A 138,776-nucleotide genomic window follows, 5' to 3' on the forward strand; every position below is an offset into this window, starting at 1 on the left:
TCTCACCCAGCAGGAGAAAGGACCCTCACCCAGCAGGACTAAGGACTCTCACCCAGCAGGAGAAAGGGCCTTCCCCTAGCAGCTGAAGAGAGCAGGGCCTGCAGGGAGACAGTCCTTGACTCCACTTGGGATGCACAGCCCAGTGCAAAGGCCGAGGCATTTGGAGTCTGGGAGCTGAGTGCAAATGCCGCTGTGTACCCCGCACTATTCGAAGCACTAGGACCACAAAAAGTTTCCTCCTATTTCAGATGAGGGGGTTGGCCTAGGTGGGGGTTCTCGGGCTGCATCCCAGGCTGGTGAAGAGCCCTCCTCAAAACCGCCGCCTCACAGCTGACTTTCAGCCACAGACCCTTTAAAATCTGCTCATGAACCCCAGGTTAAGGACCTCACACTAGTGCCAGCTAATCCCTATCCTTTTCCTGCTGAGCTAGAACCAGGAACTGGAGCACCTGGGGCAAAGCTAGCACTGGGAGAGAGGAGTAGGGGAAAGGGCATAATCTGAGTACTAGCCATGGGATAATTATGATAACCCTGGAAGCCCAGCTCAGCCCCTCAGGCTGGGGAATCCCCTCTCCTCAGACTCTTGGAGCAATCTGGGGATGAAGGTGAAAACCACAGAGAAGGACTCAGTAGGGACAAGAGTTCTTGGGGCTGGAGGACAAGCCTGGCAGAAGCTGTGGTGAGATGCCCTATGCCCTATCACTGCAAGGTCTCACGGGGGAGGGGTGCAGCCACATCCCAGAATGTGACAGGTGGCCCCACTTCTCCCCCTGAGGCCTAAAGACCCCTGTGAGGGGGACCCCACTTAGAGTGGGAAAAGCCTTGAGTCAGAGGACCTGAGTTGAGACCCCCGCCTTCTAACACCTCAGGAGGAGTGACCTAGTAATCTTTCCAGCTCAAGTCTCCTGACCCCAGGCAGCCCATTTCCTTTGGAAGGGAAGGTGAGAAAGTTTTTCTTTAACAACAACAACAACAAGTTTTTCTTTAATTTGCCTAATCCTAATCCGAGCCTCTGGGGCCAAACAGAGCCCCCCTAATCCCTCCGGGGCCAGAGGGCACTTTCCCTTGCTGTTACCCTGGTCCCCTCCCCCTTGCTTCTCCAGACTAGGAACTTGTCGATTGGGAAGACTCAGATAAGTGGGCAAATGGAGCCCACGCGTGTCCCTTAAGAGCCTCCGTATATTCAGCCTGGCTGAGGATGACTGGTTCATACGTCAGTTTGTCCCCAAGGGCATGTCACCCACCTCTCAAAGAGGTAACGGGTGGGAAAAGGGCTAGGATGCAAGCAGCTCTGAAGTGACCAAGTGGAAGAGGCAAAGGGGGATGGTGATGCCTTGGGCTGGCATGCCTGGCATGGGGGCTGGCAAGGGCAGAGACCCAGAGATGAGGGAGCACAGGAAGAGAGCGAGATGAGGAGGGAGCTGCTGGCTGGGGACCCGGGCTTCTGGAGGTACCTGCCCCACCCCGGACCTCGCCTCAAGTCCCACCTTGGATTTTTCCCAGGTATGGAATCCGAGGAGCCTCGGAACTCAATGGACAATCAAGGCTGGAGAATTGTTCGATAGATTGTCTAGACTTGAGGGTTAATACCTACTGAACAGAGTACACCTTGCCTCCTTTTTGTCCCCTTTGGAAAGCTGGCAGTTCAACATTTACCCATACACCCTTATTCTTTATCCCTTCTATAAAATAAAAACACTCAATGTTGGGAAATTGCTGTGAAGCTCAATTGAGTGTAAAGGGCTTTGTAAACCTCTAAATGTAAGGAAGAGCACAAATCCTTCTTTGGCACCCGCTGTGTACCTACCGGGTGCTTTACAAGTATCTGATTCTCACAATGGCCCTAGAAGACGATCAGACAGTTGAGGAAACTAAGGCTGGCTTGCCACTCGGCTGGGCAGAGTCTGAGGCTGAATTTGAACTTGTCTCCTTGCCTCCAGGCCCCGGGGCTCTATTTACCTCGAACAAAAAGAGATTCTAAGTAGGAAATTCTGAAAGTCTTGTCATGTTCTCTCTCCTAATGGATCCTCCCCCCTTTGAATGGTTCCATGCCATGTTATCGCCCGTTTAACTCAGAGTCCGGATTTGGCAGGCCGCTGGGGGCCATTTGTTCATTTAGGCCAGTGCCTGAAAAGCAGATCCTTAATTTATTTTGTCTAAGCGGCCATCCATGAAAGCATGTTGCAGCCCTTAAGGGCAACCTAAACTGGTGTGGTTGCTTGCTGATCACCCAGCCTTTGCTGTAACAGGGCGCTCGGGCTGCCAGAGACCCTCCTTATCAGAGTTGCCCACAGAAGAACCAAAGAGTTCTTTAGTCTCTTCCTTTGATCCAGGTGGGATTTCCCCTTTTTGTGGGGAAGGTTGTGTGGGGGCGGGCAGGACTGAGAGCGCTCATGAAGTGGACAGAGCCGCTGTTCTGGAGGCTGAAGATCAGAATGCAACCATTTCTAACTGGGTGTAGTCCTTGAGATTGAGGGCTCCTTCAGAGCAGGAACTGATTTGCCTTTCTTTGTGTCCGGGTCATTTAGCACAGTTCCTGGTACTGTGTAGGTGCTCAATCAATGCGTGTTGACTTGGCTTTTTGACTGTGATCTTGGGCAAGTAAGAGAGAGAAATACTATTTGCCAAGGCTATTGTGAGGGAAATGTTTGATGCATTGTAGAAATGTAAACTATTAGCTCCACTTCTGGCTTCTGGGGGTCAGTGAGGAAGTTGGATTGGCCCTAAGATTTGTTATTTGTTTTCAGACATGCCCAACTCTCTGCCATTCCATTTGGGGTTTTCTGGCTTGCTTTGCCATTTCTTCTCCAGCACATTGGACAGATAAGAAAACTGAGCCCAACAGGGTTAGGTGACTTGTCCGGGATCACCTAGCTAGTGTCTGAGGCCGGATTTGAAACCCTGGATGAGGAGCTTTCCTGCTTCCAGATCAGGTGCTCTAACCACTGCTCCATCCAGCTGCCCCCAGAATAGGTGATCTCAGAGAGTCTCATGACTTCATTCTGAAGATAAGAAAACTGATACTAAAACAAGACCCAGCCTCACCTACTGGCACAGAGCCAGTATGTAGAGGATTCAGTGCTTGAACTCAGGGCTCTCAACTCCCAGTCCCAGATTTCAGCCTGTATGTATGTTGGTGATCTTCCTTTCCTGAAGGAACACTGTGGGAGGATATCCCCTGGGGGCTTCCTGCAGATGCAGGGTCCACCTTGCTGTGTCTGTGACATTCTTCCATCATTCCCAGCTGAAGCAGGTGGAGTAGGGGTCTGTGTGCCCTCTCTTTAAAGACCCACTTCTCTATTTTCATGCCTTGCTCCAGCACCCTCCTCATTCCTGCCAAACTGGTCTGGATGACTCCCCTGCTGGTACCCCCACTTGCAACAACAGCTCTAATAATACGGCATCTCAAGGAGCCACCGCCTCCCAGTTTGCAATCGTGTCCCTGCAAGCAGCCAAGCCCAGAGGCCAGGTGGCTATTACCACAGAACTGCACACAGAGCTGCCCCTTCCAGGAACCTGGCTCTGAACTTTGAAATTGGCCAAGAGGCAGAACCGGAGGATAGTGAAGTAATTACTGGGTCTGGAGGTGTCAAAGAATAAGGGCTCATCTTGCCAGCCTTGAGCTGGGTTTATCTCGGGCATGTTTATAAGCCTAGGACATGCTTTTCCTCATAGAAGGGAAGAATGAGACGGACAGATAGAATGAAAAGAAACTCGGGACATTAAAAAAAAAAAAAAAGACCTGTAGGTGACAAGGCCAGTTGTGGACTCAGCTCCCCAAATTCCCCACTTTTTTTTAATCTGTGTGACTTTGGGCAAATCCCTTCATTTCTATGGCCTCAGTTTCAACTATATAAAGGGAGGCTGGAAGACAACATCCCTTTCAGGCCTAAATTCTAATATACTATTTCATATATATTACAAAGTATACAATTTCATAAATTTCCCCAAATTAGAACCCCACTGATGATGTTCAACACACAGCAGGCCATAGCCTTGCAATCTAAGACACCCCTTGGCAAGAAAAGAAGGAATGAGAAAAGAGTGTTTATCTTAGAGAAATGCATCTATTGCCCACTTTGTTAAAAAACAGTCTTAAAAAATGGTGAGGGAGAATACAAGACTTTTTTTCAATTCCAGGGCCATTAGCCATGAACTACTTAACTTTAAATGTATGAACACAAGCTCCTTCTTCCATCTGGAGGGAGTCACCCCTAAATTATATTGACTCTGTCCAGACTCAAGAAGTGTCCTGGGGGACACCAGCCAAGGAATCTGTAGATCCAGCAATGGGCAGAAGTCCCAAAGGGGCAGAGTAAGGCTAGAGATCAGCAATAGAACCCAATGAGAGCACAACAGACTCCTCCATACCAGAGGTCTTCGGAGACTGGAAAACCAGTTGGGGATATTGTTGAGTTCTTCGTCAGATATGGGTTGGAATAAATTGCCAGAGAGGTCCCTTACAAATGCAAGATGGGGGTGGAGTATTAGCACTAATTCCTGTTTGGCCTAAATCTTGGTCACCAATATTGGACAAAGCCACTGAGCTCCCTATCTTGTGCCTTCAGATCAAGTGTTCTTATTTGGAGAGGACACGGCGGCAAGTGATGGAACACTTCGGGCCTCCGTAATGAATCCATAATCACTCCAAAGAGTTTGGCCTGATCATCCACACAGGACACACCAAGTGGACCAAAGACCTTCGTTGCCCAGATTATGAGATGTTGGGCCCCAAGAGAGGGCCTTGGACTGACACTGCTCACTGTTGCACGTGAGCGGGGCTCAAACCTGAAGAAGAGAAACAAGGCTGGATTGTCTGGGGTACAGTGGGCGGTGTCATTTTTGGCTACCCAAGCTGCTTCCCTGCACCAAAGATCATCTTTATAGCATTAATATTCTGGTGAGACTGCGTGGCTGGGAATGATGGGAAGCTGCCATCACAGCTGAGTCACAGGTGAGGTAAAGGGGGACGAGACATGCAGCAGGTGACTGTTGATGATGTGTGTGAAGAAGGCTGAGTCATACGTTCCTGAGGTCTAGGAGCAGGAGAGCAGGCTGGGGGGTGAGAGAGAGAGGTTTTTTAAAAGTCCAGTAACTTGGATAGATTCCAGGTAGGGGATGTGGACTTGGGCCTCAGTTTCCACATGGATAGAATGAGGGAGCTCCTCTAGATGGCCTTTGGGGCCCCTAGCTTTTTGTCTATACTCCCATGAATTAACTCTTGAGGTACAGAGCCACAGGGTGTTGTGACCTTCCAGGGCTGGGATGGGGATGGGGGTAGTGCTGAAAACTTCATCAGTGAAGCCTCGGGACCAGCCCCAACCTGAAGTGTCTCTCCCTTATACCCCACCCTGTCTTTTGGGGACACATTTGGGGTTAAGTGAGTTAATGAGTCACACATGTAGTAAGTGTATGCTGCCAGATTTGACCTCCTTATGTTCCTTCTACATTGTAAGCAATAACCTGGGCTTGAAATCCCCCCAGGGACCCAGACCCACATCCTGTCCAGAGCCCCTTGGTCTCGTATCTGAGCCTCCCAAAGCCCCAGATCCTACTGAAACACTTGGGAGACCTAGACATTCAGCTGGAGAGAATCTTAGCCACCAATAGATTCAGCATCCTCATCTCAGGTCAATGATGTGGGAAGGGCTAATAAATGGGCTCTGACCCGGGAATTTGCTCCGGCATGAGGGGACAGCTATCACTGACCTCAGGGCCATTTTTGCCCATCTTTCCCACTTGCTTTTATTTCTTCCATTTTCTTCTTTAAACACCCTTTGGATGAGTTGACTTGGGTCTCTTGCCAAACTCTAGGTTGATCTCCGCTGGGTCTCTGTGTTCTACAAGGGGAAGTTGCTCCCACTCTTCCATAATCCTAAGACTCTTTAGAAAGTTTTTTTACTCATAGTGATGCCTTTGTTTTGGCATGACATTCATTTTTGAGTGGATCCTTCTTTTCACCTCAGTCCCCCTACCCAGTGAATCATCTTTGAAAACAAGGATTAAAAAAGATAAAAAAGCAGGTCAGCAAAACAAACCACCAACTGATTGGGGCTATAGTCCATTCAATATTCTAAGCCCATCTCTACAGTACCTACTATGTGTAGGCACAGAGTAGGTGCTGCCTCAATACTTAGTCTTTTCCCTTCCCCCTACATTCAAGGTTCTCCATCATTCTTTGATGAAGGGAGTGGGATTCACTTAACCTCTTTTTGTCTCAGTTTCTTCAGCCATAAAATGAGAATAATAATAGTACCTTATCTCCCAGGATCAAATATTTGTAAAATATTAAGAAGAATCTTTTCCAAGAAAAATCTGCTGCAAATAAATGATTATATAGGAGATTTTTTTTGTCTTTCACCACCATAAGATTTTACAAATGGATTTATACTCAGTGGCCTTTAGTGGTAGTAGAGGTAGTAGTAGAGAAGTATACTTGAAGCAAGGGTACTTACAACAAGGTGTTAACTCAGTGGAATTGCTGAGATGATGGTTCTCTAGTTCACACATACTTAGTACTTAGTGTGGTGATATAATGGCTCTCTAGTTCACACATATTCAGTATGCTGCAATGATGTAATTGTGTTTTTAAGGGCTGAAAGGACTAGAAACGAGACATTACATTCGACCATCCTCCTGGTGGCTCTCCTGCCTGCTCCATTAAGATCAAAACTGGGCCAGAATAAAGACTCTAGACTCTATCCTGACCATTCTCTTAGTGTCTATCCTGCTGAGACCAAGGCCCGGCCGAAGGACCTCCAGAAAGCTAGTCCGGACTTTACACTCAGATCAGTGCTAAGTTTTTTCTCTGTTAAAATAGAATCAATTGGTGATATTTTGTGTTTTCCAGGTCTAATACCTTCTGATTTCCCCCCCTCAAACTATCCAATAGTCAAAAAACATTTATTAAGCACTTGCTATATGTCAGTCATACTTAGGATAAAAGAAAAGGCAAAAGGTAGTTCCTGCTTGAAGGAAGTGGGCGAGACAATTAGATAAGCCATTATGTGCTAACAAGTTACAAAGTAAAGTGGAGTCAAATCAGAGAGGGAAGGCAACCTGAAGGTGGGATTTTAACTGGGACTTGAAGTTGGGAAAGCCCTCTGGAGTGGGAGGCAGAGCATGGATGATGCCGACCCTGTTTCAGCTTGTAGAAGGAAAAGACAAGAAGTCTTGGCTGATTGAAATGTCAAAGTATTTCTGATTCAAGGTATTATTTCATATTATTTTATAAGAAATGATCAGCAGGAGGATTTCAGAAAAGCCTGGAGAGACTGATAGGAACTGATGCTGAGTGACGTGGGCAGAACCAAGAGAACATGGTGCAAGGTAACAGCAAGATTATGTGATAGTCAACTGTGATGAACTTGGCTCTTCTCAGCAACACAGCGATCTAAGACAATTTCAATAGACTTGGGATGAAAAAAGCCTACCATTTTCATCTATTTTGTTTGCTTTTTCTTTCTTGTGGTGTCCCCCCTTTTGTTCAGATTTTTCTTTCACAGTGTGATTAATATGGAAGTACATTTAATATGATTGTATATGTATAACCTACATCAGATTGGGGAGGGGGAGAAAAAAGTGTGAAACTAACAAAAATGAATGTTGTCTTTCCATATATTTTGAAAAACAAAAAGCAATTAGGAAAATGAATGTTGGAAACGATCTTTATATATGGTAAAATAAAATGCTATTGAAAGTAAAATAAAAGGTACTCGGGTCTTGTGCATCCTTGGGTCTGACTGGATTAAGAAGTGTTTTTTGTTAAGGGAGATGGGATCATCATGGCCCCCCATTCTTACACCCTGGTAGAAGTGGCGAAGGAAACGGCCGACCACTGCAGGGTCTCCGTCTGGCAAACCCGTAGGTTGGTCTTGACTCGGACACAACTCATTATCACCAAAATTTGAGACACCGACATGTTCTGGGGGAGGCCCCTGCCATAACCTGTCTCAGTATTTCATAAAAGGGATGGGGGTTGGAGCTTCGTCTCCATGCAGCGCTCCAGACGAAGTTGGAGAAAAGCCCCCAAACGCGTCTGAGCTGTCACTGATCAGTCACAGCCGGACCCCGGGATCGGTCCCAGCCGGACCCCCCCCGGGATCGGTCCCAGCCGGACCCCCCCCGGGATCGGTCCCAGCCGGACCCCCCCCCATCGGTCCCAGCCGGACCTCCGGGATGTCACAGCCGGACCCCCCCCCATCGGTTCCAGCCGGACCCCCCTCCGGGATCGGTCACAGCTGGACCCCCGGGATCGGTCACAGCCGGACCCCCGGATCGGCCACAGCCGGACCCTCCCCGGGATCGGTCCCAGCCGGACCCTCCCCGGGATCGGCCACAGCCGGACCTCTCCCCGGGATCGGTCCCAGCCGGACCCCCGGATCGGCCACAGCCGGACCCCCCCCGGGATCGGTCACAGCCGGACCCCCAATCGGTCCCAGCCGGACCCCCGGGATCGGTCCCAGCCGGACCCCCCAGGATCGGCCACAGCCGGACCCCTCTCCCCGGGATCGGTCACAGCCGGACCCCCCCCCATCGGTCCCAGCCGGACCCCCGGGATGTCACAGCCGGACCCCCAGGATCGGTCCCAGTCGGACCCCCGAGGACTCGGAATTTAACGTGGCAATGCCAGCGGGAAGGGCTCGCCCCAGCTAAGCGAGGGACCCGGAGAACGAAGAGCTGCGTGTAAAAGTCACCTCCGACAGGTTGTGTGACCCTGGGAGGGCCGCACGGCCTCTGTTTGCCTCAGTTTCCGCATCTGTCCGGGGGCACTGACTTCCCGGGGGCTGATGGGGATGGGGGGAGGCACCATCCCAGGGAGAGACTGGTGTGCCTGCTGCTGGGGGCGACCCCTTCTCGGGGTGGGGCCCCCTCCTTGCAGCAATCCTGGTGCTGCAACCCAAGGGGGAAGGAAGGGCTGCTTAATGACCCATTTGACAGATGGGCAAACGGAGGCAGGGCACTCTGACCGGAGGCTCTGCCCGGTCACGGAGCTTGCTGGGCCACGGCTGGTGCACGCGGGCCAGAACAATGAGGGGCTCGGCAGGAAGTGGGGGAGGAGCTATTCGAAGCGGCCCCGCCCCCTCAGGCGGGCCTCGGTCCAGCTCCCAGCCCCTTCCCTTCTCTCCCCTCCCGGCCCGGAGGGGCCCCGCGGGCTGCGCGCGCACCCGCCACCGCCCCCAGCCAATGGGAGGGGCAGAGGAGGGAGCCCGCGCGCCGGACGCGTTCCTCGCGCCCAGGAGGGCTGCGGGAAAGAAGGGCGGGACGTGCGTGCGTGCGCGCGCCCTGCCCACCGGCGCCCGAGCCAGCGTGCGCGTCCTCCCAGGGGCTCTGGGCCCCGGGCACTCCCAGGGTGCCTCGCGCGGCGGCGGCGTCGGCAGCGTGCGCGTCGGCGGCGTCGGCGTCGGGCGCGCGGCCGGGGAGGCGGCGGCGGTGGCGGCGGCGGCGGTGGCGGCCATGTTGTTGTGAGTGCGCCCTGTGTGTCTCTCACGGTCGGGCCCCGGCATCTCGGGGGCGGCGGAGGCGGCGGACACGGGGACGGGCACGGGCAGGGGCCGGAGGAGGAGGCGGAGGCGGAGGCGGAGGCCGAAGGACGCTGAGGAGACGCCGCCGCCGCCCGACGACCAGGAGCAGCCGCGGGCCCAACGGTCGGTCGGTGTCCCGGGCCGCGGAGGCCGCCCCGTAAGTGTCCCCCCCACCCCCCCGTGCGTGGCTCGCGGGCCGACTTCTCCACGCGCGTCCCTCCCGGCGTGGTGCCCCCCCCCCCTTCGGGGGGGCCTGCTGGGCGGGGGGGGGGCGCGCACTGCCCGGCGCGCATGCGCGCTTGGGGGCCCGCCGCGCGGCCGGGGGCCGGAGGGGGGGAGGGGGCGCGGCCCCATTGTACGGACTGGGAAACCGAGGCCCCGGGCGCCTCCCCCGTGGCCGAGCCCCTGGTTTTTGTTTCGTGATGGGGAAACTGAGGCCTGTCAAGGAGCACGGTGGTCAGGTGAACTCTCGGGGTGTAGGTTGTTTTGGACCCCAGACAGGGCAGGTGACGCTGGGCTCGGGCTCGGTGACCTTGGGCGGGCGCGCTCCCCTGCGCCTCAGTTTCCCCGGGAGTCCTCGGTGCGCGTTAGGTCTGGCGGCTCCGGCTCCGCTTCCAGCCGCCCCCTCGGGCCGGCACGTGGCTCGACCCCGGCCCCGGAAAGGCGGCCTCGTGAGGGGCTGCTTGGCCGTCTCCCCGGACTTTCGGGGTCCCGCGGCCCGGACTGCGCGAGGCACCGCACGTCCACAAGCCCGACCTCCCCGCTCGGGGCGCTGTCCGGCCCCCTCTTTGTCTCGGTGCGGACTTGGGGGTGCCCTGCGGAGACCGCGGGACCGTGACGGGATCCTGGGGAGGACGTGGGGCTGTAGGGGGCAGGGGAGGCTCCGGGGCTGAGGACGGGGGGCCTTCGGGACTCCCGAGGGAAGTCCTTGGGGCTGGGGCCCTTCTCTCCGCCTGAAGAGCGGCCGAGCTTCCGGGGAAGGCCCCGAGGACTGGTCCCGGGCTCGGGGTGTGGGGGCCCGCGCGGGGCTGGGGCTGGGGCCCGCGGGCAGAGTCCGGGAGCAAGCCTCGGGGCCGACCTGGCTGCCTTTGTGGCCTCCGGAGCTTGCGGCTTTTGGGAGCGCGCCACATTGTAGCGCGCCGGGGTTACTGAGTAGCAGAGATTTCGAAAGCGCCTGGTCTTGGGGTGTGGGGCGGGGGAGGCGGCCTCCGAATGAAGCCGAGGTGGCTCCTGGAGCACCAGCTGCTCTTACTGATGGGAGCTTGGGGAGGCCCGAGCGCCCAGCACTTGGTGTGAGTGACTCTCCAGCATGTGACCCGAGGTATGGGTGGGGACTTACTTAAGGGAATTGTAATTTAACCGGGGCCGGTGGAGAATTAGGAAGTGCCTGATTTTAAAAGAAATTCTACTCTGACTTGGCGCTGTTGGCTTTAACTTCTGGCCCCGCGCTTGAGACGGGTATTAACGACATTAGGAGCAAAGGAGCCCTTGGGACAGTGACACTGGGGCAGAGCTGCTTTTAAAATACCATGGTTTGGGCCAGAAGTTTGCAAGTGTATTAATAACAGATAGTGGCCAAAAAGCTCGCGGAAGTCCTCCACAAGCCCGTATGTGCAGCCTTCCCTGCCCAGTGTGGACGGCAGGCGCACAGGACCGCGCTGGAGGTGGTGGAGAGTTCTGAACGGCCGAGCGGGGCTCCCAGTGCTTCCTCATTGGGCTTTTCCTGAGGCCTTTGGCCTGCCTTCTGCCATACCTGCGGGCAAACCTAGAAATTGCTCTCCTCCTGTTGCTTGTGCAATAAATGTGCATGGGGTAATCTTCATGTTTATGCCTCCTTTCTTGGCACTGCCAGTTTTCTCAGGGCCACTGAAGGGTCAGTATTTCATTTTCTTAGGGATCCATCCTCATTTGTGATTTTCAGGGTGACTTACATAAAGCTCAGATCCTGGTAAAACCTTGCTCACCATTTTCTTTCTTGGCCAGAAACATGAGTGGGATTAAAAAGAAAAGACCACCTTGCTTGTAAGGTAGCAGTGATTGCCACGCAAGAGAAAGCTTTTGTTTTAAGAAGCATTTAAACTCAAGAAACACAAATGCACGTGTTGGGGTTTTTCTTGTAAAAAATTTCATCTTGTGCAAACTATTCCATTTCAAATATCGGAAAGTCACCTGTGTCTGCTCCTTTCCTACAGTCCTTAGCAATATAGAATTAAATTTTCAGTGTTCCTCCTGGTGCGTGTGTGTGTATGTGTCTAAAAAAGCACAAGGCTTATTTGCTTTTTCCTGCTTGACGTTTTTCAGTTTTAGGTGGCAACTTTTAAAAATGCTAGTGTTGTAGTTAATTTAATTTAGGACTTTTTCAGGTGAGTAAGTGTGGCCTTGCCAGAGAGTCACTCTGGCAGCTTCAGAAACTTTCGGAAGAGACTCAAAGCAGGGAGGCCAAATAGAATTGTTTGGGTGAGGTACTGAGGGCTTGAGCTAATGATGATAGTAAGAGCTAACATATATTTAGGCCCACTCAGTAGTGGAAGGTATACAGTGTTTGGCTTGGAGTCAGGAAGACCAGTTTAGTGAGCTCAAGTCTGGCCTCAGGCACTTCTAGCTGTATGATCTTGGGCAAGTCACTTCATCCTGTTTGCCTTAGTTTCCTCATCTGTCAGATGAGCTAGAGAAGGAAATGACTGATCCCTCCGGGATCTTTGCTAAGAAAACTCCAAAAGGGATCACAAAGAGTCAGGCAGGACTGAAATGACAGAACAGCAACAATGAATACAGTGCTTACTATGTGCCAGGCAATGTGCTAAGTCCTTTTTTAAAAAAATTGCCTCATTTGATCCACTTAAAATCCTTGGGTAATAGGTGTTATCCTCATCTCCATTTTATAGATGAGGAAACTGAGGCAGGGTTCCAGTGACTTGCCCAAGTTTACACAGAAGTGCCTGAGGCAGGCTTTGAACTCAGGTTTTTTTTTTTTTTTTTTTTTTTTTTTTTTTGGCTCTAAGCCTGATGCTCTGCATGTGCTGCTTCTGAACTGTCTGGTGGTTGGGGGAATGCAGAGAAGAGGTCTTCAGAGAGAGCGCTGAAAGTAGAAGGGACAAGATTTTGCATTAGATTGGTGCGAATGAGAGTGAAGAGTCAGGTGTGGAGACTTTGACAATAAGAGGGAAGCTCACAACTGTCGGGAGGCTTTTGGGGAAACGATGTGCTGAGTGGGGGATATGACTATGGGATGTCCATTAGGAGAGGACGACCTCCCTTTCTTTCCCCTCCCCCAAAATGCTGTAGCTTTGGAGAAAAATGAGCTGTATATGTGTATTATGTGTGTACATACACTACATACATGTTTATGCATGTTATAGTGTATATAATGTGGTATAAATTAATTTTTTCCCCAAAACATGTAAAGATAGTGTTCAACATTCACTTTTACAAGATTTTGAACTCCAGATTTTTCTCCCTCCATGAGGTTGCATGGAATCCTGATATAGGTAATACATAGCAATCATGGAATCGTATTTCCACATTAATGTTGTGAAAGAAGAAACAACAAAAGGGAAAAGCCACAAGTGATAATAGTCTGTTTCAATCTGCATTTAGACTCCATAGTTCTTTATCTACTTGCAGATAGCATTTTCCATCATAGTCTTTTGGGATTGGTGCTGTGTATAATGTTCTAGTTCTGCTCCCTTGGCTCAGCATCAGTTCATGTAAGACGTGCCAAGTTTTTCTGAAATCTGCCTGGTCATCATTTCTTATAGCTCAGTAATATTGCATTATGTTTAATTAGCACACTACTTGTTCAGCAGTACCCTCCCTCCCCCCAGTTGATGGGCATTCCCTCAATTTGTATTTCTTTGTAGGGATATGTATTGATATATTTCTGTTTGACCTTTTGTAAACATCTCTCAGCTGCACTGCTTGTTTTTGACTGTCCTCCACCTCCTGTTTATCACTAGGAAACTCATCAGATGACTTTGGCTTCGGGGTTCATCACTCCATACAGTTCCTTTAGTTTTTCTGGCCCCTCTGATTGAAGGGGGACAGCAGCAGAAATACCTCCCAAAGTCTCCCCTAAAGAGGGTTCATAATCCCAGATACTTCTTACATCCCGCCAACTGCTTTATTTGATCTCCATTCCATCATCATCATTATCTTTTCCCCACCACCCCCAGATTTTCATCTTCCTTTTGGATATTGTGTTCCCCTGTTAGATTGTGAACTTCTTGAGGAGAGGCAGGGATTGTCTTTTTCTTATTGTATCCCTAATGCCTTGCAGAGTGAGAAAAGCATAATAAATGCTTATTATATTGCATTGTATTGGCTGTTGTCCTTCATTTTTGAAGAGGACCAAAATGACATCACTATGTTGAGTTATGTTAGTGTATCCTGACTGTGGCTAATTGGACCAATTCAAGCGTGGAATGCTGGGTCAGACATAGGTAATCCCTTTAAACATTTGCGGTGCATTCTCTTAACTGCATCTCAAGTTTCTTCTGAGCTAATTCAGTTCTGCTTTGATGAATTGTACTATGCTAGGCACAAAGGATACAGAAGACCAAAAACCATTCCCTGCCCTCAAGGAACTTAGGTTGGGAGGAGAGGACATCTTAAACACATATACCAAGTAGTTTACTGTTTGAGCCCTTGTACTGGAAGGTCTTGGCTTATGCCCTGTGCCTGATTCCTGTGGCTGGAGCTAAGCTTGGAAGGAGACTGGTGACTGGACCTGATGGGGTGAGACGTGTAGGGTGAGCATCAGCTGGACCAAGGTAATATCGGCTTTGCCCAGGGACTACCAAGCAGGCCAGTTCAGCTGGTAATAATGGGCAGCCTGCCCTATATCTCTCCTCATTCCCATGTACTTGTATTTCCTCATCTCTTCTCTGGAACCTTCCTTTGGGTTACCTTCCTTTGAGTCATTTTTCATTTACATTTTTTGAAATTAGAGTATCTCATTCCTTTGGTTCTTTTTTATGTCATGTATTCTGATACATGACATTTTTTTAATTTTTAATTTAAAGCACAATATGTTATATTTCTCTATTAAAGCAGTTTTTAAATTGATGGACACTTGACTTTTTTTTCTCTCCTTTTCTTTCTTTTCCTTCCTTATCTTCCTCCCTCCCTCCCTCCCTCCCTCCCTCAGCTCATTTAGGTCCGCAAGGAAGCAGAACTTTTGAATGGTCAGATTGAAAGGTTGTTCATTATTGTAATTCAATCCCTACTAAGATCAAATAGTGCTTGTTAATTTTGAGGGCCAACACTAATGGTTTCTCTGGTCAACACCTCAGGGAAGGTGTTTTGTGATGATATATGTATTTGAAAATCCCGTTTTAAAACTGATTGCTATGAGGTGAAATCCTGACTGTGCTAAAATTGCTGCAGGAGAATGGGCAGGAAAGGGGACGATGAGGCAGAGTTGGGTTTCTGACATTGATGGTGTCTCACTTCTCTTCTGATATTCAGATCTCTAAATCACTAGTTTTGAATATTTCTGGAATGTCAGAATAAAATTGCCTCAGACAAGTATTGGTATTCTCCAAGTTTATGTTTTGTTTAATGAGATTGAGAACCAGAAAATAAATTTAATCATTTTTTTTTCTTACAAAAAGCTTGTTTAAAGCACATTCTTTGCTAGAACTTTATAGTAGGTGTTCTTCAAAATGACTTCACTTTTTTGAAGAGGTTCAATGTAAAGTGGTTTATGATAAGTGTGATGTGGTAGCAGATTTCTGAAAGATCTTGAAGAGTCTCAGGGAAATATTGTCTAATAAATTAGCAAATTAGTTATGAATATTTTTTACCATAAGGTATTTGGGAGATGATAATGGTTGTCTTCTGCATCATCCCAAACAGTGTGTATGGATCTATCTTCTGCTTGTATGTGGTATAATCAAAGCATTTCTTTGAATATGAAGCTATTTTCAATTGTTATTGTAAAATAAAGATGTCTTGAAACAAATCAAGTCATTTCTGCCAGATCAACTTGAGAAGCCTCCACACTGTAGTCAGGCTTCTTGGCAAGTTTAGGGCTTTATATAGAGGAGTTGTGATCTACATTAAAGTATTCACCTGGTTCTGCATCTGGTACTTGGCCTTGAAAGGTCAGATGGTTGTGCCTTTTTTTTTGCTGAGGCAATTGGGGAACAAGCATTTATTAAGCTATTTTATTGTACTAAGCATTTCACAAATGGTATCTCGTTTAATCCTTACAACAACTCTGGGATATAGGTGCTGTTTCCATTTTATAGATGAGAAAACCGAGACTGACAGGTTAAGTGACTATCCAAAGTCCCACAGTTTAGAAGTGCTGCAAGATGGATTTGAACAAGGCACCTTCCTGCCCCTAGACCTGATAGTCTGTGCCTGTGGCACTATCAGCAGTTATTTGTGATTTTATAAAAAACTTTATTTTGTTTATTTTGGTTCTGTTTTGATTTGATAGTTCCCTTTTTGAGACACGAGGCCAATCTGGATGGGACCTTAAGAGGCCATCCCGCTTATTATCAGTCCAAAAGTGAACATAATTGCCTATGTACAGATGTCCCCACACACCCTTGGAATGGTGCATGATCACAAATGAAATTATCTCTGGAGAGAACCTAGGGAGTTGGAGGTGCATTGAAGATTAGGATTAGAGTTGGAGGATTAGAGCCTGGGAGCCTTAGGTGAGAGGAACTACCTTTATAATCAGAAGCAGGATTTAGACCCAGAAGATCCATGATTTGGAGAATGGCTTTTATCTTCTACATGCTATGCTACTCAATATGTGGAATATGATGTTACAGATACATATATACATATACCTGTGGGTATACAGGGTCCTTGAGTTTTTTGTTTGTTTTTTTAATGGCTCGGAGTGTGGGTAGAAGAGGCTGCTGTGGGGGATCTAGTTTTGGCTTTCTGTAGGAGATAGCTCTGCAATTGAGATTTGAAGAGAAGAGGCATTCTGAGGGGGGACAGAAACCACTGTAGTCATTGGGCTGATGATTGCAAAGGTCTTGAGATGGACTCTGGAGGATTGTATTGGAGGAATAGCAAGGATCTCCTTTGGCTGAGCTTTGTAGGACTGAGATCAAAAAAGTGGGGTGCTGGCTTAGGGGCAACTTAATAATGGGGCAACTTGGGATTGCTTTGTTTTCTCTTCCTTTTTTTCCCCAGGTATTTGTAGGGATAGTACCAAATGTGGCCTATTGGAAAATTTAACATCAAAATAAATAATAATGGTATTTTGTTGTGTGCATGCACCCTCAGAGAGTTAGCACTTATAGAAGTATAATTCGGTTGCAGCTCATTTAAAAAGGGAAAAAAGACATGAATGGGGAAATAGCAGAGATCATTAGGAGTTAGGCATTTTAAGTTTATGATGTCTCTAGGACATCCATTTTTGAGTAGCTGATGGGCACTGCCAGATTGAAGGTCAGAAGTGACTCTAGGGCTGGATGTATAAAACTGAGTTGTCTTCATGGAAATTTTGTAATTAAGACATTATTGGTAACATTGGAGAAAACAGCTTCAGTTGGCTAAAGCCAATTGGCAAATTGAATAAGAGATTGCAGTGGTTTCAGTGAATGAGAGAAGCAGATAAAGAAAATGTAGATAGGTTTTCCCAGGGAGTTTGGCTGAAGAGAGGACAAGTACAGGAGAGGGGGATAGAGAGAAGTGGTTTTGTTTTTTTTGGAGGATGGAAGAAATTTGGGCATGTTTGGAGGCAGGGATGGATAGAGTATAGGGAGGGACTGAAGATTCAGCATAGGAGTAACTGAAGACAGTCTGCTGGAGATGGAAAGGAAGGGACTGACTATACTACTGTTTTTGAGGGGCTGTATCTGTCCTGGCGAAAGAGAGAGCTGAAGTTATGGCTGGGTGTCAGGAGAAACTTCTTAATGATGAGGACTGGTGAAAAGTAGAAGAAATGTGCTTCAAGTGGAGAGGTGGGATGGTGGCCTCATTTTGGGATCATCAAGAAAAGATTGGATGATCAGTCCTGAATTGCCATGGGAATATTTTTTTAAAAACATTTTTACAATAGCTTTTTATTTTCAAAATGCATGCCAAGATAGTTTTCAACATTCACCTTTTCCAAATTTTTCTCCCTTTCCCTGCCTCTCCCCATGACAGCAAATAATTCAATATGGGTTAAACATGGGCAATTCTTCTAAATGTATTTCCACATTTATCATGCTGCGCAAGAAAAATCAGATCACAAAGGAAGAAAAGTGGGAAAGAAAGAAAAACACAAGCACACAACAAAAAGTGAAAATACTATGTTGTGATCTACATTCAGTTCTCTCTTTGGGTGCAGACAACTCTCCAGCACAAGTCTATTTGAATTGGCCTGAATCATCTCATTGTTGAAAAGAGCTGTGTCCATCAGACTTGATCACCTAATCTTCTTACTATGTACAATGTTCTCTTGGGTATATTCACTCCACTCAGCATCAGTTCATGTAAGTCTCTCCAGGCCTTTCTGAAATCATCCTGTTGATTGTTTCTTATAGAATAGTAATATTCCATAACACTCATATACCATAACTTATTCAGCCATTCCCCCAAGTGATGGGCATCCACTCAGTTTCCACTTCCTTGTCACTCCAGAAAGGGCTGCCACAAACATTTGTACACGGGGGTCCTTTTCCTTTTTTATGATTTCTTTAGGATATAGGCCATTGACATACTTTTAAATGGATGGGCTGGGTTTGTTAACTGTTGGGCCTTCCTATCTGAGCCCATGTTCCTCTGAGCAGAATTCTGTGATTGTGACTAGGTACAATTTTCTTTTTTAAAAATATTGTTTAAATTTATACATTATAGCACTTTATACAGATGTATCAGAGAGGAGTCAATGTCAGGTCAATTTGCCAAATTTTAAAAAAGTATGTATGTATGTATGTATGTATGTATGTATGTATGTATGTAATCTTTTTTTAAGTGCAACAATTGGAGTTAAATGTTGTGTCTGAGGCCAGATTTGGATTCAGGTCCTCCTGACTTCAGGCCAGCACTCTTATCCATTGTGCCATATAGCTGGGGTGTCTCCCTTCTTCCCAGAGAGCCAACCCATACAAACCATGGTATTTTTTTAAAAGACCTTCCTCCTCCTCCTCCTCCTCAAAAGAGGGGAAGTAGGGATATCAACATAAAAGTCTGAAAATATGTACAGTGCCTAAGGGGTGAGGAATGTCTTACCTCTCTTGTGAGAACTGTGATCCCTCCATCTCCCAAAACTGTCATATATCTCTTCTGCTCTTTGTAACTAGATACCTTAAAAAGACCATCTAACCTAGTGCTTCCACTTTTCTCTTTATCTTAATCTTAACCTCTTACAATCCAGTTTCCAGTCCTATTTTGCTCACATTGCTTTCTGTAGAGTTAGTGATCTCTAAGTTGTCAAATCCATTATGCTTTTCTCCATGCTCATTCTTGATCTTTCTGCAGCTCTTGACACTTGATCCACTCCTCCTTGCCACCATCTTCTCTCTTTGTGACTTCCCTTTTCCCTCCAGTTTCCCAGACTACTCCTTACCTGTTTCTTTTGTTGGATCCTCCTCCAAAGCCCTCTAACCAGAACTAGTTTATGGCTTTGTCCGGCTACCTTCCCTCCTTTTATGCTACTTCACTTAGTAATCTCATCAGTTTCCATGGTTGTGTGTGGGTGTGTGTGTGTGTGTGAATGTTGTTTTTTAATATTTGTGAGTTCTAAATTCTCTCCCTCCCCTAATTGAGAGTATGAAATTATACAAAACATTTCCATAACAGTCATATTGCAAAAGAAAAGATAGATTCCTCTACCCCCCTCCCCCCAAAGAAACCCTCAAGAAAAATAGCTTATTTATTTTTAATTAAATAACTTTTTATTGACAGAACCCATGCCAGGGTAATTTTTTACAACATTATCCCTTACACTCACTTCTGTTCCGATTTTTCCCCTCCCTCTCTCCACCCTCTCCCCAAGATGGCAAGCAGTCCTATACATGTTAAATAGATTACAGTAGATCTTGGGTACAATATATGTGTGCAGAACCGAACAGTTTTCTTGTTGCTCAGGGAGAATTAGATTTAGAAGGTATAAATAACCTGGGAAGAAGAACAAAAATGCAAGCAGTTTACATTCATTTCCTAGTGAAGAAAAATAGTTTAAAAAAAAAAAAAAAGATGCATCAGTCTGTATTCAGTTCTTTCTCTGGATATGGAGAACATTTTTCATTATAAATACTTCAGAGTAGTCTTGGATCATTGTATTGCTGAGAATAGCAAAGTCATTCACAGCTGATCAATCATCTTACAACTTTGCTATTACTTTGTACATGGGACATAAATCATCCTGTTGATCATTTCTTAGAACAGTAATATTCCATAACATTCATAAACCATAACTTGTTCAGTCATTCTCTCAACTGATGGGCATCCACTCAGTTTCCACTTCCTTGCTACTACAAAAAAGGGCTGCCGTAAACATTTTTGCACATGTGGGTTCTTTCCCCTCCTTTATGATCATGATTATGAATTAAAATAAATTATGGTTAAAAGTGGCTAAAAGAATGTCAGTAAATGATACTTGTCCAGAAATCACCAAGAAGACATCATCTTGAATGTAGTTGGACTTTTCCCTTTCATCTTTCTGTGGGTAGCTTTTTGTTGATGATTATAATAGACCACAGAGCTGTATTTTACTAAATGTTCTTTAATGAGAACATTTGGAAGGCAGGGCTCTTCCTAATAAATTTTTTATTTATTTTCCATCATCAGATGGAAAATAGATTATTTTTCATTTAATTGCTTTATCAGAATAGGGCCCAGAGGGCCTGTTGAGAAACAAAAACACAATCTAACGCTCTAATACTTTAATATCATATTACACTTTCTTGAAGGAGTTTCAAAAATATTTCAAAGCTATCTCATTGAGCCTTATACTATCTTTTTTTCTCTAGATAGCATTTATGTAGCACCTTCCATGTACCAGGCACAGTGCTAACAGCTTTACAAATATTCTCTCATTCAGTAACCTTGGGAGATAGTTTTATTGCCTTCTTTGGCTAGGAAGTGTCTGAAGCCAGGTTTGAACTCTTGTCAAGGCTTTCTTAACCCCAGGTTGGTGCTTGGTACTAGGCAGTGTCTCCTAGTTAGTAGTCTCCTAGTAAAAAAGTCTAGTTTTAGTCTTTGTCTAGTCTTAACCTCTAGTCAAGAGGTTTAGTGATGGATTCTCTCTTATGCAGGTTCCTTTCTGACTAATTTAAACAAGTTGAGAGATATCCCTCAGAGGTTTGGAGAGCTCTTCAGACTATACAACAGTAATCATCAGAACCTGCCTTGATTGACATCCTTCTGTCCCCATATATTGGGGGCAGCCTTACTCTTCAACTCTTCTCTCTCTTTCTCTTCCTCCCCTCCGCCTTGTGAAGAAAGTGAAGTCATCTGACTTGATTTGTCCTTGGTAAGGTCATTGGCTCTTTGTGATTGTTGCTTTTCCTACCTTTTCCTTCTGCAAATTCTAGAATTTGGATAGGAATTAGTATTACGCTCAGTTTGAAGACTCTGCCTTCCCCCTTTTGAAAATTAGGGCATTTACTTGTCTGCAAGCCCCAAAGTACCTGTTTGCAATGGTGGTTTTTCAAATTGTGAATTAATAGTTTTGTGCAATTATTAGTGGTTTACTTCCCTGAGGTTCTCACCAGGTGCTGTGGGGTTATAATAACTGGCCTTCTTACTGGAAGTCATCCTTCTTTTATTCCCCATGTTCCCCGAGTTGTCACTTCCCTTTTCTTATTCTTGGGCTGTAAAATTTAGGGGCTGGCATAGATTTTTAAAGCCTCTTCTAAGTTTGAGAGGCTCAGAGACAGGGTAATTTCTGTGGAAGAAAAAGGATCTCCACTGCAGATCATGGAAATGTCTTTCGTTTCAAGCCTGTTTAGAGATCATTTTGAATTCAAAAGGCCATGTTTGTGACTGAGACAGTGACACAAATTTGGGCACCCTGCTTTGTCTGCCTTTTCTTACCGGCATTTTTGTCCCCATATGCGAGTGGCCTATCAAGTTTATATTGCATCCATGTATAATTTCTCTGACAGTGTCCTTCATAGTGGTGCTTCACATAATAATGTCTTATCTACTAATACTTGTAGACATATCCCTCTCCATAGTGACTCCCTTATGTTCTTGAATTGTTGAAGGCGTGTGGTATTTCCTTATTCCAATTGCTTAAAGGGAGACCTTTTCCAGGAAGAAGCTTGGTTCATTAAAAGTATTGGGTAAATTTCCAAAGGCAAATGAGCCCAAAGGCACTGAGCCCATTGCTTTTATTCAGTTCTGGAGCTCATTTGTTGTCTATCCATGTTATCCATTCATATTACTGGACCAACATTATGTATAAGCCTTTCATACAACTACATATTCCAAGACATCATTAGCATTCTCTACCCACTTGGTTTTACTAGGATCCTCCTTTAAGCGATTATTCATTTCACTAATATGTTCTTCTAGTGTATGGGAGCAGTCAAAGAACCCTTAGCTTTTCCACATAGAAAAAGCACTGGACATCTTTGGGGATTGTCTAAACATCCTTGGTGAGCTTTCATTGCTTAGTCTGAAGAATGTTATTTTGAAAGCCTGCCTGTGTTCTTCTACCATCTACCTTCATCAAAGATACCCTTGATGTACTGTGTAACTTAGTCTCGCCACTTTTTATGTGCATATCCTTATTGTTTTTTGATTTTCTGTTTTTCTGGTTGTACATGCACATTAATTTTTTTAAAGTACACATTTCTTTATGAATCATGTTGAGAGAAGAATCAGAACAAAAGGGAAAAGTTATGAGAGAAAAAAAAAACAAGAAAAAGAAAAGAAATGAGCATAGTATGTGTTGATTTACATGTATTTTCCATAGTTTGTTCTCTGGATGCAGATGGCGTTTTCTATCCAAAATTGATTGGGATTGCCTTAGATCTTTGCAAATCAAAGACCCATGACAATTTGGGGGGATAGCTTGGCTTGCACATGAATGGGATTTAAGTGAGGCAGAATTGCACAAAGCTGTCCACTTTGCTTTTTCCTCCACAACCATCAAAGTCCATTGAAGGCTGGATGACTGGTGAGATGGCCTGGGATCCAGTGACTGACCTTTGCCTCTTAGCTATCTGACCAAATTTGCCTGCTTCAGCGGCTTCCATGGCCATTGGAACAAATTGTTCTTGTCTACCTACTCCCAAAGAATGTCTTCACATGTGTGGGGTAGGCACCCCTGACTCACCGATAGGTTTGAGGTCTGTCATTCACCCTCAATCCGGTTTAGACGGTCTGTGGAGCCGCTTTCCCCAGAGTATTGCCACTCTGCATGCTACAACTTCCTGGAATGCCAGGTGAGAGTTGTGTGAAGGGGCAAGAACCTCCCTCGCCTCAGAGGAGCTCTTGGTACCACTGTGGAAAATGGCCAGGGTGGAGCTGAAGTATTCACTCTGCATTAAGAGCCACACTATGCACCAAGTCATGTACTAGGTTCTCACCACAGACATACAAGAAGGGGCTATTGATTTCCTCAGTAATGGCAGCTAGTAATGAATTGGTCCTGGCTAGAGGACTGAGCAAACTAGGGAAGAAATGGGGGGCGAGGGTGTCCTTTTCCTTTTCTGGTATTGCCTTCCCTAATGATTGTAAGCTCCTTCCAGGCAGGAAGTATCTTTTAGGAATGTTTATCCCCAAGAATCACTATGTCTGACTTGAAGTAGGTGCTACATAAATATTTATTGACTAACATGTATTAACTTGAATGCTTAGTACATTAGCTGAGGGGTTGGGCCAAAGTTTGGGCTTTCCCTCCCTGATATTTCAAAGCTCAGCAGCCACCCTGTAACAAACCAGCCCCTTCTTTGCTTCTTTAAAGTCAGTACACTGACTCATTTGCTCATTGCTGTACTAGGGGATGAAGAGAAGGGGCTTTTTCTTCTGTAGCAGGTGGGATGTTTACCAGACATATCTTCTACAGAGAAAACCCACACACTCTCTAATGTGATTTCCTAATAGGTGCTTCTTGAAATGTAACATACACAGTTATTAAGATCTTCTTTAAATTGTAACAGTATACTTTAAATGTATTTTGTCACTTAGTCTCACCAGTTTTTATGGGCCTGTCATTAATGTCCTGTGGGTGAGAGTTAAAGCCCAATTCATTTCCCCCAGTTCTTATAATCACCTTCCTGAGGAGATATCTTGAGAAATAGTCCCACAGCACTCTCAAAATTGTGATGCCTTCATTTCAGCCTTTCTCTGTATAAACTGGGTATTATCCAACTCCTTTTCCCTTTTTGTTTTAGGGTCATTTCTACATTCTTGCATAACACTTCTAGGGCCCTGATGTACTAATCTAAAAGTGAGTTAAAAAGAGTTTGATAAATAATTTTTAGTGAATAGTTTTCATTTTTCATTATGCTTTCAGCCTGATTAGCAACTAGTGAGAATTCATATCTAGATTCAAGCAATATACCTCTGTGCAAGGACAGAGAATTTAAGGAATTTAGGGAAACCCATCACCTCCAAAGGCAGTTCAGGCTGCCATGGAACATAGTGCTCAGGCTTTTCAGTAAGTCTGACTTTATTCCTGTTTCTAGTTCTGCCCTCTGGGAGCAAACAGGGAAAAAAAAAATCATCTCCACTACATAAGCCTTTCAAATATTTTAACTTTTGAATTTTTTAAATAATAGCTTTTGCATTTTTCAGAATACATGCAAAGATAGTTTTCCATATATATTTCCATATTTATCATGCTGCACAAGAAAAATCAGATCAAAAAACCCCAAAACTAAAACAAGCAAACAGCAAAAGGTGAAAATACTATGTTGTGATCCACATTCAGTCCCCACAGTCCTCTCTCTGAATGCGGATGGTTCTCTCCATCACAAGTCTGTTGGAATTGACCTGAATCACCTCAGTGTTGAAAAGAGTTCATCACACGAACTGATGCTGAGTGAAATGAGCAGGACCAGGAGATCATTATATACTTCAACAACAATACTAGATGATGACTAGTCCTGATGGATCAGGCCATCCTCAGCAACAAGATCAACCAAATCATTTCTAATGGAGCAGTAATGAACTGAACTAACTATACCCAGAAAAAGAACTCTGGGAGATGACTAAAAACCATTACATTGAATTCCCAGTCCCTATATTTATGCACACCTGCATCTTTGATTTCCTTCACAAGCTAATTGTACAATAATTCAGAGTCTGATTCTTTTTGTACAGCAAAATAATGTTTTGGTCATGTATACTTATTGTGTATCTAAGTTATATTTTAATATATTTAACATCTACTGGTCATCCTGCCATCTAGGGGAGGGGGTGGGGGGGGGTAAGAGGTGAAAAATTGGAACAAGAGGTTTGGCAATTGTTAATGCTGTAAAGTTACCCATGTATATATCGTGTAAATTAAAGGCTATTAAATAAAAAAAAAAAAAAAAAAGAAAAGAGTTCATCACAGTTGATCATTATGTAATCTTGTTATTGCTGTGTACAATGCTCTCTTGATTCTGTTCACTTCACTCAGTGTCAGTTCATGTAAGTCTCTCCAGGCCTTTTCTGAAATCATCTTGCTAATCATTTCTTATAGAACAGTAATATTCTATAATATTAATATATCATAACTTATTCAGCCATTCTCCAACTGATGGGCATCCACTGAGTTTCCAGTTCCATTCCATTACAAAAAAAAGCTGCCATAAACATTTTTTGCACATGTGGTTCCTTTTCCCTCCATTATGATCTCTTTGGAATATAGGCCCAATGGAGAAATTGCAGGATCAAGGGGTATGCACAGTTTGATAGCCTTTTGGGCATAGTTCCAAATTGATGTCCAGAAAGATTGGATCACAACTCCACCAACAATGTATTAGTGTCCCAGTTTTCTCCCGTCCTCTCCAATACCTATCTATCTAAGAAGTGTGAGGTGGTAACTCAGACTTGTCACAATTTGTATTTCTCTAATAGTGATTTAGAGTATTTTTTTAATATGACTAGAAATAAACCTTTCAGATATTTTAGGATAGCTAGGATTCACCCCTTCCCCTTTTCCAGGTGATCCTCCTGTATTGCTCTCTTTCCCATTCTAGTTACTCTCCTAGAGACATCGGGAGGCAAGAAATGGCATTCTTAGACCTAGATGGTTTTGGGTTAACTCCTCAGTTCCTCCCAGCCAGCTTGAGTTTCTTTTGTAAAATAAGATGGTTGGATAAGATGAGACTCAATGAATGAGTTCAGATTACACTCTTTAGATCTTTTCTTTCCAAGCACTTTTTTACCCTCTTTTATCAGCCATTCTGGTGAGTTCAAATTTTGCTCCTATTTGGAAAAAACATATTTAGTTTGGGTCTGCAATTCTTTTTCTATCATTCTAGTTAGAATACTATAGAAACTATTGTATAAAATATAGGAAGAACTTGGCAGCAATCACTGTGAAATATCATTCAGGTATTTATTCCTTCTTTCCTGATGCTTATATTGATTCACTGAAGTTGGGTTTGTTACATGAATTCAGCTATTTGTTCTTGTTGGGGGGATTATAGACTCACAATCTGGGTGGAAAAGGGTCAGGTACCAGTCTAGGCTGCAGCTAAGAATGACCCCTATATGTTATTCTCAACAAGTGATCTACAGTTTTTTGCTTGAAAAACTCACTAGGACTCACACTTCTTTGAACTTGAACAGTCTTGAGTTTCTGTTGTCTTGCCTAAACATATGATGCTGTCTTTCCTGGATTTTCACTAACTGTACTTGTGATGATATGACCTAAAGTTGGCTGATCCCATTTTCTTTCTGTTTTTGCAAATTGGGGCCTCTTCTCAAGTCCTTCTGGAATCTCTCCTGTGCTTTCTAACCTTCCTAATCATTCCAAGGTTGCTGAATGCTAATGCAAAAATCATCTGGTATTCAATGTAAGTCCTTGAGGATATGGTTTGCTTTGCTGTGATGACTCTCACCTGTTTAACCCCCAAAGTAATTTTTGTTTTACCTTTCCAAGCCAAAGAGGGTGGAAGAAAATTGGATTGGGTTGAGCCCACGCCTTCTCCCTTGTCCCTTATTCCCCCCTGTGTGGGTGGTGGGTTTGTCTCTCTTGATCTCCCATCAGAAAACTGCCCATTTTTTTGTTGACCACAGTTGTCCTTGTAAGCCTAGGGTATTAGAAGCTTGACTGTACTGGAAGGTGCTCTGTGTTTATCCTCCTTTACTTGCCCTTCCTTCAGTCTTCCGCATAATCTCTCTTAAATCCAAGTGAGTTAAGTTTCCTCTGTGTCTACTTTATTTTTGTTTGGCACCTTCCTACCTTCCCTTTTTCCTTCTCAAAAATTCTTTCTTCAGAATGTCATTCTAAATGCATCCCTTCTTACCTCCTTTCCCTTAAACAATTTTGGTCTATGAGAACTTCCCACTTCTTGGTTTTCTGAATCCTTTGAAATCTCTTCTCCAGAAGTCTGGTATGGATGTCACACTAATTCTAAGATGATAGTTCCCTACCAGGTTCCCATTTCTTCCTCATTGATGGGAATCTTAGCAAGAATAGGCTTTTCCTTTGTGGATTTCTCCTTTCTTTAGAGGCTGAAAAAGAATTTGGGCAGATATCCGGGTCATTAGGGTGTTGGCCACCGCTGCATCTTGCTGGTAGGGCAACAGCCCTACCAGACCTGGGCTGTTTGGAAAACTATCTATCCATGTGGCATCCAGAAGATCATGGCCATGCGGATTGTGTGTCCTTTTTCAGCTTCATGTATGCCCTCCTCCTACATTAATTTCCTCTTGGCTCTATCCATATACTTATACATACTTATAAATAATGTTTCTGTCATTGCCATGCATGTGTTCCCCATACCCATCTCTTCCACTGGCAATCCTCCCTGTGCCCTGGCCCCATCTTCTTTTCAGATTAGGGTTGGTATTGAGAGGGATGTCAAAGACTGAAGCCTCAAGCCCCAGCCCCTTTCTTCCCCTGCCCTTAGTCAGACCTTTGGCTGAATTGGTCCTAGTTCTTCCCTATCAGGGGAGCAGAGCAAGTTGAAGGCCTCATATTGGTCTTTGACCCTTTGCTCTTGGGCTCAGCGTGCCCAATGTTTTCAGAAGATCCTTTTTGCCTCCCAGCCTTTGTTTCTTCAAATCCTGCCCATCCATCAGGTCTTAATGGAGTTGCAATTCTCCTTTTTTACTTAGATATTTCATTAATTGTGTGTGTGTGTGTGTGTGTGTGCGTGTGCGTGCGCACGCGCGCGCGCGCTTGCGTGTTTGTTGCCCATGCAAAGCCATGAAGCTGGGAGATGGCCTGCTGAGTTTGGGGATATCCTCAGATGTGCCCCAAGAGGTGTTCCTTTTTATGGGAGCGGCAAGGCAACAGTGGCTGCAGTGCTTGGGTTTTATAGAATATGTAATCACACCTTCCTCCCAGGGGTCTGGTGATGACTAAATGAATTCATGTGTCAGAAAGTTTTGGCCAACTTTGAAGTACTTATCCTTATTGTTTGGAGGGATGGTATTAGAGCTGAACCTCATGGGGAGAGAGAGAGCAGGAGGGTTCTAGCTGCTTCCTTGTCTTTCTCTGTCCCAGAGAAATAAGACAAAGGCCACTTGGTAATAAAGGGTTGAATATAGGAGTGTGTAATAAGGGGTAAATGTCTGGAGGTGGTGGTGGGAGGTAGGTGATTTCTTTGCTGGCAGCGCCTTTGACTCATGAACACCCATATGGGCAGGTAGGAAGGAGGCGAGTGAGCGGGTGAGTGAAGAATAAGACTAAATGAATAGCAGACATTTAAAGGACCGCTAAGAGAGGAGGAATTTATAGTTGGAGCACTTGGCCCAGAAGCTGTTCAGTTCTGAGTGACGAGTAGAACCCCAGCAGCCCTGTTCCAGGGAAGCTATGATGTGTCCCTGAGCACACGAGCGGCTCATTGGTGTATGCATATTATAATGGGCATAAAAAGGACTTCATGAAATCTCAGTTCTATTGGAAATGATGAATGCAGAAGACTTACCTGTAAAATAATGAGCAGTGATTGATAGGGATACGAGCACCTCCTTTGTTGAGAGAATCCTCGCTAGAGGTTTTCCACAAATTGTCTTTTCCATGGCTCTGGGGGAGTGGGGAGGGAGTAGTGCAGAAATGCCAATGCTAAAGATTAAGGAAGAGTCTAATTTTTTTTCCTTTTCTTTTTATTATCCAACAGGTTTGATCTGTGGATGAAATGAATCATGATTTTCAAGCTCTTGCATTAGAATCTCGGGGAATGGGAGAGGTAAATATTTACAGACACGAACATTCACAGAAGACTTTGGACTCGGTCCCTGGAAACATCAGTGAGAAATTTATTCACACATTGAAAGTGACAGTAGTTTTTCTAAAGGGCCCCAAATCACTCTCAGGCCACTCCCACTCTCCACCCCTCCCACCCCAGGTTTTAATTTACAGCTCCTTGTGGTTGTGGGTTTTTAATGTGGTGATTTGCATCTGGGGGATTCACTGAGTTTGTCAGAGCGCTTGGGGTTCAGGTAGAGTGTGAAACCCCTCGGTTAGCTTAGTTTTGTGCTGAGCGCTGCAGGTCAGTCTCCCTTCCTGTTCTGCTGTTTGGCAAGTGCCTGCTTTTGAGGGCTGTGGTTTGTGGCCAGTCATGGGTCAGTCTAGTGGCCTGCAGCCTCCCAAGCTTCCCTTTTCTTCTCCTGCCCTTCACCACCACCACATCTCAGAGGAACCTGCCTAATAATGAACTGACACCTCTAAACCTTAATGAATATAGAATGCTAACTTTAATCATTTAGTTCTCGTAGTACCCCTATTAAATGAGTGATCATAGGTCTTCTTATTTCTATTTTATACATGAATCAGCTGAGGCCCCGGGGAGGCTCCTTGTCTTGGCCAGGTCACACAGTTAGTAAGTATCCATGAGGATTAAAAGTGGGGTCTTTGTGACTCCTCAGATTAACCCCCTTTCACACTAATACTCAGTGCTCCACTGTGGAGAAATCAAGAACCATTAATTGATGACAGTAAGTGTCCTGATGGCTTCCATGTTGTTGTCTGAAGTACCTCACATAATGCTGCTGTTAGGATTGTGTCATCCTAAACTGTCTGATAAGAGCTGAGAGCTTGCTGAAGCTCACCATGTTCAGACAGTTTCTCCCTATCAAGACCAGTCCTCAGCCTTTTTGCCCCTTCCCTAAACGCACTGCCACAGAGTCTGCTGTATGGCCAAGTCAGTTCTGGGTCCCAAGCCAGGGATGTGTTCTTGCCAAGGGTCCCCTAGGATAGCCTTACCACAGCCACAGCCCTGCCCCTTTGCAGACAAGAAACATGCTGGCCAAGGTCAGCATCTGTGGCAGAAGAGGCATAGGCACAGACCTGGCAACTTAGTGCTGTTTCTTCCCCTCCAAGAAGCCGCCCCTGCCAAACAGGCTGGAGACTGGCTGCCAAGGCTAAGGGACCAATTAGTGACTCTCCACTGGCTCTAGACCCATCATTTGTGTCCACCAGCCCCATTCTTAGAAAGGGAGAAGAGGGAACCCCAGGATTTGGGGCTAGTCAAAACAAGTCCTCAGCAAAGCACTGTCCACAATTTAAAGATCCCCTGAAAAGGGTCAGCGGGACAGCTTTCCCTCCAAGGACAAAAGGATAGTTCTATTGTAGTAAGAAATGTAGTTACTGCAAAATACCATTCATTGGTAATCTCTTTCATAGAAAAGTTAGGTTTTTGTGCAATTGGAGGGGCTGCGGCATCCTCCCGTTTGTAATTTGAACCGATACTGGGGGTGTTGTGGCAATTAGCAGAGCTATTTAAATGACACTGAGAAACTCCTGTGGCCCGAAGTCCAGTTTCATTTTTCGTCATCCAAGCCCCTGAATCCTGCCCCCTGTGACAGGTGACTCCAAAACCTGTGCAGCTTTTCTTCTCTGGGTATCTGTCTCCCACCAGCCTTTCTGTCTTTCCCCGTCTCACAGGCAGCTAGGAACCTTCAGGGAATTCCTTCTTTGCCTGTGGGGGTCTCTCACCAGCCTTCCTCTCCTCCTGCCCTCTGACAGGTGAGGTGTTTTTGTTCCACCCCAGAATTTCTTCCACTCTGTAAACTTAAGTGTTGAAGTAAGTAAGTGTCAGCATCCATGAAGTTTTTCTTTGTTATTTTCTTAAATCTCCAACTCCTGTTTTTATGAAAAGGTCTTTTCCATAGAATGACCTGGGTCCAAACCACTGTGCAAACATGGGATTTAATTGTTCTCTTAACTCAGCGCATTCACTTTCTAGGAAGTGAGTGGAGTTACCGACATCTAAAGTTCAAAACATTGCATGGCTGTGGGATGCCCCTTGTGGATGCTGCTGATGATAATGTCCTCTCCTTCAGTGCCAGAGATAAATGATTTCAGTGAGCCTCCACTTCTCAGGACTTGGCTTTCGTGTTGTTGTTTTTTTAATTTCCTTTTCCATTATTGAGGTTGAATTTGCATCACTCTGTCCCCAGAGTTGCTGCCATTTCAGCTTGTAACCCATAGCTGGTTTTGTCTACCTGGTCCTAAGGCAGTGGGATGTAGCCTTCTGAGCAGCAGCATTCTGCCCCATTTCTTTTAAAGTAACCTCCAAGGACAGGGGATTATCTTTCTCAACGTGAATTTTATTGCAGCTAATATAGGAAGAGCTCCCACCCTCTGATCCTAGCTTAGGCAGAATTTAATTTGAAGGAGGGGGGAGGGTTTTTCTCCTAACTTGAAACGCCACTCTTATTGACTCAGGCTCTCTCCTTTTCCTTTATTATACCATTTACTAGGGCTTGGCTTTCTAGAAGGAGAAACAGGGAGGGAACGTAGTCACTGGCAAAGTGGAGAGTGGTGTTCTTGACTTGGCTTCCTGGCCAAGTTCCAGAATATTTTAGCAGAGGACTTCTTTGTGAGCACTTAGAGAAGGAGCCAGTGGGAGTCCAGGAAATTGTGCCGGAGCAGCTTCCTTGCTTCTTGGACAGGATCATGAGGCTGATGGATCAGGGCAGAATTGGAGGTGACAGGGGTTTTTTTGGCAGGGATTTTCTCTGTAGCTGTGAAGACAGAATAGAAGCATGGCCTAAAAGCTCAAATAATTCACTGGCTCTAGAACTCGTGGAATGGCTAGCCCCTAAGGCAGGAGTTTCCATAAAGTGAAGAGTAGCCAAGGAAAGCACAGACCAGGGGAAGAAGTCACAGGGATATGAGTGGGCCGGGCTAATTGGATTGTTAGGGAGAGGCTTTTGATAACTTTGGAGAGAGCATGTTTTGAGTGGAGATGGATTTCAGTGGTGACTTAGACTGAGATACTTTGGACTGCGGGGTTTTAAAAGGAAGGGATTTGTGGTTTTCCTTATTAGCTACTATATTAAGAAATGTGAAGGTTCTGCAAGGCTTTTCTGGGCACTTTTTTGACTTTTTAGTGTCTAAAAACTTGGAATTTTTTTGGAAACTGAGATGAATCTGTTGAAGTCATCCCAGGAAAAGGCAGACACCTTCAAGGGCAACACCTGCTGCTCTGCCCCTAGTGGGACAACATCCATTTCAATATTTGAGTTAGCTAAAGCATCTGTTCTAAATATCTTGGAATGTGGGATTTACTTGAGGTCACTGTGCCCAAGGGAAGGGAATTAAGAGTCGAAGGTGCATTTTTAGTGCTTTTAAAAGGCAAATTTAGGAGTATAGACTGTTAGTATTTGGAATCAGTGACTTGCATCTGAACTTTAAATCTCTAGTATCTAAGTTCCCTAAGCATAGCTTAGTTAGCTGATTAAGAGGAAAACTTGCAGGGTTTCAGCCTTTGGAGGGGTCAAGTCAGTGGAAAGCTTACTTTCCTTTTCTCCCACTCAGTCTGGAGTAATCCTCAATAAAGGACTGTCTGTAGTTCAGTGATTGAGTCGGAGTAGGTCCTTTCTGTAGGACAGGGCAGGGATAATGAGATCACTTTAGGGTTAGCAAAGTATCTCCCTTGGTTTAGTTGGACCTCAGAGTATCTTGGGCAGGAAGCCATACTAAGCACATTAGCACATTTTCCAGGCAAGACTCTGATCACACAGGTAAGATCAGGGGAGGAGTCTAGAACAAGGCTAATGGTTTCCTGTTCAGGTCTACGTCTGATTCTGCTCACTACCACCGCCAAAACGAGGAAGGACACTGGGGAGAGGAGGGTAGAATGCGCGAAGTGAAAGGCAGAAAATCCCTCTGAGAGAGAGAACTGTGTTCTTAGAATATTGGAGAGGCAGAGTGGGAGTAGGTAGGGAGAGAAGCCCTGCATTCAGAGGCTGAGACATGGCTCCTTGTCTGGGGGAGATGGAGAAATCACTTTTTCTTCCGGGAGTCAGAAGTGGGAGACAATGGGTGTGGAACGTCGCATGTGGCAGGCTTTGTGAGGTATGGATTAATTTTAACAAACTTTCTTTTCCTCTCTCTCTCTCTCTCTCTCTCTCTCTCTCTCTCTTTTTTTTTTTTTTTTAAGAAAATAGTAAGGAATGGATCTCTAGGAGGAAAAGTGAGGATATATTAGAAAATAGAGATCATGTGAAAAACTAATCATAAAATTCTTTGGGGAAAAATATCTCAAAACTTTTGGACTACTTTATGTGCTTAAAAATGACCAGGAGCCCCTCTAAGATTATGTGTCATTGTGATTATGAGTCAGAACTCCAGATATTTACCATTTTAGAAATTAAAATGTCTCTTATGATTATGAAATTAGCTTTGACCTTGTCTTCCTATTCCCTGTCCTGTCCCCCCTGCCCTCCCTTCTACCCCTTTACCCCATTTACCCCAATATCCCTTGAATGTTTCCTATAATTTGTCCAGTTGTAGAAGGTAGCCTAGCATTCAGAGCCCCACTGATATGGGGCGTCACACTTAAATTCATGCCCCTCTAGAGGCTGGAGTAGCTCTGTGGCCACGGCTGAGCCAACTTCCCTCCATGTCAGTGTTCACATGCCTTTGGGAGGCAACTCCTTTTCTCTTCGCTGCATTTACTGGGGAGTTTGCTGTAGCTCCTTAAGGTGAACTTCCTTGTCTGGAAAGGTAGTGCTGAGCAGAAGTGGTGGATTGTGGGGAGGGCTTCATGCATCCGAAGAAAGGGCATCCCATTGTTCCACAAAAGCCTGGAGGGCTCTTGTTTTTGTGTCCCCAGTCCTGATACACAGTTGATTGATAGGTAGTCATGGACTTAAAGGGATTTAAAAAAAAAAAATCAAAAAGACTAGAAAATTTTTCCCTTTTAATAAACAACTTGTCATCCCTGTCTCCTCCCCCTTCTCCCAGTGATCCAGTGATATTTTCACCCCAGCCCCCTTTTGGGGCTTTTGGTGTGGAATGCTTGGACTTGACCGTTTCTTTGTATTTTGGCACTGATGTCATCCCATAGTAGGACAGCCATCTGAGAGCTCACATGCTTCTTTTGTCCTAGACCCACATGGGAAGATTTGGGGGGGGGGGGGGGGATATTTCTTCCACTCAGGCAAAATTGTGGCATCAATAGGTCCCAGGGAAGCGCCCAGACCCAGGGCCTCCCAGTCCTATTGGAACCCAGGTCTTCAGACCCCTAAGTCTGGCCCTCTTAGCTCATTGCATCTATCACCTCTTCCTTTTTTTTGCCTAACTGTTAAATTCCATAATGTCCTCGTGCCCTGATGTGTTTGGCTGCTCTCTTGTGGTCTGTGTGTGTCGCTTCCCATTCCTGGTACCTTACACGGTGATGCTGTGAACACATTTGTGCAAATTCATGTTTTTAGCTTCTTGGTTTGAGTTTAAGCCCTAAATGTGGAATCGCCATGTCTGAGGATGAGCAGTTTTATGCATCTGTTTTGAGTAAGTCAAATGAATGGATGGGCTGTACCCCTCCCAGATTTTCTTAGAGTAGTTTTAAGTATTAAATGTATTAAATGCTTTCTCTTTGACTTTATGATGAATTTTGGTGTTTATAGCAAAGCCTAAACATTATTATTTTCTTCTTTCCAAATTAGCTTTTGCCTACCAAAAAATTTTGGGAACCTGATGATTCCACAAAAGATGGACAAAAAAGCGTCTTTCTTGGGGACGATGAATGGAGAGAGACTGCTTGGGGTACTCCTCGTAAGTGAAGACTTTCTGTGAATCAATCATTGCTCTACTAATTCTCATTTCTCTGTGTTGCTTACCAAGGAGATGGTGCTGACATGCTTGCTGTTTAGGATTTAATGTTTTAAATCAAGTTGTAGAGCACACACCTATCTGTCTCTTTCCAAATCCCTAGCTAGCAGCCCCTGTGGCTTCAAAATGTTGATAAACTAAGAGTTTCTTTGGGGAGGTAACACTAGCAGATGAACCCTAGGTCTCTAAGGACCTGATCATACAGGAGGGATGTGGTGACCCCTTCTTATTGAAAGCCAGGCCAAACCTAGGGAGAGGGAAGGGAAGGGAGTCGGGGTAGGCACTACTCTGTGCATGAGAGAGATTGCTGCAAGAAAAATGAATTGATCAGTTTGGATTCTAACTCCTGGGAGTTAAGAGAATGAAATAGCCTGGAGTTAGCTGGCATCTTGCCTCTGACACAGTAGCTCTCAGGTCCCCTTTGCCTGTGTACCTCAGTGCTTCCTCACCTGGACTTTCCCTCCCGTCTTCCCCCTTTATAGGTCACTCTTCTCTGGGCTCTTATTATCCAAATCTAAAATTATTCATAATCCTTAGAATCTTTAAGCACTGAATAATTTCTGAAGTCAAGAATTTTGCTTGAATGAATGGATCAAATCAGAGCCAGATTATGCCCTTTGTTTGTAGTTCATGTCAGTAAGCTTATGTGTGTGCTTGTACGAGTGATATCATTAGGGTCAATGCGTATATGAGTAGTGAGATATTTTTAAGCCAGCAAAATGTTCTTGATGTCTTATCTAAATGAATGAGTCTTTTAAGACTAGGATTTAGAGACATTAACAATTTAATGATGTAATTGCATTGTAAATTTAATGTGTACTTTGTCAGAATTTTACTTTGTTTTATTCTTTGAAACTGCATGTTAACACATTTTAAGATTCTCTTCAATTCTGTTTCAGAAAATTGAGGATAAGATTGCTTTCTTATCTTGGTGACCATTTTAGCATGTTGTGTTCAAGTTAATAGAAGCCATTGAAAAGTTGAGCATTCCTAGTTGAATTAGGCATTTATTTTTATATTCAGAAAGGGGAGGTAAAATGGGGATAAATGAGATCACATGAAGAAACACAAAAGAGCTGTTGCAATGAAGGGGGAACAAAGAAAGAGGGATGTACATCAGTATGGCTGGCTGGCTAGAGAGTCACCTGCCCCATAGGTTAACCATGTTGTTGCTTCTATTTTTAAAAATGCAGTTATGTATTCTGGAAATGTGTCTCTGATAATGATGGTATAATTTTAACTTTGGAAAATGTTCTGTGGGGCTTTTTAATTCTGTTGAAGTATTTATAAGAGTTCATAAAATCCAAAGTAAGTTTTTTGCCAGACTAAATCAGACACTTGAATGATTGGATGAATAGAATTTAAGTGCTTCCCGTGTGTTGTGGGGGACACAAAAGCAAAGAGAATGTCTCTGTGCCATGACAGGTATTTGGGGAGTATTGATTGGCTGTCAGAGCTGGCAAGGGAGAGAAGGTTCTGTGGGGATGTGAACTGGAAATGGCTGGGAGGTACTCGGCAGCCTGAGATGCATCTTAAATGCTCTGCTCCCAAACCTTCTCCTTTCTGAATTCTATATTGTTCTCAGGGAAGCTGTCATCCTCCCAGTCACTCCACCTCCTGGCATTGAGACCTCACTTCCACAGCCCCTTATTCAGTCAGTGTCAAATCCTGATGATCCTGGTAGTGTGTGTGTGTGTGTGTGTGTGTGTGTGTAACACGCATGTGCTCCCTTCTTATCTGACTCTTATTATCAGCCCGGTCCAGACCCTCGTCACTTCATACCTGTTGAGGGGCTGCCGAGCTCCGGTCCAGCTTTCTACTGAGCCTGACAGATTAATTTTTTGGAGGTGCCGTTCTGCCCATGTTACTCTGATATCATTTCTGCCCGTGTGTCCCGATTTGTCCCTAAAATCTCATCTTGCAAGATTAAATGAATTCTGAAACTCCCATCTCCTTAGCATCCCGCTCCTTGGGCCCTCTTCCCCCCTCTTTGGAGAGGGAACGCATCTGGGACCCTTCCCTATAAGGAGGTGGTGAATGGCAGACCTGGCCGTGGGGCTTCATTATTCTCTGATCCTTTCTCCCTGCATTTTCTCCTAAGCTCTCCTGTCTGTCTCTTGTTGGGACATGATGCATTTTGTCTTGTTAGACTGTGAACCTAGAGTAGGAGGGATTGATTTTTGCCTTTTTTCTTTTCTTTCTTTAATTTTTTAGTAATCAAAAGCTTTAAGTGCAATATCCAACACATAGTAGGTATTCCATAAATGATAGTTGATGGAGCAAGAAGGGAACTTCAAGGTCCAAGTTAGAAGCTAGCAATGGGAGCATGGCTGGGGAGTTGATTACTGGGTCACATGACCAGTTTCGGTTCTTTCCTGCTTTTTCAATTGAAAGCTGACTTTTCACTTTGGAGCACTTTGTGTCTTAAGTAGGGTTTCGTGACTTAATGTGTGTCACAGACCCTTTTGGCAATCTGGGCTGGCCTGTGGATCTCTTAAAACAATAGGCGTCAATGTAAACTATTACATATTATTATACATTACATTACTATAATGATATCAATATAGTTTTCAAAATTTTTAATAAAGCAAAAAAAGATTTCCAGAGCCGATTTAAAAAAGGAATTAGAAGGATCACAGCATGACTGATGTATGCTAGAAGGAACTTTGTAGGTCAGTCAGGGAGCTTAGTCTTTGGGCAATCCATTTTGAGAAGAAAAACGGATCCCCTGAGATTTGATTAGTGCCAGGTACTCCTGGTGTGGAAAGGCCTACATGAAGGGACAGTTCCTCTGGAACTCACAATCTTAGAAACTTGCTTGTGGTGTTCTTTTTCTTTAAAATATAATGGTTCTCTCTGGGAGCAGGTTTCTTGGGGAAGTTTTCTGGAGGCAGCCTTAGTTTCAGTTGAAAGTAAATAATCACCCAAATGTAGCCAGGTGCTAAAAGTTCAGATCTTTTATTGTGTCCTTTAATATAGCCCGGTTAGCTTTCTTAGAGGCCTCTCTCTCTCTCCTTGGTTCTAAGAGTTCTTGCAGCTTTAGCTTTGTCCTTTGCTTCTGCCTCTGCTTTCTTCAGCCTCCAGCCAACACAGAGGTGAAAGTTGGAACGAATCTGTCTTGCCTCCTTGCCTGGGGCTGGGCAGCTTTCTGGAGAGCCTTTCAGACCAGCCTTGGTCTCAGTGGGGGAAGTGCAGGAGCCCAGCCACCACAGTGGTGTGAGATGAGATGAATCTGGTGGCGCCTCCGAGAGAGGGCTTCTCCTGAACTAACTTGTCACTCCCCTCTCAATCTTTTCAGTGGAACTGACTGAGCCTCTGTCCACTTCTTATATATGATCTCCCAAAAGTTAACTCCTCCTCTGAGCGAGTGGGATTATGGGTTTCCTCCCAGTGTGCTCTCTGGCCCTAAGAGCTTCTTGTTTATATGAGCTCTCTAAAGGTGTGAACACAAGCATTGTTTCCTATTAGTTCTACTTAGTACCTTGTTTCAGGTTTTGGCCCATAACATCTCCTTGTAGGATCAGATCAATCATACTGAGCCAGGCTAAATTAGATAATTATTGTCTCTATCAACTTCTAATGACTTAACACTTTGTAAGGATTCCAACACTTGCTCATTTTAGGAGACTTGTCCTTGGTCACACAGGCACCATGGAGTGAGGGCAGGGTGTGGAGGCAGAGCTTCCTGGGGTCATGGCCAGTGATGTTCCCTTTGTCCTGTGGCTTCTTGGTCCTAGCATAGAGGAGTCGCCTTGTGCAGCTTTTAGTTGAAGCCTTTTTAGGAAAAAATAAAGGGAAGAAAAAAGAAAAAAAAGAACCTGCCCATAGGAAAAAAGAGACAGGTTCTCAGTGCCAGCTTCCTTCCTTGCCATCCAGACCCAGCAGAACCCTTTGCAGGTTCACTCCTCAGGAGGGGGTGAATGGAGGAAACAACACAAATATTGTTCTTTTTCAGTTGTTGTTTGACCCCATTTGTAGTGATTCCTTCTCCAGCTCATTTTACTGATAGGAGAACTGAGGCAGACAGGGTGAAGTGACTTGCTCAGGGTCACACATCTAGGAAGTTTCTGGAACTGAATTTGAACGCAGGCCTTCCTGACTCCCCAGGCTCAGTGCTCTGTCTGCTGTACCACCTCGTTGCCCTTTGCATTAGAGTCCTTCAGATATCCAGATCTGTCCATTGTGTCCCTCAGAGCTTCCTCCCGTCCCGGAGTCCATGCTCAGCTGGTGTGATTCCAGCTTTTCAATGACCTCGCTTAACTTGAGTTTCAGTCCGAGAGACAGGAGGCCCAGTGAGACTTGACTCCTTAGGCCCTGAGTGACTCAGCTGGAGAGTGTGTGGGCCTTTTTGGCTGCTAGCACACATTGCTCACATCTGTCCGAAGGGCCCCTAATGCCCCTCGGGCCTTTTCAGAAAAGTTGTAGGAGCCGAAAGGCCAGAGAGCTGAATAACAGCTGTTCACTTAAGAGAAGCAGGGCATGGAGTGTGTGAGCATCAGATGGGGCTTTAGTTTCCACAATTAGGAAAAGTAAATTGGAAAAGTGAAGCAGATTAGTAAATTGAAACAAGAAAAGGGAGGCTGGGAACCACAAGGACATCAAAGAATACAAGCAGGGATGGAGGTTTTAGATTTGAACAGGAGGAGCCTCTGGACTTTGCCCACTGTTCTTCCCCCATAAGAATGGGGGCAGGGGCTGGTTTATGTGATGAGCGCTGGAGATTCACCTGGTATAACTTCTGAAACATTCCCTTAGTGGGGTGTCAGGGGAGGGACTTGCACTGCAAAATAAGAAAAAAATGCAGCCATGGCCGTTTTCAAACTGTGTTTACTAACCTAGGCACCCATTCTTGCAAGAATGCAAATGAAACTTTGCTGCTTCCATCAGTGAGTCAATGGAGTTCTGGGTAAGATACTTTGTTTCTTCCAAGTGTGTTTGAAGTGGATCTTCAAGCCAGGAGTCCCTGGGGGTGGAGACTGGCTAGCATTCTCCCTGCTCTCTGGGAATGGAAGCTGGAGATAGGTCACCATCCTGTAACTGGGAGTTTCTTTATCTAAATGTCTTAGGTGGGAGGAAAGCCAGGGGGGAAGCCTGTCCTGAAAAGACTGCCCAGAGGCCCAAGGGGCACGAGGACTGACTGAGACAAGAGCTTTGGATCTGGCAACTAAGAGATTATTTCTGACTCTGGAGACTGCACTTGGGGTGGAATGATGAGGTTGGAAACCAGATTGTCAGAGACTGAGGAGAGAAAGTGGAGGCGAGGTTGATGGCCAATGAGAGCGGGGAGGAGTGAGGGGGGAGCCTTCTGTCGGAAGGGCATCTTGAGCCCATTTGAGGGGTCAGGCTTGGTCAGCAGTAAGGCCTTCACAGAGCAGGTAAAAGTGGATCAACCTTAACCTGCAATTGAGAATCCGAATTTAGTTAGAAATGGGCCATGGCTGTCCATGTTGAGTGTATTTACTATTAGCACAGGCAGGTCAAAGTTAGAGCAGGTGGAACCGTAGAGGTTGCCACTCCAGTCCACTTCCCTCTAAGGGATGAAGAGTTCTGAAACTTGGCTGAGCTTGCAGTGCAACTAGGAAGGGTCTGAGGGAGAATCCAGACAGGGGTCTCTCTGATCCCAAACCCAGGCCTTCTGAGATTTTTTCACGGCCTCTTTTCACCTGAGATACTTTTATTTGACCCTGTCTTGAATCTGATGTTTGTGGCAGTGTTGGTGCGTGTGGAGTGCAAAGTGTGCATGTTGTGTGTTTAGAATCAGGGATGCAGTGAAATCACATGATGCAACAGGAGCAAATGCTGCCAGAATTCCTCAGATTCATGGGGAGTTTGATTTGGAATTAACTTTTGGTCATTGAGTCCCGAAACCTTTTATTCTTGCCAGAATTCTGTGAGCCCATCTGGGGCCCCAACTCATAGTTTAAGAAGCTTTGTGCTATGCCCCACCTTGCTGGGTTTTTCTAAGTGAATAATTAGGTTTTATTTGCTGGTTACTGTTGGCTGGGCTTAACCACCTCATCAGCCTTCAGAGCTGATTTTCACATTGATTAGATTGACTAGAGAATGCACTGAGACACTGCAATCTTGTGGAAGCCATTTATAAAACTTTTTTGACAAAAGTTCTTTTAATACTAAATTTTGCCTTCCTTACTATATCTGAGTTTATGTTATGTAATCATTCGTACTTTCACTTATCTTAAACCATCTTTATCCTTTTTTCCCTGGCACTCAGGATGCACAGTAGGCGGGTAGGGTAATGAGTCTGGAGTCAGGAATTCTGGTTTTTGTCCAGCCTCAGACAATCACTGTGTACTTGGCTAAGCCACCCAATTTTTGTTTGCCTCCTTTTTCTTAACTGGAAAATGGGCATCTTAGTAGTAGTTATCTCCTTGGGTTGTTGAAGAGCAAATGAAATAATTTTGTAATGTGCTTTGCACAGTGCCTGGCATATGGTACTTATTATTTCTGAGCTAACTTACACTCCCCTACCCACCCCAATAAGTTTTTCCCTTTTTTCTCTTTCCCCCTTCTATAGTAGTAATAAAAGTATTGATAAAATTATTGATGAAGTTTTACTTAAGCTGAAAATTCTCAAAAGGACTTAATTTTATCCACACGTAAGTGGCCTGCTTATAAATCTTTCTCACAAGAAACTATTGTGTGGACCAGGTAGTTAGAATTGTTGGCCTTTGGAAGGCTTTTCATCTTGCAGGAGATCCAGCTTTTAAGCATCTTGCTTGGTGCTACTTTGGTGTGTGCTGGGGAGGCTGCTTCCTGTTGGGTGAACCCTCGGCATTCCTCTCCCCTCTAGCTTGTTCTGATAGTTCTTTTGAGGAAATTATTATCCTGAGGCTGCTCTGCAACCCTCGGGGACTCTAGTTCTTCCAGTTTGTCTGCTGTTTTAACTTATTCCCCAAGACCCTGCTCTTAATTGCAGGTGGTTCTTCCTGTCTTCTTCCCAGCAGCACAAAGGGTGTTCATCATCTGAATGACTGCCAAACACGTAACCTCCCGGAGAGCTGTAGTAAGCAGCAGCTAAAATAAAACGGGGGAGGGGGTTTTCTTCCCTTTGTTAACTCGTTAACATCTTTGTGCAATTTGGAAGTTGACATGTTTTTAATTTTGTTCTTTCTTCCAAACAGACCATTCGATGTCCCAACCTATTATGGTACAGAGAAGACCTGGACAGGGTTTTCATGGAAACAGTGAAGTAAATGCAATTCTGTCTCCTCGATCCGAAAGTGGAGGCCTTGGCGTGAGCATGGTAGAATATGTATTAAGTTCTTCTCCTGCAGATAAATTGGATTCTCGATTTAGGAAAGGAGCTTTTGTAAGTACCTCTGTTCTTAGAAGAAAGACTCAGTCCTTTGTGTTTAATTTGGTTCTGTTTCGGTTTTTTGATTATTTGGTTATCTTAATACATTTAGGGAGAATACCTAGTTATTGTCCCCAGTCCTCCTTATTTAAGGAATCCTAAAATGGAGAAAAAGAGGAGCCATTTGGGGAGCGTTTGGGGCTTAATCTTGACACAAAGTATAAGCCCCTGTAACTTCCTCAACCAATCTTCAAGATGAAATTTTAATTCTTTGTAGGGGATAGCCCTGCACTTTACAATTTGAATATGGCCCCTTTTAATTCCAAGGAAAGGAGACACTATCTCTGTCTCTCCCTCTCTCTTTGTCTTTCTGTATCTCTGTCTCTGTTTCTCTCTCTTTTGTCTCTCTGTTTCTGTCTCTCTCTCCCCCTTTCTATCTCTTTAGCAATCACCAGTCATTGTATTTGTGGTGTTAATGCTTTCCTAGCCCCGCTATAGTTAAGGTTGCCATTAGCGCTTCCATTATAAATGATGATGGTTTTATATTCCAATTCCGGCCTTTGGTAAACAAGTGAACCACTCAATTAAACTTCAAAGTCTATTTGTTGTTTCCGTGCACTGCAGCAGCGTAGATTTAGGTCACCTTATGGTGCCTTTTTTGTGTGCTATTAAATATTCAGAATCAAACAGATTCTTTCTCCTCAGGGCCCTAGAGATGCTGAAACAGATGGACCTGAGAAAGGAGATGAGAAAGGCAAGGCTTCTCCGTTTGAGGAGGACACAGACAGAGATCTTAAACAAGGAGATGAGGAGGATTCTAAAATAAAAGGCAGAGGGTTGCCAAATGGAATGGATGCCGATTGCAAAGATTTTAAGTAAGATTTTCACTTTCTCCAGAAGACAAGCATGTCCTTCCTGGTCTGTGGGGCTCATTCAGACGGTTTTCCAGGTGCTTCCCATTCTGTCTGTGTTGCTACTGCCTGGGAGTATGGTTTTTTTTTTTTTTTGGTTACTTGTAAGCCAGGCTAGTTGGTTTTCTTGAACTCTGTGGATCCTTAGAATAATTCATGGGAAATGCAAGTCCTTTGAAGCATTTCAAATGAACAGCACTGTCATCTCTTGTCCCACGAGTGAGAGCTCACATTCTTTTTCTGTATTCTCCCCTGCCAAAACGTAGGGAATGTCCCATTTCAGCCTCTCCCCTTCTCTGTCCAATGGCACCTCTTGTCTGAGCTCTTGGCAGTGAATCCTCCCTTTTCCCTCCTCTCCTCACTCCTCTCTCCTCCCCTTCCTTCCACTTTCTCCTCCCCCTTCTCATCCCCTTAATAGTTTGGCTTAGAAAAATGAAGGCCTTTAATGTATCTGTGACCCTACCATGACCTTGCTGAGTGAATTCATGTTGGTTTTGATGGCGAGAAGACCGCAGATGATGGAGATTTGGGAGTTATTCTGAAGAATGTACTCCATTGCTTTTGAGGAATTAACATGGCCCAGTCATCTACAGACATCCTGGATCTTTTCCTTTGAAGGCATCTTAGAACACCAAATTGTCTAAATTTTACAAATCATTTCTTCCTATTTCCTGTCTATCTGCTCATATCAGAGCAGATACTAAATTTTGTCTAAAAGCCTGTCCACACGCCCAGAGGAACTAGTGTTTAAAGCCACTGCTTTTATATAGTTACAACGAGGGAGACAAAGAATTAAGATGATTTTAAAATCGGTGACGTACGTAAAGATCTCCTGCGTGCAAAACAGCCTCTAAAACTAATAAGTCTCTTTTAAAGAGTTCATTTAAAAGAAATGAACTCTATGAAATGGAAAGAATTACATTTCGAAAATGCATTTTGCATTTGCTTCCCAGCTTATGTCTAACACAAATTTCTTCCAAGACTAATTATTTAATAGTGAGTTGACTGACTATAACTCCTTAAGATCCACATATTTATAATTGAAGTGTTAAAACAACATTAACTATAGCAAGAAAAATGGCACCACTGAAAGGGGCAAACCCTAACCCCAGTAACCATGGAGAGACCAGCTTCCTATTAGCGTTTTTTAAAAAAACAAATGTGTTTTTTAAAAAAGATGTTTGTGAGTGAGTGCAGTTTTGATTTCTTGAGTATAAATGCTTTGCATTCAAATGAATGTTCTAATTCTGTTCTATGTTAATAATGCTGTTATTTCTTAATGTTACTAATTATTGTGGATTCAACTTCAGTTACTAGATGACATATAACATTTTTCAAAAACAGCCAGCCATTGGTGTGTCATCCTAGCATCCTCGCAGTTGTAGCTTCAAAGCTTTCCTCAGAAACTTGGAAGATTTTTTCAGGTCTGCTCATTTTGTCCTTATTTTATTTATTCATCATGGAAATGAGTCCGAGTGTCATCCTGAACAGATAAAATGAGAGCAGAATGTGGTTTCTCTGTTTGGATGAATTTGTAGACTTGTCCCAATGTCAGTCGCGGAGAAAGAACGTGATCATCTCCTCAGTATCTGGAGAAAAACATGAAGAAGAAATAAAGATGCTTAAAGGGCCTCGTAGGTTATCCAGCTTGTCGTGACATACATCTGAAGTATATGGTGCTCTGCAGCACGCCACCGTCACTCCTAGTCTCCCTCTGTCCTCTAGGGGCCTGCTGGTTCTTGGGGGCCTGCTGGGCTCAGGCCTGCCCACCCTCAGCTGGCTTCCAATCATACCCAAAGATGGCCCAGCCCTGCTCTCATCCCTGCTCCCAAAGACCCTGTCCGTGGTCAGGAGCTCTGATCATCCCTCACTGTGATCTCCAGCTGACCCCGTGGTGCTTTGCCAGGCTATCCCCAGTTCTAACAACTTTCTCCTCCCCTGTTCGGCAACCAACTTCCTCTCTGTTGGTGTCCTGTCTCAAGTGCTCAGACCTCTGGTCCAGTTGCTCAGGCCCAGCTCCCTCTGGCCATCCTCTTGCTTTCACTCCCACTCGTGGACTGCTGAAGGAAACTGCGCTAATCGGCAGAGAGTGGGGCGTCTCCTCCATTGGCTCTATTGTCCCAAACCTGCTTCTCCAGACCTCTCCTCCCCCCTCTCAGATCCCTTTCACCATCTGAAGTCTCTGCTCTCTCCACCCCATCCCCTCTCCTGCAGCAGATTGTCCTCTCTCCTCTTCTCACTTGTAGTCTGTGCTCATCTGTAGGCTGCTTTGCTGCTCTTGCCAATCCTGCTTCTTTCCTTCATCCTCAGAAAAGAATCTCTTCCTGTCTTGTTTGTTCTGGTCCCCTCCTCTCCTGCCTTTTGTGACCCACCTTGAGAAGGCTGTCTCCACAGATGAGGTCCACCTCCTTAGCTCAGGCTCTCTTCGCTTGCTGCTGCCTGGCGTTCAGCCTCTTCCTCCAACCCAAATGGCGCGGGTGCCTCTGCCATGATGTTCTCTCAGTCTGCTCCTCCTCTAGCTCTAGTCCCAGCGTCCAATCCCTTTCCTTCCCTCCCACCCAATTCTCTCATCTGGTTATTCAGCTTTGGCCTCCATTGTCAGTTCTTCTGTCTTGTTGTCCCACACAGGTATCTTCATCTTGCCCCTCCTCAGGGCCCATTCTTTTGGCATTGCCATTCCCACACCTGAGTGACTGCTGGTTTCTCCACATTGGGTGCCACTGGATGCTTGCTCCTGGCCATCCACACTCCCTTCTCAGCTCGGCCTCCCGGCCACGAGAAACCTTTCTCGGTTTCCCCTTAATGCTAGTGCCCTCTTTTCGGTGATGAGCCCTCACTTTTTTCTTTCTGTACCTTGATTGAGGACATGTAAGTTTGTGAACTTCTCAAGGGCAAGAACTGTTTTCTGCCTTGGGGTATGTCTGCAGCCTGGTTCCTGGCAAGTAGCAGGCACTCGGCACATGTTCGTTTTGGGGCTGACTTGGTAGAGCCCGAGTTGTGAGGACTTTGGTACCTGGCTTCCAAAAGGGCTGCTCGATGCCCCCTTGGCTCTCTACTTGAAGCCCCATTCAGAAGTGGAGTAACTGCCGCATAGAACACGGGTAGGAGGGAGGCTGAGAGATGGGGGGAGTCTAAGGGAAAAGAGGGGTGAAAATTAAGGAATGGAGTTTGCTTATTCAGTGCCCAAAGTTTTCAGCAGTAACGTTTAGGAGCCCTGCAAGTTAGAAATGGTGCTTATATGGTAAGTAAACAGGAACAATATTTTCAGAAAAGTCAGGGATATTCACCTGTATTTGTAACCTCCTTATTCCTGGAAATAAGAAAATGATTTTGGGGAATGGCTACAAAATTTGGAATAAATCTATGGAGATTTTCATAGAGGCAACTTATTTTGACGCTGGCCGTCATGTTTTATATCAAATGACCCAGATTTCTGGGACATAGACACTTCAGAGGAGCCACCAGGTTTTTGCTGGTTCTCCTCCCGGATGCCACGTTAAGCTACGTTTTTAGTCTGGGTGATCGGGCCTTCCATCTCTTGGCCAAGCCATTTCATTGATGGCACAAGAACCTTACTGGCTGATTCTTGAAAATTTTTTTTCATCATGAAAACTGAAGTTTGGTTTCCATTCTAATGGAATCTTCTCTTCTGGATAACAGTGATTTCTTTGCTGATTTCTGCCAGGGAGAGGTTTTGTCCTGTTAGAGACAGTTCAGTGGTTGGCATTTGGGGCCCGATTTTAAATCCAGCCCTGGATGCTTAGCCATTTCATTGTCTTTGTATGAAACGGGCATGATAGAAGCCCCTGGCTCCTGAGCTCATTGTGACTGTCAGAATGACATCTGAAACATGCTCCTTCCACTCCCTCATGATCCCTGCCTCTCTCAGCCTCCATTTCCTCATCTGTGAGATGGGACAATAGCCTCCACTTTTCAGGGTTGGGAGAGGATCAGGTAGCTTCTGTGGCCTGGTTCATCCCTTGATCTTTGGTCCTATCAGGAGCTCCCCACCCAAGAGCAGCTGACTGGCACTTGGGAGAGGGACCATTTTGCCATTCTTGCCCCGAGGGGGTTTGTGAGTTGTGGGAAACCCTGAGTCCTGGCCCGAGGTTCTGTGGGTGCGGTGTGGGTGTCGAAGGCCCTTCCTGGTGGCTCCAGTGAACGTTCCGGATGCCGTGTGGTTCTTGATTCTCAGATCACTGCATGCATGGTCTAGATGCCAGGCATTTCTGGGCCCCTCTGTGCTGCTTTAGGTGTTTGTTGCCAGTGGCTTTTCCACACTCTGATCGTGTCCAATTCTTTTTATTTAGTCGTACTCCGGGAAGCCGCCAAGCTTCTCCCACAGAAGTAGCTGAGCGCCTGGGCCCCAATTCAAATCCTCCTGAAGGACTGGGTCCTCTCCCTAACCCTGCAGTTAATAAGCCCCTTGTGGAAGAGTTCCCCAGCCCCGAAGCCCAGACTTTGGATGCCATGGAGCAAGTGGGCCTGGATTCTTTGCAGTTCGACTATCCTGGAAACCAGGTGCCGATGGACTCTTCAGGGGCTGCAGTCGGCCTCTTTGACTACAGCTCTCAGCCGCAGCAGGTAACGGGCTTGCCGGGTGACCTGGGCTGCCGACGAGGAGGGGGGCCTTGATGAAAGCATCTCAGGTGGCCTTCTCTTTATCTCTAGCTCTTTCAGAGGACCGGGGCGCTAACTGTCCAGCAGCTAACGGCCGCCCAGCAGCAGCAGTACGCGTTAGCTGCAGCCCAACAGCCACACATCGGTGAGTGTGCATGGTCAGCTTGGGGGTGGGGGGTGTCTGAGAGAAGACCCTGCACCGGACTCTTCATGAGCCGCCTCCTCCATGGGCCTCTTCCTGGTGGTAGCTTGGCAATGGCAGTGTTTTACACACTCGGGAAGTGCCCTGAAGTGCCAGCATAGTCCGGCCAAGTTGCCCATCCCCTTCTTGATGACCTTGGAGGCTGACTTTGACTCCTCTGCCCTCAATTTCTTCACCTGTAAAATGGGGTTGATGTGAGGATCAAAATAGATGCTATTTGTAAAGCTCTAAGCACAGTCCCTGGCACTTAGTAGGATCTTTGTAAATGTTAAGTGTCATCATCATCACTGTTATCCACTTATCTGGGTTATCCCAGACCTCTTGTGTGACTGTGGCCAGGTCATTCTCCTACCGCCCAGTCCTCCCCTCCTCTCCAACCTGTAACCTGGCGGAGAATAACCCCCCCCTTCCCAGGATTGTTGTCAAGGTTAAGTGAGAGAGTGAAGAGCACTTGGGGTGGGGTGCTGTAGTTGGTAGGATTAGACACATCAGAGCAAATTATTGAAGGCCATATCCTGTCTTAGGGCCAGGATATAACAAGAAGCTTATTTCTAAAGGGGAATGAAGGTTTTGTGGAGAGTGACTTTGTTTCCCCAGCTGGTATATGGGATTCGGCATCTCCAAATTTGCCTTGACCTATGATTGTGTTCTTTCTCCTCTGCTTCAGCTTGGGAGCTTGCCAAGCCCACCCATCCTTGCCTTTCTGGAACCCCTCCTCCCTGCAGCATGGAGGTTGTAAGAGGGTCTCTGATAGTTCCCCACTTTGAGTTTAGCCTGCAGTCTGCTGTTAGCAGCTGCAGCTTTCGAGAGTGTTAAAGAAGCAGGGAAACAGGGGTCCGTAGCAGGGACATGAGGGCCGCTTCTGGTGGGCTTGGTTCACATGTGTCCAGAATGGGATGGTGCAAGGGCAGAACATTGATCAGGGACTCTGTTTCGTTTTGGGGGTGTAGTCTCTATTGAGGAATAACCTACCTCCTGCGCACTGGAACATTTACAAAAGCAAATGTTCTTATGAATGGGCTTCTTGTTAAACACTTGGCTGGAGGACGGTGTCTAAAGTGCTTTCTCCTCCTATGGATGGCTTGCCTTTTTCTTGCTCTTTCTGAAGTTGTCTTTGCATATTTTGTTTAGTCTGGGACCCAGTAGAGAGAGTTGGAATGAGGACTCCTCCCCCCAGTGTTTTATTGTTGCTTTTAAATATTATTATCACTTTCCACTGAGTTTTGGCTTTTTTTCCTGTTTCCATCCCCCAATCCTTTATAACCAAGTCCTGTAACAATCCAGCAAAGCCAAACAATCTGGCCACAGCTGATGTGGGGAGCTTTACTCCCACTTGTAGTCCAAGGCTTTTGGCCAAGAAGGAACTACCAGGAGTGATCAATGGGACTCTGGAGCTGAGTCAAGTCCCAAATGTTTATTGAGCACTTTTCCTGTGCCAGGCACGGAGTTAAGCTTTGGAGGTGGAAAGAAAGGCAAAAAGCAGCTCCTGTTTTTGAGCTCTCAGTGGGAAAGAGACCACAGGCAGATTGGAAGAGAAAAAGAGATGAGAAAAAGAATGAGGAAGGGAGTTGGGGGCCTGGGGTGTTTTACCAGAAATTAAGTCCTTAATTTTACTGACATGGTGCTGCATCAATTCCTGTGAGTTTGAATTTTGATGTTCTTTATTCTTTTTTGTGTAAAGCTGTTATATAACATTCACACCTCAGAGAGGGAGAAAACTTCAGGGTCTTTGTTCATGTCTAGTCAAACCCAGACTCAAAATGCCCCTTGCAAATGGAAAGTCCTCACCCAGCCTCTACTTGAAGGGTTCTAATGAGGGGATTCCAGTCACTTTTGGAATTTCATCTTCCCATTTGGGGGCAACTTCTATAATTAGAAGGATTTTTTTGATCAAATGTGAATTGGTCTTTTTGCAGTTTTAGGTGCTAGGTCTCAGGTCAGGAAGATCAAATTTCAAAATACAGCCTCAGATACTTACTAGTTGTGTGATGTCTGTTCTGCCTCAGTTTCCTTGTCAATATTTAGGAATAATAACTATATAATAACTTAGCTCCTGGGCTTGTTTTGAGGATCAGAGAGATAATGTGTCCTGAGTGCTTTATAAAACTTAAAGGTATAGATAAATGTCACTAAACTGAAGCTCTATATTTTATTGCACATAAAACAGCATGTATAGTACCTATCTGTGTGACACCATGGAGCAGGTACATATAGCAACAGGTATTGGTATTTGGTAATACTGCCTACTGGTATGGAAGGTGAATTGTACAGAGAGATGAGGGAGGATGTTCAAAGTCTGAAATGAGGCCTTTATTAGAAACACTGGCTGTGAACATTGTTCTTCCCAGTTTTTCTTTGCTTTTAATCTTCCTGGTATGTAATCCTCATGATATATTGCTGTAATCACTTTGCTAATATTTTGTTCAAAATTATTGCATTGCTCTTTATTAGGGAAATTGGCCTATAATTTTATGTCTCTGTTTTAGGTCAAACCTAATACACCACCAGCACCATATTTGTGTTATTAAAGGAGTTTGGTAGGAGTTCTCCTTTGTCTATTTTTTCAAGTAGTTAATATAGTATTAATCTTTAAATGTTTGGTAGAATTCACTTGTGAACCCATTTTGTCTCCGGTCATTTTTAAAAATAGCTTTTTATTTTTCCAAATACATGCAAAAGTAGTTTTTAACATTCACCATTATAAAACATTGTGTTCCAAGTTTTATTCCCTCTCTCACCCCCCCTACCCTCTCCCATAGGCAGCAGACAATCCAACATATTTTAGACATATTTCCATATTCTTCACGGGCATTTCTGCTTAAGGAATTCAGTAGGGGGGAGGATTCTGGGAAGATGGTAAATTTCAAAGTCTCTAGATATCCCCCACAAAAGAAAAATTTGTGCTTCAGGTTGAACATAGACTGGTGAAAAATCAAGACGATTGGGCCAGAACAGGAGTCCTTCTGGTACAATCCAAGATGCTCTGAAGACCCCACTAAGTGTTAATGTGTGTGAAGTATAAACACTTCCAGACTAGCTCCACAGAAAAACCAAGTGGGGAGCCCTGGGGCTAGCTGGATTTGGCTGGAGCCTCTGCAGGAACCACAGAGATGGCCACCTCTTAGATTCGTGGAGACTGAGGGAATCTCAGTTGTGTTACAGAGATTGGTCCTTGGCAAGAAGAAACCAGCACACTGAGGAGTTAGGGGCAGGGATGCTGTTGGTTGCCAGCACTTACAGGAGAGGGGAGTTCTTGGTTTAGGCTTCCAGGTCAGAGGGAAGAGGTGAGATGAAGCTAGAAGTACCATCTCCCACCCCACAATTAGAGGTGCTTACACAAATACTCATTTAAAAAAAAAAAACTGGCAAAGAAGAAGCCAATCAGAGCAGCATACTTGGAAACAGGGAAGATGGGAGTTTATCTTCAGAGGATTAAGAAGTTTAAAAAAAGCTGCTTCTACCCCAAAGAGTAATGTTAAATGGATCCTTGCTCCAAATTAGTAGAAGAAATCAAAAAAAGAATTTAAAAACCAAATGAGAAACACTGGGGAAAAACAAAAAAATACCAAAAATTATCCAAGAAAAAATAAGATTGTGGGGGAAAAAAGTTAACCAACTAGAAAAGGAGATAGAGGCTAAAAGATGAAAGTAACTCCTGAAAATTAGAATTGGACAAGGAGAAGCAAGTGAAGCTATGAGAGGCCAAGAAGTAGCAAAACAAAATAAAGAATGAAAAAATAGAATAGTATGTCATATATATTCTAAGAAAAACAATAGATCTGGAGAACAGATGAAAAAGAGAAAATATAAGAGTAATTGGACTACCTGAAAGCTGGGTTCCAACCAAAAACCCCTTGACACAGTAATGCAAGAAATGATTCAAGAAAATTATCCTGGAGTGATAGAGCATGAGAGAAAATAAAAATAGAAAAAATGCACAGATCACCACCTCAAAGAGATCTTTGTGATAAACAGATAGGAATATTGCCAATTTTCAAAACCCCCAGATGAAAGAGAATATTTTACAACAAACAAGATAAAAGCAATTCAAATATGTTGGAGCTGCAATTAGAATTGTACAGTACTTAATCAGCAACCACAATAAAAGGCCTAAAGTCCTAGAATCATATCTACCAACAATCAAAGGAACTAGGCCTGTGGCCAAAAATATCATATCCAGCAAACTTATCTATAATATCAAATGAGAAAAAAAATGAATATTCAATGAACTTTTGCAGATTTTCAGGACTTTCTTACAACACAACCCAAACGCAATAGAAAATTTAATATATAAGAGCCAATATGAAACATCAATCAATTGAAAGGAAGTTGACATGGACAAATTGTTTATGTTTCTGAAATGGAAATGTATATTGTATTAAAGATTAATAATCAGCAATAAGGTAGCTCAATAAAAGATTGGGACAGAGTTAAGGTAAAACTAGTAATAATGTTATTCAAATGATGTGCAGGGGAAGAATAGACACAGAGACATTAGAAGAGGGAGGAGATTCTTAGTTCTGCAAACCTACTCACATTGGAAATGGGTAAAATAGTCAGCATTACATGGATACCATGTAATCCGGCGGCTCTTCTTGTACCTTCCAAAATCTATAAAGAAATAAAGGAGGAGGAACGAGTGGAGGGTGAAGCAAAAAGAAAGGAAGGATCCATGGGTGGAGGAAGATTAAGTAATTAATAGCAAGATAAACTAAGGAGCAGAATTAAAGGAAAGGGATGTGTGTGTGTGTGTGTGTGTGTGTGTGTGTGTGTGTGTGTGTGTGTATCTACACATGTATATGTAGATAACGTCCTTGCTTAACTCCTTTGGAGGAGAGGAGGAAGAAAGGGAAAAAAATAAAGTAAAACAGATGCACAATAGAGAACAACATACAAGGAAGTAAAAAAAATATGGACACCCATGAATATAATTTCTTATCCTTTCTTGAACTGGTCATTGTCAGATATTTTGAATCCTTTATGTTCTGCTGCATGCATGACAACATTGTGTTTTATATTTTTTTTTTCTTCTGGTTTTAATAAAATAATTTTTTAAATTAATAGAAAAAAATTTTAAAGGGTGTTTACTAATGGATTGTTCTTTTTCTTTTGATAAAATGGCATTATTTAAGTGCCTTATTTCATCTTTTATTGCACTGGGAAACTTATCTTTTTTTAATCATCCATTTCAATTAGTTTGTCAGATTTATTGGCATACAGTTGGGCAAAATATTCCCTAATGATTATTTTAATTTCTTTTTCATTGATAGTGATTTCATCCTTTTAATTTTTGATACTGGATATTTGGGTTTCTTTTTTAAATTAAATTAACCAGTGGCTTAGTTATAATTAATTTCCCCATAAAATTAGCTACTGAATTTATTAGTACAATAGTTTTGTTGTTTTAACTTTCAGACCAAGTAATCTCACCTTAAACTTTTCAATTTGGTGTTCAAATGGGGATTTTAATTTATCTTTTATCTAGTTTTTTAGTTGCATGCTCAGTTCATTGATCTGTTTTTCTATTTTTCTTTTTCTTTTTTAATCTGTGATGTAAGAATTTAGAGAAATAAATTTTCTCCTAATTTCTGCTTGGGTTGCATCCCATATATTTTGGTATGTTGTCTAGTTGTCATTCTCTTTAATGAAATTACATTTGATTTTGAAGTTTTTATTCCTTTTTGCATGGTCCGAGAAAAGGGTGTATTCCTTTCTACTTCCATTTATTTTTCTCAAAGTCTGTCATATCTACCTTTTCTAATATTCTATTTACTTAGTTTCTTGTTTGTTTATTGGTTGTATTTATCTAATTCTGAGAGTAGAAGGTTGAGGTCCCTGACTCCCAGATGGTAGTGAGAATCAGCACCCTCCCACCCTCTCCGTTGTGTTAAGTAAGTGCCCTGGCTTTTCTTCTTTGTCATTCATTCTCCTTCCTTTTCTCCTCCAGCCGGCGTCTTCTCTGCAGGCCTCGCTCCAGCCGCTTTTGTGCCAAACCCATACATTATCAGTGCCGCCCCCCCCGGCACTGACCCCTACACTGCGGCCGGCCTGGCCGCCACACTAGCAGGTGAGCAGCAGCGGCCAGCTTGGTTCTGTCCGGGGGCCTGGGATGGAGCGGATCTGGCTAAGCTGTCCAGGTGCTGTGGGTCCGATGAGGGCCTTCTGTTTACACATGGCATCATCCCAGTGAACCAGCTAAGTAGCCTTTGAAAGGACAGCCGGGGAGTCCTGTGAAAAGTGGGGGAAGTAGAAAGGGAGAATGGGGAGCTGGGTCCCGAGTTTGGGAACCGGCTATCTTTTGGAAATCACCAGCTCTTGTCATTCAGTTGTTTCAGTCACGCCCAGCTCTTTGTGGCCCCGTGTGGGGTTTTCTCAGCAAACATCCTGGCCGTGTCAGCCATGGCCTTCTCCAGCTCATTTTACAGATGGTGAAACTGAGGCAGACAGGGTCAAGTGATTTGCCCAGGGATCACACTGCTAGGAAGTATCGGTGACTGGATTTGAGCTCATGAGCATGAATTTTTCTAGTTCCAAGCCCGGGGCTCTGTCCACCCCCTTACTACTTGCAGAATTGAGGCAAGCCAGGTAAAGCAACTTGTCCAGCTAGGCGGCTCTGAGGCCAGACTGGAAGCCAAAAAGGTGAGGCCGCCGACTCTGGGCCTGGAGCCCTGGGCATGTGGCTGCATCTCCCGTCCCCACTTCATCAGTGTCCCATTATTAACAAAGGTCCAGCCCAGTTCTCTTAGAAACTCATAGGCGTTTGCAATTTTGATTTTGATTTTCTTAATCTTGTAAGATGTTTTTATTTATTTATTTTTTTGCAGATCTAGTTTTTGTTGATTGATTTTGTAAATTAACTTTATGTTCAGCACAATTGCAGTTTCCTCAAGACATAAAGGGGGGAAAACAGTAAAGTACTTGGTTAATGCAGCCTGCCGGTCATATTGGTGCCACATTTGTGAAGAATGCAGAGCTAGCTTTAGGCTGTCCCCACTAGACTCAGTTTCGCAGGCCTCAGAATTATAGCATCGGGCACATTGGCCATCGCCTTTTGGTCTGCAGTGGGAGGGACTTCACCCAGAAGGTATCTGACCTCCCTGGGAATTTTTCACCTTGTAGCCTGTGATGAGGAGGAAGAGGAGTAAAGGAGCCCTCCCAGTGCTTCCACTGGAGTATTCCCCAATACAGTAGTTCTCTTGGCTTGCTGCAGGCTTCCCTTCATACTCTCCTTTCTGAGTTTATCCAGCAGCAAACACTTGAGCACCAACTTTCTCTGCTACAGCAGCAGAATTGAAAGAGGATTGGAAAATGAAGAGTACCTTGGGCAGTTGTGGGAAACATTTTGGTCTAGGAATGAATAGTGCGGGAAAGTTGTTTATTCCTAGAGATGTCTCTTGTTTATCCTTTGAGAAAAGAGGTTAATGGGTAATCTCTAATGGTCTGCCTCTATTTCTGTGCTAACAGTGAGCTCATTTCTCATCCCTCTGCGTTTTGGTAGGTCCTGCAGTGGTCCCGCCCCAGTATTACGGCGTGCCCTGGGGGGTGTATCCAGCCAATTTATTTCAGCAGCAAGCTGCAGCTGCTGCCACCAGCGCAGCAAATCAGCAAGCCGCATCCCAGGCGCCACCTCCGGGACAGCAGCAGGTAGTGCCCGCAGCCTCCCTTCTGGGACATGATCTGAAATTTCTCTTGTTTATTCCATTTATCCCCAATTTGCTCAAAGCCAGGGCGTTTTTCAGCTGTGTTACTGATGAAATTCAAGAGGGAACATGGTTAGCCATGCCAGGCTTTTACTTTCTTAACTAAAAGCACTTTATCTGTTGAAAAACAGGATGCACGTACTACACGTAGTTGCAAACATGTGTTTACTTCAGATTCACAGATTCCTTTAAGACTCAACCTTTTAGACATAGCCTGATTTAGCCATCATAATTATGATAATTAAAGTCTTTTCTTTGGGATTACGACTGCTGTGGTCATCCCTGGCACTCTGTCTTTGGGACTCAGCCTAATGGAATCTTGGGTAATTCTTTGGAAGCTGCTGCTGGTGAACCCGTGACCTTTGTGGAAAACCTGTCCCTAGCAGCTCCTAAGAGAAGTGCATCTCGTCTGGTTTTTGATTGATTTATTTTTTGATAATATACCTGTCCAAGTATATTACCTGGATCTGTCCATCCCTTAGAAGCAGAAAGGGTTTGTTGGTCTCCTTTGATTTGCAGATGGTCCTGTTTTGATTGTAAGCACCCACTTCTCTTTCCTTGTAGAGCCCATGGGATGCTCTCCCTCGAGGTGCTGCTACTTCCTAGGTAGCTCCCCTTCTGGCTGCATTTTCCTTATATCAGTTTCATGTTTAAACTTGCTGTTTAGTCCTGTTTACATGTGCATATCTGCTTAGAGTTTATACAGTTTATGTAGCTGACACATTAGCACTTAAATTGACATTTCTCTGGAAAATCAGCAAAATTGAAAGGGGATTGAAAAATGAAGAGCTTTGGAGAAAATCTTGACGAGTTGAGCAATCATTTTGGTCTAGGAATGAGAGTATGGGAAAGTTGTCTGTTGCCAGAGATGTCTCAAATTTAGTTGGTAAACACTGGCTTGATGAAAAAAGTCTAGATTACTTTTGCATTGAAGAGGGATGAAAGTATTTTTCAGATAATGCTGTGTAATAAAGTTATGAACCAGGGTAAGAGTTAAGCCTCTGTTGCTTAAATGATGTGAAAGAGGAAATAAACTTTGTCTTGGTTCATCAGTTCCATTCAAGATGGATAAACTGAGTCCTTTTCAGATGATGTTTTTTCTAGAACCTCTGAAACAGCCTCTCCCTCTACTCTAGAATTTTGAGAGCCTGTCTCTGGTCTTTTTCATGTTTTCTCCAGAGTTCCAAGCCTTTGCTTTGAGTCCCTCAGTGTCTGTAAACTTGTAAAATAGGCAGAGCGTGCTATGCTGACAACTTGCCTTCCCAGTTGTGTTTTGTCATGTGCTCTCTTGGGTCTCTCTCTCTCTCTCTCTGTCCCTCACAGGTTCTCCGGGCTGGAGCCAGTCAGCGCCCTCTCACTCCCAACCAGACTCAGCAGGGGCAGCCAGCAGATTCCCTTGCTGCTGCTGCCGCCGCTGCCGCTGCCGCTGCTGCCGCTGCCGCCGCCAACCCTGCTCTGGCTTTTGGTCAGGGTCTTGCTACTGGCATGCCAGGTAATGGATTGACCAACCTCTGTTCATTCTAGTTTGCTGTTAGGGGAGAAGGTCCCGCCCCGTGTTCCCCAAAGTCCAAGTGCTGATGGTCCATGCTGGGGTACACCCCACTTGGGCCAGCACCTTTGTAACAGTGACCTGGGATAGTGGGGCTTTGGTTGGCAGCTTGGTGTTTGTTTCACTCAGCTGAAAACTTAGTAAATGAGGTAAAACTGAAGTTGAGTAGATTTGTCTCATGAAATCATGTTAGACATTCAGTCTGAAAGAGGGTACCTATTGATGAGTTTGCAAGTCAGAGTACAGTCAAGACAGAATGAAATTCTTGGCGTTTCTTGGCCCTTTACACCCTTTGGGAGCATTCAGGAATCTGCAGAAGGGCCTTTTCTGGTGGGCTCCTGGAGCTCCCAATAAGAGCTGGGTGAGGACCTTCACTTTGTGAGGGCATTTCATTGTTTCCGAGCTCTTGGAACCAGCTGTCCCCAGAGGCATCTGGGCAAGAATGACCTTTGTCTTTCCCAGAGAAAGTTGGGCTTCCTTTGAATTCCTGGGCAGGGACTCTGCATTGTGCGCTCTGGTGACTTTAGCACATGCTTTCTACTGAAGGAACCGTACTGAGCAAGACGCTTTGTCTGTTTCTCCCCCAACCTCTAGGCTACCAAGTCCTTGCCCCGACCGCCTACTATGACCAGACCGGTGCCTTAGTGATGGGCCCTGGAGCAAGAACGGGCCTGGGCGCCCCAGTGCGCCTTGTGGCCTCCACCCCTGTCCTCATTAGTTCAGCAGCAGCACAGGCTGGTAAGTTGGGAGCATGGAGTCGCTCTTGCCGCACTCCTTAAGGAGTGCCCTTTCTGGGCTCCTGAGCAAGGATTTCTAATTTGTGTCTCACAGCAGCCGCAGCTTCTGCTGGAGGGACTGCCAGCAGTCTGACAGGAGCCACCAATGGCCTATTCCGGCCTCTCGGCACCCAGCCACCACCGCCACCGCCGCCACCGCCACAGCAGCCTCCTCCCCAGCCCAACACAAATCTCCAGTCCAGTTCATTTTATGGGAGCAGCTCTCTGACCAGCACCTCCCAGAGCAGCTCCTTGTTTTCTCATGGGCCGGGCCAGCCTGGAGGCACATCTCTGGGTTTCGGGAGCAGCAGCTCCTTGGGGGCGGCTCTCGGCTCTGCCCTCAGCGGGTTCGGCTCTTCTGGTAAGTGTGGCCTGAGTCTCCTTTTTAATGGCTAGGTTTTTAAGTGGAAATGAATCATGAATCTTTTGATAATTGAGCAGAAAGGAAGGCAGTTTTTATGAATCTGGTTTTAAACTTTAATGTATTTCAATTAGTCTATAGAGTTTTTACAAATGCAGTGCCTTTTTTAAAAAAGTCATCCTATTATCTTTAGAAAGATAAGTTTTTAGTAAGATTTTTCAAGGACCAATACATTTTACATAAACATTGATTATTAGACATCATTGGCTAGCCCCTTATTATTCCTTTGAGTTCTTGTTATTCAGCTGATTTTTCACATAATGGAAAATGATATGTTCATCATGTAATTCATACAGTTTGCTAGTTTGTGATTGCCTCAATTTTCTTCATAAAAATCAGTGTGATGGTGAACAATTCTAAACTGAAGACCCCAAGTCCATTTAAGGAGCCTGCCAAACTGCCTAAAATCCCCTCCTAAGTTTTCCTTTGTCTCTTTCCATAGGAAACACTGTTTAGGAAAAACAGGCAGAACTACTGCCTTACTTGCCTTGATGATCTGTTTGCATTTTTCAAACTGCAGAAAATCTGGCCCTTGCAAATCAAATATTCCCCACTTTCTGAAACCTCAGCAGTCCTGGGTATCTCTGAGGCTGACAGGTGTTCTGCCTCCTTGCTCAGGTTTCCCACTCTTCCCAGCAGATGCCCTGGAGACCCATTTTTGTGGCCTTGTGGACACAGATTCAGGCTGGCAGGGATTGGTCCTAGCCCAGAGACAGCAGATAAAACTAAGGATTTGGCCTAGTGAGCCATGCCCGTTGAATTCATGTGAACAACTCCCTGCCCACAGATCAGTCATGGGACTAGGCTCAGAACAGTTCGCCTTCCCAAATGGCATCGATCTGGGTGTCTGTGTGGGGAATCTCCTGGGAGAGAGTATAGCCTTCAGATCAGGGGCCGATCCCAGCTTCCTTGGTTAACATTGGTGTTTTTGACACCAAATGAGGCACCATTAGCCGATTGTCGTTGCTCTAGGTTTAACCTCCTAGTTTTCAGAGCAAGTTTAACTAAACTACAGCAACTCACTCTACTGTTTTGTAGGTAGTTAAGGGAAAGATTTTCTTAATTGTTTGACCTCAGGGTGGGGGAACTAGCATGAAACAGCCCTCTTAAAAAGGGCTTCCGCTGGCTCTCGGGGTAGAGACAGCCAATGTCTGCAGCACCTAGCCTTGTGTAGTGGAGTTGAACTTTGGAACAGTCACTTTGACAGTGTCCTTTTAAATTGGCTTTTTAATTGCCTTGAACAACTTTGCCAAGCCTACTTCCAGGAGAACTTCTCTTTAGTCCTTATCCATTAAATTTTACATTTTTTTCCCACCTTCTAAAAAAAGGTAACATTTTTCCTATTATATGGTTTTCTTAAATTTGAAATTTGTCTACAAAATAAATTAGATAGCAATTTTTTTTTTTAGGAAAAAGACTGGCAGCTAGGTTGGATGTTACCCCTTTTTTGGCTTAATATATAGTAGGAAAAACCTTTTTCTCCCCAAAATAGGATATTTTGTTGTACCAGCATGTTAAAGTTTCACAATTGTATTTAATAGCTTAGCTTGATCTGTAGCCCACCTTGTGCTCTGCTCACTTTCTTTCCAATCTATGTTCTGTATGTATCACCCCTCAAAGACCTTTCATTGGAAAGCCAAGTACTTCTAGAATACTTGAAGAACTGCCTTATTGGCCCGAATATCCAGCTGAGTTTTCACTGGACAGATTTCATGGTCTTCCCTTTAGCTGGAAGCTGGTAATCTTCTCTAGACCATAGTCTTAGTTTAGAAGGGCTGGATCTGGGGAGGTAGTTGGGGAAGAGGCCACGGGCTGAGCTTGTAGTGCCAGCAGCTCTGCTTACACAATTACACTCTGGGATGCCCAATAGGGAGTGAATCTTCTGTGTGGCGAGAGCATGTGGGAATTTCATCATACTCACTTTGTCCAAATTTCTTGGACATAAAAGAGCAGTGAGAGAGAGGAGGCTGACATAAAGTGTGAAAAAGGAAAGCCTTGTGATAGCCTGAGAACCTGGTGGTAGGGGAGGAAACAAGGCATGGGGCCTTAGAAAGGAGCTCATCATAGTCGAGAGAATCTTAAGAAAGATTGGGTTCTGGAGCTCATCATGAGCTGGGGGAAATCCACGACACTTCTGGGGACAGTGGCATGAGGAATTCAGAAGCCGCTGATATTCGGGCCAATACAGACTTTCTAGATGACAGAGTTTGAAGTCCAAGTGAAAAGCCAAAGCAGATGTGACTGCAGGAGACCACTTGATTTTTTCCCCCCTCTAATGACTATAACTTTTTCCCTGTGTGACTAGAAAAGATTGAAAGGGAAGCTCTTAAGGACTAGTTTCCTGAGATTAGGAAGCTCCCCAAATTTAACCCATTGACATTAAATGGACCATGGTTCATTCTTAAACCTGGGTCAAAGAAAGCATTGGGACAGGAATAGCTCCTGAATGAAGCCATCTAAGTCTGACCTGGTCCCTGAAGCTCTGTCACTCCTTCCTGGGGTGCATTGGTATCCTGCTGAATTGCATAAAGAAATCTGTACAGTTTGTAGAGTAACCATTTTGTCCCCAATGATGTTTATCAAATGATTATTGTGATCCCTCCTGATAGTACTCAGGAGTAGTTGGGGATAGGTTTTATTGAGTTACCACTATATGTAATTAGGGTTTTTTTTATTTCTTCTTCAGTTGGCAGTTCTGCAAGTAGTAGTGCCACAAGGAGAGATTCTCTGTCTACTAGTTCTGAATTGTACAAAAGATCTAGTAGCAGCCTAGCTCCTCCCGTAGGGCCGCCATTTTACAATAGTCTGGGATTTTCCTCCTCTCCAAGCCCAATAGGCATGCCTCTGCCAAGCCAAACGCCAGGACATTGTCTTACGCCACCGCCATCACTCTCATCACATGGATCTTCATCCAGTTTGCATTTAGGTAAAAAAACAACAACCCTTTTTATTTGTATGTATATGTGTGTGTGTATGTTTGTATGGGTGTTTATAATGTGTGTAAACAATTTCATGTTGGATAAGACATTCAGAATTGCTTTTGCTTCTAGAAATTTTTGTAACTTTGAAAATTGTTCACTTTTCTGTCACAACATTGAAATTAAGAGTCTGATGTACAGTTAGGGTCAAGACTTTTCTATATCATATCCTTTTGATGAAATGCAAAAGTGGGGGATTTTTTTTTCATCTGGGGTGTGTGTGTGTGTGTGTGTGTGTGTGTGTGTGTGTGTGTGTGTGTGTTCGTTCAGATTCCCTAAAGAGCTAAATGCTTTCTAGGTGGTAGTGAAATGAGAATTTCATTCTTCAAAGTTTTTATGTGTGAGAAAGGAAAAACTTAGCAGAGGTTTGCAAAGTGGACTGTTGTCTCCTTTCCACATGGGCCCGGCCCTCTGCACCTACCTGACAGCCAGAGTGAGATCAGGAACAAGAAAAGGGCTTTGGGTTTTGTCCTGGGCACACGACTCCTACATTTCATTGTTTTCATTAGTTTGAGGCCTTTGAACAGAATATTTTAGATAATGTTTTATACTCTCCATTTTCTGAAATAAAACAATGGTAGAGATTTAAAAAAAAAATTTTGAGTCTAAACTTTTGATGAAAAGTTTTATTTTTGTACATGTAACAGTTTTATGACTATTCAGTTTGGGTAGTCACCCTAAAAATTATAAATGGGCAGTAATCATTTTATGTTTTCCTACATGGATGTACTTGTCCATGTCAATAAGATTCTACAAATGAATCTAACCAATAGTTAATGATATTTATCTTGAGACTGATTTTCTCTATTTTACAGTAATTAACACTGGAAGGACCAAGCACTTCAATTGATACAGAACTTTTATTATTTTCACTTTGAAATGGAAATTTTCTTCCTGTCTCTTTTTTTCTTTGCTTTGTGGGTTAACAGTATGCTGTGTGATTTGATGTAGCTCGGTCCTTTGTAGACTTTATAACATATACTTTTTCTTGGGTTCAATATTAGGATTGCCTATGACTTCAGTTCATCTCAAAGTAAAACTTGCTATTGAATGCTCTGAAATCCTATTTAATTGTTTTGAAATTTTGTTTTTTAATGTTTCTGAACAGTCTTTGGTCAGGGTACAGAAGAGCTCATGTTTCTATCAAGGCCTTCTGTATACAGAAGTGTTGAATAGGCATATGTCCCAGTCACAACGGAGCCCCCTCTATCAACTGTGGTGGCCCACAGCTTATTTTGGTTCAAATGTTGGGCACACTGGGGGTTGTTCAGGGACTGACAACAACCCACACTGAGGAGGCACTTCCAAAGAACCAAGGAGTTCTCTGCTGGCTTGTCATTGTGTTAATGAATATTGGATTCATTTTTACAGCTCAGGTCCATTGTGGCCTGGCTATTGGCGGCCTTTCATATTGACCACTCAGCCATGCTTTTCTTCCCTTGGGTTTGTCTCTTTTCTGAGAGCTTTGCAAGAGGAATGAGGCGAGGAGCTTTGGCCAGCAGGATCTGATGTCCAGCTGGACTGTGCGTTAGGTTTGGGAGCTCTGTTTTATGCTCAGTTGGTGTAGGGAAGTTTCCCTTTGGGGTTCTCTTCTTTTTCCTTTATGAAGGTGACAAAGCAGATTGGCACTTGGCTCAGATGGGTTGCCATAGATTTCACTCCAGCATGGATGCTGTGGGGGTGGTGCCATCCCCTTTCAGTTCAATATTAGGCAGATACCTACAGTGAGACAAGGAGGCTAGAGTCCCCCAGGGAAAAGAACTGTTAACTCAACTGTCCAGTCCTGTCCTCAAGGCCCGAGATCTCTGCCTTTGCAGAGTAGAGGCTGGACAAGGAGGAGCAGTTAGAGAATCCCTTCCAGGGATCCCCATTGCCACTTTCAGCTTTCATGCTAGTTCTTTTCCTAAAGTTGGACAATTGGAATCGAGCTTAGTGACTTGACCAGGAAGGATGAGCACACCACCGACCAGGAAGCTGGAGGAAATGGGCTTTGCAGCACGCTTCCTAAAGCCCGTAGCCAGTTGAAGTTTCTTGAATTAAGGGGGAAGGTGGGGAAAGTAGGGTGGAAAGAGTAGATAAAACACTTATAAGTTTCAGAGATAAGACTGAAGATAAAATACGTCTTTAGCAAAAAGATTGTGCTCCTTTCAAAAGCAGTTGCTCTGAGGAATTTTTGTTCTGAAAGATCAGATGTTCTGCTCCAATCAGTCACACATTTATTAAGTGCCTACTATGTACTAAGCACTGTGCTAGTTGTTGGAGCAACAAGGGCCAAAATGAAGTCATTCTCTGCCTTCCAGCATCTATCACAAGGTGTGGGTGAAAGGGCAGGTGACATTGTAGCCAGACTTGATCCCTTCCTGTTGCTACTCTGTCAGTTGAGGTTTCCCCCAAACTCTGGAAAGGACATCAAAGAATCTGTGTCTGAAAGAAAATGATGGAAGCTTTATGAGGAATTCCTGGGCTATAAAAGAGACTTTTGAAAGAGTCTCAAGCTGAGTCTTTTGATGTGTTTTCTTCATTTTCTGTGACTTCCTTAGCATCTAAGCAGAAGCAGGCAAGTGTGATGTGATTGTGAAGTGTTAAAAGTATGAAAGTTAGAAAGTATTCCTTTCAAGGAAGTTAATGTAAAATGTGAATGCGAAATTTTAACTCATTGACTGTGCTGAAATTTCTCCCTTAGAAATTCAAAGAAAAAATGCCTGCATTTCCCATAGCGTAGGTGCTTTTGAGACTCCCAAGGACACACATTTCCTTAATTGAATCTTGAGTTTGGCCAAAGGGGAATTGCTTGGGATAGTAAGTCCTGGTGACTTTCTGATGGAAGGAGCGTGTTAATAAATAGTAGATTTGGTGTCTTCTTAGATAGTCAAAAGGTTAAATCCTGAAGATCTCCTAACCCAGTGCTCTTTGATCTGCATGTATGGAAGATGGGGAACAGTGGAAAGGAAGGAGGAGGTTAACCATTACTTACCATCAGCCTCACCTTGTACCCACTCTGGCTGGGCAGCCATGGGTTCTCATGAAACCTCTCAGATCCTTTCCCCCAGACCCAGTGGTAGAGCAATTGCTAATAGAATTGAGGGCGTGTCATCACCTAGAGCTCTGTACAGAGATGAGATCCCAGATCTGGTTTAAAAAAAAAAAAAAAAAGGCAATCCTAAAATAACTAAATAATAACCTAAAATAAGTCCCAGTGCAATAGCAGAGCCATTGGACAGCATGTGAAATTCTTAGTGTCTTATACTGCACGGATGTGCATCTTACCTAGATGGCTCAGCTGGGTTTGAGGTTGTATTCCGGAGTGGTGATAGCCTGCATAGAGCTAGCCACGCACCTCACCAATTGATGGCTTTAGTGGACTGTGATAGAGTTCCATAGCAACAGGTTATTTTGTTAGTATGAAATGTGAATTTTGGAAACCCGGAATGGTCTTTTAGAAATAAGAGATGAGAGTTGGGCTGGGGGAGAGGAAATCAGAGTTGTTTGAATGATGTGTGAAGTCTCCAAAGACCCCTGAGGTTTAGGGCTGTGTTGGGTGGCTGGAAAGTTGGTAGAAATGGGAAAATTGGTCCAAGGAAGGGAATGATGGAAAATGGCTTAAGGCCTTCCAAGTGACAAAGGTGGCTATTGACAGAGACATGGTTAGAGCTTAATTCTCGGAATACTGATGCCAGATCCCGGTATTCTCTCTGGTAGCTACTGGAATAGAGGGACAAAGCCATGGGACCATGACTTGTCCCTCGGTGGCTGCGCCTCTGCCTATGGTCTCATTTAGTAGTGCAACGGGCAGAAAACATACAGTGGAGCTCCAAGACTGAGCTGGGCTGTTCTCCGGGGTTTTTAAAAATATTCTCTCAATCCCTGCGCAGTAGATTGATGGATATTTTTACTTTCACCTTTACAGAATTCATTCTCTCCATCATTCCCCAGAGCATCTGCTAGAATCTTTCTCTTCACACTTTGCCTCCTCTTTCTCAGCTGAACATCTGGACTCTTTCTTTTCAGAGAAAAGCAAGGCATTTGGTGTGTGTGTGCTCCCTTGACTCTCATTCTCTTCCAGTACAAACCCCATTCTGCATCCTTCCTTCCCTGCATATATATCATATATCTTAATATGTCCCTCCCTGTGCCTGTCTCTCTCCTCTTGTTATTCTCAGCACAAAAGCAGCCTCAAGTGTCCCCGCTCCATTTCGTGAATCATCTTTTAATGTTCCTAACTTAAATACAGACCCAAATCTCCCACATCATTTGAAAACCAACAGCAACAGCTCTTCATTAGAACTCACCGTCCTCTTAACTAGCAACTTGTAATCTCTCATACTTTTCTCAGCCAGACTCCTAGAAAAAGCTGTTTGCACATTCTGCCTCATTCCTTTGCCCTCACTTGGTCCTGAGCCCTTGGCAGTCTGACTTCTGACTTCATCACTCAATTAAAAGTACTCTCTCTGACCAGTTACCTTTCAGTCACTCACAAGGCTTGTATTTCCAGTTTTAATCATGATTTTTCAAGACCATACCGGGGATTAAAAAGCAACCCTCCTTCCCAGAAAGTCACTTGTAAGAATTATCACAGCTAAACATTTGCTTTAATAACAGAAAGGAAGGAATATTCTTTCTTCTCCCCTCCGCACCCCCGCTCCCCTCCCCATCACCAACACAATTTGTTGAACACAAAGGCCGCCTGTCAGGGCTATTAAAAAGCTCTATTAAGTAAGATATGAGATTTGATGATATATCAAATGTTATGCATTTGAATTTACATGTACACGTGTGTGTAGGTATGGGGCATGGGGAGGTTTGGGTTTCTTTCCAATTCTGGTATGAATTGTCATGAAGCTCCTTTCCCGTCTGAATAATTGAGCCCGAAAAACATTCCCCTAATATATAACCCCAGGATGAAATTCAACCCTCCAGAAGTGAACTGTGACCTGAAGCTGAATCACAGGATTTTGTGCTCCATTTTGCCAACACAGTGAACCTCTTCTTCCAACAACCACATAATTTTTTTTTGTAGCTACGAGCCTTCTACCACGAGCTTGCAAAACTGCTCTCACATCATGTGATATGAGACATTAGCAAGACCACCTAGTGCATGCTTGGGCAGAGATTTGTGAGCAAGAAAGCTAATTGTTTTAGAGCTTTTCCAAAACCACAAATACAGCACAAGGATATTTAGAATGTCCTGATAAAAATTAGGCCCTCACCCCCAAAGTCCAGAACACAAATACAAAAGTGGTATCCCCCCAAGATTGGCCAGAAAACATCTTGGTCTGAAGTGCCATCATGGGTGGACAGCTCCAAGAAGAGTTGGGCCTTGTGTTGACTATGTGTGTTGGTTTTGATCTACCCCCAGCCTAGGAGAATTCTCCCCGGCTCCATTTTAAGGGTTATGAAAATCCTTAGCCAGAACTTACTACCTCTGTCACCTGGCCTAAGCTCAGGGAATAACTTGGAGCTGACATCCCAGAAGTGCAAGAATTCATTGGACTGGTACAGGTGGAAACATCCAGGAGGAGTGGGGCTGGTATTTGATAGTTCACAGATTGATTACTGATTCTAAAAGAGTAAACCCTTGTCGGAGCCAAACATCCTGCTCTTAGCCCCTTCCCAAAGACTCTACTGGTCCAAGACAGACCTCTCCCTTGCAGGCCTCCTGCTTTCTGTCAGAAGCATTGTCATCTTCTCAGAGTGACAAGCTCATGGCATGGCTGTTGCCCTGGATGTACTCCATCATTTGCCCTTTGTATCTTCAAAGCATCTCCCTTCTTTGACACTTCTCTCCACTTCCACAGGCACCCCCAATCCCTCTCCTTGTCTTTCGCTCATAGCCAGATCTGCCCAGGCTGCTGCCCCTGTACGGTGGCCCCATTACCAGCTTGGATTTGGCCTCTCCTGCCCTCCTGCCCCACTCGGCGCTCTGGCCATGTGGCTGCTTTTCCTCTGGTGCCCCTGGCACTCCCATGTGCTGGCTGTGAGTTCCTTCCTTAACTTTGCATCAGGGAATCCTCCTTTTCTTTTAACCATTCCTGGCACAAGACTTTTCCATACATATCCCTTTGCCAGTCTACCACCAAGTGCAACTGCCCTTCCTTCCAAGCTGCTTTGTATACATTCATTCACTTGTATATGTCTGTACTATTAAGAAGGCTATTGGTGAGCCTGAGGGCTGCAGGTATAGGGCCAGGAAGGTGCTTTGCTGGGGATGGTTTGGCCGAGAAGCCACAACGAAAGCTCTTGAGTGGAAGGTAGTGTATCCTGTCAAGGGTGTAGGAGTCGGCCCACATGCACCCTTTTGGCTTTCTGTGAAGCACTGTGGGCTCACTCTTTCCTTAAGCTTCAAGGACAAAGTCTCTGTCCTTCTTCACACTTGCCTCTTTCTGATCCTTGGACAGCAACTGCCTGCTGGGCCAGATTTCTCTCCCTTCTTTGACATACGCTGCCATCCCCCACTTCATACTTAGGCTTTCTTTGCCTCCGGTTTTCTTCATGTTGTTATCTTCCTACCCCCATCCACATTATCTTCCCACTTTTTGCCCTCTTTGCCAATTGGCTGGATATGCAGAGAATTTTGAGAATTGTCTGAATTTGCAGCTTTTTTTTTTTTTTTTTTAAAGTGATTTGAACATTCTTTTACCTGGTTGGCAATAGTTTGTAATTATTTTGGGGGGAACTATACATTCAGCCATGTAGAGTGACTCTTACTCTTGTTATCAGAGCTTTGATGTAAAGACTTTTTTCCCCCTCCAAATCTCCTTAGAGTTGTATTGGTTGTGGCTATACACAAACTTTTGATGTTGGTGGGGAAGCAGAGAAATCTTTTGCATCACCTATCTCTGCCAAAAATCCACTTGCTGTCCATGGTAGCCACACAATGAAGAATTAAAGCCATTGTCTGAGTGCTAAATTATAATATGAGGGTTACATACAGTCACAAGGTAGGAGCAAAATGAAGAATCCTCTTTTTGACAAGTGTTGATGGGAAAATATCTTGGCAGGAACCAATTTTGGATCTTATATAACTACTTTAAATTCAGAGTGGATATATGTCTTGAATTTGAAAAGTCATTCCATTTACATTTAAAATAAAAAGTGGATGGAAATCAGACTAGCTATCTATTTCCTAAAAATCTCTATAGAGTGGATCATTAAACACAGAGATGTTAGCCTGTATTGTCTAAATAGACTAGTAGGGACATGATGTGATCCAACTTTTTGGGGTTTCAGTTTGTAGTAATACAGTGAAATTATTAGTTCCTTCGTTCATTCTTTGAACCAGTGTACTGACATTGGCCTCCAGTGGGGTAAGAAGGACCATAATGGATCAGAGATTCAGGCTGTACCACTGGATTTGTCGAGAACCCGGAACAATAGCAGGTGCTCATAGCTTAGAAAGTCCTGCAATCTCATTTTTCCAATGAGAAAAAGCAAGTAAAGAAAGAAAGAGTAGCATGGGAAAGCCCATGATTTCGGTTGTTCGTGTTGAACAGTATTTTGATCATGAAAGTAAAGGTGTCAAAATGATATATGCTTTTTAAAATGACAATGGTCATCGGTTTGCTTGTGGGCCAGTGTCTAGTGAGACTGGTGCGGGAAAGAAGATACCTGTTCATTTCAGTGGAACAAGTCTTGGAAAGTGACAGTGATGTTTCTATCTTTGTATATTTTGTTTTTATATCTTTGGGAGCTTTTCATTCTCCCCAAGTCCCTGTTAAGATGTTGCAATTGTTGTTACTTTTGTAGAAATGTGCTTTTTTTTTTTAAATATCACAGGCTTTGGTAAAAATAAGGGTGTGGTTTTTGTTTGTTTTTTGTTTTTTGTATGTTATTTAATCCTCACATGAACCCTTTGGAAAGCATTTCTTTAGTTTCAATTATATTTACTTAGTTACAGTAACAAATGGTAGAAAGCATCTTGCCCTTATGGTGCCTGCAATTTTTCTTTTTGTTTCCTTTTTTAAAATTGTTTTAAAAACAATTAGTAGTATTACTTTTTATTAGTAGTATTTTATTAATTAATAGTATTTATTAGTAATTAGTAATTAGTAGTACTTTATTTTTCCAAATACGTGCAAAGAAAGTTTTCAACTTTTACCTTTGTAAAAACTGTAGGTTTCCATCCTTGTCAGCTTCCTGAGAGTGCAGTAAATGTGTCTGTTCTGTAATATTCAGAAAACAGGAGTTATATTTGTAATTTCCTTTGATAATCTATTCATTCCACTGTTAAAAAGTCTCATTGGGCAAATTTCCCTTGACAGCAATGACTTCCATTTATGAATCTAGAATCTCCAGAAATCATCTTCTACAGGTCCCTTATTTTATAGGTAAATTCTGAAGTGAATTTACTGTTGGGGCAATGAAAGCCTAAGTATGTTGGGATTCCAGAAAGCAGTATTTGAACCAAGGCCTCCCGCTCCAAGATCCCATGCTTTTCCCACTCCCATTGCTCTTTGGAGAAGAGGTATATCAATGGTATCTAAATGGGGTCACATTTAATGACTGGCTGGCCACAAAAATTTTTGACTGAGGTTGTCTCCCCGTTTCCCCCCAACTCTCCCTTTCTCCCTCTCTTTTTTGGTGGGGAGCAAGGGGGTGGTTAGAAACATGTTTTTTCCTTGACGCTAAACTTTTGAGCTTTTTTTGTTTAACCTTCATGGAAATCCACATTGGACTCTATTCAAGCTCTTCACATTTTTCAGGCATATTTATTGAATCCTTCAATTTCCTGTGCTCATCTTTGTTTTCATAATTTATTTATGGAGTCTTTCATTAAATTTCTCTTCCAAACGTGTTCACATCCCTTATTACTCTAAGGCTCAAGATCAAGTTTGCTTCTGTAATATTAATAATTGCTAGAATTTCTATAGAACTTATGATGTGCCAAGTATTATGCTCAGCACTTTACAGTCTCTCATTGGCTCCTCACAACTAACCTGGGAAGTGAGTGTTATATATACCTACAATTTGTGGTATACATTAATTTGCTTTGTATGGGGTAGAGCCCAGCATTAATTAGATAATGTAAAAAAATTTTTTAAAATTAGATAATATTACAAAATCTATAAAAATAGAGCTTTTGGCACAATGGATCAGGAACACCGTTTCCTAAAAGGCTTCTCCTGCTTAACAAGCTTTCTTGGAGAGTCCCAAAGACTGGGGATTTAATGGGAACTGAGCCTGAATTTTTAGATGATATTGACTCACATGTATGAAGTTTTCTATTTTGTTTTTTGTACTTATTTTAAAGACTGCTTTCTTTTGGTTTTAAATCCAGGGTTTCTTTGTCAGTGTTAATTAACAAAGGGTCACAAAGTCATGCAACTAGTAATTATGTGAGGCTGGATTTTAATTCGGGTCTTCCTGACTTCAGACCTGACGCTCTGTCCGCTGCATAAGAGCCGCTAGTTGGGGTAGATTGGAGAAGGAAGAGACCTGGGTTCAACATGCCAGTTGGAAGTCAGTATAGTAGTCTTCCTGTGGGGCCATAAGGATCTGAACTTGGTTAAAGAACTTTGAAAGTGGAGCCATTCTGGGATCTCAGATCAGCGAGACATGACAGCAGAGTGGCTGCTGAGGGTGCGGGGGTGCTGCTGCAGTGACTCCCATTACTCTCTCACAGGGTGGCTGAAATCAGGCAGTGAGTGACTTGTGACACCTAGCATGTAGCCAGGCCATGAAAAGGAAGTGTACTTAATGAACCTGAGTTGCTTTTGGGGGAGGCATCATATTACTCGGCTGTGTTCTATACAGCTAGATTGGGGAGGAAAAGTTCATCTCTTGCTCAATCCTATGGCTTTCCCATTGTCTCTAGGATAAAAGGGCAATCCCTCTCTGCAGTCACTGTGGCTGTCTCATGGCCTGGCTCTTCTGGCTTTTGGAATTGTGGCTTTCCTTCAGAACTCAGCTGATGAAATAATCGTGTCTCTCCTTCAAGAGGCATTCCAGTTTCCTTTATTTGGGATGTTTTAAATTTGTTTAGGAACATAATCTTCCCCAGTACAGTGATTGTCTCACTTGATACAGAGTTTGGCACAAAGGAGATGCTTGTGAATCGGCTGATTTATTGGTGTTTTTATGTCCCTGTGGATTGCACAATGCTTGGTACCTAGATGCACTGAGGCTTCTTGATCAGTATGGGTCGGACTAGTAGATAATCTTTGAGATTTTGTCCAACTGTGAGATTCGACAATCCTGAGATTCTGTGGAGTCAGGACAGCATTAGGGATGCGTCTGAGGTTCCTGAGCTGCCATTGGAGGACTGGGCAGCACTTGGGAGCCCCAGGGAAGGACTCATGTTTTCTGAGATGCTGAAGCAAACAAAAAACACTCTAGCCCCAAGAAGGCCCTCAAAAAGAGGGCTTTAAAACAGCTGGAAGAGGCTGTTTGACTCTGGGTGCCAGAAACATTCCATTTTCTTTGAAATTGGTAAAATTGCCACTTTCTTGATTAGAAACATCAATGAACTTTTCCCAAAAAGGTATGGAGTGGTGAAGTGAGGTTGCGGGGGGGGAGGGGGGGTAGATGAAGAAGAAAAGCAGGTGGGTTTTTAAGCCTTTTAATTCTTTATATAAAGAAATTGGCTTGATTTTTTTTTTTTTTTTTTTTTTTTTTTCCTTCTTTAATTTGACTTTAAAAGTCACAAATTCTTCCCATCCCATTCTGGACAGTGGGAAAGCTTCAGCCAGAGTCCATCTAGTGAAACTCACATAGGATTTTCTAATGGAGTGCTTCAGATAACTGAGGTTACAGACATAATTTTGAACCAGAATCCTTCTGGATTTTGTTACTTTTTCTATAACTTAAGAAGGCCTTTCCCCATTCCTTCCCCGCCTCCCCCTGTCCTCTTTTTAGCAGACATTTTTTTTTCCTCAGTAGCATTTCGTTTTTCCAAATACATGTAATGATAGTTTAACATTCATTTTGTATGAGTTTGTATTCCAGATTTTTCTCTCCCTGAATCCCCCCCTCTCAAGACAGCAAGCAATCTGATATAGGTTAAACGTGCAGTCCTTTTAAACACATTTCCCTATTTGTCATGTTATGCAAGAAAAATCAGACCAAAAGGGAAAAAACCAAGAGAAGGAAAAAGCAAAGTGAAAATAGTCAGCTTCCATCTCCATTCATAACCCTCTAGATGCACACGGCCGTTTGCATCCCAAGGCCATTGGAATTGTCTTGGAGCTTCCCGTTAATCGACAATTCTGTGGGAAGATGAGGGGGACAACATGTAAGTGACACTGGCGGCGAAGAAGACTTGCTAGCAGTGAGATGATTTCTGACCTAGGATCGCCAGGAGCCCTAAGTTTAATCTGCTTTTCCTTCTGCCTCAGATGAGGGATTCCCCATTGCCTTTGGCTGAGATTCTCTATTCAATGGCAGATAAACAAGGCCTTTTAACTCTTTGTAATCCATGTATTTTATTTTAGGCATTTAAACCCCAACTGTCAGAAGAGATCCCTGGGCTTTACCAGCTTTTCCTACCCATGAGCCACAACACAAAATAAGCTTTAGGGCTTCCACATTTAGCCGTGTTTGCTGGCTTGCTCAGCTCCGCTCTTCATGAGGCTTTCCCAAATAGTCTTTAATTTTGTTTCCAAGTTTAGCTCTTTGTCACTATGAACCTTCAAACTGTGAGGGCTGTAGTAGTAAACAGAAAAAATTTCTTCAATGATGGGCTGCTTGTGAAGAAAAATTAGCTTGTTTCCTAAGAACCATATAGAACAGTTTCTGCCTCAGATGTGTATAGGCGGAGTCTTATTCTTTATTGAACAGACCCTTATCTATATGTTGTCAACCACACAGTTTATGTTGTAGCAGCTCCTTAGCCTGGGTGGTTGGACCTTATCTGGAAATATTGAAGACTAAAGTGACATCTAAGCCTCCATCCTTGAGAGTTCATGGCTCTTTGAGGAAAAGGAGTAGAAAATACAGGGGTTATGATCAATCAGAAACTTCTGCCTCCATAAGTGAAATAGCCAGATTGAATGGTCTACAGCAATTGGGTCTCAGGAGGAACAGCCCTATAAAGTCCAGAATAGACTACATAGTACAGGCCAGGTCTGCATATACTTTTCCCTCCCATACATTTTAGCTCATGTTTATCAAAAATTTCCTTCTTGGGCCAATCGGGGTGCAGGATTTAGACCATTCAGGATTAAAGAGGTAGTCCCTTCCTCCTTCTTTCTGATGATCCAGTCTCTGGTGATAGAACTATCATCCTTGCTGAGACCATCTTGTTTCTATGTATCCTTGGTCCCATCCCACTCCTCTCATCTTCCTTAGCATCCTCTCCTGATCTAATCATTCCTATCTTGAAATGTTCTCTAGTCTTCCCCCTATTTCAAATTCCTTGGGTCCTTCCATCCTCCCAAGCTATTATCTTGGAGCTCTCAGCCTTGTTCTGAGCAAATCTCCTAGAAAACAAAAGCTGTTTCCCCTCCCTCTTGCCCCATTCTCAAAACTTTAGCATGGTTCCAGTTCTGACTATTCGGCCTTATCGCTCATTTATGTGAAATTATAGTTATTCCACTGGTATGTTCTCATCGTTTTTCCCATCGTTTGATTCTTTGGAATCTCCCCAGCACAGGAGCTAATTAATCTATACTTGTCGACTGGTGAGATGAACTGACCAAGGACAGTGACCTGATTAAGTCATCCAGGGCCTGGAGATGTTTAGGGGGAGAAATGGGGACTTGGGGATCAGAACAGTTGAGAGAGAGAGTAGATCCCTTTCATCCTCTCGGGCTTCTTAAGCCCACCTGCTTGGGTTAAGTCATGGCGAGTAGATGGGCTGGCATCAGTGCTGTGGGCTTGGGTGCCTCCGTCTAGAATGACAGTCCCCTCCCTGCCACTGACTGTCATCTGAGACCCCCACAGTGTTCTTCATTGTATTCTTCTGGGCTTATCCGGGGATCTCTTTTGGCATCTCTGTACTTATGGGGCCCTCAGCTGGTAACTTCCCCTAAGTGCCTTTCATTCTCCACATCTCTGCAGTGCAAAGGGCTTTGCCTGTGGTAAACTTTTAATTAAAGGTCGACTGGTATTTCTTTGAGTACCTGTCCATGATAACAGTCTCTTGTGCATCCTGCCCCTCTTCCCTTTCCTCCACAGGGAGGATCTCGTAAATGGCTACCGCTGGAGGAACAGTAGTGGAATGGCTTAAAATCCTAAAAACCTCGAACAGTTATTTTCAGGGTCTCATGCATCATGTACCCTTTATCTTCAGTCCCTGCCCATCTCCACTTGGCTTGGAGACTCAGTTATCTCTGCTCAGAAAAACTCTACAATCAGACAACCCTCTTGGATCAGCTTTCTTTATGTCCACTCAGTCCCATACACCTCAGGTCCAAAGCATGATTATCTCAGCTCATTTTCACCATCTCTCAGTTTTCTGTGTCCCTTCTCTCCAAGACCACAGCCTTGAACCAGTTCCTTTCTCTAGCTGGACCTCAGCTTTTTTGACTGTAAAATGACAGCCCCCTAATTAAAATGGCTGTAGAAAAATTGTGATTTGTTCTTAGTAGCCAATTTTGTCCTGTCATAAAAAGAAAGGGGACATGGAGTCTTCTTACATGTCTTTTTAAGACATATTTGAGGGTTAGCTAGATGGTGCTGCAGTGAATCTGGAGTCTGGAAGACCTGAGTTCAAATCTGGGCTCAGACATTTAACACTTCCTAGCTGTACTATCCTGGGCAAGTCATTTAACTTCAATTGCCTCACCAAAAAGAAACAAAAACAAGATACATATTTGAGGCAGTCATTTGGGTGTAGTGAAAGTAGGCAATTAGGTAAAGGTCTTCTGAGGCACCCTTCACTTCATCAGGGATCCCACTGAAGCAGAGATTATCAAGTCTCAGAGGGAGACTTAATAGAAGTAATTGTGGATACGAAGTTGGGCTTCACATAGGTGTGAGTTGGATGAAGAGAGAATATATATATATTTTTTAAGTCAAGAAACTTCCACTTTACAGTGGAAGGGAAGAGGGAGAGGAGAGGAGAAAGGAGTGAATTTACTCTCATCAGAATTGGCTCAAATAGGAAATAACATGCATACTCAATAGGAGTATAAAAATCTATCTTACCTGCAGGAAAATAGGACAGGAATAGGATATGGGAAAGGGAAAAAGGATGATTAAAAGAGAGGGCATATCCTTAGCAAAACACTTCTGAGGAGGGACAGGATAAAAGGAGAGGGAGAATAAATGGCCGGGGGGGGGGGGGGGGGGGGGAGTAATTGAAAAAATTTTTGAAGCAAGTTTCTCTGATGCAATATTATTGTTCTCTGTGAAATGATGAACAGGTTGCTCTCGGGGGAAAAATCATGTAAAGTCCTCCATGAACAAAGTGAAATATACTGTAAACAAAGTAATAGCGGTGTTCTGGGATGACCAGCTGTAAATGACTGTTATTCTCAGGAGTACAATCATCCATACCTGCTCTGAAGGATTTAGGATGAAAAATCCTATCCATACCCAGAAGCAGGGCAGAGGGGCCTTATCAGTTGTTTGTTGTCTTTTTAACCATTTATTGTGATTAAATGAAGTTTTAAAATACACAGATTCCTAAAATGTAAATGATAAATTAGAGACACCATCTTCTGTCTTCCAAAAATTTGTAGCCTTAATTGAGAAAATAAAACATTCCATATAAAATGTTGAGGGTGTGGTAGGGTGTGTGTGTGTTTTGTATGTGTGGGTGTGTATGTGGGTGTGTGTGTGTACATACACATAAATGTGCTCCTGTGCATATACACACACACATCTTACAGCAGCATCCCAGTGGGAGGGGGACGGGATGCAGTAAAGTGTTTAGTATAATAGGAGCCTGTGATATTTGGGGGAAAGCCCTATCCTAGGAGTCAGGAGATCTGGACTCTGCCATCAGCTTGCTTTGTGACCTCAAAGATTGGGCTTGGATTCATACCCTAGTTGGGCCACTTAATAACTTATTTGTGTAGTCTTGAGCAAGTCATTTCAGATATTTCTTGGCCGTGGTTTATTCAACCCAGAAGTGAAGGTATTGGATTGAACTTGGCACCCACAGTTCTTCCCAATCCTTTTTGACCATTAAGGTACTTACTACAACTCTGAAATACTGCTGGTGGCCTTTGAATGCGTAAATCTGAGTCAGATAACTAGGCCTCAGTTGCTTTGCCAGAAGTAATGGATTTAAGTGGTGGGAGAAGTGCATTGAGGTAAAGAAGTCACTGAAATTCAGTTCACTAAAGGCAGCAGAGGGGACTCTGCTTAGAGGAGGCTTGGCTGAGAAAGCACCATCAGAGGAGTAGAGCGAGCCATGAATTTGTTGTGGAAGTTAAGAGTGTTGGATAGATTAGAGATGGTAAGTAGAATTTCTAGCAGAGGAGGATTGTCTTCAACATGGGGAGAATACTTTGCTGTGGCTCAGAGAGTATCTAGACGTCCACTACTGGAAGGAAGGATGTGGATGTCAGCTGTTAGTCACTGAATTCAGGGACCAAGAAGAGGAGCTAAAGCAGCTGTGGGAGGAATTAACTTGAGCAATAAGAAAGCCATGGGGGTGTGGAGGACTCCTCAAGGATGAAGAAAAAAAGAAGGAAATTACTCAGAGCCAATGGGGGACATTGCTGAGAATTATAAGCTAATTCCCAGGGAACAAACCACCCTGGGAGTCTTTCTGCAGACCTTGAAATGGGGCTGTGGAGAGGTTTTGGTTAACATAGGAGAGAAGATAAAGTTCTTCCCTGGCCTTACTGGGGCTGTCTGTCCTGTAGCTGCTCACCTCCTGTCCTTTTTTATGTGACTCTGAGTAGCAAGAAACTGGTTTTCACCATGAAAATATGAGCACATAGGACTGATTGAACTGGACCACCCTTTATCCAGGGGATGCCAAGATTCATGAGACTTCATAATTTGGTCTTTAAAAAATAGAGCCTGCTCCTAAATTCCTGTTTTTCCATTTTCTATAGGATTGATTTATTTAAAAGGACACTGTCAAGTGCTTCTCCCCCCTCCCCCCCCCTTGACATTCATGTTTTCTTCTTTTGTCTTAGTGTTGGCAGCCATTTGAATTTGTTGTTCTGAATGGACCTGAAATGAGTGGTTCTTTCTTAATTCCTTTGCCCAGAAAAATCCCTAGGAATTGTTGATAGTGACCACAATGTCTTTGTAATGTCCACAGAGCGTCTGAAAGTTGTATAAGAAGCATATTATTAAAAAAAAAAAAAAAAAAAAAAAAAAAAGATTAGAAATGAATTATCACAGCTAAACCTTAGCATTTAATGGATCTGACCCCCTAAGGGCACTTTTTAATGTGACTGGTATCGCCTGATTCCCTCAAGGAAGCCTGATCCACATATGGGATGATTCTGGTTCCCTTGGTTTTCTTTAAGCCAGACAGTGTTGGATCTGTTTGGGAAATAGCCTCCAAAGGGAAGGAATCCGCTCATTGAGGCTGGAGGGCTCTGGAAGTCTTGCTGGTCAGCTTGAGTGTAAGGCCACTAGAGGGCACCTGGTGCTGAGAGCAGGGAGCCGGGCACTTGCCCCACAGTAGGGGCTAAACCAGTACTTGCTCTCTTCCCTTCCCAAGATTTTCCTCGGCACCTTTAACTTAGCTGCTGGGGTTCGGTCAGAGAGTCTGCATATTCTCTGCAAGTTCTCCCTCTTGCTTTCCTTTCTCCTTTTGACGATTGCACTCATCACCCAGTCAGGCCTTGGGAATGTTAACCTGCACTTGTGATCGGTCTCGGTTGGAAGGGGAAACTAGCGGTTTGCTCATTGTATCTGTGCTCTCAGTAAACTTGTGTTTGAGGAATGCCTTGAAACCCCCAGTTGACGAGCGCCCCTTTGCTGTAGGAGGCCTGGCCAATGGCAGTGGGCGTTATATCTCGGCAGCTCCTGGAGCAGAAGCCAAGCATCGCAGCGCGTCCAGCACGTGCAGCCTCTTCAGCTCTAGCAGCCAGCTGTTCCCTCCCTCCCGGCTGCGCTACAGCCGGGCCGACATTATGCCCTCCGGCCGCAGTCGCTTATTAGAAGATTTCCGGAACAACCGTTTCCCGAACCTTCAGCTCAGAGACCTCATGGGGCACATAGTAGAGTTTTCCCAAGACCAGCATGGCTCCAGGTGAGTATCTTCCGCTCGTCCGCATGCGGCTTCCTTGTTTGTTTAGAGGCCTCACAGCGACCTGGTGGGTGGTCAGTCTCAGATTCTGTTCCTTGGGGAGATCTGACTTGGAAGGCTCCAAAATCGCCCTTTTTGCTGTATCCTCCAAGAATAGAAGCTAGCTGGAGGCATGATTGATTGATGGGCCTGCCTTACCCCCTTCTCTCTCCCAGACAATAATACTGTTGTGAAATTTTGTGAAGAGCCTCCCTGAGATACTGTCTCCTCACACTGTTTCCAGTAGTTCGATGATCTTGTTGACTTTACTTTTGGTTTGTTTTAGTGGGTTGGGGGGGATCAGGATTTATTCTAAAAATTGAAGGTAAAATGCAAAACAAACAGTGATTATAAATATGTGCAGGAGTCCAAATGGCTTTGTTTGCTCAGTGCTGTCCACTGGCATGAGTGTTTTCCCATTCCTGCTTAAGATCACTCCTGACTAACTGCACAGCACTGGAAAGTAGACTGACTTTATTTGAGCCTGTGTGACCTGCATGCAGTAAGATGTATAAATTGGGGATTGGGATGACCTCAAAATGGTCTCAAAATAATTAAAGCAGGGCTTTTAAAAAAAAAAACATCCTGGGGCCCCAGATACAGAGTTGCCAGGTTGGTTTTGGAGGGGTTAGGGTGGTTCTCCTAGTGCAGCCCCACCAGACTGTGGTCCATGTCACTGTGGGAGAGTTGCCATGAAACATGAATTTGGCCCAGGCCATGCAGCCCTCCTGCATCAAGAGCTACTTTTCTGTGATGAAATAAGGTGATGTTTCAGTTGGAACACACGAATCAAGCCAGTTCCTGTGAAAGATTCTTGGCTGGTGTCATTTCAGCATAGATATCAGTTACGAGTTTACAAGATCTAAGGAGTAGCAGGAATGATAATAAAGAAACGACTGACCTTTTGAGTTGGGTAGGTCTGGGTTCAGGTGTGGCCTGTGGCGAGCTCTGGCGGTGACTGCCAGGTTACGTCACTGTGTCTGACTAACTTATGGGAGCACTGTGAGCCCGGAAGGCAGGCTCTCACACAGAATGGGCACAGACCCCCTGGGATCCCGGACAAGCCCCTCACACAGCTTCTCAGGCTCCCAGATAAACAAGCCAGTCATTAGAGCTGGGTCACAGATGACTCCTCCCTCCCCCAAACAAAAAACAAACAAAATCCAAGAACTCAACTGGGCCAGAAAATTACTGAAGGAAGTCTGAATTGTTTCTATCTCCCTTCTCCTGATCTTTGTGAATTTCCAGCACGGGAGGTATGGCAATCCAGGGCCAGATTTCAGGTAGAAAGACCTGTGATATAATTCCAGTTGGACCCCTTCCCTCTGTAAGCATCAGGCTGGCCCCTTCCCAGCTTCCTCATCCTTTTTATATCTGACTTGGCTCCAAACAAGCCATCTGAATCTGTACCTTTCCACTTGTTGTCCCTCCTGTCTCCTACTTTCTGGCTTCCCTGGCTCCCTTTGAGATGCAGTAAAGTCTTTCCCAGCATTCTCTGTGTCCTCTCTCCTCTGACATGACCTCCTACTTACACTATATTTTGCTCATAGAGATTTGTTTTTTTTTTTTTGGGAAAATTTTTTTCTTGCTCATTAGAATGTGAGCTCCAAGAGGGCAGGGACTACATTTACCTTTATTTCTTAGTATTTAATCAGTCAATATCCTATAAAGCTCTGTGTATTTTAGTTTTTAAAAATCTATCTACAGATAAAATGTGTAAAAGAATGAAAAAACAGTCTCATCTGAGGCAGAGGGAGTCCCATGGACAGCAGAGCATTTTCTGGAGAGTTGAGAAGACTGAGTCTGGCTTCTTAGCTGCACTGTGGCCTCGAGGAAGTCGGCATCTGCAAGACTATTGGGATCTCGGACATCATGTTCTGTGCCCGTGAAATCTCAGACCTTGTCCGATTGAAGCAAAAAGAGTGAGAGTAGAGGATGATCACCACAGAAAAACTAACCTTGGCCAGTTTATTCCCAAAGAGAAAAGAATGGGATGAGGAAGTAATTAGAATTTGATTTTTGATAGGACTCTAAGATCCTTAAATCATCCTAAAATCACGGGCTAGTTGACTCTGTTAGTGGTTTTTTAAACAGTAGTTCAGGGAAATGTCATAGATACACTATCTCAAGACTTATCAAGTCAAAGAAACAAACCCAAAATGATGAGACTCATGCTGTTTCTAAGGGCTTGATAGTGTAATTGTATAATTTTGGAATGTCTGGTACAATCAGACCGATTTGAGAAAAAAGTCGCTGTCAGAAATTCAAAATGAAAACAGGTATGGCTAGGTAGGACTTTGAATGAGATACATGACTTGTAAGGAATGATAACCTCAAAATGCATACGTGACATCTATTGCCATCTTGGAGTACATCCTAAAAGACAACGTTTACACAGACTAGGGAGATGTGGATGGGCATGGAAATGGATCTGGGCAAAGGCCTCAGATTCTTCAAGATAAGTTTTTGGGACTTCCTTTCAACTCTTACCTTCTTCTGTGCTCACACCACTTCTAAAGCCTTTTAATAAGAAACAGGCCAGGTGGGAAATGGCCTTGGGTTTGTCCCATGTGAAGACTGACTGAAGGATCTGAGAAAAGCACAGCCGAGAAAAAGGGAACTTTGGCCTTCTCCGGCAAAGTCCCTGCAATGAGGTCCACCTCAGGGCGTTGGCCTCCCTGGAGGTTCTAGATCAGAGGCAGCTCAAATGCTTGTCCCAGAGATTACGAGGACTATACTGATTTCTCTTCAATTCTGAAGTTCCATGTTTCTTTGAATGTGTGGGAGAATGAGAGGCTTTGGAGCCAGCAGACCTGGGTTCCAACCCAAGCCTGGTGACCATAGGCACTTTCTGGAATTGTTTCCTTTTCTCTTCCTGCAAAGTGAGCAAATTGAATTCTAGGAGATCCCTCTGAGGACGATGGGCATTGGTTTTGTTGGTTCTTTGCTGTTATCTACAGATGGCATTTGAATTTCTGTTCCACGTAGGTTCATACAGCAGAAGCTAGAACGAGCTACGCCCACTGAGCGCCAGATGGTGTTTAATGAGATTCTGCAAGCAGCCTATCAACTGATGACGGATGTCTTTGGCAACTATGTCATTCAGAAGTTTTTTGAGGTGAGAAGTTTCCTGGTTGTAGCAGTGCTGATCCCACCCACCAATTCTGGGTGTTTAGACTTTGTGTTTTAATGTTCAAGGATGTCCTTAGGAGGGTCCTTTGGTCTCTGATGGATTCACCTTGGCATTCCAAAGTGTCTGCCTTATCTCTGTCCTTTCTTTTTCATCCTTCTTCCAGTCTTTGTCTTACCTGTCTCTGTCTCTATCTAATTGGTCTCTATCTCTGGTAGCCTTTGTCTAAGAATTTTTATTTAGCCACCCTAAACTACAGTTTGCCCATAGCCAGAAATATATTTAGCTTTGGAGTGGTCAGGGTCAAAGGGAGATATCCTGAAGCCTGGTGAGCCTTAACAAAGAGCCTTTGCTCGTCTTCCCTTCTCCCCCTCACCAGGGGAACTCAAATTCCAAGAGAGGAAGACAGTCAGTAACCCCGTTGGATTTCAGGCAGCTCAGTTTATTCCTCCTTGTGAATGAGAGTCCTCTCCCTGGCAGATTTCTCTTCTGCCCTTTGATGCTTGAAATGACCATTTATTCTTACCAGGTTGCTATTGATTGCTGTGGTTTGCGCTGCAAGCGTTTCAATCCCTTAGTATCAAAGTCACCAAGTTTTCTTCACTTTTAAAACTGGAATAACGTCGCCCTCTCCCCATCCTCCGTGGGAGGGGATGAAATGCTCGGTAAAGTTTGCCAGACTCTACTTCCATACCCCAGCTCTTTTCTTTTCCTACAGTTTGGGAACCTGGATCAGAAGCTTTCCCTGACTACCCGGATCCGAGGCCACGTCCTGCCATTGGCCTTACAGATGTATGGCTGCCGGGTCATTCAGAAAGCATTAGAGTCTATTTCCCCTGACCAGCAGGTAATTGTAAGTTATAACCACATCTTCTAAAATTCACTTTTTTTTTTTTTTTTTTTTGGCATGGTTTTATGCCCTTTGGGCATAGTTTTATTGACAATTTCATTTTTAACTTTTTTTTTAATAGCTTTTTATTTACAAGTTATATGCATGGGTAATTTTACAGTATTGACAATTTCCAAACCTTTTGTTCCAATTTTTCCTCTCCTTCCCCCACCCCTCCCCGCAATGGCAGGTTGATATCAATACATGTTAAATGTGTTAAGGGATACATTAAATACAATATAAGCATACATGTCCTACCAGTTATTTTGCTGCACAGAAAGAATCAGACTTTGAGATAGTGTACTATTAGCCTGTGAAGGAAATCAAAAATGCAGGCGGACAAACATAGAGGGACTGGGAATTCTATGTAGTGGTTCATTGTCCTCTCCCAGAGTTCTTTTGCTGGGCGTAGCTGGTTCAGTTCATTACCGCTCTGTTTGAACTGATTTGGTTCATCTCATTGTTGAAGAGGGCCATGTCCATCAGAATTGATCCTCGTGTAGTATTGCTATTGAAATATATAATGATCTCCTGGTCCTGCTCATTTCACTCGGCATCAGTTCATGCAGAGTCTCTCCAAGCCTTTCTGAAATCATCCTGCTAGTCACTAAAATTCACTTTCTTAGAGAATTGTTTCACGCTTGTCTTTTCTGTACATGTTTGTTACCTTTGAGTAACTTTAAAAAATAAAATTCTTCAAGTGAGTCAGTTTACTTGCATTGGATTTCCTTTCAATCAATCAAAGATTATTTATCAGGTCCTCCTGTGTCCCACACATTGGTGGGACCAATTGCCATACCATTCATTGCCCTTTAGTGCTGCCCTTTGCCGGTGGGGTCAAAGTCAGATTAGCAGGGACTGCTGAACCGTCCATGAGGATCTCTGTGGGTCACAATTGACTTTGTTGTGAAATGTATTCTGATCCATGTTTTATTGCATGGTTGGTTATTTTGTTATCCCAGTGACACTTGAAGCTGATTGGGGTCGCCCTCAGGAGTGTTGTGGGCCCCACCTGGTGTGCCCACCACTCCTTGGAGCAGACAGCAGACAGCATCCCGCCCCCCAGGCTACCCTGATCCCAAACCCTTTTGCTTTGTGGGAGTGAATTAGTGGCTTTATTACAGAATGACATGGTCAAGGAGCTGGATGGCCACGTCCTCAAATGCGTGAAAGATCAGAACGGGAACCACGTGGTTCAGAAGTGCATCGAGTGCGTGCAGCCTCAGGCTCTGCAGTTCATCATTGATGCTTTTAAAGGACAGGTAACCAGGGCTATGCGGGCCACGGTGGGGGTAAGGGAACGTCCCCTCTCCCTCTGCTCCTAGTGTTCAGTGCTGTTTAGAAGAGACTTTGCTCCTTTCCCTGGGTGTGTTCCCTTTCTTCTTTGCTTGCAGGGCAATGGGACTCTGCTGGGTCTCGGGGTTCATCTCTGCCCCTTTGATGGGCTTAGAGTCAGGAGAACCTGAGTTCCAATCTTGCCTCAGACACTTTTTGACTGTGGGCTACTTTTCTGCCTGACTCAGTTTCCTGACTTGTAAAATTTGCATCTTAACAGTCCCTCCTTCAAAGGGGTCATGAAGACCACGTTTGTGAGGCTCTTGGTGTCTCTGAGGGCTGTCCGCTCCCAGCAACTCCCTGGCCAGGTTGTTTGCTGAGAGGCCTGAGGAGGAGGGGCCCCGGGGTCCCGATATAACTTGGTTTTGTGCCTGTCCCTGAAGGTGTTCGTGCTTTCCACCCACCCGTATGGCTGCCGAGTGATCCAGCGCATCCTGGAGCACTGCACAGTCGAGCAGACCCTGCCCGTCTTGGAAGAGCTGCACCAGCACACGGAGCAGCTGGTCCAAGTAGGTGCCGCCTTGGGTCAGGGCAGGGGGGCTTGTGCTCTGGCCTCTGAAGTAGGCCCTGCCTTTGTGGCACTTACAGTCTAAATGGGGGCAGGGAGTGTTCCTGGGGCAGTCACCAGGAGGAAGATCAGGTATGGGGCTGCCTAGAAAGTGGGGCCTAGGGAGGAGAGGGCATCTTCCCTCTTGGGCAGGGCTTCCTGTTTCTCGCTCCACTTTGCTTCCTGGGTTCATTTTTCCCCCTCAGAGCGGCGCCCTTAGCCACAGTATGATGGGGCTGGAGGAGGGGTGACTTCCTTGTTTTCAAACACCTCTCTTCCTTGGGATCCTGATCTTCTTCCAGACTCCTGTGAGAAAGCCTTCCTGACCCTTGATCCTTATTCCCCCAAACAATTTATCTGTATTTGAGCATATTTCCCCTCAGCCCAATAAGCTGTCAGCTTTCTTGAAGGCAGAGCCTGGTGAGGGGTGTCTCTGTGTCCTGGCGCACAGAAGGCAGTGAATGAGCACACTCAGGGGCCATGGGCCATAGGCAGGGCAGCCGCCCCGGAGGACAGAGCAGAGACCTGCTGACGGCCCATGGATGCCCTTTTCTTCCAGGAGTCAGGCAGTGAAATGATGGGCAGCAGCGTGGGGCCCAAGGGCAGCCTGGGCATCTCTGTAGGGAAGGGGTCCTTGCAGAAGGTCGGGAGGGACTGATCGTGGCCAGAGGTGGCCTTGGACCCGGGGCTTCCTCTGTGTCATCAGTGACTCGGTCTCTCTTTAGGATCAGTATGGAAACTATGTTATTCAGCATGTTCTGGAACATGGCCGCCCTGACGACAAGAGCAAAATTGTTTCTGAAATCCGAGGGAAGGTCCTGACCCTCAGCCAGCACAAATTTGCCAGGTATTATTGCGGCGTTCTCCCACAGCGGCGCGCTCGGAGCGGGCTCAGAGTCAGGCTGACGCGGGGAGGAGCCGTTGTCTGAATGTGATCAGAGCTCTTGTGGAGAGCTTTTTGTTTTTAACATGGTAAACGTTGAAGCTGTGACTTAGAGAGAAGCTCTTGTTAGACATGGGGTCCTCAATTCTTGGGCACGCAGAGGGTCCCGAAACCACAATGCTGGAGCGCTGCCAGTCTCTGGGGCATTTCTGTGCTCGGGGACATGAAGGGCTCCCTCGGGGCCAGCGGCGACCCAGGCCACTCAACTCCGTGAGCAGCTGAGCGAGAGGAAACCAGGGGCCTTCTTTTAATAGGGGAATACTGTCCATACTGGTTGGCACAGGGAGGGTGCCCAAGTCTGCCCACCGTGTTTCCCCCTCAGCACGAGCTGGAAATGCCAAGTTCTGTGTGTGCCCAATCCAGTTCTTGGGCAGGAGCCCCAGTGAAAAGCTCCTCCACTGGTCCCTGGAGCTCCAGGAAGGTGGCTTGGAGTGCCCTTTCACCAGCCGGTGGCTTTTAGGTGCCCGGGTCCTGGGCAAGGCAAGCTTTCCCAGGGGTTGGTACGCCCCATGCTCTGTGGAGCAGAGAGACTCCTGATTGCTTGTTCCCTTTAACACAACATCGTCTTGGAAAGCAGTTTAAAACCTATGGTGGAAAGGGAAATGGGAAGCTGGGGTCCCCCTGAGGATGCCCATCACTGGGACGCCACATCCTCGGAGCAACCCGAACACCCTCCGGGATGAGCTGTAGATCCCGAGGGAGAATCCCTTCATTTCAGAATCAGAGGTGGATGGGACTTGACTTTTAATACAAGATGCCCAGGGATCCGGGGATGGGGAGCTCAGAAGGCAGGTTGCTGGGCCGTGGCCAGACACGTGGCGCCGTGACCCCCCAGCAGACTGTGACCCCGCCTGTCCTGTCTTGGCAGCAACGTAGTGGAGAAGTGTGTGTCTCACGCGTCCCGCGCCGAGCGAGCCCTGCTCATCGACGAGATCTGCTGCCAGAACGACGGTCCTCACAGTGCCTTATACACCATGATGAAGGACCAGTACGCCAACTACGTCGTCCAGAAGATGATCGACATGGCGGAACCCGGGCAACGCAAGGTCCTCATGCACAAGGTAGGTCAGGCAGAGGGCGAAGCCAGGAGCCCCAGGCCCGGGGGCCGGCGGCCCACCGGGAGACCACGGCTCGGGGCCCTTGATTTGGGCGGCCCAGAGGTGACGGCGGTTTCTTTCTCAACCACAGATCCGGCCTCACGTCACCACTCTGCGCAAGTATACGTACGGGAAACACATATTGGTCAAGCTGGAAAAGTACTACCTGAGAAACAGCCCGGAGCTGGGGCCCGTCGGGGGCCCCCCGAACGGCGTGCTGTAGGGGAGCTGCTCTGGTGAATTATCAAAATACAACTCGACTCGGAAGGTGGCCGTTTTTTGTTAAGCAGACCTATTTATTGACTTGATTCATCCATTTGTACATTTTTTAAGGTTCTTGTGTATATTTTGGGGGGGTGAATGATAGAATATCTCCAGCCCTGATTAAAGACCTATCAGATTGGATTGCTGGCAAAGCACAGAATGCCTGTATATGATGTAATTGTATCAAAAATAGCTGTCACATATTTTGTAAATTTTTACCTTGTAAAGTCACAAAAAAATAGTTTTTAAAAGGAAAAAGTACAGTATTCTTTTAAAAAACTGGCTTGCAATCTGGTAGGTCTCCTACCCCATAGCACAACAGGTTTATAGAAATGTATATAGAATAATAGTCCTCCTTCCCCCCCTTCTGTGAAGTCTTTTATACCAGATTGACAAATTACCTGCATAAATATTATTACTCGCTAACCGAGGAAGTGAAGTTGTTTTTTGGTAATTCACAACCTGTTGCCCAGGTAACTCGATGAGGACAAGAACGTAGAGGGTCTGAGAAGAGCAAGGCTTTCCCCTCTGGCTGTGAAGCTGGTTTTAGTTACAGATACTGCCCTTGATTTCTCTAGCAATGTATAGAAGATACGCTGTGTCTCCTTATCTATGTAGTGGTCGTAAGAGATAGCAGAGCAAAATCATGGCTGTTCATCCACCCCCTCCCGCTCCCCAACTGCCCTGGCTGAGAAGCCCCAGATTCCTTCCCTGGGCGGCCAGGCCGCTGGGGGTTGGCCGGGATGGGGGTGGGGGGGCTGGGAGGGCCTGGGTAGAAGTGACATTGAAGCATGAGGACATATTCAGAGAGCTTTTTTTGCTTCCTATAAATATATGCATTGTATGCGTGTAGTTCTTAGGTGTAAGTTTACAGTTTGACGGCAGATCTTGGTTCAATGTTTATTACAAACTTGGCTAATTTGGTAGTGAAGCTTTTCTTGGCTGTACAGATGTACATTTGTAAACCTTCATGCTGTAAATGTAATTTGTTTTACCCTTGGGGGGGGTGGGGGAGAAAATTGCATTTTAGTGTATATTCAGATCCCCAGCCCTTTGGCCCTGACATATAGTGTTGTATAATGTAAATTTATTTCTCCAAATCAAGAGTGATTTTTAAAAAAATTTTATCTTTATATGGTTTCAGGAATCTGAACTAGGTTTCTTTTTATCTATTGTGAGAAATGTCCTTTTGTTTTATAACATAGCTGTTGATTCTGTTACTCCAGACATTTTAAGAATTGGATTGGGTTCAACTGAAGTCAGGGTATTGTGCTTAGTCAGAGTGTTCTGGACTGAGAAGGCATCTCGCCGCAGAAGCCACGGCTTTTTCCATCTTCCTCAATGTGGTGTGATTTTTTTTCTTTGTACAGAAGAGTCCTGTATTTTTAATAGGCTCCCAAGTAAGAGCAGATCTGTAAAATACCCTTCTTTTCTCTGGACATTGGACATTGTAACAGTAACACGAAGATGATGTACATTTACAAGAGGCCTTATGTACATTTCCCAAGGAGCTTTTTAAGGCAAAATTGTGACCATATGTGTATAATTAAAGTCGTTTTTAATCCTTTGCCTATGGAAATATTTTGGAAAAAAAAAAAGCTTGCTTTGTATATTCAGTTTCTGAAAGATAAAGAAAGTGCTTTGTATTTTGTATAAAACATTTCTGTTGGCCCATTTTGGTTTTGTGCCATCTCAGTCATTGGATCATGTCAAAGGGCATTTTTTCCAGGCTCTTCAGAAGAGAAGGAACCCTCTCCGGGGGCAATCCTGCTTGTAGAGAGTTGTAGCTTTTTAATCATTTGTATCATGAATCTGTACTGACAGCAGGAATGGGGAGGGGGGGCGCGGGGGGGGCCAGGAATATGTTTTTCGCATTTAAAGTTGAAGCATTATACTAGCAAAAGAAAAACATTCCTTGGTGAAGAAGAGAGAGAATTCAGCCAATTTTTCATTGGCGTCTCTCTCTGCTGGCTTAGGGGAGTGTTTGGCAGGCTCAGTTAGACCACCATGGTTACGGTCTTTGACCACGCGGAGCTCATCAGTCATTTCTACCCGTGCCATCCATCTCTACTTTGCCGGTCTTGGGCAGGGACGCTGGTCTCCTAATGAGGCTTTCGTCCCCTGGTCCCAGTTTTTGACCAGAACATTTTCTGTCATTGATCAGAGTTCCTAGTTTGACCCTATCAGGAACCCAAATGTGGGATGCTATCCTAGGCCCCTTTGGTGTCCCCAAGCTGGTCTTTCTTAGAAACAGGGTCAGGAACCCGAGTCCCCTCCAGGGAGCGTGTCCACTCGTGGAGAAGCGGTCAGCCGGTCTGAGACCACTCAAGTCCAGACGGCGACGTTTCATCTCCCCAGCCCTCGGAGGCCCGTTTGGTGAAAACCCCTTTGTGACGTTGGCGAGATCTCAGGGTTTCCTTGCTGGGTCATCTCCTGCCTGCCCCACCCCTACCCAAACCCACCTTCCTAAGCCTTTGTGTTCATCTGGGATGCAGTTAGGGTGAAACCTGAAGGGGAAGTTTGTTTGGGCAGAACCATTCAGCTTTTGCACACGAGTGTCTCCTTTTTGATATGCATTGTTTCTGGACCAGTTTGTTTAGTCTGATAAGTCCTGGCTCTTTTTGGTTCATATGGAATAATGTTTTATTCACTTATTTGTATATTCTGTATAAACTAGGAATTGAAAAAGTGTGAATAACATTGTATGAAATAAACCTGGTCTTGTGTTTTTCTCTAGGGAGATAAAAGCAAATCATTGACACCTCGCTTAACTTGCGTGAGCTGCCCACTCGTGGGCTGCTTGGGACTTGGGAATGGGCTAGAAACCACCGTGGATAATTTTGTGATTTAAGGGGTTGGGGGCAGGGGGAGAAGGGACAGAAATAAAGTGGTTTCGCTAACTCTAGAACCAATATGATTGGCTTTTCACACGGGTACCTTCCACTGAGTGAGGACAGGAGTTTAATTTGGCGTGTCCCAGAAAGATTTCCCCTTTGGGGACCATTCTCCATTCCTATTTTGGTCTCATGTTACCCAGAGATGAAGCAGAAGGGTTGTTCCAAGCCGCCTCCTTAGAGGCAGGAGATACCTGGCTGTGTCCCAGACCGCCCTGGCACTCTCTGCAGCATACCCTCCCCACACCTGGCACCCTTCTCCCTCGCCCCCGTTGTCCATTTGTCAGCAGTGCGCGGGGCTTCCCTCGCCTGCCTGTTAAGGGCTCTTCACAGTGTGGTAACCACCTGCCTGTGGCCCGAAAGGGACATACGTCATCTGTGGTCCAGCCTCATTCTTTGGGTCACCCCAAAGTTCCTCTTTTCCCTGTGAATCGTTGCCCCCCCCCCCCCCCATTCTGGTCACTTGTGTCCCTGTGTTCCTCCGTGTCCAGCTGGGCTGGATCCCTGAAATTGGCTCAGCGCCGCACGCATACACATGTATGCTCACATGCGCACACACAGTCACCCATGCTCACACGTGTTCACGTGCGCCCGCGCACACACACGCTCACAGTGGGCACCTGTCTGCAGAACGGCTTCCGCATAAGAAAGGCCGGCTTGGAGCCGGCGCCGCCCTGCTCCCGGGACCCTGAGGAGAAAGCTTTGGTCAGCGCGGGGAGGAGGTAAGGTGGCCGTTGGCCAGACGTTTGAGGGCAGTCGTGGAATCGGCGCACGGTGACGCTCGCCTTCCCCGGCATGTGGGGCCTGCCTTCCGCTTGGGATTTGTGGCGATTGAAGGAAAAGAGGGTTCGAGCCCCTCCAAACAGTGACCATTATGCCGAGGGGGGCACGCTTCTTGCGCTGGTCTCAGCTTCTAGGCGGGATGTTAACGGAGTTAAAGCTGCTCCTTTGCCCGTGGAACTGTTAACATGTTGAAACAAGGGAGGAGCTAAATAGAAATGTAGAGGAAAGCCTGAAAATGGGTGGAAAGTTGGATATCTCAGTAGTAGTGGAGCTTCCCAGAGCTGTGGAGGACCCCAAGTCACAGGTGTCCCCCTGCAGGGGCCTGTTTGTGAGGATGTAAGTGCCTGCACCCGCGGAGCTTTCTTTGGGGGTGGGGAAGTGGATGAGAGGGAAACCCAGAAAGGGGAGTAAGGGGACAGGAGTCTCAGGAGAGCGGAGGGTTCTACTTAGTGCAGAGCCTGGGGCAGGAGCTTGCACAGTGAAGCCTCATACCGGCTCAGTCCCCTACTTGTGATCCATGGTACGTGATCCCCTCCAAAGTGACTTCATCATCCCTTCTGGCTCCAGGAGAGGGAGGAGGGCTTGACCCAGGTGATTTCTCAGGTCCCTTCCAGCGAAAAACGGTGGCCCAAAGTCAAGGTTCACCCTCAATCCTGCTTTGGGTATTTTTTTTTTTTTATTCTTTAGGAACACTTTATCCCCAGCCTCCGTATAAGAAGCCCCAGGGGTTTGCCAGGCTACCTAAGGAAGGGCAAATCTTCCCAGGGCAGAGCTGGGTCAGGACAAGGCTTCTGGGCCTCCTAGGGGCCACTGCCCTTCCAGCCTGGTGAGAGAGGGAGATACCCAGTCTCCAGAAATGAACACAAGAAACAAACCAAAGAGTAACTAGAACCCAGGGGATGCTGGGAAAGGAAAGCCAGAGCAACCCACAGCAAAAAGATCTAAAGGTGAGTAATTGATGCTGAAAGAGAGCACAGGGAAAATTGGAGATGCCAAAGGACCGAGGATGCCACGGCAGCTGATCCCTGCTGAACAATGATTCTACAGTAAGCGTGAACAGAAGAAGGGGGAAAGTCGTGGCAACAAGGGCCACGAGAACTGAAGATATGAAGCAAGAGGAAAAAATGAAAATAAGAGCTTGGAAAGGGGGAAAATGGAATGAAAATAAGTAGCTTAGGCACAAAGCAGAGTCTTACCAGTGTTTGGAGTCTGAAAAAATGAGACTGAACAATCGGAGCTCCGTGACTCTAGGAGACAAAAAAAAATTAGAACAGAATCAAAAGATTGAAGATTAGAATAAAAAAAGTACTTGCCAAAAAACATAACTGACCTAGAAAATAGACTAGGGTTGGAGTTGGGGAGATTTCTGAGCATCGTTGCTCTCCCAAGAAGTCATGATCCAACACAAAATCTGGATACTGTAAGAAATCAGTAAATTGCCCAAATTGTTTAGAACTAGAGGAAAAAGTGAAAATAACTCTCCACAATCACCTGCAAGATACTACAGACTAAAAGTACACAGAAATACTAAACCATATTCTGAAGTTCTATGGTGAAAATAAAATATTGCAAACAACTAGCAAGAACAGACTCAAGGACCAAAGAACTGGTCATTTTCCTATAAGACTATGGGGTAGTTAACTAAAAGGGAAAGATAATTTTGGAATGTAATATTCCAAAAGGCAAAAGAAAGGGGCTGTATAAGAATAACTTAGCCTCCAAAATTAGATATGATCCTACACAAGTAAAAATACAGATCTTTACTTGATATGTGACAGACCCCTTTGGCTCTGTGATAAAATCTATGAACTCCGTAGGGGGAAAAAGTGTTTTTTTTCCTTAATTATATAAAATAAAACCATTGGATTAGTTTGACAACCCCTTTGGCTCTTTGGACTCCTAAGAAAAATAGTTTTTTTTAATTAATAGAAAATAGTTTTTTAAATTAATATAAAATCATTGGATTATAAGGAAAATCAATAGTTAGATATTGTTAAAGTTTTTAAAGGAACTAAGTTCACAGATCCCAGATTAAGAGCTCCCATGATAGAGGATTTTCAAATAATCTTGATGAAAAGATTAGAATTTAGTAGTTTGATTCAAGCACAAGAGTTGGAAAGCTAGGTAGCATATTACATTTGAGCGAATGGAAGGGGGATGTTATTAAGCAGTGAAAAATTACTCCTCCAGATAAGAGAAGTGGTCAGCCTTCTTCCTGAATTACTGCTGCCTTCAAGGGACACAGATCTTACCATCTTAAAAATGCAGCCCTGGCTCCAGGGTGAATACTACTCAGCACCCTTCATTTCTTTTCCTCTCCCTCTTTTCCTTCATCCCCCTCTCTTTTAAAAATGAGAGACTAATTCTTCAAGAGGTTTTTTTTTTTTTTTTCAAAAGTTGTGATACCAGGTAAAAGAATTCAGATGTTCTGTAGAGAGTCACTTCCTCTCCAGTGAGAGGTCCATAAAAATAAGCAAACTCGGATCCCTGCCAGTGGTAAATAGGCTTGTTTTTCCTTCCTCCCCCTGCCATGTGTATAGTTTTGGCCACTGGACAAGACCGAGTTTCTGTTGCTCCCTTTGGCCTGAGATGGTTGGGCAGCACAGCGGGCACAGGGGGAGCCGGTCACAACTCATTTCCAGAATCGCCAGCTGGCATCTTCCTCATATTCAGCTGCAAAAGCATGTAAGTCGTCATAACGTAAATCTGAATTGTTGCCCTGGCAAGATACTGTCCTTGGAAAGGGGGGTGGGTGGGAAGGATAGCATTTGGAGCCCCAAACTGAAAACAAAAAAAAACATTAAAAATTGCTTTTACGTGCAATTGGGGGGAAATACTTTTTAAAAGAGAATTGTGCAGGTACTCAGACCTGATGTAACCTGATGTAAGCCTGTAATTTCTTTGGTTCTCATAGTGGAAAGAAAAGAATAGGAAGAAAATATACTAGGAAAGAAGAAGAAGAGAGGATCTCAGTATTTCAAATAATTGGGATACACAAGGGAGCACGGGGAGCAAACATCCCAGAAACCTTACTTATTTAACTTGTATAAAGGAAGGATAAACACAAGTGTAAGAAAAAAAAAAAAAAAAGCATTAGAGTCAATATAAGAAAAAACAAACCAGGAACAGAAAAGCAGAAAGGGAGGATTGAAGAAAAGGCTGGTGTGGGGAGGGGGGTTTTATTTCAAACATGTCACTTATTTATCTCAGTTTCCTCATCTGTAAAATGGTACAATAATAGCATCTATCTTCTAGGATTCCTGTAAGATAACAGTAAAAGGTATCATCATAATAAGCAGGATGTAGATTGTAATGTGACATATCACTTTATATAGCATGATGTCATATCAGTTATTTTTCAGTCATGTCTACTTCTTTATGACCTCATTTGGAGTTTTTTGGCAAAAAAGTGGTTTGCCATTTCCTTCACCAGCTCATTTTGCAGATGAGGAAATGAATGCAGAATAAAGTGACTACCTGGGGTCACACTGCTAGTGTCTGAGGCTACATTTGAACTCAGCTCTTCCTGACTAAGAGGCTAGTTGCCCACCATTATTTAGTATCATATTAATGAACATTCATTTCAGCAGTAACTCATAAAGCAGAGATCAAAAAGAAAAAGGTGTGAGAAATCACAAAGATCAGGCTTAGTCAAGAAAGGAGCAGGGAAGGAGGAACAGTTAAAATGAAAACACTGTTTCTTAGATTTTTTTTCCCCTCCACATTTACAAAAAAGGAACCAGGGCAAAATAGAAAAATGTTAAGTAGACATGACAGAAAATACATACCAGGTGACTATAAATAGGAATTGCAAAGAGGAATTAACATTTTTATAGAACTTTGTGGTTTGCAAAGCATTTTACCTCAGTTACCCTATTTGTTCATTGTAGCAGCTCTGAGTAGGTGTTATTGTCACATTTTACAGAATAAGAAGAAAAAAAAAGTCTAACTTGCTTAGCATCTTAGAGTTAATGTTTAAGGCAAAATTTGAACCCCTCTCTCCATTGTACCTAACTGCTTCTGGAAACAGATTAGATGCTCATTGATTAGGGAATCCCTGGAGGGGTTGTGGTATGTGAAAACTATTGATCAATATTTGTAATAAATATCGTTTTTTAAAATTGAATAAAATTTTAGCAAAGAGGTCATAAAAACCATGTAAAAGAAGATTATACTCTGGGATTAGATTGGAGTTATGCCAGTAATGGTCTAATTCAGCATTAGCCAGACTTTATGTGAATCTGTATATATGTGTGTGTATGTATGTATACATATGTGTATGAAACCACATTAGTAACAAAAGATATTTACATCATCATATTCAGAAAAATCCAGACATTGAAAAAACAAGAATAAACGAACCTTGATTTAATAATAAATAGTAAATCCAAAGGTACAAGTTAGCATTGTCTTTGTAAATGTGGAGGTAAATTGAGTCAATCAGTAACTGCAGTCCACTTAAGAGTAACTAATTGTAATTCAGGTATTGATCCCTTTTCTGAGTGAGAAGGTTTTTATTCAGTCAACCAAAGGAATCATACTGAGATAGTCCCTCTCATATCCTATGAGTCTTCTAAAGAACAAGAAACCTGTTTGGATTCCAACATGCAACGTTCTGGCAGTTTCTGGCCTGGTCTCTTTGAGTAGAATCTCTTTGGGAGGAGAGGAAGAGTTGCCTCCCTGCCCTTGACTACAGGACCACTTCCTGCACTGGCTCAGAGCATTTAAACTTTTCCTTGGTATCCCAGCAGTCTCCAGACCAGCTGATGGCTATGACTACAGTAGGAGTTGAGGATTAATAGACCCACCAAGGAAAGGAAGGGTCAGCCTGTCGTAGGAAGGCAGCTGGAAGCACCCCTGTTCCCAAAGGGAACTTCCTGAGGCGCTGCCTAAGGTCTTCCCTGAGCGGTGAATTATCCCTTTGACCACTGACCATTAACCCTAATGTCCCCCTGGAACTTTCCTCGTCCGTCTCTGCTTCTGACTGCCCCAACTTTGTTCAGGTCCCAGCTAAAATCCCTTCTTCTACTGGAGAGTTTTTCTCAAGCCCTCTTAATTCCAGTACCTCCCTCTCTTAGTAATTTCCTATTTATTCTGTTATCTTTCTCATTCAACTGTAAGCTCCTTGGAAGACAGGAACTGTCTTTTTGCCTCTCTTTTGTACTTCCAGTGCTTGGCACAGTGCCTGGCACATTGTGGGTACTTAGTAAATATTTCTTGACTAACTGAATGTGCTAAGCTCGAGCCTACTTTGCCAGTGGAACACTGTGGGTACTACAAATGTACCCCCAGCTTCAGGGGATTTTTTTTTTTTTTTTACTATTATGCCATCTGTGATTAAGTTATAGTTCTATATATGTATATATAAATTTCTCACGTGAATCAAAGCAAAATTGTCTATTATTTTCTAGCTCTACCAACAAAACGAGGAAATGAAATGGAAGGAATAACCATTGGCAAGAGGTACTAAAAACAATTTGGGACTCAAAACTTTTTTTAAAATGTTAAAACTTGTTTTAATATGTCATTGGGGAAAACATTTATTATTAAAAAGAATATCTAGTTTTAGGTCAATATCTCCTACTACATGCCACAGTAAGTTCCAAATGGATTTAGAATATATACATACATATAAGTGATCATATTGTAAACAAATGAGAGGAACAGGAAAGGAAATATCTTTCCCAACTCTGCATAGAGAAAAAAAAAATTCTTGACCAAAGAGGATCAGAAAAGATAAAATAAAAAAATTTTAATACAAAAAAGAAAAGTTTTTACACAAACAAAATCAAAGCAGTTAAAGCTGAAAGGAAAACAGGTAACTGGGAAACAAATATTTATAGTAAACTTCTTTGACAAAGATCTGACAGCCAACATAAATACAGAGAATTTGATACAAATTTGTCAGAACATGAAGGAGCTTTTTCCTAATAGAGATAAATAGTCAAAGGGCTAGATAATCCTTCAGAGTAGAAATAGAAGCAATCAACAACCACATGAAAGCATACTTAAATCACTCATAAAGAAAACTAAAAAGGACCAGCATTGTTAGGGGGAAGGGGAAGGACAAATAAATACACTATTGGCCAGACCACGACCCACTCCAATTTGAAACTAATGTGAAAAAGACTCCGCAAGACCATGAACAAACATCCATAGAGATCAAAGAAAAAGGGAACAAACCACATTTACAAAAAAATTATTTAGAGAAGTACTTTTGTTTAGGAAAAGACTGGAAAGCAGACTTTGAAAGAAGTCCACAGATTTGTGATAGAGAGAGCCATCTGCGTCCAAATAGAGGACTATGGGGACTGAATGTGGAGCACAACAGTATTTTCACCTTTTTTGATTGGTATTTCTTTATCTTTTTTTCCCTTTTGATCTGATTTTTCTTTGCAGCAAGATCAATGTGGAAATATGTTTAGAAGAATTGCACCTGTTTAACCTATATTGAATTATGTCTAAGGAAGGAGAGAAGATGGGAGGGAGGTAAAGTTTGGAACACAAGGTTGTCAAGGATGAATGTTGATAACTATCTTTGCATGTATTTTGAAAAAAAACTTATTAAACATAAATAAAGAAGATAAAGTAAAATTCAAAAAGGACAGAATTGGAAAGAAGAAATCAGAAGAGCAAGTAGCACATCTTTCTTAATGGTTTCCCTGAAAACAAAGACTGATGGTCTTTCCATGGTCCGTGGTACAGCAAGAAATAATAGAACAAAAATCAAAAGACTTTAAAAATAGAATAAATAATAGGAAAAATCTGTCTGATCCTTTAAAGAAAAACTGGCAAAAAATCTTAGACAATAGGTAAAAAAAAAATCTTGATAACCCAAGATTAATGAGACTTCTTGATAAACCATGGCAAAACAAACAAAACACTTACCTAGGTACACTATGTTAAGAGATCATAATAGAAGAATCCCTAGACTTATTAGAATCAGGCAAAATGAAAAGAGAAAAATCCATTGATCGATTCCTGAAAACATTGAGACCATAACTATTGAGTTCCTCTTCTTTCCTCTTCCTCATCTGTCACTCACATGCCTTCCTTTACCCTCCCCCCACACACGATTGGCCTTTCTCCTTGAAGAGTCTGTACCTTTTAAATGCTCGAGAGATCTCATTCCAACTCATCTCTTCAAGCAGATTGACCCCTCTGCCATCTCCGTTCTCTCCTTCATCTAAGGTGGTGACTCAAATTACCTTTTCTGCACCAAACTCTCAGCTGACCTCCAGTTGCAGTTGCCTTTCAGACATCTCAAATCCGAAACTCCTGTGTCTAAAATTGAACTCACAATCTTTTGCCTTTCCCCTGCCCTCCACCTCATGAATGGAGAGGCACCCATTCTCTCGGTCTTACTGACTCCCAAGCCACGCGTCATCCTGGACTCCCCATTTATTATCACCCTCATGCCCAGTCTCCTCTGGCACATCTCTTCCCAATTTCACCTCTGTACCATCCTGCCAATGTCTCCTCTCTCTGATAACTGCTTCCACTCTGCTGCCGCTTCTCATCACTTCATGTTAAGAAGGAGTGAAGGAGGGAGGAAGAAAGGAAAGAAGGAAGGGAAGGAAGAAAGGGAGGGAGAGAGGAAAGGAGGAAGGAAGGAAAACATTTTTAAGGGCTCTATTGTGTGCCAAGACTAATCACTTTAAAAACATTTAATTCTTGAAGCAACTTTGTGAGGTAAATACTATTATTACCCCCATTTTATAGTTGAAGAAACTGAGACAGACAGAGGTGAATAAACTTGCCGAGGGTCACACAGCTTGGTAAGTATCGGAGCTTTGATTTGACCTCAGGCCTGCCTCCAAGCCCAGCCCTCGGCCCCCTGCACCTTCGCTGCCTGGTCTTTCCCAGTAGCTTGCTATAAAGTTAAAAGGCTGGCAGAGACAATGAGTTTGCCCCAGGCACGTTAACACACTACCTCCCCACTCCTGCTTGCACAGATCTACAGGAAATTGGGAAATGTACTGGGTGGAAAATAGGAAAAAGCAAAATCTGATCCCCTAAGAGCAGAGGTTCTGATGGAGCCGAGTCATCGAGGCTTCTACCATTGCGAGGGTCTCTGTGCTTTAGGAGCCGGCACAAGTCCCCAGCATCACGCTGGAACTGCAGGGGGAGAGACTGCAAGCTGCCCATCAAAACGGACGCTCAGTAGATGCACCCATCTAGCAGTGCAGTCTCTTCCAAGAGCCAGCACAGAGACAGAGACCTGCCCAATAGTGCGGTAGAGACCCTGCCTGGTGTGGAGCTCTGGCCAGTGTGAGAGAAGCTTATCTATGAGCGAAACGGGAAACCGAGGACTTCTCAGAATAAGCCCTCGCTAATTCCAGATTTAGCACTAAGGGTCTGTTAATCATTAGGCTCTGGGAAGAAGAACAGAGACTTTCCAAGAGAAAACTGCTTAGAGAAGAATCTGACTCTTTAATGGCCTGGAGATATTAGAGAAATCCACCAACTGGCTAATCCTTGTTGATTGAGAAAAGCCTGAGGCAAAACCAAGTCTCCTTAAACTTAATTGATTATTAACCTTAGAAGGAGCACAGACTTTTTGTTTCTTTTGATACAAGTCTGGCATAACCAAGACCCTCCTGCCATAAAAGCCCACCTATATTTCAGAGACAAATAAAGGAATAAAGGCTGAGTTTGCCAATGATTTTAGGAGGATTAACAGGAGTGGGTGAGCGAATAGTTTCTGTCATTTTTTTTCCACTGACCATTTAAATTATCTGACAGCCTTTCAGAAACCGACCCTCCTTCCTCTGGGACTCCAGTGAGAGGACTGTCCGTTTCTCATGAGATCCTAATAAAGCTTCTGTTGTTCAATTTGCGATGTCTCTGAGCATTTCTCAATTGGAGTTTGCCATCCCACACATCTATTACTGTCCAAAATTCCCTACCCTGAAACATACTGGAGAAAGGAAATTGAAGACTCAAGTTTCCAGAGTTTTAAGTCACTTTAGCTACCACCTGTGCTACTTCCATGAATGCCTGCCTCACTACCATTATGCTTTGAGTTTGTGACGACTCTCTGTTCCCCCAAACTGAGTGTTTTTCTTTAATATTTTCTTCCAGTTATCAAGCATTTATTTGTTCTTCTTTACATCTCCACCCCATGCTTGAGAAAAAGAAAAGAACAGAAAAGAAACTAAGAATGTGTAGGAAACAAAACAAATTTCTAAATTGATCGTATCAAAAAATGTCTCGTTCTACATCACTTCTTTGTCATGAGGGTGTCTTCTAATTCATCTTCTGTCCTCTGGATAATGGGATCGATCATTACATTGATCAAAACTCTTAAGTCTTTAAATTTTTCTTTTAAACAAATATTTAAATGGCTCTCCTGATTCTACTTGCTTCACTCCACTTTACTTTATATCTCTTTCAAGTTTCTTTGAAGCCATCTCCTTCTTTGTTTCTTACAATTCAACAATATTTTATGTTCGTACACTATCAGTGCCCAAGATAATGTCTACATCATTCATTTCCAGTTCATTGACACTACAAAAAGTACTATGAATATTTTTTTAGCATAGACCTTTTCCTCACTTAAAAAAATCTTTGTAGTATGGGCCCAGTGGTGGTATTGTTGGATCAGAGAGGACACAGTGTAGTATTTGGGGAGGCTTCTGTGTGTTTGTAAATGAATGAGAAATTTTGGGAGAAATCATTTTGTGGCTACTGTATTTGCTATGGAACTGAATAAAGTCTTTTACAAGTGGTGAGGGTTAGATTTGGGGAACCCAAATGAAATTAGGGTTTCCGGTGGTCAGGGAGTTAAATGAGGTCTAGTGGCAGGCTCCGGGTTCAGGGAACTGAATGCTGGGGTTTGTCTCCCTTGCAACCCCTTGGGATTCGGCACAAGCATAGGTTCTCCGTAAAGGAATTTACAGACCCGAAAACCTAGATTGATAGAAGAGGTTTATTATGGGGATTGGAAGTAAGGTTAAAGTCTGGTTGAGGAAATAGGTGAGGGTAAAGAGAAGGGGGCACTGGAAAAGAGTATTCCAGTGGGCAGAAGCTCCTTGGGGTGCCATGCATGGCATGGCTGGCATGGCTGGAACCTCTGCAAAGAGAGGGTTTTAATTTGGCTCTTTTACAACAAGGGGCTTTGGCTACAAGCTGAAGGGGGCTCGTGGGTGGAGTCCCAAGTTGGCTCCTAGCTGGGTTTCAGCTTTGAGCTGGAATTTGAATTGAATTCAGTGGGTTTCAGGACTGAGCGGGCACCACCCAGATAGCAAAGATGCAGCTGTTTGTCCTTGGGGCAGGGTCCCTCGCTGAGGCAGAGTTGAAGGAGATTTTCTCTTTTAAGGATTTCCAGAGTTTCGGGTCCCCTCTTTATTCACTCCTCAAGGAGTCAAAACTTAAATTCATTTAAGGGAAAAAGGACTTGGGGCAGGGTCCCTTCTTGAGGCAGAGTTGAAGGAGATTTTCTCTTTTAAGGATTTCCAGAGTTTCGGGTCCCCTCTTTATTCACTCCTCAAGGAGTCAAAACTTAAATTCATTTAAGGGAAAAAGGACTTGGGGCAGGGTCCCTTCTTGAGGCAGAGTTGAAGGACATTTTTTCCTTCAAGGATTTTCAGAGTTCCGAGGTCCCTTCTTCACAAGGACTAAATCCACTGGCTGATGTCAATGGGGAGCACACTAGTGGGAGAGTCCATCAAATAGTGTTAGGAGCACTCAACCACAGGATAATGCCCAGAACTGAGGTAGCAGTTGATCTTTTGGGAACCCCAGCTGCCAGTGCAACTGCAGGTTTGAAGGAGTAGCCCCGAGGAGTGCTACTGTATAATAAGATGAAAATAAATAGGAATAGATCAAAATCTTACACTTTAGTCTAAAAAAAAAAATCTCAGCTCTACAAGTACAAGATAAGAGAGCATTTTGCCTGAAAAAGACCTCGAAGGATTGTAGATCGTTGAGATTTCAATATGGGTCAGAGTGTGACAGAGCGATTAAAGTAATTGTAGGAAGATGGAAGAGTAGGAGATAAAATTCCATGCTCTCCAGATTTTTCCTATAAACAAGATAAAAAAGAGCCTCGGGATGAATATAGAATGATGAAAAGAAATGGAGTTGGGGGCCAGAGATCCTCCTGAACAAGAGAAAATCTGAAGAAAAACCCCAGGACTAAGGTTTAGTCTACATGAGGTGGAAACACCTCCAAGCTAATCCTGCTGACATAGCCTCAGGCCCAGCCACAGGAATTTCCCCAGACAGTGTGGGGAGTTGGGTGTCTGGGCAAGGAAGACAAAGGGAACCTCTGCCGACCAGCCCATGTGCTGCCAAGATGAAGCCCCGGATGAGAAGAAATAGTGCCCCAGCAGTGGCGCAGGGATGCTGTTGGCTGTGGGCACTTCTAAGAAGGCAGAGTTCTTGATTTGGAGTTTCAGGCCAGATGGGAGGACTGAAGGAGGACCTGAGGCCAGAGGCATCATCCCCCAAACCTAGGATTAGAGGTTTACTAACAGTCTGTTAGAAATAAAAGTGAGCAAAGGAGAAAGAACCCAACCATAGAAAGTTACTAGGGGAATAGAGAAGACTGGGGTTCATCTTCAGAGGAGGATGTTGAAAATTTTTAAAAATCTCTCCTGTCTCAAAGAATAATGTTAAATGGTCACCTGCCCCCAAAAGAATTCACAGAACTCAAAAGAGACTTTAAAAGTCAAATGAGAGATTAAGAAAATTAAAACAACGCCCCCCCCAAAAAATCCAAGAAAAACAAGATTATGAAAAAATTAATCAACTAGAAAAGGAGGTCCAGAGTTTTAAGCAAGAAAATAATTACTTAAGAACTAGAATTGGACAAGGGGAAGCCAGAAGTTATAAGATATTAAGAAATAATAAAAATAGAATAGAAAATTAAAAAGTGAGACCTCTCATAAAAACAACTGATCTAAACAACAGAACAATAAGAGAAAATATAAAAAGAACTAGGCTGCTTGAAAGGTACAAAAAGTTTTTTTGATAATACAAGAAATAATTACAGAAAATGTACTGAAGTGTTCAAATATGAGAGGAAAGTATAAATAGAAAAATAGAAAAACAAATCCACTGCTCACTACATGAAAGATATCCTAAAAGGAAAACCTACGGGAGTCAGAGTCGAATTCTGAAATTCCCAGGTCAAGGAGAAAATATTAATGAACAAGCAAAATCGCGATTCAAATATGATGGAGCTGCAATTAGAATCACACGAGATCTAGCAGCGGTTACATTAAAAGATTCCAAGTCTTGGAACACTATATATCAAATAGCAAAAGAACTGGGGCTGTGACTAAAAAGATCTTACCTAGAAAAGTGAAGCATAATCCTGAATGATTAAAAAGATATTCAATGAATTGCCCGACATTCAGGATTTTGTTGCAAAAAAACCTGAAGTTAATAGAAAATATTAGCATATTTTACAACTATTCATATAAATAATATAATAAAATCAACATAAATATATTAAAATATTAAACATCAGAGACTAATTGGAGTAGCAGGAACTCAAGGATAAGCTTGTTTATATTTTGTATGTGGAAATATAAACTGTCAAACTGCCATTTGTAAATGGGTAGTTTAAAGAAAGATTGGGATAGAGCTGAGCAGGATGTGCTTCTACAAAGCAAAATCATGTAGGAAAAAGAAAAAAGAGTAATTATGTTACACCAATAGGAGCAAAAGGAAGAACTGACACAGATTAGAGAGGGGAGGAGGTTTAGTGGTTCTGGGAATCCTGTTCTCCTTGGGAATAGGTTAAAGAGAAAACAATACATATATATCCAGAAAGCTACAAAATTTTTTAAAATTTAGAGAAATAAAAGAGGGAAAGAATAGAATAAGGGAGAATATAGAAGGATAGGTTAATTAATGGCAGTGGCATAAAGAGGGAGGGAAAGACTGGAGGAAAGGGTCAGGAAAGGATAAGGAATGGATCCTTGGTAGGGGGATAGGTTAAATAGAGCAAGGCAAGGTAGCGGGTAGAAGTAAAAGAGAGGAGTCAGAAGGCATAGGAAATAAGAGATACACACACACATAATAATGATTAAGAGAACTTATTAGAATAAAGAAGGAGTAGGAATCATCGATCTTAGACAAAATTAAAGTTAAAAAGATTTAATCAAAAAGAAAAATAGGGAAACTATGCTATATGTCAGCCATATTCATATCATTTTAGATATTTAGACTATTTAAATAGTCTATGGGGGCTATTTTAGACTATTTAAAATAACAAGACAGCAGAAAGATGGAATATTGCTGTAGTGTAGGAAATGATGAGCTGGTGGAGTGAGAAATATATGGAAAGACTTGGACTTAGGAAGAAAGATGTTCTCTACCTTCAGAAAAACAGAGGACAAATGAGCAGAGTCTGGCCTTATATAGATGTATATGAATGTACATGTGCATATGTGTATGATTATGGATAGTCATGTATATACAGCACATACACATATGTGTGTATAAGTATATTTGCACTTGATTGTAATCTTCTTGGCAGAGATGGGGGGAGGAAGGGGGGGAAAGAATAATGTAAAAAGTGTACAGCACAAAGCAAAAGGAAATCTCCAAGGAAGCAAAGAAAAGGGTCGCTAGTCCCTCTGTCTTCGTCAAGGAATGGTTTTCCTCCTGTGCTATGGATCCATGACTTGAGTAGTCAGTCTATTGAAACCTAAGAGCCCATTTTCAGAATCACACTTTGAAATGTTTAAAATAAAACCCAGGATTACCAGGGACACCGGTTACACTGAAGCAGTCATCGATCGATTTTGAAAGCCAAGTCATGGCCCGGCTCAGGACTAAGCCGGAGCCCCTTGGGGTTCTATTCCGGGTCCCTCGGTCTCGGAAGGATGATGGGAGTGCGTCCCGTAGAGGAGCCAGTGGGGTTTGCTAGGTGCAGGGGAGGAGCCGTGGTCACATCCATGTTTTAGGTGATGCCATGTAAGTGCGCACTCTGGCTGGCCATCCCACACAGAGCCACGTCGTGTCCCTGGGGCCCTGAGAGTTGGGATGTTAGTTCAGCACCAGCAGCTCAAGCACCACGACCCCCAAGCCGGGTTTCCTGTGTAGTTAGGGGCCAGGTACGCGGCCTCCAGTTCCATCGATCTCCTGAACATTTTTGGCTTTTGCAAAGGACTATTTACTTTGAAGACAGAGCAAATACACATGGAGGCGCGTTTTCCAGGGATCCCCGGGGTGGACGCTCCCCTACTCTAGACAGCCTCTAGGGGGAGGCATTGTCGCTTAGCTCGGTTTCTTCCCTTGGCTCCCGCAAGTTTTTGTCCACTGCAGCGCAACTCCAGGTGGGTCCTGGGCTCCACTAGCACGGAGGTGGGGGTCCTGAAGATCTCCCCGAAGGTCACACTGGCTTCTCAGGGGATAGATACTGCCCGGGCTCTGGTCCCCGGGCTCTGGGGACTCATCAGACTCACAGAATGGGGATTCTTCACCTAGAATGGAAAAGAACAAATGCAGAGAATAGTGGTGGTGGGAGGGGGGAGGGGGGAGGGAGGGAGAATGGGGGGCAGCACATGGCCTCAAAAGGGGAGGGGGCTTCCCAGCCCTTCTTTCCCCAATGGGAACAGCTTCCGACAGAGAATCTTGAGTGTCTCAGCAGCCAATCAGAAAGACTCCCAACCTCACGTGGTTATCTACCTGGAACTTTCTCTCCAGGGCACTTCCCTGACATGTACACCACCTTGCCTCCCCTCCAAGCAGACTCCCCAGCTCCTCCGCGAGGAAACAGCCCAAGCAAGCAAGTTGGTAGGGTCTGCTCCTACAGGAGAGCCCAGGTCCACGAGGAGTGGGAAACCTGCCGAAAAGATGTCTGGGACAAAGGTGGGGGGTGGGGCGGGGAGAGACACAGGACAACAGCCTTCTAGTCACTTAACCTTCATGATCCTTACGAAGTTTCTCATCTGTCAAATGAAGGACACGAGCAGACTGTCTCTGAGATCCTATCCCGCACTAAGTTTGGGGGTCTCTGAAGGGTTGGAAAAGCCCTTTCTCTCCTTCTTCTTGACCCAGATTGTAGAACCAGGACCCAGACGAGGAAGGGACTTAGTGGTCAATTGAAACTTGAAGAAAGGAACGTATCTCACCGGTTTTAGGGTGATCCCAAAGTGGAATGGACCTAATGGGGAGGTCGTCTGCCTAGTAAACACGAGGACTGTATTACTGCCCATTGAATCATTTGGAGTTCCATAGTCATTTTAAACTCGACGTGTCCAAAGTACAACTCACCTGGCCCCCAAATCACTCTTCTGAGCTCTCTTATGGTTGAGGGCACCAGCATCCTTTTAGTCATCCAGCTTTGTAATCTCATTGGCATTGACTTAGTTCCAAGTGGTCCCTATGGAATGAGCTCTTTCAAAGAAAGTTGCCAGTTCCTTCTCCTCCTTTCCCTCTTCCTCTTCCCCTCCTCCTTCCCCTAGAGGGTAGTTAGAATCCATTGTGTATATGTCAATGTATTATGCCTGGGGCTGTGTATTCTGTATATAGCAACGTTACACAGCTAAGTATGGTGTATGTATCATTTTGTGTATGTATCGATGTATTATGTATTGTTTTATGTATGTGGCAGTGTATTCTGTATGTATCAATGTTACACATCTAAGTATTGTACATATATGTCATTGTGTATATACTATGTATCTATGTATACACTGATGTGTATTGTCTATGTACTGTGTATGTATCATTGTTTTGTGTATGTATCAGTGTTATATATCCAAGTAGTGTGTATGTATTGTTTTGTGTATATGTTTATTGTATATTTATCGACATATTGTGTATGTATCATTGCTTTGTATCTCAATGTATTCTATATGTATCAGTGTTTTGTGTATGTCAGTGTAATGTGTATGTATCAATATTACACGTCTAAGTATTGTGTATATATATCATTGTGTATATACTATGTATCCATGTATACACTGATGTGTGTTGTCTCTGTATCAATGTACTGTGTATGTATCATTGTTTTGTGTATGTATCAGTGTATTGTGTATGTATCAGTGTTATATATCCTAGTAGTGTGTATATATTGTTTTGTGTATATGTTTATTGTATATTTATCGATATATTGTGTATGTATCATTGTTTTGTATCAGTGTTTTGTGTATGTGTCAGTGTAATGTGTATGTATCAATGTATTATGTATGTAATATTGTTTTGTGTATGTATCAGTGTATTGTGTATATATCAGTGGTTTGTGTATGTATCAGTTTTGTGTATGTGTCATTGTTTTATGTGTCGGTGTATTCTGTATGTATCAGTGTTACGTATCCAAGTAGTGTGTATGTATCGTTTTGTGTATATATCAGTTTATTGTGTATTTATCGATATATTGTCTGTGTATCAGTGTATCCTGTATGTACCAGTGTATTGGGTTCGCTGTTTGCCCAGTTAAGATGTAGATTCTCTGAGAGTGGGGGTTGTCTTGCTTCTTTGTATGGCCAGTCCTATAGCACAGGGGAGTCCATTGGTTCCTCTTTTGTCCTGGAGGCCGGTTTAGTGTCAGCCTGTAGAGTAGGAAAGCCCCCGGGGCGGCTCTGGGAAGGATGAATGAGAGATGGGAGAGCCAAGTCCCTCCTCGGTCTCCTCCATTCGTCACCGGTCTCCTCCGTTCGTCACCGAGCTCCCAGGGGCTGAGTCAGCTTCTTAGACGTCATCATCCAGGATGCCAACAGTCAGACGCCCTCAGGCCGATGGGCTTTCTCGGAAATGGCTCAAGCTGAATGGAGCTTTGGGTTTGGCCCATTTGGGAATGGCTCCAGCAGAGGAGGCCCCCGGGAAGACCAGACACTCATTTCAGTGATACTGTCAGCGAGTCAGCTTGTTCAATCCCTTTATTTCCCAGCTGAGGAAACTGAGACCAGGTGACTTAAATCAGAGGCAGATTATGATCTTCTGGCTTCAGAGAGGGTCCTCTTTCCTCTGTGACATAGGGGACAGTCCGGTTCCCCTCTTCTCGCTCCCCTCCACATTGCATTTTTACCCATTCTTCTTACCCATGCATGATGTTAGAGTGGGGGTGGGGGTGGGAGGACTGCCTTTCAGCTTAAGCCAAGACTGGATTCACCAGGGGTGGGGGTGGGGGAATGGCCTGATGCAAAGAAAGGGAATTAAGTTTTCCCAGCACTCTCCAGTTCATTATGGCCCCACCTTGGCTTTCCAAGGAAATGTCCTTAAATACAATTTATGTGTGACATATTTAGCGTCTCCTTGAAAAAGAGATTAACAGAGCCTCTAGAAAAAGTATTCATTGTCCAAAGTAGACACCAGATACGGGACAACTTTCCCTTTCCTCTACCAGAAAAGCCATCCTTAACACACAACAGACCGTCCGAGTATTTTGGAGCTACCCGGCTTCCCGGAGCCAAGGCCCAGCGCCAGCAGGCTACACCCTGAGCTTGGGATAACAACAATCCTTCGCGCTCTGGATGACAAGACCATTGCTTGGTTCAGCGCCGGGTGTTCACTAAGGGAAGTGTGATTTTGGCTCTCCCTATTTCCCAGAGACCTGAGCGCCAGCATGCTCACAATACCGCACTCCTGTTCCCATCACAGAACTCTGGCTCGGTGACCCACGGAGTACTCACGACCCCCAAGACTTGAAACGATCGACTTAAGTACTGTTCCCACAGGCCCCTGTGGAAGCAGCTACTGAAAGATTGTGTCATAGTCCAGCCTAATGTGTTATAATAAACTCTGCCTTCCCCCCACAAGATAAGCCCTCCTTCTTAGGAGGGCGGGGCTCCATTTGCAGATGTCATTTTCCTGATTTTGAGGTTAATTAAAGCTCTGGTCCCAACTCTCTTGTCTCTGGCCTGCTCTGTGAGCTGTAGCTGATTCTGGTCCCGATGACAAAATACATGTGCTTAAACATGAAACTAACCTGTCACAGATCCCACTTCTCCAGGAGGTTGACTCTTCGGGACTGTTTAAGAGGGATTTTTTATTTACCCTGGATCTCGTCTGAACGATTCACAAATCCCCACGTGGGCAGCCACAACTTGGTTTCTGTCTTCTTCCCCCACTAAGTTATCTCAACCCATTGCTTCCTGTTGGGCGACCCAACCGCAATTTCAGAAAAGTCCCAGCCGCCATCCTTTCATTTCCTGCTCTCTGGCCGTCCTCCCCCAGCATCTTTTCCTCCTCCCTCTTGCCCATGAACATCTTGCTCCATCCCCACTCCATCCCTCCCTGCACTTAAGGGACCACAAACAGAGGCCAAATCAATCCCGCCGTTATTCCTAGATGGACTCGGTCGACTCCCCTCTGCTCCCACTGACTATCCTCGAAACTTTCTGGACCCAAATGTCCTTCTCCGTCTGCCGTTATCCTTTGTGTTTTTCTCCATTAGAATGTTTTTCCCCCTGTTTTTAAAGACATTTTTGTACTTTTTAGCAATCAAATGTTGTATTTCAAACGAGCATTTGGACCATAGCAAATCCCCATGTCAATAGCCTAAGATTCTCTTCCCGAGACCGTCATGTATTTGATCTGTTTGAAAATCCTTGAATAATACATGAAAAGGCCTGCTATAAATTCTCAATATCCCAGCATATAAAACAGCAGTAAAGCATCTCAAAATAATCATGACCTTAAATGAGATTCTCAGAAAAAAAATTCAATTCAAGGTTAAAACTTCCACAATATTATTTTCATATAAAATCTAGTAAAATATATATTTTTTTAAAATATTGAAATATTAAATTGATTAAATACTGGTCTGAAATTTTTAAAAAGCTAAATGGTCTAAGTTTAAATATGTACTTACTAGCTGTGTGATCTTGGACAAGTCAGATCACCCAGTTTGCCTCAGTTTCCTCATCTGTAAAATGAACTGGAGAAGTCCTCCCCAGGACTCCTGTGTATTTGGAGAGCTTGCTCCAGTCCTTTGAGGGTATTTTCTTACTCTACATATATTAGTAAATGCCTTTTTTCAATCAGCGAGGATTCATAAAGTGCCCACTATGTGCCAGGAGTGAGCTAAATGATGTTAATGACGAGCACATCAATGGGGACCCATGAGAGATGGTACTAACGGTCTAGCCCTTCAGGGCTATCTCTGGAGCTGTAAGCAGCAAAAGTCAGTGGCCATCTGAACAGAATTGGGAGGGCTACCCAACAACAGCGTGTTAGAGGTGCGACACAGCTGGGCGCAAATGGAACCGCAAGGCCCTCCACCGGAGACCTCCTGCCAAAGCACCCGGGACTTGCGGAAGCTGAGCCATTCAACCAAGTCCAAATCTGTCTGGCCATTGTCCAGTCTAGTCTAGACCTTCCCAGCTCTTTTCTAAGAACAGCTTGTGACTTGTTAAATGCTTTCCTGAGGGCCAGGAATCCATCGTCTGTGGTTCCCCTTAGCTACGATGACCCTGGGGGCGGAGGGAGGGATGAGCCCAGTCTGGCCAGACCTGTTTGGAAATTGCTGGCACTTTGGACCCCTGCCTCCTTTTCTAGGTGTTCTCCATTTAGCCCGCCCAGGCTTTGCGAAACAGTGGCCACAGTGGACTTGGCGTGGAGAAGATCCGGCTTTGGAGTCTGTCTCTGGTCCCTTAGCCTCTTTTGCCCCCTGGGAGGCCGGAGGGGCGGGCCGGGAGGTCCCTGTAGCCCCTCTCAGCTCGAGGGACCCACAATTCTTCCCAAAGGGAGAACGCCAAGCCCGAGGGAGGCCACAGGAGAGAGTTCAGACACAGATTGATGGGCGCGTGACCGGCGGGACTCCGGAGGACTGAGAGGGAGGCTGCCCACCTCCTGCCCCCTCTGAAAGGGCCGGGTCAGAGCAGGTGGAGACGTGGTCATTGTGGGGATTGGTCTTGCATGACGAAGAACATTTGTTACAAAGGTTTGTTCTTTCTTTTAAATAGGAGAGGGGGAAGGGAGGAAAAGAAATGCTCATTGATGGATTTTTTTTAAGAGGGAGCATCAGAGGAAGGGAAAGAAAGAGAGGGAGGGAAGGAGAGAAAGAGGGAAAGAGGGACTGTAGAGAGCCGCAGATAATAGGGAACTCTGGGAAGCAAGGTACTTACAGCAGGGTGTTTACTCAGGGTGACTGATGAGATGATGGTTCTCTAGTTCACATATACTTAGTCTGACATAATGATGTAATCACTCTAGTCTGATATAATGATGTAATAATCACTCTTTTATATAATGATGTAATGACTCTAGTCTGATATAATGACGTAATCACTCTAGTTGGCATATACTTAGTGTGATGGAATGATGTAATCAGACCGAGGTATTTAAGGGCTGAGAGCTCTCGACCTTGAACTCAGACTCAGACCCAGAGGAGACTCAGACGAGGACTTGAACACAGAGGGGACACAGAAGACAGAGACGGAGACAGAAATCTTCCTGATGGCTGTCCTGCCTTCATCACTCGCTTACCAAAGCCCAAGGCTCGTCCAGAGACCCTCCAGGGAGCTAGTCCGGACATTACAAGGGATGCTAGACAATGGCTCTTGGAGCCAAGTCTGTGTTGGCTCCAGTAAACTCTTAGTTTACTGGAGCTTATGAGGCTTGGGGAGTCTGGGAAAGATTGGGAAAGGATACGGAAGCCACTCCTGTGGAACGAGGGATACCAGGAACAAAGTCCGCACTGGCCATCTCTTTACTCCTCACTCCCAGCCCTCCCCCCTGTCCCCCCCAAAAGAATTCGGGTTTAGTGGGTAGAGAATTTGTCAAGTATCCTTGCCCATCTCCCATGAGCCTTCTCTTTGCCTCTACGATCCCTGTGTGTACCGAGGGACCCTTCCATCTGGCTCTCTGCCCTTTTTACCATCACTTACCTCCAGTTCCTGCCTGTCTGCTAGCTCCCTCTCCCCGATGGTCATTGTCCTTCATGCTCCAAGGAAATGGTATCCCGTGGTTGGAGTCAAGGCACAGCAGGTCTGACTGGGGCTGATCAGCCCAACATGAGCTTGGAAGGCTCTACCACAGAGGCACGAGTAGTCTGCGTGACCATTTGCAATGGAAACGTCGCTAAATCTGTGCATCTCCCACTTCGGAGACGCTGCAATTCTCTTTTCCTCGGAGAGCACGGCGCCTTCTTTGATGTGGGCACGCCATGTTGGCAGGTCCTGTGCCAGTGTTTCCCATATCTCACAGTTGATTCCAAAGCTCTTCAGAGAGACCTTGAGAGCGATCTTGAATCACTTCTGAGCACCACGAGAGCACTTCTGGGTGAGCAGCCGTGAAATAATCTTCTAGAACGGAGTATGTCTGGCATTCAAACAATGTGGCCAGTCCAATAGAGTTCCGTCCTCTAGAGCAGAGTCAGAATCCTTGGCAGTTTAGCTTGAGAAAAGAGCTCAGCGTCCAGGACATTATCTTCAGAATCTTCCTAAGGTGATTAAAATGGAAGCGATTCGGTTCCTTGGGGCTCCGGGAGACTGCTTGCAGATACTTGAGTACTCGATGTAACCTATGAGTTTGAGATGTAACAAAGGATGGGGAGATTCTCTGCTTGTGCTACTTGCTAACTCTCATCCAATAATTAACACCAAGAAAACGGGTTCTCCGGCAGCACCAAACCCAACCACACATAGAACTACTGCTTACAACAAATGGAGAAATACTGAACGCTGTGGATAAGTTCACGTACTTGGCAGTTGGCAGTATATTTTCCAGGGATCTCCACATAGACGATGAGATTGACGCGTTCCTTGCCAGAGCCGGCTCAGTGTTTAGAAGGCTTCAAAGAAGTGTGAGAGAAGAGAGATAATAGACTGATTGCCCAACTGAAGGTCCTTAGAACTGTTGTGCTGACCTCTCACTCTATGTCTGTGAAACCTGGACAGTCTACCAGCTCCTTCTAGGAAACAATCATTTCTTTTCTCCTTCTCCCTAAATATATACCCAGGTCACCCGTATTTCCCAAAACTCATTTGATCCATCCACCGTTTGCTATGATGGTACATCCATGAAGTTTTATTGCATTTAGGTAAACAGATTACAGTGTTGCTAATGAGATCATGAGATGCACGTCTTCAATAGTAAATGACCATTGCTGTTGTTTCCAGTTCTATTCCTCTCAAGGACTCCCTGACATGTCTGATTGTCCAAGCCTACTCTAGCCTTAAAATAACCCAGAATTAATATAAGCTTGTCCACTTTTGGCACATCGATCATAAGGGTCTCCAGGTCTTCATAAGATTTTTCTTTGACCTCATCCATCCTCACTAGTTAGCATTCTGTATTTCTCCCCACTTTTGTGCTTGAATTCTTTGGCAAGACTGTCTGCAATAGGTGTCTTTTCTTTTGCTTTCTTGCTTTTGCTTTCTACTGCCTGACTTCTTACCTCATCCTTCTACCAAGTACCTTCTTTCCATAAATTACCAAAGACCTCTTTATTGCCAGATCTAATGGCCTTAAGCAAAACTTAATCCTCGTGCATTTTGACTTCTCAGCAGCTTTTGACACTGTTAATCACTTTCTCCTGAGTACTTTCTGGTCTCTGGGTGTTCCTGACCCTTTTTTCCAGGTTCTCCCAATCATCTCTTCTGTAGCTCTTTATCTAGATCATGCCTACAGGCCATGAATGACCCACAGGGCTTTGCCCTAGATTCTCTTCTCTTCTTTCTCTATATTGTTTCTCTTGCTGATCTCATCACTTCCCATAGATTCAAATATCATCCCCAGTCTTAACTTCTCTGCTGATCTTCACTCTCACATCTCCAGAGTGGAGATCTCAAACTGGATGCCCCTTAGTTGTCTTGAATTTAGCATGTCCAAGATAAAACTTTTTGCCCTCAGAACTTCGCCTCTTCCTATCTTCTGTATAATTGCTAAGGGCACTACTATCCTGCTGGTCCTCCGGGCTTGAAACCTAGCATCATCAAGGCCTGTGGATTTCACTTCTGCACCATCTTTGGTCGGTTTCACCTTTTCAGCATCTCTAGTCAGCTTCAACTTTCCACCATCTCTGGTCAGTTTCCTTCTGCAGCATCTCTGGTCAGTTTCCTTCTGCACCATCTCTGGTCAGTTTCTCCTCTGCAGCATCTCTGGTCAGTTTCATCTTTCCACCATCTCTGGTCAGTTTCACTTCTGCAACATTTCTTCTTGATTTCACTTCAGCATCATCTCCCCAATATTCCTCTCCTCTGATACTGCCCTAACTCTAGCGCAGGTCCTTATCACTCCATACCTGATCTATTGCAAAAGCACAAGAGTCAGAAAATTTTGGTCAAATGTATAGGCCTTTGAGCTAAGAATGTTTTCTACATTTTTAAATGGTTGGAAAAATAGCTATCAGTAAAATATTTCTTCATGAAAATTATATAAAATTAAAATTCCAGTGTCCATAAATAAAGTTTTCTTGGAACATAATCAAACTCGTTGGCTTAAATATTGTCTCTGTTTTCAAGCTTCAACAGCGGAGCCAAGTAGCTTTAACAGAGACTACATTTGGTTCTCTCATTGATTCCCACTATTGCTTGGTGAACTATAAATCACAGTGACAATTATACCTTGACAGCATTTCAAGTACCACGCATATTGCTTTGCTGAGACTTTTAAAAAGTGACCAATGCTTACCCATTATGTCAAAACACAAAAGAAGAGGAAGAAAAGGTTTTAGTTTATTTGTTTTTGAGCTCAGAGCCAAGACTCACATTTTTCTGAATGAGAACTACTGTTATCAACACTGAACAACTGAGAGACTTGACATTTCTTTTTGAATTCAATCGAAAATTGCAAGGCCAAATAGCACATATATACACAACTTACACTGCAGTAAAGCCAATTTGATGACAATGGACATTTGAATCAGACATGTCAAGTTGCTCTAGACATTTCCTGTGTTGTCAAAATTTAAAAGTGAGATCTTCATTCCCACACCAATTTGCATTTGGATATATTTTCTAAGCTCAAACTACAATTCCAACAGCATTTATCAGATCTTACTGTCAGTGCAAAAGAAATGTTCTTATTTCACAATCCATCCACCGTGCAATTGAGAAGCTTCTACCTAAGTTTCAATTGGAAGTGATTAATGTAATAGCATACTAAGAGGAAAATAGGAAGAGAAGAATCTAAGTGAGTTCTATAAATGCCTTCCAAGTGATTAATATGTTCAATTTAAATCTTTGCTCGTGAACTGATGTAGTATTTGGTTGTACTCCTTATTTTCTTAAATATTATCCCATTATTTAATTTATACCTACACCCTCTTCTATCTATGTATAGTCTCTCTAACTACCCTAATAATAACAATAATAATATTCTGAAGGATTACAAGTATCATCTTCCCATGTAGAAATGTAAATAGTTTAATTTTATTGAATCTTTTATGATTTATCTTTCCTCTTTACCATTTTATGTTTCTCTTGCATTTTATTCTTTTCGTCAGTAATGCTTGAAAATCTTCTATTTCAGTAAATATTGATTTTTCACCCTGAAGGATTGTACTCAATTATGCTGGATAGGTGACACCTAGTAGTATTCCTGACTCCTTTGCCTTCTAGAATATCATATTCCAAGTCCTCTGATCTTTTTCATGTAGAAGTTGCTAACTACTGTGTAATTCTGACTGTGGATCCATATATGAATTATTTCTTGAGGATTCTCACAATATTTTCTCCTTAACTTGAGAGCTTTGGAATTTGGCTATAATACTCCTGGAAATTTTCATTTTGGGATCTCTTTCAAGAAATCATTGGTGGATCCTTTCAATTTCCGTTTTACCCTCTAGTTCTAGGATATAAGGGAAGCTTTCTGGGATAACGTCTTGAAAGATGATGTCTAGGTTCTTTTTATCAGGAACTGGACATTTTTTTTCACTCTACCATGTTGTTGATTCTGCTGCTCCAGAACTCATGTTGAGGCATCATTTTATGGTTGTTTGGAGATGAGGCTGGGAAATTTCAGCTGAGTTCTTATCTTAACTTATTCTGCTATCTTGGCTCTCCTCTCCCCCCCCCCCCCCGATTATTAAAAAGAAGATCTGGAATAACCTGTAGCTCAGATCATGGGTTTCTTATTGCAAAATTTGGATTTAAATTGAAGAAAGTAGGGGAAAACATCAGACCATAGAGGGATGACCTAAATAACATTCCTTATGAATATGAAGAGGAGGTGATAGACAGATTTAAGGGGGTAGGTCTGGTAGCTAGAATGCCAGACGATATTACGCAGGGGGCAGCAACAAAAAATGTCCCAAAGAAAAAGAAGAGCAAGAAAGTAAAATAGCTGTCTGAAGAGACAGACTTTACAAATAATGAGGAAAGAAGGAAGGGGAAAAGGGAAAGGAAAAAGGGGAATCTATACTCAAAGGATTGCAAAATTCCAGAGAATAAGGAGAAAAAAGGTTTTCTTAAATGAGCAAAGCAAAGAAATAGAAGAAAGCAATAGAATAAGAAATAAGAGATATCTTCAATGGATGCCCATCAATTGGAGAATGGTTGAGTAAATTGTGGTATATGAATGTTATGGAATATTATTGTTCTGTAAGAAATGACCAGCAGGACGAATACAGAGAGGATTGGCGAGACTTACATGAACTGATGCTGAGCGAAATGAGCAAAACCAGGAAATCATTATATACCTCAACAGCGATACTGTATGAGGATGGATTCTGATGGAAGTGGATTTCTTCAACAAAGACAAGATCTAACTTAGTTTCAATTGATCAAGGATGGACAGAAGCAGCTACACCCAAAGAAAGAACACGGGGAAATGAATGTAAACTGCTTGCATTTTTGTTCTTCTTCCCAGGTTATTTCTACCGTCTAAATCCAATTCTCCCTGAGCAACAAGAAAACTGTTCAGTTCTGCACACATAGATTGTATCCAAGATCTACTGTAATCTATTTAACATGTATAGGACTGCTTGCCATCTTGGGGAGAGGGTGGAGGGAGGGAGGGGAAAAATCGGAACAGAAGTGAGTGCAAGGGATAATGTTGTAAAAAATTACCCTGGCATGGGCTCTGTCAATAAAAAGTTATTTAATAAAAAAAAAGAGAGAGAGAGAGATCTTCAAGATAGTTACAGCTATCAAAGGAACATTTTATGCAAAAATGAGAATGATAAAAGGCAAAAGAAAAAATGGTACTAACTTAACAGAAGCAGGAGATTAAGAGGAGGGGGTAAGAATACACAAAAGAATTCTACACGAGAGATCTCACCATCACCAAAACCATGATGGTCTTTTTACTGATCTAGAGCCAGATGTCCTGGAGAATGAAGTCAAGTAAGCCTCGGAAAGTATTGCTAACGAGAAAGCTGCTGTAGCTGATGGACTTCTGGCTGAGCTATTTAAAATCCTAAAAGCTGATGCTGTTAAAGTGCTGCACTCAGTGTCCCAGCAAACTCCATAGTGCTCATTGGATTGGAAAAGATCAGCTTAAATCCCCACCCTAAATAAAAACTGAGAGTTCATCAATAGGTGAACCAAGATTTTCCGAAAGAGCAGGTTGGTTTTCAAAGAGGCAGAGAACACGGGTGCACAAAGGTTTGTGGCAGCCCTTCTCCTAGTGGCAAGGAACTGGAAACTGAGCGGCTGCCCCCCCCCCCCCATCAGCGGGAAAATGGCGGAATAATGGTGGTATAGGAGTGTTATGGAATATTATTGTCCTGTAAGAAATGGTGAACAAGCTGATTTAAGAAAGGCCTGGGAAGATTTATGCAAACTGATGCGGAGCGAAACAAGCAGAACCAGGAATACATCGTACACAGGAACAGCAAGATTGTGCGATGATCGCCTAGGAAAGCCTTGGTTCTTCTCAGCAGTTCAGTGATCCAAGGTGATCCCACTAAACTTGGCATAGAAAACGCCACCTGCGTCCAGAGTGTCAATCAACAAATGCAATGTCTATTTTTTTTTCTTTTTCTTCTGTTTTTTTTTTTTTTGTCGTGTCGTGATTTTTCCTTTTTGTTCTGATTTTCTCCCAACATGATTCATTTTTAAAAAATGTGTATTAAAATGCATGAATCCGTGTGACCAAAAAAATTTTCAAACAATTTTTAAAAAATCAAAGAGGCAGAGAAACCAAATGGCCCAATTGTCAACATTGACGGGATAATGGGGAAAGCAAGGGGGTGCCGGGAAAACGTCGGCTTGCGCTTCGTGTCCTACACAAAAGGGTGTGGGTCATGACAAAAAGTGGCAAGTCCACAAGCAGAGGGGAGACCTTGTAGTTTTGTCCCGAGGAACCCGGATGTGGGTCAAGAAGCAACTTAGAACTGAACGTGCAACAACTAATCGGTTTAAGACCGGAAAAGGACCAGTGTGGAGTCGGACGCCTAAAAGCCCCCGAGAGTCCAAGAGGGAAACCACTGAAGACGCCGCGGGACAGAGGCCTGCGGGAGGCCCCTCCGGGCACTTCCAGATCCCGGCCATTCCTACATCAAGAAGCAGCTGAAGGAGGATTCCTCTTTCTCGAGTCACCGGGTCACACAAACCGTGCAAGACGTAGACAAGGGCGGGAGAAGCCTCCATCTCCTTTCCGCCCTCGCTGGGGCAGCCTGGTCCCTTCCAGCCTGAGAGTGAGCTGCAGTAACCCCAGCCGCGCAGGACTCCGGGATGCAGGAGCCTTCGGCTAAGGTCGAGCCACGGAGGAAGAAAGGACCCAGGGCCCAAGGGGGGAGACTCGTCCCTGGGGGGGGGGGGTCTTCATGTTCGACAGCCCCGCGGTCTAACTTGAGCTCAACAGCCTTCACCTTCCCATCTTCCCCATCCTCCCCCCTAACCCTCAATGCATCCTGGGTGAGCACAAGGAGATGCCATCTCAGCTTAACCCCAAGGAAGCAGGGAGTGTTTCTACTCTGCTTGGAAGCGGCGGCCTTTACCTGACACCTTTTTTATTTTGGCTGCGGCAGTTGGGGTTAAGTGACTTGCCCAGGATCACGCAGCCAGGAAGTGTTAAGTGTCTGAGGCCAGATGGGAACTGCGTCCTCCCGACTTCAGGGCTGGGGCTCCGGCCACTGCCCCCTAACGTCTTTATCTTGTCAGACACACGGGACCTTGACGAGTTGGGCCCAGCTGACGTTAGTACCGACTTAGCGCAAAAGACAAAGCGCTCAGTTATTGTTATTTTGAATTTCTTCAGTCTTAAGATTTTCTCTCTTGTCACGTGAGTGTAAGTCTCTGATTTTTCTTCTTGGCCCGAGACGGAGCCTAACGTGGCCTGTGATCTTTCCAGGGCGCTAACCCTGCGCCCTCGCGCTGCTGGGTCCGTGGCCTCACGCCCCTCCCTCCGCTGGGCCCCCCTCCCCTCCGTCCTTGCGGCGCTGCCGCCCGGAGCTCCAGCGGATCCCGTTTGGGGGCGCCCTCCTTTCGCCAGCCCTGGCACCCGCAGCCACTTCCCGACTGGGACTGCCAAGTGAAACCCCGTCGTCCCCCCCCCCCCCCGGGCTCTGCTGCTCCCCAATGGCCCGGGCTTGATTTCGCTCCCGAGTCCCCCCTGGCCCGGCCGTGGCGCGGGCACCTCGTCAGCGGGAGCGGGCGGGCACCGCCCCCGCTTCCTTCCCGCAGCCCCAACTCGGGGCCGCTGGATTATCAGTGGATTGACCGGGGGCGAGCTACGGGCTTTCCCCCCTCGGGTTCTCCGAAGCGGCACCGGAAGGGGGGGGGGTTGGCCCTCGGGAACCACCTGCACCAAAGCGCTTATTTATCTGTGCTTTTCAGCCTGTAAGAGGCAGAGGCGATTGTGCCGCGAGGGAGCCCGGCCCCGAGGCCGCAGGTCTGCGCGCACCTGGGTTCCCGCTGCGGAGTTGGAGGGGGGAGGGGGAAGGGGAGAAGAGGGAGGAAGGGGGGAGGAGCCCCTCCCGAGGGAGGCTCTGGGCCACTTGGGGCAGGTGGACAAAGGCCTTTCCTTTGTGGGCATCTGCCAGGTGAGGGGGGACTCCGGGCTCCCGCCCGCTTTCGAGCCCTCGGGTCCCGGCCCCCTTTGGGGTCCCGGCCCGCGTTCCCCCGGTTCGGGGAGGAGAGCGCCAAGGCCAGAACGGCCGAGGGCAGCGCTCGGCTCTCGCAGGCCCTTGGCCCGTCCGGCCGATCCTCGGCCGAGGCTCGCGCCCGTTGCGGGGAGGGGGGGCAGGGGGGGGGGGGGGGGGGGGGACGGGCCGGCGCGACTGGCGGAGGGCCTGAGGTGCTCTGGAAATCAGGGTGGGGGTGGGGCATCAGGCAGGGAGGATGGCCCGCTCGCCCCTAGGAGTCCGTACCCCGATGCGACTGCGCCCCCGCCCCGCCCGCCCCGCCCCCTCCCGCTCGCTGCCCCGGAGCTAGCCGAGCCTCCCTCCCGGGCGGGAGGGACGGCGGCCAGGTGAGGCGGCCGCGGCCCCGCCTCGGAAGCGCGGGGGAGGAGGGCCCGGCCCGGCCGCGGGGGCGGGGCCGCTGCGGGGCGGACCCTGGCGGGGGGCGTGGCCCGGCGGGCTGGGAGGTAGGCCGGGCGGCAGCTCCAGCGCCAGAAGCTCGCGGCGCAGTCACGGCTCCGGCTCGGCTTGTCGGGAGCTCCGGGAGGCAGCGGCGCCAGCGCACGGACGGCGAGGGAGCCCCGGCCCTGCCAGCCCGCCCCGGCCCGGCTGCGGCAGCGCGCGAAGCCCGAGCCGGCGCCCCCAGCCCTGGCCGAGCCCCGAGCCCACCCCGGCGGCGGCCCCGCGCAGTCCTCGGCCCCGAGTCGAGCCCGGCGCGGCGGCGGCGGCTCCAGCATCATGCCCGGCGCGGCGGCGGCGCTGCTGGCGCTGTGCGCCCTGGCGCTGTGCGGGCACCCGGCTCGCTCGGTGAGTGTGTGCGCGCGAGCCCCGGGACACGTGGGGGGCCCCCCTTTCTCTCTCCCTCCCCCCTCGCCCGGGCGGCGGGGGCTTTTCCGGCCGCGGCCCCGCTCGCCTCCGCCTCCCCCCAGTTATTGGAAGGGCCGCACGTGTGCGCCCCTCCGCCGCCGGGCTGGGGGCGGCCGGGGTCCCCCCCCCCGTGGGCTCCTCGGCCGCCGGGCCCCTCCCGCCCCGTCCCGCTCGCCCTCCCCCCTGCGCCAGCCCTAATTCAAACCAGACCCGGGCTGGGAGCTCGCCCTCCTCCGGAGCAGATCGGATTCCTTGCGCGCCAGTAACCTTCCCCCCAGCCGCCCCCGCCTGCCCCTCTCCCCCTCCCCCCCCCACACCGTCCCGTCCCGGGCCGACTTCCTGCGGCAGGAAGTTTTCCGGGAGGCGGCCCGCGGACCCCCTCCTTGCCTCTGCCTCCACCTCCCCCCACTGTGGCTGGGGGGCTGGGGGTCCTGAAAGGAGGGGGCCGACTGAGGGTGAGGCAACCCCAAGGCCGTCGCTTTGTCCCGCAGAGGGAAAGGAGCGGCTGGGGGGGGGGGCTGGAGCAGCGCTCCCCGCTGGGCCCCGTCCCATGCACTGGAGGCCCGGACTTTGTGGCAGGACCAGGTGCCCTCCCGGACGCCTGTTCGCCGGGGAGAGTGGAAGAGGGCCCGGCTGAAGTGCCGGGTGAGCCCTTGGGGGCCCGGCCCCCATCGGGGTGCCCGCCACCATGGCCTTCCCACCTCGAGTACCCCCCCTCCCCGCCTTTACTTCGAAGAAAGTAAAGACTTGCAGAGCTCCCAGCTCCCTCCCCGGCCCCAGCTCTGGTCGAAGCTTTGTTCTAACAACAAAAAGCAAAACAAATTCCCCCCCCCCCCCCCCCAGCCCATCAGGCCCCGGGCCAGGAGGGGCCCTTTGCAGTCCCCTCGCAGGCCCTGCAAATATGGCCGCCAGGTGGACCCATTGGGCACAGAGCAAATCGGGAACCTTCCCAGCCTGCCACAGCTGGGCCAGACTTCCGCCGGGTTCTAGCGCCAGAAGAGAAAGGGCGCTAGAAAGTCCCGGCCATCTGGCTGGAGAAACCAGGCTCAGGGAGCTAAGGAAGGGCCCCCTTGCAGAGAGGAGAAACTGAGGTTCAGAGAGGCCTCCAGGAGGTTCCGCACCTAAAAGGAAAGCGGGCCAGGTGGGCAGCGGGGGCCCGACAGGGCGTCCCTGCGGCTGCTTGTCGCCCGAGTGCCCAAGTGCCCAGGGTGCCGGGACTACCTTGGGCCTGGGAGTCCAAATGAAGAGCCCCCGGGACTCTCCGGGGGCTCCAGCCGGCCTAATGAGCGGGAATGAGAGGCAGGACTACTCGGGGCCCACCCCCCAGATGACAGGAGGTGTTCGAGCACCCCTGCGGGCAGGTGGGTGGGAGCAGGGCGAGACTGGGGGGGAGCAGCCACCCCCACAGCCTGAAGGCCTCTCTTCTGGGACCCTGGGGCCCTCCCATCTCGTCTGGCCTCTGACCTCGGCTTCGGTGGTGGGGGGGGGGAGGGTAGCTGCAGTGGAGGTTTAGCCTGGGCTCCCAGCAAGAAAGATCAGAACGATGGCAGCCACCGGGAGAAGGTGCCTGGGTTCCCTTCCAGCCCTTGGACTTTGGCCGGGGGCCAGTTTGTCTTCACTGGCCCATAGGGCCGCTGGCCTGGCCCTGCCCTCCTGAGGTCGTGACTGGTGCCTCCTCTGGGCCTCTCCCACCTGGGCTACCTCGGGGCCACGTGCCAGCCTAGCCGGGCACCTGGGGCAGCTCTGCCTGTCTTGGGGGGCACCGGGGGCCAAGCCTTCTTCAGCTTCTCAAACCTCCCCGTGGCAAGTGGCTCTCCCAGCCGGAGCTGACGTTTGGACACGTACGTCGTCTGAGGGGGCACTGACGTCCCCAGGGTCTCACAGGCTCGGTGGCTGTGGGCACTTTGACCTTGAACCCCTGGAGCGGGGTCCGGCCCTCCCCTCCAGCGCACCCGCCTCCCCGCAATGTGAGGAGCCCGAGGACCTGGATCCGAAACTTGCTGGGACCTGGTCTGACGGGCTTGGACACGATGACCTTTCTCATCCTTCTCACCTGGGTGCGTTGTTGGGGCAAAGGGGAGACCTGGAGGGGGCCGCTCAGCCCTCAGTAACTGTTGTTCATTCTGGTCCTGACCCCTTTGGGCTTTTCTGGGCAGAGACACTTGCCATTTTCTTCTCTGAGCCATGTGACAGATGAGGAAACTGAGGAAAATGGGGGCAGTGACTTGCTCGGGGTCCAGCTGTCTGGGGCAGGGTTTGAATCTGGCCTGTCTCCAGCAGTCTGGGCAGACGCCTTTTCCTACATGGGCAGCCCTGTTGACAGGATGGGGCCCAATGGGGGGGTACGGGACGGGGGCCCCGGGAGCTCCACGGGCAGCACAGAGAGGGCGCCGCTGCCCCTCCCAGCATGGGGGGAGCGCCACTCGGTCCCCAGCGGGGGCCTCAGAGGTTTCTGGAACCAGCCCCAGGGGAGCCAAACAGGTTTGTCTGACAGGTCCCCGGGGACGGGTTTGAGGCCGGCCGCCCGTCCCGGGCCGGCCCCCGCTCGCGCTCAGCGGTCCCACTGCCGTTTCTCTCCTGGGAGAGCCCTAAGGAAGCAGTCCCTGAAGGCTGGGGACCAGGAGAGACCATTCCCCGTGGGGAAGGAGGAGAGGGAGCCGCCTCCCGGGCCGCCTCCCAGGGCTGATGTCACTCTTGGCTTGGGCGGCCGCTTTCCTGGGAAGCCACGTTGGGCCGGCCCTTCTCCGGTCCTTACCTGGGAGGGGGGGAGGGGGCCCAGCCCTGACTCAGAGGGAGGCTGGAGCTCGGAGAAGGGGGGCATGGAGCCACCTGAATCCCCCCCCCTGCCCCCGTCAGGCCCGGCCGGCCCTGCCCAGTCCCCCTTGGGGGTTGGGGGTTGGCCGGGGCAGATCGGGGAGCCCGGGAGCCCCACTGGCCCGGCAGGGGACGCGCCCCAGGTGGAGCCCCAGAAAGCCCGGCTGCCCACGCTCTGCTCTGAATGGCTTCTGCCCCCGGGATCTTGGATCAGCGCTGAAGGCCGAGCTCTGCCCCCCCTCCCCCAAGCGCCTCAGACGAGCCAGAGGCTGCAGTGAAAGCGGAGAGGGCCGGCCTTGGGGGGAGGGGGGGTGGCTCTGTCAGAGACGAGGGGGCCCACGAGACCCCTGGGGTCGGAGGCCACGGCAGATCGAGGCTCATTGCCTGGGCAGATGAGGCTTCCTGATGGCAAGTCCGGGAGGCCTTAGAAGCCTCCCCAGGCACCTAAAGGGCCCTCCTGGGGTTGGGGCCCCTCCCCGCCCTCCCCTGGGAGGAGCCTTCCCAGCCCGTGGCCGGCCCTCGGGTGCTCGCGGTCCCCTTCCCCTCCGGCCAGTCCTGGATTCCTGCTCCCAAGCCCAGCCCGCTCCCGCTCTCCTGGAGCCTGCCTTGGCTTGGGGGAGCAGCCCAGCCCCCAGAGAAGCAAACCCAGCCCCCAGAGAAGCAAACCCAGCGCTTGCCTGCAGCTGTAAACAGGCGGGGCGGCTCTGCTGTGCGCGGCTCACACTGTGCCCTGCTCTGCTGTGCCCTGATCTACTGTGCCCGGCTGTGCTGTGCCCGGCTCCCTCTCCTCCTTGCCTGGTCTGGGGGAGAGGGACGAGGGGCAGGCAGCTTTGGGGCCGGGCGTGTGGGGATGTGTCCCAGGGCCAGGGTGGACGCCATTCCTGAGCTGCTGTGGGAAATGGGGGGGCAGGGGGGCAGATGGCACCCGGGGGGAGGTGGGTCCCTTTGGGCTGGAGGGCAGCCTTAGCCCCCTCTGCCCTGGGAGAACCTGCCCGACTGGCTTCTCAGGTACTCACAGGCAGTCTGGGCTCTCCCAGTGGGGAAGCTTTCCTGCTCCCTGCTGTGATTGTTCCCTGGGCAGCTGGGGGATCTTGGGAGAAGCTGGATGCCCTCTGAGGGGCACAGGACCTGGGGCTCCCGGTGCAAGGTTTCTGGTGGCAGTCAGGCCTGAGCTTTTCCCTGGAGCCGGATGCTCAAGCTTCCGTGGGCGAGGGCCAGAGCCCCAGAGAGGGGTGCTGGGCAGGGCAGTCCCAGGGCGACGCCAAGCTGGCCCTGGAGGCGGGGTGAGGGAGACTCTGGGGGCTGGGCGAGTGCGCAGCCCAGTGCGGTGCCCCGCTCTCTCTCCAGCCTCTGGATTCTTCCCCTCAGTCACCCCCCAAGACTAGAGAAGCATTAGTCCCTTCCTGCCCATTGACTTCCAGCCTGTGGCACAGAGGTTGGCATACAAGAGGTGTTTAATATGTTTGTGGCTTGGCTGACTGGGAGATGGAGGCCGAGGGGGCGCGACCCCCTCAGAGGGACGGTGACTGGGGCTCCCACAAAGCTCCCCGGCTCGGGCCTCTTCCCTGCAGCGGCAGCCGTGGGGGGCGAGTGAAGGGTGCGAGGGGCTTTATTACCATTGTCTAGAACGGAGAGGCCGCTCTTGGCCAGGGCAGTCCGGCCGGGATCCAACCTGGGCCTGGGGTCCAAACGTGAGCCTTTGCGCTTTCCACAATGACTTGGCGATAGTTATGGGCGGGACTTAAGCCCTTTACAGTCATTCTTAAAAGGGGGGAAGAATGTTATAATTTCCCCCATTTTCTGGGTGAACAGCTGGCGCCCAAGCTGGGGAAGGGGCCCCGGAGGCCTGGGGCTTAGGAACCGAGGGCTTACGTGCCAGTCCTCCCCTGTACTTGACCAAAGGCCTCGGTTTCCTCATCTGTGCAATGGCGGCGCTTCTTCGAGGTCCTTCTCAGATCCTGTGACTGGCCCAGGGTCACTCGGTGGGAGTCAGAACTCGCCAGCCGGCTGCCCCTGGGGAGGTTTAAGGGGCCTTGGGGAAGCTGTAGAACCCCTTCCTGGGAGCTCCTGAGGGAGCTGGGAGATGTTCCTTCCCCGGGGCCATGGAAGGTGGCTGGGGCGGCAGGGGAGGCGGGAGGGCTCCTGGTTCCCCAGGCCCTGGGGGGGGAAGAGGGGGGACTTCTGGCAGAGCTAGAACCCCCCTGAAGGAGCCACCTGGGGGCTTGTGGGACAGTGGGATGAGGAAAGGGGAGAAGGAACAGGTGGGGGCTGAGGACGAGGGCCGGGTTCCAATGCAGCCAGATAATAGCAGTTCCCTCTGCCCCCAGCCTGACCCCGCAGCCCCCTCCCACCTTGCCACAGGAGCCGAGGTCCTGGGGGGCACCTCCCCTCCTCTCCCCCCCCCCCCCGGCCCCCCCCAGAGGCCTCTGGGGCTAATTCTAGGTGTTGAGACCCACCCAGGTGCCGGCCCAGGGGAGGGCTGGGCGACGTTCCCTCCCCAAGCGCGGCTCTGGGGCAGAGCCCAGGAAGCTTCTGGAGCCCGGGCTGCTGCCCTCTGGGCCGTGGGGGGGTGGGGTCGGAGGAAGAGGGGGGTGGGGCAATGGGGGTGGCCCCCCTCCCCCAAAGCTTTCTGTTTGGGAGGAGGGAGTTAAGGGGCTGAGGGGGAGCACTAAGAGCCAGGTGGGGGGTGGGGAGGGGGTCCTGACTGGGCAAACACTAGGAGCCTGTCTCCGTCCTTCCCAGCAGGACCTGGCCCGGCTCAAAGACCCTGAGGTTCTGGGTCACTCTGGAACTATGTTCTCCTGCCCTGCTGGCTAGAGCGGACCCAGACTGTAGGACTCTGAACTGGAGCAGTCCAAGCCGTGGGGAGCCCCTCCCCCTCCGGGGGTCTCCGTTCCCTCCTCTGTAAAGTGGGGCCCGGGCTGCTGCAGCCCCCTCTGGAGGCCTCCCTTGCCGGCACCAAGCCGAGTGCCCGCGGGCAGCTTCTCCAGGCCCGGAGCGGATGGGGAGGCGAGTCCCAGCACGTCGGCTCGCCCCGCTTGGGGCTGACGTCACCCTGAGATCTCCCTGGGGGAGGAGGTGTCTGTGGTGCGGGAGGGGGGGTCTCTCCCAGGGCAGGGGCCCCTCCTGGTGGCTCCTGTGGGGCTGCCTGGGAGTTGGGGGCTCCGTCCCCCAGGGGGCTCGGCCGAGTGGGGCCCCAGGGCAGGATGTGGGTCCCCAGGCACTTCCCCCTCCACCCGCACTGGGCCCTGCTCCCCTGACCCGGAAGGAGGAAGGGGGCGAGGACCCTCCCTGGGGGTGGCCTGGGCAGCCCCAGCGCCCACAGGTTGGCACCCGAGTTCAAATCCTGCAGGTTCCCCCTTAGCTGCCTGGCCGGGTCCCTTCCTTGCTTGTGCCTCCTTTTCTCTCTGTAAACTGGGGTGATTGCATTGGGGGGGAGGCATCGGGCAAAGCCCCCGCCAGATAAACCCCCCAGTCTCTGGGGTGGCCCCTGGCCCCTGGGAAGGACGCGGGGATTCCCAGAGGGGAGGCCCAGAAAGGACACGTGCGTGTGCCCCCACATTGGTGCGCGCGGTTGTGTTGCTGGGGGTGCGTCTCTGTGGCTTTAGCGGGCGGCCCAGTGTCGAGTGGGTCTGGGTCCCTGAGGCCGGGCAGGGGCCGGGTCTGCCCCTGAATCCTCGTTCCCTTTGAGGGGATGAGCCCCAGACTGGGGTCCCTGGGAGGTGGGGGCCATTCATAATCCCAGGATCTAGAGCTGGGGGGGTCACCTTGGTGAGCCAATTACCAGGAGGAAACTGAGGCTTGGCCCGGCTCCCTGGGGCCACTGCAGTGAGTGGCATCTAGACTGGGGACCCTGGGCCCTTGCTCGAGGGAGGAAGACATGTGGCTGCTGATCTTTTCGTCTCTGTCTTCACGGGCACCGCGTGGAACAGGCCCTGCTAGAACGGGCACCATGGGGAACAAACCCCCACTAGAACGGGCACCGCGTGGATCGGGCCCTGCTAGAATGGGCACCATGCGGAACAGGCCCCGCTAGAACGGGCACCATGGGGAACAAACCCCCACTAGAATGGGCACCGCGTGGATCGGGCCCTGCTAGAATGGGCACCATGCGGAACAGGCCCCGCTAGAATGGGCACCGCATGGAACAGGCCCCCACGAGAATGGGCACTGTGTGGAACAGGCCCCCATGAGAACGGGCACCACATGGAACAGGCCCCCGCGAGAACAGGCACTGCATGGATCAGGCCCCGCTAGAACGGGCACCACGGGGAACAGGTCCCCATGAGAATGGGCTAGAGCCCCCCACCAGGGCGGGGGCAGTACCTGCTGGTGAGTCAGCTCGGCCCATCCACACCTTCCCTCTAATGTCAGGAAGCTTTCCCTCAGCCCAAAGTTCACAGAACCAGGTGTAGCCCATCCTGCCAACTGCCCAGCCAGGAGCCCGTCTGAGAATCCCAGAGACCCCCACCCAGTGCCGCCTTTTTGTAGATGGGGAAACTGAGGCCGAGTGCCCTTAGCCTGCTGCCTCTGGTGCCACAAATGCCATTCTGAGGAGCCGTGATCTTTCCTGGGAAGAGTATCGCACATTGATGTGCACTGACGAGATGGATGTCCCACGGTCAGTGAGATGGGCCAGAGCCTCGCGGTGCCCGCCGCCAACCGGGCTGCGGCTCCTTCCTGCTGGCAGCCTGGAGAGAGGGCGTTTGGTGCCGAAGGCGGTGGCACCAGACCCTGCGTTGTCAGGACCGGGTTCGGATGCTGCCCCTGGCTGGCGCCATCTTGGTTCCTTGACCCGTCAGATACGGCCACTGTGGGCAGAGGGGCTGGGAGGCCCCCTAGGGAGACGGGAGCAGATCCTCCGGAAGGTGAGCCTGGCCAGGGCAGGGAGGTCCCCCTGGTGTGGTGTCTGGGGACGGCCCTTGGCGCTTCGAAGGGCCGCGCCAGCCTGGGTGACCCCTCCTGGGCCTTTGCCAAGAAAACCCCCACGGGGGCACGGGAGTCGCCGAGCAATGACAAAAGCAGAGCCCTGCCCTCAGCAGGGGCGCCCAGCTCGGTGACGTCCGGGAGGCAGCAGTCAGGAGGCTCTGCTGGAGGAGAGGTTTGGTCCCGTCGTGCAGCAGGAAGCCTCCGTGGAGGCCGCCACCCGATCGGAGCCTCCACGAAGCTGCCCTGCACCTGGTGAGGGCCTCCACCAAGCCTCTGCTAAGCCAGCCGCCATTGCCCACTGAAGCTGCCCAGTGGGGGCCTCCGGGAAGCCGCCCACCGCCCGCCGGGGGCCTCCGCCACACAGGCCGCAGAACTCGGGAGGCTGGAGGAAGGGCAGGACGCCCTGGGCCCGTGGGCGAGAGAGCAAGAATCTGGGCTGGGTGAGCTCTCCTCCCATGCCTGGGTGAAAGGCAAGTGGAGGAACTGGTCCCCGCCTGCCCGTTATCCCCGGCTGCCCGTGGCCTGTTTCAGGGACGAGTCCTGGCTTGTCCAAGGCTCTCTCCCTCCCCCCCAGCCCCGGGGTGGGAATCAGGGCTCCCTAAAAGGCCTCATTTCTGCCCCTCACTTTTCCTGGCTCCGAGGGTCCCCCTGCGGCTCCCTCAGATCTCCCCCAGCTGTGGAGGGCCAGAACGCCTCCTTCCCAAGAGCCCCAGCGGGGGGGCGGGGTGGGGGGGGGGTGGTAACTGTGTCTCTATCACCCGCACTTGGGAGAGCGCATGAGGCGCACTGCCTGGGACCAGGGGAGGTGGTGCGCTTCCTGCCCGTGCCCCCTGCCCACACCCCCTGCCCGCGCCCCCTGCCCACGATCCTTGTTCTTTGCCTGGACGGACGCCCCGGCTCTCGCTCCCTTCAGGGATGACTCGGGCCCCTCCTTGCAGGCTGGGTCTCCTGCCACCCCCACCCTGCCCTGCCCTTCCCTCCTGCAGCCGCGCCCAGCCCGGACACGCTCCGGCTTGCCTTGGATTCTCAGTGGGAGGAGAGGGAGCTGCTTGAGGCCTGGGTCTGCCAGGATGGCCGCTGGCAGGGGGGCAGGGGATGGCCGGGCCCAGCTGGAAGCGCCCGCCCTTGTACGGAGCCTCAGGGGGCCGAGCCCCGAGTTCTCGGGGTGATCTCTCCCCCGGCCCTGGGGGGGCGGGCCTAATGTCACAAGGATCTGGCCCCAACCCTTTTTCTGAGACTGTGCTTTGCACAGTTCTGGGTACACAGGAGGTGCTTGATGAATGCCCGTTGACCAACAGGCCAGTTTTATTTCAGAATCCCAGGCTCGAACCCAGGACATTCAGGATGGTCCAGTCGGGGTAGAGGACAGGGCTGGGGTGGGCCCAGAGGCAGGGATTTCTGGACTCTGGGCCAGGAGCGTGATGGTGAATCGGGTTCCGGCCCGGCCGGCTGCCAGAAGTGCGCCGGGGGGGGGGCAGGGTCTCCATGATGTGGAGACTTCCCATGATCCTTTAAGACCCTTCCCTCTTGTGGCCTCCCTTGTTAGGAAGGAAAAGTGAAGCAGAATCGGCCCCCAGAGTGCCTCGAGGCCTGTGGGTGCCCTGCTCTGCCCCGGCCTCCCCACAGCAGCCGCCGGGCTGCTTTCTTTCCTTTGTTCCCAGGTGACTTTGCTCCACGTTGGGGTTCGCAGTTGTTGCCCCCGCCTGGTTCTTGCAGGGCTGAGCCTCCCCGGGAGATCGCCGCCCTCTGTCCCATGGGGAGGAGGACCTCGGACTCCCTGCCTCCCTCAGGGTGCCCGGGGCGCCAGTCTCAGCCCTTTGGTCAGCAGATTCCTTCGAGCTCGTTTCCAAAGATTCTGGGAAGGGGGAATGAGAGCCCCCCGGGCAGGACTCCCTGTGGCTGTGGGCCCGAGGGCCGGCACCTTCTGGCACTGCCTGCCTTGGTTACTCCTGGGATTGACGGGGAAGGAAGGGCAGAGAGCTTCTGACTTCCCGGGGTGTCTGGGTGCCCTCTGTTCCCCCTGGGTGCCCCCTGTGCCCACTGGAGGCCTGTGTGCCCACTCAGCCCCTGGCAGGCAGGGAGCTCTGTGCCCGCTCGGCCCCTGGCAGGCAAGGTTGGGGTAGCTGCTGCTTCAATATGGGTCGGCTCCCTGGCATGGAGAAGGTTACAACAGACTCCTGCTCAGCCCGTTTCCTCTCCGCGGGGCACCTCACTCGGCCGGGCCCTGCCCCTGCCCCCCCAATGCCTGACTCGCCAGATGTGTTTCTCAGATGACTTCCACCCCCGGGAGTTGAGGCTCCCCTGATGCCATCTGTCCCTGCCTGGCTCCCCTCCCCCGGAAGCCTCCCTGAGACCTGAGCCCTGGCTGGGGGAGCAGAGGGGTGGCCCCTGACCCGCCTCCCTGATTTTACTGAGAAAGAAACTGAGGCTGAGAATGGGCAGTCACGCAGCTGCTGAGTGGCTCTGACTCCCTCCGTGGCTGGTGGGGCCCGAGTGGGCTGGGGGAGAGCTGGGAGGCCGCTGGCTCAGTGACCCCCGGGGGAGAGCGGACTCGGCCGTCGGGCTCCGGGTGATCCTGGACCGGTCACCGAGGGCCCTCCGGAGGAGGCTGGGCTGCCCAGGGCCCAGGGAGAGTGATGGGCTCCTGGGGGGGGAGTGATGGGTTCCTGGGGTGGGGAGAGTGGTGGGCTCCTGGGGGGAGGGGCCAGCGGGCAGAGCTGGGGCCCCAACAGGCACGTGAGGCTCATTTGGCGACATCGCTCTGTGCTGGTCCCCACTGGGCCTTTCCTGGCAAGGCCTTCTTGGGGGGGGGGGCGCCGAGTCGGGCTCTCCCCCAGGAGCAGGAAGGGCCCCCAGGCAGGTTTCAGGTGGTTATGCAAAGTGACCTCAAAATAGCCTGGGTGCTGAGCGTGGGGCTGCCAGGTGGCTCTCCCAGATCCCCCCTTTCTGCCTCTGGCTGGCCACGGGCCCGGTGGCTGGGCTGGGGGGGGTCAGTGATTGGGGGGGGCCCTTGGTTCCAGTGCCAGCTCTGCCATCCAACATCTGCCTCCTTTAAAATGAGCAGCTGGCCTTGGGGGGCCCCCAGCTGCAGTTGGGGGGCTGGGATGGCTGAGGAGGGAAGGGCTGAGGGAGAAGGCCGGGCCTCTGGCAGCCAGTTGGCATGGACCCACGGGCTCTGGCACCTTGGGGGGCAGGGAGCTTTCCCCCTTAGCCTGTGAACAGGCTCCTCCCCAGGAGACACTGAGGGGCTTGTGCCCTCTGGCCTGGCTGGAGGGGGCTGATGTTCCCTCTGCCCGGCTCATGGGGCCTCTTTTCCTGCCTTTGATCGGGGGGTGTCCTTGGCAAGGAACCACTGGGGAGTTACTGGCCAGAGGCCGCCCTCTGGGGGCTTGGGGGGTCCCAGCAGGATGGGAGCCCTCCCGTGGCCCAGAGGAGGAAGCCGAGGCACTTTGGGGGGCTGGGACCCCACAATGGGAGGAGGCCCCTTTTCCCGGGGCTTCCCGTCTCTTCCCTGTGAGTGAATTTTTCCAGGGTATGTGTCCATCTGGGGGTCACAGGGTATGTGTCCACCCCGGGGTGGACTGCTTTGTGGGAGCAGCCTGTGGGGGGGCTGGGCCCGAGGGAGGCCGCCCGGGCCGAGAGAACTGATGGCTTTCCTTGGTACCTTCTCCAGCAGGTCCTGGCCACAGGCATCCCTCCGGAGGACCTGGACGGCTCTGGCGATGACGACGACGGCTTCTCCGGCTCTGGGGCGGGTGAGTTTCTGAGTAGTTGGGGGGAATGCTTCTCTTGTCCCTTCCCCTCCTGGGGCACCAGGCTCCCCCACCTTACTGCCGGCATTCGAGGCTTAGAAGGGCCCTCCGAGGGGCTTCCGGACTCAGCTTGGGGAAGAGGCTGCCTCCTTGCCCGGTGCCTCCCTGCCCTGTGCCCCCCTACTCCGTGTGCCCCCCTGTCCTGTGCGCCCCCTGCCCTGTGTCCCCCCCTGCTCTGTGTGCCCCCCTGCCCTGTGTGCCCCCTACCCTATGTGCCCCCTGTCCCATGTGCCCCCTGCCCTGTGTGCCCCCTGTCCCCTGTACCCCCTGCCCTATGTGCCCCCTGTCCCGTGTGCCCCCTTACCAGGGTGGGCATTCTCTTCCCCGCGCACTGGGGAAAGAAGCTAGGACCCCTCATGCGCCTCTGGGCTCTCGTTTTGCAGGGGCCCCCTCTAGGACCTCAGTGTTCGGCCTGAACCTCCTGCCCAGCAAGACTCCTGTGCTCACCAGCACCTTGACCAGCACTCCGGCCCAGCCCCCGCCCAGCACCCCCGGGGGAGTAGCCCCAGAAGCCTCCTCGGTGGACTCTGTGCTCCTGCCTGGAGGGCTGCCTGAGCCCCGGCCGGCCCCCAGCCAGGAGGAGACCCTCCCCGTGTCTCCGGCCGGGACGTTTCTCCCCACCACCCACTGGCCTTTGACAGCGGGAGCCCCCGGGGCCCTGGACCCCGCTCTGGGGCTCCCAATGGCGCCTTCCCCCGAGTTTCCAGACTCTGGGGACGAAGGCCTCCTGGCCAGCGCCCCAGGGAGCGGGCAGCCCGAGGGAAGCTCCAGCCAGCACCCAGGGGAGGAGAGCTCGGGAAGTGGGGCAAGTATTCTCCCCGGGCACGGGCCGGCATGAAGGCTCCGTACAGGGTGGCGACAGAGGGTCCGAGCTCCCAGGAGACAGGGGGGGAGGGACAGCACTTCCCCGCCCTGAGGGAGAAGCCACCCGGGGGGGCAGTGATTGCCCAGGGTCTCCATGGGACCAGCTTCCCCCTTTCCTTGCTCTGCCTTAGGGCAGGATGGAGGCGTGGGCTGCAGTAGCTCCCTCCCAGGGAAGTCTCCCCATCTCATGGCCCGCCTCTTGCCCCTTGTGCTGTCCTCGTGACCCTCCTGCCCAAACGGGCAGGAAACCATCGGGCAGCTGCCAGCAGGAGCTTCTGAATGGCCAGAACGTCCCAAAGGGAAAGGGCCCGGAGGCCTTTGCCCGAGGGCTCCATGGGGGGCTCCTGGCTAAGTTGTCCTCCCGCCCTTCTCGGTGCCGGCCTCCCAGGAGAAGCTGCCCTGGGGTCACACCTGGGGAAAGCAGGGTGGGGAGGCGGAGTCAGCGCCTCAGAGTGGGGGGGCTGTCAGGGCCTTCGAGCTCCATGTCTCCTGCGCACCCTCACCAGGAAGGGGACAGGGAGGGGAGGACCCAGGGGAAGGGGTGGAGAGCTGAGGGGCTCGGGAGGGTAACACAGCCTGAGGGAAAGCTTCGCGGGGGAGAAGGCTGAGCTCCCCCCTTAAATGAGTGTCCCGGTGGGGGGCAGGGAGGGAGGATCTCCCAATCATGGGGGGCGGGGAGAGGAGAGCGCCCCAGGGGAGGCTCCAGTGAGAGCTGACCCCCAGTTTGTGTCCCCTCTGGCAGAGTGATGACTTCACCTTCGCCCCATCCGGGAATCCCCCCCCCAAAAAAGGGGGGGGGCCCACAGGAGCCTCCCCAATCCCAAAAAGGAGGTCTTGGAGGTGGGGGGCCTTTTCCCCCCCTTGGGGGAGGGGGGGCGGGGCCCTTGGTTGGGGGCTGGGGGGGGGGGGGTCCCTGGGAGGCCCGCCGGGGGGGGAAAGCCCGCCTGCCCCGGGGCTGGGGGGGAACGGGGGGCGTGGGCAGCCGGGGAGGGGGGGGGAGGCGGGGCCGGGGGGAGGGAAGGTGGGGGGCAGGGGGCGGTGGGGGCAGGGGGCCAGGGGGGGGGGGGGGGGGGGGGGGGCCGTGGGGGGGGGGGGGCCCCCCGGGCTCCCGGGCGGGGGGCCCGGGGGCCCGGGGGCCCTGGCCCGGGGGGGCCCCCCGAAATTTTGGGGGTGGGGGGGAGGCCTTTTTGGGGCCGGTGGTTTGGGGTTTTTTCCCCCTTTTTGGGGGGTTTTGGGGCCTTTGCTTGGCCGTTTTCGGGCCCGCCCCGGGGGGGCCCTTTGGGGGCCGGGCGGCTAAGGGCCCCGGTGGGGGGGGTCCCTTAGCCCCGGGGGGGCCCCCGAGCCCCCCCGGGGGGCCCCAGCCCGGCCCCCCGGCCCCCCACCTGGCCGGGGGGGGCCCGTTGGCCCACTGGGGGCCCGGGGCCCCCCGGGCCCCTAAAACCCGGGGCCCCCCGGGTCCCCCTGCCCCCTTTTCCCCCCCCCTCCCCCCGGGCCCCCCCCGGGGCCCCCCCCACCCTCCCCCGGGGGCCCCCCCCCGGCCTCCCCCCGAGCCTTTCCCCTCCCTTCCTCCCCCCCTAGCCCCCCCCCCTCCCCCCCCTGCCCCTCCTCCGGGCCCCCTGACCCCCCTGACCCCCCCTTCCCCCCCCGGGCCCTTTGATCCCCCCCCGGGCCCCTCCCCCTCCCCCCCCTCCTGGGTCCCCCCCTCCCCGGGCCCCCCCCCCCCCCACCCCCCCCCCTTTCCCCCCCCCCTCCTCCCCCTTCCCCCTCCCCCCCCTCCCCCCCTCCCCCCCCCCCCCCCCCCCCTTGGCCCCTCCCCCCCCCCTCCCCTCCCGAGCCCCCCCCCCCGACCCCCCCCCCCGGGCCCCTTTCCCCCCGGGCCCCCTCCCTCCCCCCCCCCGCCCCCCCCCCCCCCCCCCCCCCCTCCCGTCCCCTTCCCCCCCCCCTCCCTCCCCGCCCCCCCTCTCCCCCCCCTCCCCCCCCCCCCCCCCCCCCCCCCTTCCCCCCCGGGGCCCCCCATCCCCCGGGCCCCCCCCTTGGGCCCCTCCTGACCCTTTTTCTACCCCCCCCCCCCCCCCCCCCCCCCCGGGGCCCCCCCCCCCCCCCCCCCCCCCGGGCCCCCCCCCCTACCCCCCCCCCCCCGCCCCCTTCCAGGGCCCCTCCCCCCCCGGGGCCCCCCCCCCCCTTTCCCCAATCCCCCCCCCTTTCCCCTTTCCCTGGGCCCCCCTTCCCGGGCCCTCCCCCCCAAAACCCTCCCCCCCCCCCCCCCCCCTTTTTAAACCCCCCGGGCCCCCCCTCCCCCCCCCCCCCCAAACTTTCCCCCCCAACCCCCTCCCCTTCCCCCCCCCCCTTTTTAAAAAATTTTCCCCCTTTTTTAAAACAGCTCCGCCCTCGGGTTTTCCCCCCCCTTCCCCGGGGGGAAATTTTCCGGGGCCAAAGGGGCCCCCCGCCCCCCCGGGCCCCCCTCCCCGGGCCGGGCCCCCCCCCCCCCACCGCCGGGCCCCCCCCCAGGGGGCCCCCTCCCCCAACCCCCCCAAAACCCCAAAGGGCCCCACCCCTTTGGGGGCCCCCCTTTCCCCCGGGCTTGCCCCCCCCCCCCCAAATTTCCCGGGGGATTTAAACCAAACCCCCCCCGACTTGGGGCCCCCCCCCCCCGACCAAACCCAACCCAAAACCCCCTAACCCAAAAAAAGTTTCCCCTTCCCCCCCCAAAGGGGGGCCGGGGGCCCCGGGCCCCCCTCCCCCCTCCCTGGGCCCGGCCCCCCCAAACAAACCCCCCCCCCAGGGCCCGGGGCCAAAATTTAACCCCAAAGGCCTTTCCCTGAAGGGCCCCCCCCCCAAAAAAAAAAACCGGGACTGGGGTTGGGGTAAAGGTTTGGAAAAAAAGGGGGAAATTTCAACCCCCGGGGGGGGGAAAGGGGGGAAAAAAACAAAATAAAATTTGGGCCCCTCCCCGAAAACACCCCAAACCCCAAACCCGAGCCCGGGTGAAATTAACCCCAAACCAAAAAAACCAAAAATTTGGGGAAAAAAAACCCCCCCCGGGGAAACCCCCCCCAAAACCCCCCCCCGCCCGGGGCCCCCAGGGGGGCCAAAGGGAGGGGAAGGAAGGGCCCAGGAGGGGGGGGGGGGAGGGGGGGGGAACCCCCCCCCCCACCCGTCCCCAAAGGGCCCACCCCAACCCCGGGGCCCCTAATTTACCCGCCCCGGGGCCAAATTTTCCCCTGGCCCGGGGGAAAGTGGGGGGGGTGGGGGTTTGGGGGGGACCCCTTCAAAGCCCCAGCCCGGGCCCCCTTTCCCCCCCCCGGGCCCCGGGGGCCCCCCGGCCGGGTATTTTTCCCCCCCCGGGGTGGGATAAATTTCCCGGGTAGGGGGGAAAAGCCCCCGGGGGGGCCCAGCGGGGCCTTTCTAAGTTTGGGGGCCCCCTTTTTCCCCCCTTGGGGGGGTCCGGGTTTTAGGGGGCCCCCGGGGCCCGGATAAATGGAAAAAGGGGGGAAAAAATTTAAACCGGCTTGGGGAAAGGGGTCCCCCGGGGGGGTTTGGGCCCCCCCCCAGGGGCCCCCAATTCCTTGGGGGCAAGTTCCCGGCCCGATTGGGGCCCTTAGAAAGCCCCTTTTTTTGGAAGAAGGGGAAACCCGGGAAAAAGGGGGGTCGGCCAGGGGTCCCCCTCCCTTGTCCGGGCTTTACCCGGGGCCCCTGCCACAGGGTCCCCTACACTGGCTGCCCCCCACTGGCTGCCCCTCCCAAGGCAGAATGATAATTGTTCAACTTCTTGGCGCCCGGAGAGGAGGATGGGGAAAGAGCCGAGAGATGGTGGGCAGGGGTCGTGGGGTCATGGGCAGCCCCCCTCCCCCACTGCCAGCTTCCACCATGAACAGACTTGACTCATTCACGTTTCCTCGAGGGGTTGAGGTGCCCACTCATTAGTTCAAACGTGCCTTTTGTCGGCCATCTTTGGGGCTCCCACCCCTCGGCACTCCGTAGTGTCCGATGTTCCCCTCCCTCGGCCCTGAGAATGAAGAATGAAAAGCGAGGGGGTGAAAGAAGACAGTTCAGGAAAGCGACGCTGTCTCTGGGGGATTTCCCTGGCTCCCACTTGCCCGGGCTTGGGTTCCCGGGGGCACCCACTCCTGGGCAGAGGGCGATACGTCTGACATTTTCGCTCACAAGCCCCCACTAGTGTGTTCCTGTTATCAATTAGCCAGTGGCTTAATGAGCCCTTAGCAAAGACATTTAATCAGACGGCATGGCAAGAACGGAGAGTCCTTTCTTGGGGGAAGAGCTTTGAGGCCAAGCCCCCTCAGCCATGGACCGCCCCCCTTCCCTCTGGGGAGCTCGTGATGTCCGGCTGTTGTCTGAGCTGGTGGGGCTTAGAGACGGCCAGCCCGACTCTTTCATTTAGATGAGGAAGGGAGGATGACCCTGAAACACGAAGGCCCAGAGGCTGCGGGACAGTGAGCGTGGCCAGCCAGGGAGGGGAGATTCAGCTCCTGGGCACTGCCTTCCATTGGAGCCAATTACTGCTGTTGGGGGGCAGAGAGTAACCTTGAGGCCCCCGAGACCCCGGGAAATCACTGAACCCCTAGTTAAGTCTCCGGAGCGGCCTTTCAGAGGAGTCACCTGTCCACAGACTGATGAAAACCCGGACAAAAGCCAATGCTGGCCAAGGAGATCCCCATCTCATCTGCTCCCAAGCTGTTCAAAGCGTGCGCAGTGACCCCCATTTTGCTAAGCCTCGAGCTTTCCCTGGCACGGGGTGAGAGGAGCATGAGGGAGGACGCCCTTGTGGGGCCCCTCCCCTTCCCCACTTGCCCCGCGAGTGCCCCGGAATACCTGCCCCACGTTCACATGAGTGACACATTCAGAACCACAGCTTACGAGCCCCCACTGGTGGGTTTCCTACTAGTCAGTGAAAGTCTTATCAGTTCATAGCAAAGGCATTTAATGAAATAACATGGCAAGAAGTCGTGTTAGAGCCCTCCCTCCATCATTCCCAATGTCTTTTCTCACAACTGAGCCCACTCTGCAGCGGAAGAGAGGACATGTGTGGGGACCCAGAAGTAGTTAGAGTCATACACAGAGCACGGAGCATGGATATGTCTTTCTTTCTTTCTTTCTTTCTTTCTTTCTTTCTTTCTTTCTTTCTTTCTTTCTTTCTTTCTTTCTTTCTTTCTTTCTTTTTCTTTCTTCCTTCTTTCCTTCCTTCCTTCCTCCTTCCTTCCTTCCTTCCTTCTTTCCTTCCTTCCTTCCTCCTTCCTTCCTTCCTTCCTTCCTTCCTTCCTTCCTTCTTTCCTTCCTTCCTTCCTTCCTTCCTTCCTTCCTTCCTTCCTTCCTTCCTTCCTTCCTTCCTTCCTTCCTTCCTTCCTTCTTTCCTTTCTTCCTCATCCCTCATCCCTCACTCTATTCCAACCTTTTTTCCTTCTCTCTTTTTCTTTCTTCCTTTTTCAAAAGCCAGACCTGTGATTTTTTTTTTCTGTATTTTTTTTTTTTCACTGTTCCTTGTGGTGAGGAAACTCCTTCTAATATAGTGGTCAATTCCATAAATAAAATTACCCAAGGTATTGATCAAGAGGCAAAGTGGCTTGGGCTCCTGGCCATACAGTACAGATGTGCCAGAGGTGCAACTGGAACTCAGTCTGTCTAGCACATAGTTGGTACATAATTAATGAGAGGCCTAGGTGATTGATTGATGGAGGGGCTCGCTCAGGTCACTGTCTCCCAGCCAGTCCGTTCCAGGGACAGGGCCATAATTCGAATCCTCCTGACTGGAAGCTTGGCTTTGTCTCCCCTGCCTTTCCTCTGCTCCCCACACTTTATCCGCCAGTACCCAGGGATTGGATGAATGGCTTGTTTCCAGCTAAAAATATTTGTGTTCAGCAAGGTCGACTGATCTTAATAGCCCAGTTTTTGTTCCCATAATAATGAGCTAATTTGAATGACCCTGATCCATTCATTAAAGCTGGTTTGTCAGGCTTTCTGGCTCTTCCCCAGTCAGAATTCACCAAGACAGATTAATTCTGGAGTTGTGGATTAAGCATCTATTATGTGACAGACTCTTGGCTCAGCCCCCAGTGAGACAAATGCAAGTGGCGTGGAATGGACACGTGCCTAATGCGTTGTGTGACTCTCTGGGAGCGACGAAGCCATCTCGCCCCTTCCTGGACCCTGAGCGGGAGGAGACAAGGCCTCGGGAGGCTGAAGGGGCAGCTTCCTCACCCCCAAAGCTCCGAGCCGGCCCTCATGGTTGGCCAGAAGCAGGAAGGGCCGCTCTGAACATTCCTTTGGTTATACCAACATGGAAAAACCATGGCTCAGCCCTCTCAAGAAGCTCCCATTCTATTGGGCAGTCACAACCTATTTGTGGAAAAGGCGGCATGTATAAAATTAACAATAGGCTGTGAAGGAAACACTGAGTGTCCTGATAGTTG

The 138,776-nt window shown here is 47.5% G+C and overlaps 1 protein-coding gene across 11 annotated transcripts; it reads left to right on the forward strand.

The window, feature by feature from the left end:
- The first annotated feature begins 9,535 nt into the window (after positions 1 to 9,535).
- PUM2 (pumilio RNA binding family member 2) lies at positions 9,536 to 89,212 on the forward strand. Of its 11 annotated transcripts, XM_023495316.2 has the most exons (22): positions 28,741 to 28,789; positions 29,377 to 29,422; positions 30,487 to 30,567; positions 34,497 to 34,605; positions 41,805 to 41,992; positions 42,683 to 42,852; positions 47,199 to 47,472; positions 47,560 to 47,653; positions 53,658 to 53,777; positions 55,209 to 55,354; positions 56,734 to 56,902; positions 57,554 to 57,697; positions 57,791 to 58,096; positions 60,843 to 61,082; positions 77,968 to 78,235; positions 81,260 to 81,389; positions 82,120 to 82,254; positions 83,415 to 83,552; positions 84,009 to 84,134; positions 84,898 to 85,019; positions 85,984 to 86,176; positions 86,304 to 89,212. In XM_023495316.2, exons 5-22 carry the CDS (start codon positions 41,813 to 41,815, stop codon positions 86,433 to 86,435), a joined length of 3,087 nt encoding a protein of 1,028 aa, XP_023351084.1. In that variant the 5' UTR covers positions 28,741 to 28,789; positions 29,377 to 29,422; positions 30,487 to 30,567; positions 34,497 to 34,605; positions 41,805 to 41,812; the 3' UTR covers positions 86,436 to 89,212. The 11 variants fall into 11 exon arrangements, with proteins under 11 accessions (XP_031805443.1, XP_031805445.1, XP_031805446.1 ...); XM_031949583.1 differs by lacking the exons at positions 29,377 to 29,422; positions 30,487 to 30,567 and adding an exon at positions 9,536 to 9,681 and having other exon boundaries at positions 28,721 to 28,789; XM_031949585.1 differs by lacking the exons at positions 29,377 to 29,422; positions 30,487 to 30,567 and adding an exon at positions 9,536 to 9,681 and having other exon boundaries at positions 28,721 to 28,789; positions 82,120 to 82,248.
- Positions 89,213 to 138,776: the final 49,564 nt, after the last annotated feature.

Source organism: Sarcophilus harrisii, chromosome 2 (assembly GCF_902635505.1).
Source record: "Sarcophilus harrisii chromosome 2, mSarHar1.11, whole genome shotgun sequence".
NCBI lineage: Eukaryota > Metazoa > Chordata > Mammalia > Dasyuromorphia > Dasyuridae > Sarcophilus > Sarcophilus harrisii.

What these genes read in the sequence shown, in the direction of transcription:
- PUM2 (XM_031949583.1), top strand. Translation starts at nt 28,739, where the DNA reads ATGAATCATGATTTTCAAGCTCTTGCATTAGAATCTCGGGGAATGGGA. An exon ending in AATCTCGGGGAATGGGAGAG is followed by an intron (nt 28,790 to 34,496) that starts GTAAATATTTAC and finishes TTTCCAAATTAG; the next exon opens with CTTTTGCCTACCAAAAAATT. An exon ending in CCCCTGACCAGCAGGTAATT is followed by an intron (nt 82,255 to 83,414) that starts GTAAGTTATAAC and finishes GCTTTATTACAG; the next exon opens with AATGACATGGTCAAGGAGCT.